The sequence below is a fragment of the Macaca nemestrina genome, chromosome 8 (assembly GCF_043159975.1).
Source record: "Macaca nemestrina isolate mMacNem1 chromosome 8, mMacNem.hap1, whole genome shotgun sequence".
In the NCBI taxonomy this organism is placed as follows: domain Eukaryota; kingdom Metazoa; phylum Chordata; class Mammalia; order Primates; family Cercopithecidae; genus Macaca; species Macaca nemestrina.
Genome location: NC_092132.1, coordinates 11,164,462 through 11,308,640, shown reverse-complemented (window position 1 = coordinate 11,308,640; position 144,179 = coordinate 11,164,462). Strand labels below are relative to the sequence as shown.

Here is a 144,179-nt window from a genome sequence, read left to right as displayed (position 1 = left end):
AAGCCAAGGTAAGGTGATTGGATATTCCTTGAGGGGCTAGGAAGCCAGGGAGCAGCTTGATCAATCTTGAGTCTTTGGAAAGATTATTCTGGAAAACAAGATAAGGATTCTTAGCATATGTCTTTGGTAAAGTTATCATCCCATGAATTAGTAAACAGGCCTCTGAATGCTAGGAAATGGGATTCAACATTTTTCTTAGAGGAGACTGCAGTTTTTGTTTGGTATTTTCTAGCACGATTAAGGCCCATTGTCTTAGTGCCTTCGTGTTGCAATATCAAAATACCCAAGACTAGGTAATTTGTAAAAAGTAGATATTTATTTCTCATGGTTCTGGAGACTGGGAAGTGAAAGATTAAGGTGCTGGCAGTTTCAGTGTCTGGTGAGGGTCTGTTCTCCACTTCCAGGGTGGTGTCCTATTGTGTTGCTGCATCCTCTGGTAGGATAAATGCTGTGACCTCACAAGGCAGAATGGATGAACAGGCAAAAGGGCCTAGCTAGCTCCTTGCAGCCCGTGTATAAGACACTGATCTCATTCTTAGTGTGGAGCTCTCATGGCCCAATCACCTTCTAAAAGCCCTATCTCAATACTGCTGCATTGAGGATTAAATTTCAACAAAAATTTTGGAGGAGACACAGACATACAAACTATAGCACCCATGATGCTGCCTTAGTCATGTTGAAAGTAAAATCTTTTCAGAGGAATTTGAGAGCAGTTACCAAGTTATACACCTCATATAACTTGACCCAAAATATAGAAGCACTGAGGCTGGCTTGGAAGTCACTCTAGGTCCAAAGTTGTCTAGATGGATGGGCCAAATCCGTACGATGAATTTGAACAAGGTAAAAAATGAAGCCCTGCAATAGCCTTTGTCAGCTCCACCTGTCTTTAAACTGCATGCAAACAGGACAGAGAGGCTTCTGTGGATGTCTAGGGGCTGAAGAGGTAGCCCTGTTGCTTGGTTATGTCTGTGTGTGTGTGCCCTAGTTCTCTCTCCTGACCCTCTGCCTTTAGAGGACTCAATGGCCCTCAGTTCTGAGCCCTAAGGAGACAGGATGGGTGGGGTCTGGGAGTCATTTGGCTGCCTCCACATCTAGGAACCAGGATCCCTAAGGTAAGTCCCTGGTGCCCTGGTGCCTGGGCCTCCTTCAACCCCTGCTATGAGTCTTTTTCACTAAGCTCTGCCAATGTTCCCACCATGGCAGGTCCCTGTCTGGCCTGAAACTCTACCCAGACAGCATTCTCTTTTGCCTCAACCCACTATGCACCTAACTCCACCCAAAACCCTGTATCAGCCTGGATAGAGACCCTTGTTCACATGTTCCAGAGAAATACAGTGACTTTTACATCCTGCCTCCTCTCTTTCTCTGCTTGAAATACTATACAAAGTGACACCAGCTGATGTCCAGGGGCTGAGGGCAGAGAGCTTGAAGTCAAGAAAGGTTAATATTAAAGGAGTAGCAGGAATATGGGTAGGAACACTAATGGTAACACCAATTACATCACTTCATGTCTCTGCACACACAGAGCCATTTCCTCATTGTCCCAAGAGGCAGGAAAGTCGTCTCAATGTTAACATTTTAAATCAACAGAGACTGACAGAGACTGAGGCTTCTCCAAGCCTCAGTCTTGTTCAAATGACTTGTTCAAGGCCACCAGTCAGCTATCAAGTAAAGACAAGATTCCATATTCCCTAACTCCAAAGCAGGTCTACTGTTGTTTTTCATTACAATGCTGACTCTATGGGCCCTAGATCTCTTTGAGGGGTTGGAAAATTCTTCTTTTTTTCCTGTTTATGTGTCTTAGAGTTGAAGTCCCAACTTTAAAACCCAGCTATGTGAATTATTACCTGAGTGAGTCACCTTACCTCATTGAGCCTGTTTCCTTCTCCATAAAATAAAAATGATTAACAACTATCTCATAGGGCTGTGCAGATAAGACAAAATCCTGTAGATGAAAAAACTTTGTTACTAGAACACATTAAATAGGTGGGTGAGGATATTTTGGGGGCAAGGATACCCAAACCTTACCTTTTGTCATTACCACCTGTGAAACAGTCATATAGATGGGGAGGGGTATGGGAGTGGTATCTTGGCCACATTGCACCATAAAGAGAATTGAGTGTCAACTCATAGACACAGCTTTGTGCTGCACCAGTAGAATTTCTTCCTGTGAAGCAAGTACTAAAGAGAAGGTAGCCAGGCAAGACACAGAGACAGAGAAAATTGACCAAAAGAGAGAAAGAGATGCAGAGAGAACAGAATCACCTAAGGTTACAACCAACCTCGAGGGGCAAGAAAATGTTTGATGATGGAATCATAGAATGTAGGAGCTATAAGAGTAAAGGGTGAAGATGGAATAGCTAGCCCTCCCTCCAGGCTGACAGAGTAAGTACAGACACAAGTGTCCCCCCTATAGTCAAATATGGATGAGCTGTTAGTTTTGTCCATTGATAAAATGGGTATAATAGTAATAGCATTGTTGTGAGGCTTGAACAAGTTAAAACATGTAGTGCACACAGTAAACACTCAAATAGCGTGAGCTGTTGTTATCACTATTTTAAACTTGGTTTATTTCATGAACTAACATAGACTGATTTCCAGTGGTCATCTAGACAAGGGTTCTGAAGCCTGTCTGGGCTCGGCACAAAAGTGTCCTGATGAGTTCCTGATGCACATCGTGGGCTTTGGGTAGAGGAGAGGATGGCACCTGTGCCTGATGCTGACCAATACTCCAAAGCCCCGATTCCTCTTATTGATGAGATAATGAAGTTAGAGGTAGATAGTGACTCCTAAAGTCAAACACAAAAGGACAAATATGGAAATAAAACTCATACCTCTCTTCCTGTCCAGATATCTAAGTCTGCTATTGCTCCCTCAAGCGCCCCAGGCAACAGGGCCACTGGAGGAACATGGGAACAGGAAGAACAAGTCCAGTGGATTCCAGAATTTCATTCCAGAAGAGGGGGGATTTCCCTGCTCAGGTTCGTATCATAATCCTGAAAGTCATAATCAAGAATGTCATAATCCTGAATGCTGAGATCCTGAAAGATCAAAATCCCTAGTCTAAATCCCTAAAGTCTAAAATCCCTACTGTCTAATAGACATACTGACATCTTTGGAATTAGGTGCTATGAAGGCTTCTAAAAGTAAACTTCAAGGAGTTACCAATAAAGTTCGTTGTTTTTTTCCATTCAGCCCAGTGCATTTGGTGGACAATTTAAATGAGTGGATTAGCTGCATGATACGACAACCATGAAAACTTTGGTTTAAAAATGCATCTTTTGTCTGCATTGGCATTCCTTTCAGCTGATGAAGTTCCAGGAGCTTTTAATGAATTAAAACGACATTTGTTTGAAGAAGTCAGTGAAGTTACCGACTGGTTTGAAAATAATTATGTGTATGGCAGGATAAGAAGACACTTACACAATGGTGTTGGTGTTCAATCACCAGCATTGTTTTCACTGAATCTGTTGTCTATATATGAGTCCATGCAAAATGAATTTCTAGGTATTCAAAACAACACAGAAGCATGACATAGAAGATGGAAAATTTTAATAGGGAATGCTTAAGTCAATGTATATCAAATCATAGAATAATTTCAAAAGGAGCAGCACCAGGTAGAAAACAAATGTGAACGTATTCTTCTAGAAGAGGCATACCCTAAAAGAGAAAAAGCAGCTACTCATCATGTTGCAAGACTTCCAAATATAGTTAATAATCAGGAAAATCGGAGAGCCCTTATGGAAGACCTCTTTGCAATTGCCCATAATTTACTCCCGTAATACATCTTCTGTGTGTCAATTTTTAAATTTTTTCTTATATTTAAGTTATTCCCCCACTATTTTAAATTGTCAGCATTATTATTTACAATTTGCTATGATATGTATTCCATCTTCACATCATTTTCAGTACTGGAGATACAAATTCTAATTTGTTTTATGCATTTTTTTTTTTTTTTTTTGCAAATTTGACTCCACAAAAGTGCACTGTCACAATGTAGACTTGGTGTGTAATTGTTGTGAATGTGCGCACAACATCGAAAATTCCTCGATAAGCGAGGGGATATCCTTCGTATACATCTGCATTTGTGGGAAAAAAAAAGTTTCTTGAGATAGCTCTTTGGGCGACTGCATACGCAGTGGTGACCCATCATGGTTTTTTTTCCTCATCCAAAGACTTAAGTTGTCTGTCATGGTATGTCAAATGACTGCACTTACATAAGCTATTCCTTTATGAATGCAGTTTATCTACTTATAATTGTTACACTTATGTGACTGTTGTTAGTATATTTGAGTGTTTATCCTCGCAAAAATATGTGTTACTATTGCCTATTTTCTCATGTAACATGGCCTATGAAATGTCCTGTCATGTTTTTGTATGTTTCTCAAATGAATCCCTTTTAAAAAATGTAAATAAATATCTTTTAAATAATTTTTTATTATTTTTTCCTAATTATATTTTCAGGATTTTGATCTTTTGGGATTTAAACTTTTGTGATTGTATCTTTTCCAATTGTGATCCTTTCTCTTCTGTTCCATGCAAGCGCCTGCTGGTGGTTGATTATAGCAGATTCTCCAAGAACCATCAGAGACTGTTGTGGTACCACAGAGGATACCTTGGAATTATTCATGCCTCCTTATCTTATGGACTTCCTGACAAATTGCTTATTTGCTCTGTGGTTTGAGAACATTTTATTTTGCTGCAGGGGTTCTCGTTTACCTCGGAAGCACTGAGAAGCTCTGATGAGCTGGAAATGAACATGCCAATTCCACTGTGTTCACTGAGCACCTACTGCTGCTGGAGAGGGCACCAGGCACTTCCAAAACTCTCATCTCATTTAAGCCTCATCTCATAAAACACCCTGGAGGTGGAGATCTTTCTTCCTTGAAGTACATTAAGGCTTGAAGAAGTTACAAAACTTGCCCAAGGTCACACAGTTAATCAACAGCAGCGTCAGGAATCAAATCCAGATTTGTCCATCTCCTAAGACTGAACTGGAACTCTTTTTATTGCAAAAAACTCAAATCCTTTTTGAAAAAAGAATAAGGTAGAGGCCCCAGAGGAATAGAGTTATTGAAAATTCACAATGTGCTGGATTTATATGCATTGTTATCGCATTTATATGCATTGTTTCATTTTGTGTTTAAAACAATCCAACTCCTGCCAGGCTTTTTCATTGCCAAGTTAGAGATAAAGTAGCAGAGTCTAGAAATGTCTAAAAGCAGTCAAGTATCTTGCATGAGGTTGCACCAGCCGAAAGCACTGGAGTCAGAAGACGTGGACTAAAGTTCTGATACGTGCCTGTTATCCCAACACAATTATCAGTAGCGCTTTTTTGTCACTGTCCAAAGGCTTCTGGTTGAGATGATTAGTCAGCCTAACTACCATTCTAGTTCCTGCCACCTGGATGCCTTCTGATGCCTGAATCTCCAGCATCTCCTTCAATTCCTTCAATTACTCCTACGTTTCCAGTAAGTTATTTTTTTGCTCAGGCTAATTAAGTCTGTGTTTTGCTAAGAATAATAACAAAAATTTGAACTGCGCCCATTGAAAATATTCACCAATAGGATTTTTTTTTTTTTTTTTTTTGGCAGAAGAGGTCTTTAATAATCAGGTGGCTAGGGTTTTCTACCGATAACATTCAGCCTCCTTTCCATATAATTCCCATGCTTGCTCGAAGGGTCTATGGACAAGTGTTCATAGTAGCATGGACTGAGGCTATTCTTGTAAGCAGGACTTCCCCTCACCTGGGTTGACACAGTTACTGCCATTGCCCAGTGAGCACTGTTACAGAAACAGCAACCAGCCCTGAGGCCTTTTATGGTGCCTAATTCAGTGAGAGAATCAGCCAGCCTACCTGGAGGCAGACTGATTAAAACGTCATTCATTCTGGTGATGTAGGAATTTGCTCTCACTGAAATTGACAGCTAACCTAGATTTATGTGACTGAATATGCTTTTCCAGTCTCTGACGCTTAGCCAATGTATGGATTTATCAAATGCCTTACACGCTGCTGTCTTTTTTTTTTTTTTCTTTTTTTGCCAAGGAACAGTTGCCACTGCAATGAAGTTAGGCAATGGAAGGATGCCCATAGTATTCACTACCCCAAAGAAAACACATGGCCTTATGGAGGGGTGTGGGGCCTATTGAGGGCTCAGCCTTGGAATTCGCATGGAATTAGCATAGAATTAGCATAGAGACAACATATCAGAATGGAACTGTATTTGGAGACAACGTCTTTAAAGAGGTAATTAAGTTATAATAAGGTCATTAGGGTGGATCCTAATCCAGTATTACCCATGTCTTTATGAAATGAGAAAATTAGGACAGACACACACAGATGAAAGACCCTGTGAAGACACAGGGAGAAGATGGCCGTTTACAAGCCAAGAAAATAAAGAGGCTTCAGAAGAAACCAGCCCTTTGACACCTTGATCTTGGGCTTCTCATCTCCAGAATTGTGAGAAAATAAACTTCTGTGGTTTCAGCCACCCAGCCTGTAGTACTCTGTCATGACAGCCCTAGCAAACCAATGCATCTTCATTTATTCCTTCTTTAATGCTCTCTTCCGTTACATAGATCCTGCTTTCTGGATAATATCACTTTTCTTCTCTCTAAAATGCTATTTTTGAACTTTTTTTTTCTTTTTTGCAAAGTAGCCCTATCGATAACAAGTTCCCTCAATTTTTGTTTTCTGGTCTGGGAATGTCTTTATTTCCCTTTTACTTTTGAAGGATAATTTTGCTTAATATAGAATTCGAGGTATGTTTTCTTCTGTCAACACTTTAAACATTTAACCCCACCCTCTTCTTTCTTGCATGTTTTCTGAAGACAAGACTGATATAATGCTTCTCCTTGCTCATCTAAAGGTAAGATGGAATTATTTACCCTTTGGCTTACTTTAAGATTTCTACTTTGTCTTTGATGTTCTATACTTTAAATATGATATGCCTAGATGTAAATCTTTTAGTATGTATCCTGTTTGGTGTTCTCTGATATTCCTGCATCTGTGGTTTAGTGTTTGTCCTTAATTTTTGAAAACATTCAGCCATTATTACTTCAAGCATTTCTTCTTTTCTGCTCTGTTTCCTCCTCCTGGTGTTCCCATTATGTATATGTTACACTTTCTAAACGGTCCCGAAGCTCTTAGATGTTCCCTTCTGTTTTGTTTTTACCCTCTTTTATCTTTCCTTTTCAGGTTTTGACGTTTCAGTTAACGTATTTTCAAGGTCACTGATTCTTTCCTTGGCTGTGCACAGTCTACTAATGAGCCCTATAAGATATTCTTCGTTTCTGTTAGTGTTTTTGTGTGTGTGCTTATGTTTGTGACTGGATCTTGCTCTGTTGCCCACGCTGAAGTACGGTGGCATGATCCAAGCTCACTGCGGCCTTGACCTCCCAAGCTCAAGCAATCCTCCTACCTCAGTCTCCTGAGTTGCTAGGACTCCAGGCATGTGCCATCACACCCTGATACTTTTTAAAATTTTGATAGAGATTGAGTTTCGCCATGTTGCCCAGGCTGGTCTCCAACCCCTAAGTTCAAGTGGTCTTCCCACCTCAGCCTCCCAAACTGCTAGGATTACAGGTGTGAGCCACCGTGCCCAGCCTCTGTCACAGTGTTTTTCATTTCTAGCATTTCTTTTTGATTCTTAGAGTTTCCATCTCTCTGCTGACATTACCCGTTTTTTCTGTCATGTTGTCCACTTCTTACATAAGAGTCCTTATCCTATTATCAGAGTTGTTTTACATTCCCCATTTGATAAATCAAAAATCTCTGCTGTATTTCAGTCTGGTTCTGATGCTTGCTTTGTGTCTTCAATTGAGTTTTTGACTTTCAGTAATGCTTATAATTTCTCTCTGTTGAATGCAGGACATGGGGTATGTGGTAGAAGGAGCTTAAGTAGATACGCCTTTAGTGTGAGGTTGTATGACTACACGGCTAAAAGTTAGGCTGTCTATTGTTTGTTGTACCTGTGGTGTCATAAGCTAAAATTTCCTCTGATGTATCTACTGTTTCTGTCTTAATCTGTTGTCATTGGGTGTCCTTACAAAATCCTTCTAAAATAATATCTGAGGCTTATAGTTTTCTTAGTTGTAACTTCTGTTATTATACAGGCAGCCCACTCATTCATGGGATGGTAAGGAATGAGGGGAGGAAAAATGTTCTCTATTCCTTTGACTATGTCTCAGTTGCTTTTACGTAGCCAGTGTCCCTAAGCTATGACCTTCACAAGTGCTTCCCGGCTTTCCCTTTCCTCCCTGCTTAGGTGAGACATAAAGGTTAATGGAGTCTGGACTTGGATGTTTCCCCTTCTCCCAGGTCAGTTAGATGCTGGTAAAATAGATTCTCCTGAGGGCAGGCTTTAATAAGGAAAACAGAGAGCTCTGGGCATAATTCAAAATGTCTACTTTTCTCCTCCCCTCCTGGAAGCATGAGGGGGATGTTTCCCCAAATTCATCCTGAGAACCTGTAGGGTCCTTTTTGTAGGTAAAGCCATGAAAGTTTGGGTCTTCCTGAAGACTGCCCGCTCCCCAAACTTCTTAACTCTCAAAGTAGTCCACATGGAGCCTCCAGAAATTTGTCAGTTATAATTGAGTGTTCCTACTGGTATTGGTTCCAGCTGTGGACTTCTGCCCTCCATAAGCTGTGATTCTCTGTACTCACCTCTCTGCTACTCCAGGTTTAGGGGCAGAAGTTTGCCCAGTGACCTCAGTTCTCTGAAAGATCTAAGAAGAGTTGTTGATATTTTCAGTTTATTTGGTTTTTATTTAGTTGTGAGGATGGAAGTGACAACTTCTAAGCTCTTCATATGTCAGACCAGAAACTGAAGTTGCATGGGTGTGTCCATTACAGTACTTCTAAGTAAATGAATCAAAATTTCTTTCTGAATTTGAGTTGTGAAAGTAGAGATTACCTACAAATGAAGTGTTTTCACAAGCTCAGAGTCAAAGCAGGCTACTTGGTTAATGAATCCAGCAGAGAATGAAAGGAGATGACTCTGGACTTAGAGTTGGGAAGAAAACGGGTTGAGATTCCAGCTCTGCCATGTCTTTTGAGGTGACCCAACTTCTTCGAGCCTCACTTTCTAAATTTGTGAAATAGAGAAAAAAGGGATAGTTTGCAGAAAAACTTACAATTAATCATACCCTTCCTCTGTGATGGATTTTTAAAAAACAGAGAAAAAAATATGAGTCTTAGGATAATAAAATACGATAGCTATGTCATTACCAGTTGACCAATCCCATTAACACAGGACTCCTGTAGGCTTTAGGGTGGGCAAAGGGAACACAAATGTTTTTCTAAACTGTTTATCTCTGGTAAATTCAGAAGGAAACCCCTTCCCTCAACCCAGTTGAGTAATCTCATTAACACAGGACTCCTGCAGACTTGAGAGTAGGCAAAGGGAACAGAAACATTCTTCTAAAACTGTTTATCTCTGGTAAATCCAGAAGGAACCTCCTTCCCTCAACCTCTATAGAAATATCAGGAACAAAATAAAGAGCACCCTCCCCTCAAAATCTGCATTTCACCAATATTGTGAATATCAAATAAGGCAAAACAAGGAATAGTAATTGATATGGTTTGGCTGTGTCCCCACCCAAATCTCATCTTGAATTGTAGCTCTCATAATTCCCACGTGTTGTGAGAGAGACCCAGTGGGAGGTAATAGAATCCTAGGGATGAGTCTTTCCTGTGCTGTTCTCATGATAGTGAATAAGTCTCATGAGATCCAAAGGTTTTTATAAATGCAAGTTCTCCTGCACATGATCTCTCTAGCCTGCCGCCATATACAATGTGACTTTGTACCTCATTAGCCTTCTGCCATGATTGTGAGGCCTCCCCAGCCATGTGGAACTGAATCAATTAAACCTCTTTCCTTTATAAATTACCGAGTCTCAGGTATGTGTTTATTAGCAGCATGAGTACACACTAATACAGTAATGATGATGACTGGCAACACTTTTTGATTAATTACTTGCTCTCGTCCATGCATTGTGCTAAGTGCTTTATGTGCCATTCTCTAAACAACCCTATTAGAATTACATTCTTACTACTCCCTTTGTATAGAAAACTGAAACCTATAAGGATTCAATAATTTACCCAGGTCACTCATACATCATATGACTTAGTTCACATTCAGTTTTTAGGTGTTATCTAGGCAAAAAGAATCTTTAGAGCCCAAGAAAAAGTTCAAAATCACCCAGGGGAGACAGGAGCTAGCACAGAGCCTGACACATGAAAGGCACTTCATACGTTTTGGTGGAAGTTAAGGCACGTGTTCAGAAATCACTGCCTGCTTCACTCACTGCATTTACAGTGTACAGCTGCACACTTCACAACTAGACAGTGTAGCCCCTTCAGGGATGGAATAATTATTTTAAAAAAATTTTAATTGACACATAATGATTATACATATTTATGAGGTACAGAGGGATTTTCCATACATGGATACAATGTGTAATTGTATATAAGTAGCATATCTATCACCTCAAATATTTATTATTTCTTTGTTTGGGGAACATTCTAAATCCTCTCTACTACCTACTTGAAATTGTCTGTATTACCTATTTGAAAATGTATATTATTGTTAAATGTGGTCACCCTCGGTGCACTAGAACTGATTCCTCCCATCTAGCTGCAATTTTGTGTTTGTTAACCAACATCTCCCTATCTTCCCACTCCTGCACATCTACTCTTCTCCTTCTCTAGCAACCACTGTTCTACTCTCTACTTTTACGAGATCAAAGAGAGTGAGACCAAGGTAACTAGAGGCGGGAAAGGTAGGAGGGAGGGAAGGATAGGAAGATGTTGGGACTGCTAATTTACTTCACTGAACTTACTTGCTACAGGACTGAGTTCTTTGCAGTACTTGATACATACAAGATTTACTGATAAATGCCTTCTAAGCTTTAGTAATTAAAATAAATGTTTTGGAGGGGAAGAAAGAATAAATTAGTCAAGTAAAATGTGTATGATAACCTGGATATGAAAACAACCCAAGTGCCTATTGATGCATGAATGGATAAAGAAAATGTGATACACACACACGCACACACACACACGTACACATTGAGATATTATTCAGCCTTATAAAAGAAGGAAATCTTGCCACTTGCAAACACATGGATGAAACTAGGGGACATTATGCTATGTGAAATAAACCTGAAACAGAAAGACAAATATTACATCATTTCACTTACAGATGGAATCTAAAGAAGCTGAACTCACAGAAACAAGTAGAAGGGTGGTTCCAGGGGTTAGCAGGTGAGGGAAATGGGGAGATTTGGGTGAAATGGTGCAAACTTTCAGTTACAAGATAAATGAGTTGTGAACATCCAATGTACAGCGTGGTGATGACAGTCAATCATAGCATATCATACACTTAAGATTTACTAAGAGAATAGATCTTAAATGTTATCATTACCAAAAATAGGATAATCATGTAAGGTGATAGATATGTTAATTAGCTTAATTGTGGTAATGATTTCACAATGTATATGCATATTAAAACATCATGTTTTATACCTTGAATATACACAATTTTTATTTGCAAATTATATCTCAGTAAAGCTGAGGGGGAAGTAAAGCATGTGTGTGCGCCCGCATGTGTGTATAAATGTATTTTCCTTAGGCAGTCGGGTGGAGTATTGGGAAGACAGAAATGGGGAAGGATTAGCATTCATTAAGAAAACTCTTGTGTTAAGTGCTGTGTGCATGTTTTTCTCTGGTGACCTTTTAGGGAGTAGGAAATGTGATATGACTAGATTCTGCCTGGCCCCCAGCAATCCACAAGTATTAGTAGAGCACCTTCTGTGTAATGGGAACTCTGCTGGGGAAACCAATCTAAGAAAGCCCCTATTCTTACAGGGCACCAGAAAGAGTAAATCGATTGGAACACAGTGATAGAAGCTGTAAGTATTACTATGTGGGGAGGACAATGTGCTTTGGTGGCACATGAGAGGACTATGAACTGGGGGTTAAAGAGGAGTCTTCCCAGAGAAGAGAAGGTGATGTCTTAGCCGAGACATCTAACAAGTGAGGAGGTAGAGGCAGCAGAATGTACAGAGGCCCAAATCATTTATGTCAGTTATTAATGGTATTGTTATTTCACTTGGTGTTATGGGCTTGAGAATCAGTAAAATCCTGGTTTTGCCACCTCTGAATGTGGGACCTTGGGTGAGCCACCTGATCTTTCTGAGCCTCTGTCTTGCTCTCTGCATCACAACGACACCCTACATAACTTGTAAGAGTGAAACGAAAAGAAAATGAGTTGGCAGATGCACAGAGCCAACTCTCTTCCCGGCATTTACAAGTGCTACAACATATTTCTCTTTCTATCCTCTTCAAAGAATTTAACTTTTTTTAAAAAAATTCTGGATTCTAGAGTCTTCTTGGACACCAGATCACTCCCAACAACTAACATTTGCAAAGAGTTATGAGAAGCTGGGCAAATATGCTATATATAATAATTACATGAGAGCAACGAACTGGCAGGCCACACAGCGAGGTCCTCCTGAGCTATTATGTAAAGGTGCACACTATTCATTCCAGGAAGGGTCCATAAAACAAATTCACAAGTTAGTGAAAGCCTGTTATAAATCAGTAAATAACCATGCACTGTAATTCCAGGCATTTAACACAAAGTGTGCACAATACCTATACCTTATCTGATTTTTAGACTTTTCTTTAAAGTGCATACTTTATTTTTATTTTTTTTATTTTTTTATTTTTTTTTTGTATGTGGTATACAGTTTTTTTTTTTATTATTATTATACTTTAAGTTGTAGGGTACATGTGCATAACGTGCAGGTTTGTTACATATGTATACTTGTGCCATGTTGGTGTGCTGCACCCATCAACTTGTCATTTACATCAGGTATAACTCCCAATGCAATCCCTCCCCCCTCCCCCCTCCCCATGACAGGCCCCTGTGTGAGATGTTCCCCTTCCTGAGTCCAAGTGATCTCATTGTTCAGTTCCCACCTATGAGTGAGAACATGCGGTGTTTGGTTTTCTGTTCTTGTGATAGATTGCTAAGAATGATGGTTTCCAGCTGCATCCATGTCCCTACAAAGGACACAAACTCATCCTTTTTGATGGCTGCATAGTATTCCATGGTGTATATGTGCCACATTTTCTTAATCCAATCTGTCACTGATGGACATTTGGGTTGATTCCAAGTCTTTGCTATTGTGAATAGTGCTGCAATAAACATACGAGTGCATGTGTCTTTATAGCAGCATAATTTATAATCCTTTGGGTATATACCCAGTAATGGGATGGCTGGGTCATATGGTACATCTAGTTCTAGATCCTTGAGGAATCGCCATACTGTTTTCCATAATGGTTGAACTAGTTGACAATCCCACCAACAGTGTAAAAGTGTTCCTATTTCTCCACATCCTCTCCAGCACCTGTTGTTTCCTGACTTTTTAATGATCGCCATTCTAACTGGTGTGAGATGGTATCTCATTGTGGTTTTGATTTGCATTTCTCTGATGGCCAGTGATGATGAGCATTTTTTCATGTGTCTGTTGGCTGTATGAATGTCTTCTTTTGAGAAATGTCTGTTCATATCCTTTGCCCACTTTTTGATGGGGTTGTTTGTTTTTTTCTTGTAAATTTGTTTGAGTTCTTTGTAGGTTCTGGATATTAGCCCTTTGTCAGATGAGTAGATTGCAAAAATTTTCTCCCATTCTGTAGGTTGCCTGTTCACTCTGATGGTAGTTTCTTTTGCTGTGCAGAAGCTCTTGAGTTTAATTAGATCCCATTTGTCAATTTTGGTTTTTGCTGCCGTTGCTTTTGGTGTTTTAGACATGAAGTCTTTGCCCATGCCTATGTCCTGAATGGTACTACCTAGGTTTTCCTCTAGGATTTTTATGGTATTAGGTCTAACATTTAAGTCTCTAATCCATCTTGAATTAATTTTCGTATAAGGAGTAAGGAATGGATCCAGTTTCAGCTTTCTACTTATGGCTAGCCAATTTTCCCAGCACCATTTATTAAATAGGGAATCCTTTCCCCATTTCTTGTTTCTCTCAGGTTTGTCAAAGATCAGATGGCTGTAGATGTGTGGTATTATTTCTGAGGACTCTGTTCTGTTCCATTGGTCTATATCTCTGTTTTGGTACCAGTACCATGCTGTTTTGGTTACTGTAGCCTTGTAGTATAGTTTGAAGTCAGGTAGCGTGATGCCTCCAGCTTTGTTCTTTTGACTTAGGATTGTCTTGGAGATGCGGGCTCTTTTTTGGTTCCATATGAACTTTAAAGCAGTTTTTTCCAATTCTGTGAAGAAACTCATTGGTAGCTTGATGGGGATGGCATTGAATCTATAAATTACCTTGGGCAGTATGGCCATTTTCACGATATTGATTCTTCCTATCCATGAGCATGGTATGTTCTTCCATTTGTTTGTGTCCTCTTTTATTTCACTGAGCAGTGGTTTGTAGTTGTCCTTGAAGAGGTCCTTTACATCCCTTGTAAGTTGGATTCCTAGGTATTTGATTCTCTTTGAAGCAATTGTGAATGGAAGTTCATTCCTGATTTGGCTCTCTGTTTGTCTGTTACTGGTGTATAAGAATGCTTGTGATTTTTGCACATTAATTTTGTATCCTGAGACTTTGCTGAAGTTGCTTATCAGCTTAAGGAGATTTTGGGCTGAGACAATGGGGTTTTCTAAATATACAATCATGTCATCTGCAAACAGGGACAATTTGACTTCTTCTTTTCCTAACTGAATACCCTTGATTTCTTTCTCTTGCCTAATTGCCCTAGCCAGAACTTCCAACACTATGTTGAATAGGAGTGGTGAGAGAGGGCATCCCTGTCTTGTGCCAGTTTTCAAAGGGAATGCTTCCAGTTTTTGCCCATTCAGTATGATATTGGCTGTGGGTTTGTCATAAATAGCTCTTATTATTTTGAGGTATGTTCCATCAATACCAAATTTATTGAGCGTTTTTAGCATGAAGGGCTGTTGAATTTTGTCAAAAGCCTTTTCTGCATCTATTGAGATAATCATGTCGTTTTTGTCTTTGGTTCTGTTTATATGCTGGATTATGTTTATTGATTTGCGAATGTTGAACCAGCCTTGCATCCCAGGGATGAAGCCCACTTGATCATGGTGGATAAGCTTTTTGATGTGTTGCTGAATCCGGTTTGCCAGTATTTTATTGAGGATTTTTGCATCGATGTTCATCAGGGATATTGGTCTAAAATTCTCTTTTTTTGTTGTGTCTCTGCCAGGCTTTGGTATCAGGATGATGTTGGCCTCATAAAATGAGTTAGGGAGGATTCCCTCTTTTTCTATTGATTGGAATAGTTTCAGAAGGAATGGTACCAACTCCTCCTTGTACCTCTGGTAGAATTCAGCTGTGAATCCATCTGGTCCTGGACTTTTTTTGGTTGGTAGGCTATTAATTATTGCCTCAATTTCAGAGCCTGCTATTGGTCTATTCAGGGATTCAACTTCTTCCTGGTTTAGTCTTGGAAGAGTGTAAGTGTCCAGGAAATTATCCATTTCTTCTAGATTTTCCAGTTTATTTGCGTAGAGGTGTTTATAGTATTCTCTGATGGTAGTTTGTATTTCTGTGGGGTCGGTGGTGATATCCCCTTTATCATTTTTAATTGCGTCGATTTGATTCTTCTCTCTTTTCTTCTTTATTAGTCTTGCTAGTGGTCTGTCAATTTTGTTGATCTTTTCAAAAAACCAACTCCTGGATTCATTGATTTTTTGGAGAGTTTTTTGTGTCTCTATCTCCTTCAGTTCTGCTCTGATCTTAGTTATTTCTAGCCTTCTGCTAGCTTTCGAATGTGTTTGCTCTTGCTTCTCTAGTTCTTTTAATTGCGATGTTAGAGTGTCAATTTTAGATCTTTCCTGCTTTCTCTTGTGGGCATTTAGTGCTATAAATTTCCCTCTACACACTGCTTTAAATGTGTCCCAGAGATTCTGGTATGTTGTATCTTTGTTCTCATTGGTTTCAAAGAACATCTTTATTTCTGCCTTCATTTCGTTATGCACCCAGTAGTCATTCAGGAGCAGGTTGTTCAGTTTCCATGTAGTTGAGCGGTTTTGATTCAGTTTCTTAGTCCTGAGTTCTAGTTTGATTGCACTGTGGTCTGAGAGACAGTTTGTTATAATTTCTGTTCTTGTACATTTGCTGAGGAGTGCTTTACTTCCAATTACGTGGTCAATTTTGGAGTAAGTACGATGTGGTGCTGAGAAGAATGTATATTCTGTTGATTTGGGGTGGAGAGTTCTATAGATGTCTATTAGGTCTGCTTGCTGCAGAGATGAGTTCAATTCCTGGATATCCTTGTTAACTTGCTGTCTCGTTGATCTGTCTAATGTTGCAGTGGAGTGTTGAAGTCTCCCATTATTATTGTATGGGAGTCTAAGTCTCTTTGTAAGTCTCTAAGGACTTGCTTGATGAATCTGGGTGCTCCTGTATTGGGTGCATATATATTTAGGATAGTTAGCTCTTCCTGTTGAATTGATCCCTTTACCATTATGTAATGGCCTTCTTTGTCTCTTTTGATCTTTGATGGTTTAAAGTCTGTTTTATCAGAGACTAGTATTGCAACCCCCGCTTTTTTTTGTTCTCCATTTGCTTGGTAAATCTTCCTCCATCCCTTTATTTTGAGCCTATGTATGTCTCTGCGTGTGAGATGGGTCTCCTGAATACAGCAGACTGATGGGTCTTGACTCTTGATCCAGTTTGCCAGTCTGTGTCTTTTAATTGGAGCATTTAGTCCATTTACATTTAAGGTTAAGATTGTTATGTGTGAACTTGATCCTGCCATTATGATATTAACTGGTTATTTTGCTCGTTAGTTGATGCAGTTTCTTCCTAGCCTCGATGGTCTTTACATTTTGGCATGTTTTTGCAATGGCTGGTACCGGTTGTTCCTTTCCATGTTTAGTGCTTCCTTCAGTGTCTCTTGTAAGGCAGGCCTAGTGGTGACAAAATCTCTAAGCATTTGCTTATCTGTAAAGGATTTTATTTCTCCTTCACTTATGAAACTTAGTTTGGCTGGATATGAAATTCTGGGTTGAAAATTCTTTTCTTTAAGAATGTTGAATATTGGCCCCCACTGTCTTCTGGCTTGGAGAGTTTCTGCCGAGAGATCTGCTGTTAGTCTGATGGGCTTCCCTTTGTGGGTAACCCGACCTTTCTCTCTGGCTGCCCTTAAGATTTTTTCCTTCATTTCAACTTTGGTGAATCTGGCAATTATGTGTCTTGGAGTTGCTCTTCTCGAGGAGTATCTTTGTGGCGTTCTCTGTATTTCCTGGATTTGAATGTTGGCCTGCCCTACTAGGTTGGGGAAGTTCTCCTGGATGATATCCTGAAGAGTGTTTTCCAACTTGGTTCCATTTTCCCCCTCACTTTCAGGCACCCCAATCAGACGTAGATTTGGTCTTTTTACATAATCCCATACTTCTTGCAGGCTTTGTTCATTTCTTTTTCTTCTTTTTTCTTTTGGTTTCTCTTCTCACTTCATTTCATTCATTTGATCCTCAATCGCTGATACTCTTTCTTCCAGTTGATCGAGTCGGTTACTGAAGCTTGTGCATTTGTCACGTATTTCTCGTGTCATGGTTTTCATCTCTTTCATTTCGTTTATGACCTTCTCTGCATTAATTACTCTAGCCATCAATTCTTCCACTTTTTTTTCAAGATTTTTAGTTTCTTTGCGCTGGGTACGTAATTCCTCCTTTAGCTCTGAGAAATTTGATGGACTGAAGCCTTCTTCTCTCAACTTGTCAAAGTCATTCTCTGTCCAGCTTTGATCCGTTGCTGGCGATGAGCTGCGCTCCTTTGCCGGGGGAGATGCGCTCTTATTTTTTGAATTTCCAGCTTTTCTGCCCTGCTTTTTCCCCATCTTTGTGGTTTTATCTGCCTCTGGTCTTGATGATGGTGATGTACTGATGGGGTTTTGGTGTAGGTGTCCTTCCTGTTTGATAGTTTTCCTTCTAACAGTCAGGACCCTCAGCTGTAGGTCTGTTGGAGATTGCTTGAGGTCCACTCCAGACCCTGTTTGCCTGGGTATCAGCAGCAGAGGCTGCAAAAGATAGAATATTTCTGAACAGCGAGTGTACCTGTCTGATTCTTGCTTTGGAAGCTTCCTCTCAGGGGTGTACTCCACCCTGTGAGGTGTGGGGTGTCAGACTGCCCCTAGTGGGGGATGTCTCCCAGTTAGGCTACTCAGGGGTCAGGGACCCACTTGAGCAGGGAGTCTGTCCCTTCTCAGATCTCAACCTCTGTGTTGGGAGATCCACTGCTCTCTTCAAAGCTGTCAGACAGAGTCGTTTGCGTCTGCAGAGGTTTCGGCTGTGTTTGTTATTGCCCTGTCCCCAGAGGTGGAGTCTACAGAGACAGGCAGGTTTCCTTGAGCTGCTGTGAACTCCACCCAGTTCGAGCTTCCCAGCAGCTTTGTTTACCTACTTAAGCCTCAGCAATGGCGGGCGCCCCTCCCCCAGCCTCGCTGCTGCCTTGCCGGTAGATCACAGACTGCTGTGCTAGCAATGAGGGAGGCTCCGTGGGTGTGGGACCCTCCCGGCCAGGTGTGGGATATGATCTCCTGGTGTGCCTGTTTGCTTAAAGCGCAGTATTGGGGTGGGAGTTACCTGATTTTCCAGGTGTTGTATGTCTCAGTTCCCCTGGCTAGGAAAAGGGATTCCCTTCCCCCTTGCGCTTCCCAGGTGAGGCAATGCCTTGCCCTGCTTCAGCTCTCGCTGGTCGGGCTGCAGCAGCTGACCAGCACCGATCGTCCGGCACTCCCCAGTGAGATGAACCCAGTACCTCAGTTGAAAATGCAGAAATCACCGGTCTTCTGTGTCACTCGCGCTGGGAGTTGGAGACTGGAGCTGTTCCTATTCGGCCATCTTGCTCCGCCCCTAAAGTACATACTTTATATCCACAAGAAAAAAATTAAAATATTCTTGGTTTAACACTTCAAAGATGGCTGGGGATAGATAAACGCTATCCAAGTTTGAATCTAGGCTTCTCCTCAAACTGCCTTTGGGTCGATGAGTACATTGTAGTATGTTTGACACAAAATCAGTATCTGTCATGCACTCTTAGGCAAATGATAATTTTCTACTGAAAACTATTTCCTTAGTGATGGTAAATCTCCAACTACTGTTGACAGATTCAATTTTTGCAAAGTGCCAAAAAGCCTAAAACATGTGCGGAAGTATAATTCAGCTTCACAGGTATTATTGAGCAGTTTGATTGTTTGCTCTCAGATTTGCCCCTCTCCCATTCTTTTTCTTGCAAACAGGTTCTCCATGTTTGACTTTATGAGTCAAGTTCAGACAAAGGAAAGTCTGTTAGGAGATAGGAGAGTAGGAAGTGTGTAACTGGCATTGTTGGTGCCTCACTCAGATTCCCAGGGTCTCTTTTCAGTTCAGGGTGCCTATCCCCCAGCTGCTGAAGGCTCCCACTTGTGATCTTCCCTGAGGAATTGGTCTTTAGTGGCTGGAGCCATGTCACCAGAGATGTTTTGAAGTTACACAGCCCCCTTGGAAATATATCTAATCACTGACTTCTGTGCAGTGGACAAAAGCCCATCTCCCTTGCCTCAAGGCAGGACAAACACTGGAATGCAATTTTTACCTCCAAAGCTTCCTTCAGGATCTGGCTATAATTACATGTCACCTAGACGCCTATCCTTGCTTACATTCTTTCCTTTTTTCATCCTTGCTTCCCTGGCCATTCCGATTTATCCTGGGAGCCTGTGTTAGTAAATAACTTACATGCAATTCCCTGTTTCAGGCTCTGCTTCCAGGACACCAGCCTAGGTCAAGGAGAAAAGCCAAGGTATGTCTTCCCTTTTCACTCTACCTCTGGTGGAGTCTGATGTGGTAGTTCAAGCTCCTTCATTATTCCTGCCCTTGCCGTGGTAGCTTGCACTGGTTCTGGCTCCGTCCTGGTCATTCTAGATCCTATGAGATGGCTCTGTTCTTTATGGTTTCAGCTCCGTTTTGGAGTTTGTCTCTGGCCCCATGTGCTCAACATTTTGGCTGGATCCTTGGGAGGCCTCTCCTGCAAGGTTCTGAATCTCCTGGACAATGCCAGCTCCTGGACCTTGATAGCACTGTCATGCTCCTTGGCCCATCAGCTCTAGGGGTGGCAGCAGCCTCCTATAGTTGTTAATCTCTCGGTTGCTTTACCTTCTCCTGGTTTCTGCTTTTCCAACACCTCTGTAGTTAGGCCCTCCCATTAAATTCCTTCTGTTGAGCTCCATGGCATGGATGTTCCTCTGTGTTCCTTGACTTGTCCCTGGAATCCTTGTGCTAGACCATTGCTTTCAGTCTTCCTTGCAATTAGGTCAGTCACCGATTAGTTTGGGCCAATGCAATGTGTATAGAACCCGTAAAACCTCTAAACAATCCTCTGTACCCTCTCCTCATTCATCTGCTGACAGATGCCTGAAGTCTGAAGGAAGATTTTGGGAACCTGGGGCATGGCTGATCCCTGGATACAAGGAGCCTGAGTAGATAAAGGCTGTGTAGAGCAGACTCTTTACTCACACCCCACCCCTTGTAATCTTCAATGGACTGTGGCATCTATGACAAATAATATGTCTTCAATATGTGATGCATATAGGAAGACAATAGAAAGCAAAAATCAGAAGTGTGGTATATTAGTGAGCTATTCGTGCACTAATGCTGCGTGATTAAGCAACCGGAAACTCAGTAGCTTACAAGCACATTTATTCCCGTGCTCATGGATCTGCTGCCAACTACAGTTCAGCTTCTGTGCGCTAATCTCTCTGCTGGCTGATCTGCTCCAGGCAGCAGGTTTGGCTCCAGGCTGAGGTTGGGTCTTCTCCACCTTTATTCATTTTGGGGCCCAGGTTGAAGGTGTCATTGCTTTCCAGGGATTAAACTTCTCAAGGCAAATTGCTAGAGTTCAGGAACTCAGTCAAACTGTGCCAGCACATTTAAATAGTCCCTGCATGATGTGCTCTTATTAAATCTGCTCACTTTCTGTTGTTTAAGCAAGAGTCAGTGGAGCAGGAAAATATAATCTACCCCACAGGGAGGGGGAGGAGAATAAAAACTTGCTGACAAATCACCTAATGTAAGATATGGAACTGCACAGAATTATCACTGTCACAACTCCTGGTCTTGGGTTTTCCCCAGGAATATCACTGGCCTCATCCTCTCTCCTGTCCCAAAGAAATGAGTTCCATGAATTCCTCTTCTTTCCAGACTTGGCTTTTCTTACTTATTTATTCATATATTTAAATTGTACTTTCTGGGAGTACATGTGCAAGTTCTGGGATACATGTGCAAGTTCTGGGATACATGTGCAGAATGTGCAGGTTTGTTACATAGGTATACACGTGTCATGGTGGTTTGCTGCACCCATCAACCCCTCATCTACATTAGGTATTTCTCCTAATGCTATCCCTCCCCTAGTCCCCCACACCAACAGGCCCTGGTGTGTGTTGCTTCCCTCCATGTGTCCAAGTGTTCTCCTTGTTCAACTCCCACTTATGAGTGAGAACATGCAGCGTTTGGTTTTCTGTTCCTGTGTTTGTTTGTTGAGAATGATGGTTTCCAGCTTCATCCATGTCCCTGCAAAGGGACTCATCCTTTTTTTATGGCTGCATAGTATTCCATGGTGTATATGTGCCACATTTTCTTTGTCCCATTGATGGGCATTTGGGTTGGTTCCAAGTCTTTGCTCTTGTGACTAGTGCTGCAATAAACATACATGTGCATGTGTCTTTATAGTAGAATGATTTATAATCCTTTGGGTATATATCCAGTAATGGGATTGCTGGGTCAAATGGTATTTCTGGTTCTAGATCCTGAGGAATCACCACATTGTCTTCCACAATTCTGCTAAAATGTAAGGTCCTCAAGGGAAAGAATTCTACCTCCTTTTGACATTCAATAAGTATTAATTGAACTCTTATCATGTGCCAATCCTTTCACTAAACATGGTTACTGAGCCAAAGCTGACACGATTCCTGTTCTCATGGAGCTAATGGGTTAGTGGGTGAAATAGTATTTAAATTAGCACAACAGTGTAGACTAATGGTCAAAGGTGCTGAGAAGACAAGGTCTTGGTGTTATAAGAACTCATGACAGGCGAGCTAATCTGGTTAGAGATTCAAGCACAGAAAAGGCTCCCCTTTGCCGAGATTGCGCCACTGCACTCCAGCCTAAGTAACAGAGCAAGACTCTGTCTCAAAAAAAAAAAAAAAAAAGAAAGGCTCCCCTTTGAATGTGATGTTTGAGCTGAATCTGAAGTTCTAATTCCCCTTTTGACCATGCCAAATACCTAGAAAAACGCTTGGCACAAAGTAAGTGCTCAAAAATATTGGCTGAAGGAAACAGTAATAGGCTATTGATAAATGTTGTAGATGAGAATATTTACATACATTGCAGTTTCAGCCCTTAGCACATTTTATCTCATTTAACCTCACAATAATAAAATATATTCTATAATTATTATGAGTCTCATTTTATAGATAAAGAAACTGAAACACAGAGTGATTAAGTAATTTTTCCAAGGTCATACAACCAGGAAGAGGTGGAGCTGGAATTTGAACCTAAGCCTTCTGGCTCCAGAGTTCATTTTTAGTGACTACATTAATGGATAAAATCATCTCTTTTCCATGCACCAGCTTTCTGCTAGCTATTATGTTTGCATTATTTCATAACACACATGGGAGAGGTAGGTACTATTTTATTTTCTTGTTTAATAGGTAGTATAATTGGAACTGAGGGATAGAAATGCCTCCAACCAAAATCATGAAGGTCACAAGTAGCACTGTCAAAAAAGAACCAACCTTGTTCCATAACCTGTACCTGGATCCTTTCCACATTGCCAAACTGCCAACTGGTGATTGAGATGGTGACACTGATGGTCAAGGGACTATGGAAGACGACAAGAAGAAAAAGGTGGGGTGCAGGGAAAGTGCAGGCTTCTGTTAGACCTTCCGCCTTCTTCTTGGGACTTGGGCTTTTAAAATAATGTAGACGCTAAAGACAATCAGCAACTCATGAATACCCTGAAGCAAATTTCCACTTCTTTATGATTCTACCTTCCCCATGTCACTTTGCATTTGTAAAAAGCATTGTAATCACTTGTAATGCTGTCTGATTAGAAGCTGAATCCATTTTCCGGTGCAAACGTGAAGTTTCCCATTGTATGAAAATGTTATAGAAAATTACCTGTACTAAAAGGAAATTTTTAAAGAAAAATTACAAGCTGCACCTACAGGTTTGAAATCTAGTTTTTTTTTTTTTTTTTTTTTCAAATGGATGGAAAGAATATTGAGCTATTGTTACATGTTCTAAAAGGTGTGTGAGTAGGAAAATGACTAAAGAGGGGAGGCGGTCGCTGAAATCTGTGCTGACTCAGCTACTGAGCTGAAAGATGAAAGTAACAAGACCTAAGCTGTCCCTGTAGATTCCAAACCAATCATGTTAATTGGAAACTGGAATGAGGAAATGGTCACAATCAACAGATTTATCACCCAAAGGGCTGAGCAGTTCATAAATTTAATCCAGCAAAGGAATTGGAAAATAGAATTGATGCTTATAAAAATCAGGAGTGGAGGAGGGGGCCCTCTCTAAACAACCCTTAGCAGCCAGATGGCCAGGAGTGCTTGAACATATTTTATTTGAAGCTATTAGGAATACGAAAAGGCAGCTTCCTACCAGCCCCTGGCTGAAGTATTGTAGCTTCTTTTTTATAATCCTTATAAAAGAAGAGCAATAAAGAGACACAAACAGGGTAGTTAAGTTTAATGTCGGTAAAAACCAGACACCTGAATATATGTAATTTATTTTCTTAAAAAAACTTGCTCAATTGAGGCTGCTATTAATTAGTATGAAAATGTATTGCAGAGCCAATTTTGCATGAAGTTTGTTATCGTGGCTACTTTATGAAAAGGAAAGACAAATCAACCAGAAAGATCTTTGTGACTTCATTGTAAAAAGGAGGTGGAGGGAAGTCATGAAAACAACCTAGGGATTGCATCTGGGAAAACAACTATGTGAGATCCTAGATCTCAAGAATTCAACCAGGAGGCTTCCTCCACCATGGGGATGAGAGGGTAGGGGGAGCACTGGGGGAGGAGAAACCCATACCAGTTGAGGACCTACAGTGTCCAGGAACAGGGTCATCTGCTTTCCATAGGTCAGACACTTGTGACTATCTGCATTTTTCAGATGAGAAAATAGGCTCAGATAAGAGCCTCAGCCCCAGTGATAGAACTTATTAAGGGACAAACCAAGATTCAAACATAGGTGAGTCTATTCCAAACTCCATATTTGACTAGTGATTGGCTGTTTCTCAATACAAAGTCTGGATTCCACTACCTACTGTGTTTTGTTTGCTTCCAAGCAAGCAAACTGTTTATCTGGCTTACTGTAACCTCAGGGAGGCAGAAGTCAGAAATGGTCAAATCACTGTAACTTGTCTAAAGCCTTTATTTACCTGTCTGCAGAATAAATAGAGCTCTCTCCACTTACTGCTTACTTTATTTGTACTATTCATCACCACGGGACCAGGTGGAGGTAAGTGAGTCAATAAAACCCAATTGAACAACAACAGTTTCTGTGGTCAGCTCTTGCTCAATAAATATTTAACGAACAATATGGTCACAGCTAAAAAATAATTCTTGAAGGTGATCAGATCCAACCACATTATATTTCCATCTTTTTGATAAAGATATCCTTTACTGAGTGGCTTGATTTTGTTTGTTTGTTTTTCAAAGAGGCGCAAAAGCATGGCTTTGGCTTTACCAGTGTGATGGAGTGAAAAGAGCCAGGCTGTTATTCTGTCGTTGGAAAGAGAGGTTCAGGCCTCGTCTTTATGCTCATGTGCTGTATACCACTGAGCAAGTTACTTTACCTTCTCACCCTCAGGTTCTTCGTATATAAAATAAGAGTCGTAACTCAACTTGGCATTGTGTGGGGTTCAAATAAGAGAACACATTGGAAGGGTTTGGAACTCGGCGAAATCACATTAAACACTCAGTACGTGTCAGTTCTTCCCTCAGGCGCCATCTCAACTTTTAGGATATAATAATAACTATTAAAGTTAGGATATAATAATAACTATTAAAGTTAGGATATAATAATAACTACTAAAGTTCCACATTATTTTATGTACATAATAAATTGGCTTCATGGATTTTTATTTCACCTGATCTTCACTCCAAATGTGTGAGGTTGGCAGGAAAGAAGCAGGCATCCCCACCTGCATACATGCCTGAGCATATTGAGGTGCAAGGAGACAAAATGCCCATCTGAGCCACACAGCAAGTAAGAGTTGCCCTGGGCTGTTCCTAGGATCCATGCCCTGGAGTGCCAGGTAGGCTCAATTCCATTGCCCCACATACCACATCGATTCCACCTTCCCCTGTTCCTGCTGAAACCTCACTTACCCATTCACTGCCCTGCTTCCTCATGTGCAAAATGGCAACCATAGTTCAACCTTGCAGAGTTGATTGGATAGCATAAGCAATGACCTCAGCCCTGTGTGAGTGCAGTGCTCAGTAATAGGCAGGATGACCAACTTATTATAACTCCACCTAGCAGCGATTGTCCTGCAGCCAATAAGCATCAATCTTTGCATTTAGGCACGACATCAATATCCTGTCTACAACGGCCCCTATTTCATACACGAATGTATACATACAGAATTGAAAGAAGACATTAAAAAACAGGCTCCCTTGGCATATCAATGGGAAAATGACTCTGAAAAACTTCTCTGCTTTCTCAAATTGGGAAAATGTTAATCGACAGCACTGAAAATCGGAGGAATAATGTAACGCCTGCTGAGGAAAGTAGATGATACAGAGTTGATGTGTGACCGTCACTGGCTATTAAACTCTGATTTGCTGAATGTTATATTCCTTGAGAAAGCAGACTTTCTCACCAAAATAGGCAACAGAAATGTTCCCATGATTAACAAGGTGGCAACGCGTTGACTAATAATTCATAGAGTCAGCAAACACAGCTAACAGCTGGCCTGAAAACATTGGGGAAACAATTTATGAGCCTCTGCTCAATTCAGAAAGGGAGGGGATGCAAGTCCTAGCATAATAACCATATTTCTTACTTGCTTTGTCCAGATAAAATCTTACTCTAGATTAAGAGGTGGTTTCCTTGTTGCTCCTACATCCTGATTAGAGAAACATAAACTCTTTTGTGATTATCTCTGCAATCTAGTAGCTGCTGGAGAAGAAACAAAACAATAAGGTCCTGATGCTATAAATGTTGATAACATTATACACCAACTCTTTATTGATGCACAGTAGTTCAAAGGGCCCTGGAATTTGGTTGTACATTTTAGATGAGTGATAATGCAACTTCTGATCAAGCTGATCATCAGATAATCACTAGAGCTGAATTACGAAGAGGGTATAAAAAGAAGGAAAGGGAGGAATTATGTGTGTGCTAGAAAGAAGAAAGTGCATAAGGAAGAGAAGAGGAAAAAGAGAGGGAATGAGAGAGGCTAAGAATGAAGGAATTAGAAAGAATAGAAGCTGTCAGTTATGTGACATTTATTATGATCCAGACAGGTTGTTGAGGACCTCACAAACATGTTCTCATTTAATATTAAGGATAGAATTATAATTTAGCTACTATTATTTTACAGAGGAGAAAGTGGACTGGAGAAGGTTATATAACTTAAGCAAGGTCACTCAGTAAGTAATTGGAAGAATAAAGATTAGAACTTAGGAGGGAGGAGAGAAGGAAGAAAAACGAGAGGAAAAGAGGAAAGTTAGTTTTAGAGAATGACTAGTACAGACTGCCAGCTGCTTTGTTAGAAAATTAGTGGCTTTTCGGCCGGGCGCGGTGGCTCAAGTCTGTAATCCCAGCACTTTGGGAGGCCGAGACGGGCGGATCACGAGGTCAGGAGTTCGAGACCATCCTGGCTAACACGGTGAAACCCCGTCTCTACTAAAAAATACAAAAAACTAGCCGGGCGAGGTGGCGGGCGCCTGTAGTCCCGGCTACTCGGGAGGCTGAGGCAGGAGAATGGCGTAAAAACCCGGGAGGCAGAGCTTGCAGTGAGCTGAGATCCGGCCACTGCACTCCAGCCTGGGTGACACAGCGAGACTCCGTCTCAAAAAAAAAAAAAAAAAAAAAAAAGAAAATTAGTGGCTTTTCTATCATAGGCAAATGGGCATAAACAAAGAGGTACTTTGATTGTGCCAAGCTTAACTTTCCGCCCCAGAAAGTAAAACTCCAATTAGAAGTGAGACTGTGCTGGAAGTTCGTGCTTGCTAACAGGGATGGAGAACACAAGCTTGATGGGCCAACTCGTTAGCGGGGGCCACTGTCTGCAAATTCAAAAGACTGGAGAAGGATTGTGCAAGCTGCCACAGCCCTGGGCTTTTTTGCATGCTGGAAAGAGAAACTCCAGGGAACAGGGAACATAGCATCTCCAAATAACATTCCAACATCTATTTAGTTCAAAGAGCTAGGAATACATGAAAGTTCTAAGTAATCACCCTTTTCCTGGGCTGGGAGAGAGGGGCACTCACTAAATATAATCACACTGGAATCACAGTGGATTATTTTCCCTAAAAATACATAGAAATATAAGGAACAAATGCAATGAGATTATGTAAAAACAGCTCAGGCTTTCTTTGCACCAAGGAGGAAAGCCTCTACTAGAAGCAAAAGTTGAAAAAGGATCAGACACAAATATACTCCCATTATGTATTTGTCAAATAGTCGGGGCAGGTCACTGTGGTAGGTACTGGAACACAGCCTCTGTCCTCAAGGAGCTAGTGTCCAGGTTAATGTTGAGCCAAAATTCGCACCTGGGTACTTGGACTCCCTAATTCCAACAATTCTGCTTCCTGACTGCCACCCATCCTGTCAACCTTAACCCTCAGCTTTGCTTCAAGCAAGTATTTGATACGTGTCATTTTGGCATCTTTGACTGAAGTTTCTTATAAAACAGAAGAGGGACATTTACAAATGTATTGGGGACCAGACATGTTGGCTTGCACCTGTAATCCTTGCATTTTGGGAAGCCAAGGCAGGAGGATCACTTGAGCCCTGGAGTTTGAGACCAGGCTAAGCAACAAAGCAAGACCCCATCTCTAATAAAACAAAACAAACAAACAAATAAATACAAATATATTGGGTGTCAATGTGCTGATTTATTCATTCAGTATAAGTTGATGGAACCCTGGACCCTGGGGCATCAGCAGTGGACCAGAGAGACAGGTCTTTGTGGTCATGCAGAGGGACACACAAAGGGATGCTGACAAAGCCTTGGGGAGAGGAAAAGGAAGGACATGGGCATGGTCCTGAGACAGAGTCTAAATTCTGCAGGTAGTTTACTTTAGCAGAGGGTCTCAGGTCATTTCTGTGAGCGGGGAAAATTTAATGAATGTCACCAGGATGACAGAAAGGTGACAGAAAGCCCCCACATCTCAGCAACAGCACGGACAAGTCCCTGAGGATGGAAAGGTGACTGCCTACAGCTGGAGCCGGAGGCTGGGGCTTGCTCTCTGCTCATTTCATCTCCTTTAATCCTCGCATCCATTTAAGTACAACGTCTACTTCAGGGAAGACACAGAGTAAGGGGCAGATTGGAGTCCAACCGCTTGCCATGATTGGTAGCCAGGGTTCTCTGGTAAGTGGGGAGAAATTACAGCCCCTGCTGCTCTGTCTGGACCCTCCATTGCCTCTGGACATGAATGCTGGGCTGTTTCACATCAAGCAGCTCTGCCTCAAAGTGCTCTGGCCACATTAACATTGCAGTTCGGAATTTAGAGGCTATGATTCCTCTCCTCGGTTCTATCAGCCTCGCCCTCTCCAGCCACTCAGCTCAGTCCCATCCCTTCACTCTCTACCTTCTATTGCGGTCACTCATCACCCCATGGGGTTCTGGGCGCCTCCTCTGTCTGTCCCTGAGTTCCAAACCCAGTACTGTTATACAGCTGATTTCTAGCACACCTTTGGGAAATCAGGAAATAAAGAAGTAGAATACACGAGTCTACTTGCCCAGTCCTTCTGCCGCCCATGGCCTGGCATACGTTCTTACGAGACTGCTTTCTGCACGAAGCAGAGAACGAGCGCTGGCAAGAAATAAGCATGGCAAGAACTCATGCTCCATCTGGGCCTTTCCCAGCCCCTACACACACTCCCTCACCCCCTCCTCAGAAGCACAGGCTGCCACGCTAATGAACATGTTCCCTCTGTCGGATCAGCTTCTAAGAGGAATCCTCCCTTCAGACATTTCACTTTTTCACCTTCAGAGCTATTCTGAGCCGGCAGTTCATTTACTTGCATATTTGGTGAGCGGGTAGATTTGATGACGTCCCTGGAGACTCATTCATTTGTGCGGTTAGAGGGAGTCGGGAAGGCGGTCTTAGCATACTCAGGTACAGGGGATGGGGTTCTGGAGTCCAGCCTGCATGGGTTTCACACACTGTTCGAGCTCCTTTGCCCAGGGGTTGGCAGGCTGGTTACTTTTGCGCCACTGGTTGAGGGTGGCTCAGGAGGGGATTTGGAGATATGGGACTTGTTGTAGGCAGAATAAAGGCCCCCCAGTGATGTCCACATCTTGATGCCTAAAACTGCAACTATTTCTTTACGTGACAAAAGAGATGTCACAGATGTGATTGAGATGGGCACATTATTATGCATTATTCAAGTGGGCCCAATGTAATCACAACAGTCTTTTTTTTTTTTAAGATAGAGTCTTGCTGCGTTGCCCAGGTTGGAGTGCAGTGGCATGATCTCAGTTCACTGCAACCTCTGCCTCCCAGGTTCAAGCAATTCTCCTGCCTCGGCCTCCTGAGGAGCCAGGATTACAGGTGCCCACCACTGTGCCCAACTAATGTTTGTATTTTTAGTAGAGATGGAGTTTTGCCATACTGGCCAGGCTGGTTACGAACTCCTGACCTCAGGTGACCTGCCTGCCTCAGCCTCTCAAAGTGCTAGGATTACAGGCATGAGCCACTGCACCCGGCCAAAAGTCCTTATAAGTAGACTAGGGAGGCAGAAGAGTGAAGCAGAGTGATTAGAAGATGTGCTGCTGGCTGTGAAGACAGAGAAAGGGGGCACAATCAAGGAAGGCAGGCATATTCCTTCAACATTGAAAGCTGGGAAACACAAACAGGTTCTCCCCTGAAGCCTCCAGAAGGAATCCAACCTTACTGACACCCTGATTTTACACAGTCAGACCCATTGTAGACCTTTTACCTCCAGAACTGGAAGATAACAAATTTTATGTTGTCTTAAACTGCTAAGACTGTGACAATGTGTTATAACAGCAGTATAAGCTAACAGAAGTCTTAGTGAAAATGTCAGAGCCCTCAAAGCAAGGTGTTCACTCATTCCGTGGCCTGTTGCTGTGTTCTCTCGTTTGGTGCATACACAAACAGTGAGAGCAGACCCTCTGCAAGGCCATCTGTCAGAGGCTGGGGAAATGATGTGTTGACAGCTTCTCATTGTTCAGCCTTTACGGGAAGTTGGCAGGGTGCTAGCAGCAAAGGGCCATGCACGCAAGCCCACTGGAGTGCATAAGGTCACAGGTAAGCCCAGCAGGGGTGCAGTAGAGGGGAACTTAATTTCATCACAAAGCATTCAGGAAGGTTCCTGGAAGAGGTGAAACTGGAGTGAGGCCTTAAAGGATGAATAAGTGCCAGTCATGTGTGAGAGGAACAAAGGTATCCAGGCAGCAGGAACAGTGTGTGCAGGGGCATAGAAGCATGAAAGACCTTGAACTTCTTTTCTTTTCTTTCTTTGCTTTTCTTTCTTTGCCTTCCTTCCTTCCTTCCTTCCTTCCTTCTTTCTGTCTGTCTTTCTTTCTTTCTTTCTTTCTCTTTCCTTCCTTCCTTCCTTCCTTCCTTCCTTCCTTCCTTCCTTCCTTCCTTCCTTCCTTCCTTCCTTCCTTCCTTCCTTCTTTCTTTCTTTCTTTCTTTCTTTCTTTCTTTCTTTCTTTCTTTCTTTCTTTCTTTCTTTCTTTCTTTCTTTCTTTCCTTCCTTCCTTCCTTCCTTCCTTCCTTCCTTCCTTCCTTCCTTCCTTCCTTCCTTCCTTCCTTCCTTCCCTCCCTCTCTCTCTCTCTCTCTCTCTCTCTCTCTCTCTCTCTCTCTCTCTCTTTCTTTCTTTCTTTCTTTCTTTCTTTCTTTCTTTCTTTCTTTCTTTCTTTCTTTCTTTCTCTTTCTGAGATGGAATATCACTCTGTCACCCAGGCTTTAGTGCAGTGGTGCGATCTCAGCTCACTGCAACCTCTGCCTCCTGGGTTCAAGCAATTCTGTCTCAACCTCCTGAGTAGCTGGGACTACAGGTGCACACCACCACATCTGGCTTATTTATTTATTTATTTTTGATGGAGTCTCACTCTGTCACCCAGGTTGGAGTGCAAGGACATGGTCTCGGCTCACTGCAATCTCCATCTCCCAGGTTCAAGTGATTCTCCTGCCTCAGCCTCCCAAGTAGCTGGGATTATAGGCACCCGCCACATGGCTGGCTAATTTTTGTATTTTCAGTAGAAACGGGGTTTCACCATATTGTTCAGGTCAGTCTCGAACCCCTGACCTCAAGTGATCCGCCCACCTTGGCCTCCCAAAGTGCTGGGATTACAGGCCTGAGGCACTGTGCCTGGCCAACATTGGACTTCTTAAGGAGCTTGGTATCCCAGGAGCATAGGGTACACAGTAGGTAGGAAAGTGAGAATATGAGGCTAGACAGGAAGGTAGGGCCACATCAAAGACAGTCTTGCTCAAGAGATGAAGGAACTGGAATCTTCTCCTCTCCCACTAAAGTTATTTCCAAAGCAGAGGCACATGGTCATGTTTGAGAAGTCTCAGAAAGAAGTAGCCCGAGTAGCTCAACGCTAGCTTGAAATGGATTTGAAATCTGTCATATTTATTCTTAAAAAAAGCAATGGGCGGGGCATCGTGGCTCACGCCTGTAATCCCAGCTTTTTGGGAGGCCGAGGAAGGCAGATTATGAGGTCAGGAGTTTGAGATCAGCCTCACCAACATGGTGAAACCGCGTCTCTACTAAAAATACAAAAATTAGCTGTGCGTGGTGGCACGCACCTGTAATCCCAGCTACTCAGGAGGCTGAGGCAGGAGAATCGCTTGAACCTGGGAGGTGGAGGTTGCAGTGAGCCAAGATTGTGTCATTGCACTCCAGCCTGGGTGACAGAGCAGGACTTCATCTAAAAAACAAACACACAAACAAGCAAAAACAATGTACATTGAGCCTTCATTTTTTTTTTTTCTCAAAATAGCTGTTTCTTTAATCTAAATTTGTTTTCTATCAAGCTTTCCTAGAAAAAACATACAATCCAGAAAGATTTACCTTCTTTTCCTTAAGTTTGTATACCACTCTCCAACCCTTGTTGTTTCAGTTTGAGAACTACTGCTGATGTGGGGGTTCTTGAAGGGTTATGAGAAGATGTCCCAGCAGGAGAAAGTATGGGAAATTCAAAGCTTAACACGTGTTCCATCAGACTCAGATGAGAACATATAGAGCAGGACAGAGTGAAAATAAAAGCAAAAGCCACAATGCATCAAACTTGAAACTGCTGCTCAGGCTCAGGAGGGGAGATGTGACCAAGAGAATGCAGAGGTGACCTACCTGCCTTAACTGAACTTCAAATCAGATGGGTCTGGTGTACACATGCTGGGTGTAATAGGATGAATAGTACCCCCCCCATCCCCAATTCATGCCACCTGAAACCTCAGAATGTGAACTTATTTGGAAACAGGCTCTGTGCAGATGTTATTAGTTAAGATGAGGTCATACTGGATTAGGATAAGTCCTAAATCCAACGACTAGCATCCTTACACAAGCACACAGGTAGGAGACCTCATGAAGATGGGGATAGAGATTGCAGTGAGATAGCTACACGTCAAGGAGCAGCAAGGGTTTCCAGGAGCTACCAGAAGCTACAAAGAGGCCTGGAAGGATTCTCCCCTAGAGCTTTTGGAGGGAGCACGGCCTTGTTGACACGTTGACTACAAACCTCTAATCTGCAAAATTGTGAGATAATAAATTCCTGATATTTTAAGCAGCTCAGTTTGTAGTAATTTGTTACAGCAGCCACAGGAAACTAATATACCAGGCAGAGGCTAGGTTCTAGCTTCTGGGAAAAGATGTTATGGTAAGATGTATATGGTAAGATATAATAAAGACTAACAGAAATGTTGCAATTAGTGGGAATTCTGTTATTCAATAAATACTTACTGAGCGCCTGTATGTGTTGGGCTCTGGGCTAGTAGTGGGGCATTGGGAGTATGCATGGAGAAAAGGTAAGTAAGCCATAACCTGCACTAGTTTAGTGCACAGCCTCGTATTAGTTCGTTCTCACATTGCTACAAAGAATGACTTGAAACTGGGTAATTTATAAAGGAAAGAGGTTTAATTGACTTTACAGTTCCACACAGCTGGGGAGGCCTCAGGAAACTTACAATCATGGCAGAAGGCAAAGGGGAAGCAAGGCATGTCTTCCCATAGTGGCAGGAGAGAGTGAGCAAGTGAGCAAGTAAGTGGGGCAAGTGTCACAGTTTAAAACCATCAGCTGTCATGAGAACTCACTCATGATCATGAGAACAGTATGCGGGAAACTGCCCCCATGATCCAATCACCTCCTACCAGGTCCCTCCCACAACATTAATTGTGGGGATTACAATTCGAGATGAAATTTGGGTGGAGACACAGAGCCAAACCACATCAACTGTGGAGAGTTCCTCAGTGTGTGTTCCCCAGACCACGCTCATCAGAATCCGTGAGTGCTGCTGGAAATGAGGTCCATGAGCCAGCAGCATCAGCCTAAGACAAAGCTGGTTGGGTCCTCTGCTTCTTGGCCCCCATTCTAGACCTACTGAATCTGAATCTCAGGGGTAGGATCCAAGAATCTCTGTTTTTCAGAAGGTCTCTAGCTGGTTCTGATGACTACTAAGGATTGAAAACTTCAAGTCTAGCAGTTTAATATGGTGAGGCAAATTGGCCTGAAGAAAGAACAAATCCTAAGCTGAAGGCACCTAGACCCTTGCAAGAACAGCCCCCTCCCAAACTAGTGCATGTGGTTGGACCAGGGGTTAGAACCTGCTGAGACCATAAATGAGGCCATTTGTGTACATCAGTAAGAGGAAAAAGGGATGAAGACAGAGATTCCTACCTGTCAGAAGCCTGTGCTGTTTGTACCCAACTCTGCTAGTCTTATCTTCCTCCTTCTTCCCCTCCAACTTGCTATTCAATTTCCACAGAGCCTTGCAGCTGAATGTACAAAGGGAGAGCTGCCTGAAAGCTGCAGTAGGTGGTAATGGCGATAGCTAGCACTAGCATCACCAGTGTTGCCATCCTCATGTGCACTGAGCATCTGTCATTTCTCAAGCACCATATGCAGTCATTTTATACACATGATATCGTTTTACTAATCCTCACACCCACAGGATAGAGATGTTATTGTGTTCATTTTACAGATAAGGAGATCAAGATTGATACAGGGATCAATTGCCCAAAGTTCCAAGCCCAATAAATGACATAGCTGTATTACGCACTCCATCTTCCTGCCCATAACTTTCCCTCTATGCTGAAGAATAGACAATGACAGAATGAAGGACATAGTTCCCTCCAATCATAAAACCAAGAAGATCAGAGATTCTTCAATTGTGTTATGCACAGGAATCATCAGAGTCAATGTTAAAGACAGAATCTGGTTTGGGAGGTCAAGGATGGGGCCTGAGATTTCACACTTCTAACAAGCTCTCAGGTGATGCCAATGGGGCTGATCCCTGGACCACACTATGAGTACCAAGGAATTAGACAATTTCATGGCGGACCTCATTTCTCAACTGGGCAGATAAGTAGACTTGTAACTTGGTCAATAACATGGCTGAGGTCATTGGATTCATTACTTGTACAACCAGGCTGATAAAACAGCTGCTATCAGAACTGAGAAAAGCAAAACACATTAAAATGAATCAGAAACTCAGATCTTCTCAGTGATTTAGATGTTTTCAGTTCCTCTCTTCATCATTCTCACCCAGCTATAGTTAGTCAACATCTTCCCCTGAAGACATCCCTCTAGCTAGTCCTTGAGCTGATACTGAACAAGGTGTGTACAAGAGATTCTCACCCCACCAGCAGATGGTTATCAAAATTATAGAATTTTCCTTAGACCAGGGCTGCTGGCTTGTACTTGACCCAAGGACTCTTGTGTTGTGTCCCGGCACCAGAGGCCAGTCACATGAATGTTTGCTTAGGTTTTGTGACTCCATCTCCAACTTGACCCCCTGTTTCCTTGCCACTTGTTTGCCTGCTCTCTGCACCTCCAACACAGACATAGGTTATCCATCAGGAGTCATAATGCTGTCTTGCTCACAGCACGAGTCCCCAGCTGCCCTGGATCTTCTGTTGCCAGGCTACATCTGTTATATTCAACTTCCTACACTGAAGAGATTTTTGCTTCCCCAAGACACTGCTATTGGGACCAACCATTCCCTGACCAACTCCGTAATTAGCTGAGTGCACTGAACTCTAGGTCTACCAATCTGGACTTTTCCCTTCTCACCAGCAACCTACCATTCAGATAATAGTCATCTTTGCAGCAGAGCACCACATGCCAATGTATAAGAAAAGAGGCCTCTTCATCCTACCACAGTGACTTGAATTTTTAAAAATTAGAAAAATCTAAACATTCATTATTTTAATTGACAGAAATAGCCGAAAATCACTTTTAAACACGAAAGTGGCAATGCATGGTAAAATCTCAAGGAAGTTAAATTTTATTCAGATTTAGTTGCCATGATAAGTTTCTGCGCAAACAGAGATTAAGCTTGTTGTTTTCTGATAAGATAAGGACATCTAGAGTCAACACTTCTGGACATGATTGACTACATTCCTTTGGATAAAATATGAATGTTGTTGGTACAAAAAGAGAAAGAGAAAAGGAAAGTCATTTTTAACTGTAGATAACATATCTTCTATTTGATTAATTTATGACTAACAGCAAATACAATAATAGAATGAACAAATATTGAATGGCAAAGTAGAAATCAGAATTTGCCAATCTCAGGCAGCTCTTACATGATGTGTTCACCTTTGAAGTCAGTGGGTTCAAGTGTTACGTGGACTTAGCCTGGTCTCTGTGGTTCAGCCTTGTGACAATGGAGCAGAGTGAATGGATGAAGGGTTAGGCCTGGTATCAGAGGACTTGCATTCAAGTCTTACCCCTATAAGCTGCATATTCTTAAGCAAACTATGTAGCTTTTCTTAGTCTTGTTACCTACTCCTAAAAATGACAACAATGACATCCTCAATCTCAGTGGTTATCGTGAGGGCAAAAAGATTTTTTGGAAGAGGGACTCCAGACCATACTGCCCTGAGACTTTACTGAGCCCCATCCAAACGATCTTGTGTTGAAATTAACCCTTCCTTTTTCCCATTGCTCAGGCATAATCTCAGAGAAACCAAAGCGGGGTCCTGGACACGCTGGCAGGTGGCAGTGATCTGAAAGGCTCATGTAGCAGAGGCTCAGACTGTGCAGGGTCTAAAACACAGTCAGTATAAAATCCACCATAATTACCATTTTAACACAGGGAAGTCATAGCTTTACTCTGGGGGCTTAAATGTCAGAAGCCTTTTGCAGCACCCTCAGAAGCAGAGATAAGAGCAAGCATGGAGAGTGAGAAGAAATATGAGAGACGAGGCAGTACCTTTTTGACCAGGAGAATTGTGCCTGGACTTCTATAAACATGTGCATGTTTATCTTTCCTCGCTTACTTTTTTTTGACTCTCCCTTTATCTTTTAACTCAATTCAAAATGACCTATTTATTCATAAACTTATTCAATCAATATGTGAGTATCCCCTATTATAAGAGGCAGTATAATAAAATGGTTAAGAATATGGACTTGGGCCCCAGAATGCCTCAGTTCAAATCCCACCTCTTTTACTTAATAACTGTGCAATCTTAGGCAAATTATTTAACTACCTTAACCTCAATATCGCCATTTATAATACAGTCAAAAAAATCAGTACTTAGCTCACAGGGTTGTTATGAGGATTCAGTGAGTGTAGGGCCACATGGTGGCTCATGCCTGTAATCCCAGTGCTTTGGGAGGCCAAGGTGGGATAATTGCTTGAGGTCAGGAGTTTCAGACCAACCTGGGCAACAATGTGAAACACCGTCTCTACAAAAAAAATAAAAATTATCTAGCCTTGGTGGTGCACCTGTTTTTCCAGCTACTCAGAAATAGAGGTGCACCATTTCTCTCCTGGTATTGCTGTTCTGAACCAGGTTCAAATAACTGAGTGACGGGTGCACCTGTATTCCCAGCTATTCTGGAGGCTGAGAAAAGAGGACTGACAGTTCAAATAACTGTCCTTGAGATTGAAGGAAACTCTTCTCTTTCCCCTCTGATTCCATCCCCTGCCCGACACAAGAGATGCCCCCAACCCTTGGGGTTGATAGATACAATTAACTAGGTGTGCAGCATTTCTGTTTCCTAAAACTAGCAACCCTACCCATCCTTCTATTCAGGGATGGGTGCTGGATGTGAGTGGGGAGGCTTCCCATAAGTCATATGCTTTTTCCTCTACCTTGTCCTTGTTTTTCCATGAGCCACTAAACTTCATACCTCAATAACAGATGGAATCCAGGAGAGAAGCCAACTTCCAGAAAAGGCAAGACACTGCTGGGGAAATTACAAAAGTTACAGGTAGCCCTGTGTTGCAATACTTAAAAGCCTATGGGTGGTCATCTAAAGCTAATTTTGGGGACTCAGGCATATTCAAAACTCCAATTTTGGGAAAGTTTTCTCTGCCTGAGTTTGTTTTCTCATCTATAAAATGGAGATAATAATATCATTTGTATGGTAAGGCTGCTGCAAAGACTTGCAAAGTAGACGATCACTCAATGTTTTTTGAAAGAATGACTCTTTCCTGTGATTCTGGAGTCAGCTGCATCAGAGTTAATAGGTGATATGGTTTGGCTCTGTGTCCCCACCCAAATCTCATCTCCTATGCTAATCTCCCTGTGTTGAGGGAGAGAGCTGGTGGTTTGGCTCTGTGTCCCCACCCAAATCTCATCTCTTACGCTAATCCCCATGTGTCAAGGGAGAGAGCTGGTGGGAGGTGATCGTGGGGTTCATGGGGACGGTTTTCCCCATGCTGTTCTGGTGATAACGAGGGCGTTCTCACAAGATCTGAGTGTCCCCTGTGCTATCTGTCTCTCCTGCCACAGATAAGACATACCTTGCTTCCCCTACCATGATTGTAAGATTCCTGAGGCCCCTCTGGCCATGCAAAACTGTGAGTCAATTAAACCTCTTTCCTTCATAAAAAACCCATCTGAGGCAGTATCTTCATAGTAGTGTGAAAACAGACTAATACAATAGAGATATTGCGAGTCTGCTGAGGTGGCTGTAGACTAAGGAAGACTTTCCTTCAGTCATTTTCTTATGTGAAACATTGGCATGAACCCCTGAAAGGAAAGGCAAGACACCCATTGACCACATATCATACACTAGACACTTGATGGCTCCTCATGCTATTTAATCCTTCCTTATAGCTATCCTGCAAGATGGATGATATGACCCCACTTTACAGATGCAAAAACTGAGACTTAGGGAAAGCCAGCTAGATGACTCCCAATCCTGCACATGCCACCCGGGCTCCAGAAGAGTAGCTAGAGGGCCTCCCCTCTGTGCTCAAGCCTAGAGAGGTAATGTGATGCAACCCAGGTGGACCTTCAGGCCCCAAATTTGTGGAAGAACTGATACAAATGGAGAAACAGGAAGATTCCACTGCTAAACCAAAGTCCCAGTCCTCCTCTGCCCACTGGTCACCTGGAGCAATCTCTTTTCCCTACACTGTAACATCATTAAGCTCATTCAAACACCATCTCTGTGTAGTTGCTTCACGGGGTGCCTTAGACCTAAGCACATGTATTATTTTATTCATCAATGTGAGAACATGTCTCCTCATCTCTGAACTGAAGGCAAAGATTCTCCTCTGTGTTGGCCTCATCCGGGGGCCCTGAGAATCCAAGGTAACCACAGTAATCCTGACAGCTGTCACTCAAATACCTCTCACTAGGTGACACACATGATTATGAGCACATAGGATAACCCATAACTCACAAAATCCTCATATCAGCAATGTGATCCTCGTATCAGCAATCCTCATATCAGCAATGCAGTAATAACAGCAATAACCTTGTTATTAGCACATTCATTTTGCAGATGAGGAAAGTCAGGCACAGAGAGATTAAGTAACTGGCTCAAGGTGACACAGTGGCAAAGGGGAAGAGTCAGTATTTGAACCCAGGGAGTCTCTGATCACAGGCTTTGTGCTCTGGAGGGGATGGGAGGGCTCCCTGGAAGCTTATGGGGTTATGGGCATTCTAGAGTCAGATCTGACCTCACTCAGCCCGACTCCTTCCCCATGAAGAAGTTTGACTGACAGAGTTTTATCTCGTCATTACCAGTGCAGTCTTGCTAGCTCAGGTCCTTGGAAATACTGCTATTCTATGCTATATCCCAACATTAATACTCAGTTAATGCTCTACTATTGAAAATCATGCTCAATTACTTTTAGCATAAAATTTCAGCTGCTTCCCACTGCATTGGAAGCTTTGAAATAGGCAATTGTCTCTTACCTCCTCTTTCACTTCTGCCCATTCTCCCTTTAGCAAGCTCATGTGCTTGGAACTCACCTTTGTTCTATGATTTGAGCTTTTCCCCTGTGTGGAAGAGCCTGTACTCACCACACTCTCTCCTTGAAATGCTCTTCCCTGGCTATTCAAAGGGCAGGCTCCATCTCAACCTCTGGGTCGGGAACCTTCCCTTCCACCTCCCCACTACCTAAAGCTCTCTGCTCCTTGCCCTCTCTTTCCCTCTATCTCATCAACCCACTTACTGTCTGGACCTAAAGCTAGAGCTGCTACCCCAATTCACAAATTATATCCTTAGGGTTTGTAGAAACCCATCTGGATAAAACTTGTATTTCTTTTTAATTGTGGCAAAATACACACAACATAAAAACATTAAATTTACCATCTTATTTTTAAGTGCCCAGTTCAGTAGAGTTAAGCACATTTACATTATTGTGCAACCAATCTCTAGAATGTTTTCCTCTTGCAACACTGAAATTCCATACCCATTGAACAACTTCCCCTTTCCCCTCCCTCCAGTCCCTGGCAGCCACTCTTCTACTTTTTATTTCTATGATTTTGACTACTCTAGGTACCTCATATAAGGGGGGTCATAGAGCATTTGTCCTTTTATGTCTGGCTTATTTCACTCAGCATAATGTCCTCACGGTTCATCCATGTCGTAGCATGTGCCAGTATTTCCTTTCTTTTTAAGGCTGAGTAACATCCCATTGTGCATATACACCACATTTTCTTTCTCTATTCATTCCATCAGTGGACACTTGGATTGCTTCTACTTTTTGGTGACTGTGAATAATGCTGCTAAGAGCACAGCTGTACATAAACCCCTGCATTTTAAGCTCCTGTATTTACTGTTTGGGCTGTAGATTTCTAGGGCTGAGCTCCACACACTGGACTGTTTCTAGCTCCCTGACATTGTCAGGCTCCTTCTCCTCCCCTTCCCGCCATAATCCACAGCTGTGCCTTCTCCATGCCTCTGGGAGCTATTAATTAGGACAATTTTCTCTTCTTAGTTTTTAGGATATTCATTTTGACTCAACTCATCAGGTATATAAGTAGGGTGGATGACTGGGTCTACAGTGTGGTTTCTGATAACTCGGTGTGGACATTTTTATAAACCTTATACAATCTCTTTAAAACATCCTCTTCCCTTACTAGATGGTACTTCAAATACTCATTGCAATGAACAGACTTCCTTACCACAAGGGACACTTGGTGGGGAACTGAGACCTGTTAACCAAAGGGACATTGTGACCTAATGACACCAAGGAGTCAGTGATGCTCAGTGAATGAGTGCTCAAAAAAAGGCTCTGGGAGGCAGTTAACAGGAGTGGAAGAGGAACAAGAGGCAGCAGAAGAAAGGCCCCAAGAGAAAGGTAGGAGACTGCAGACACCAGTTCTGGACATTGTTGGAGATGGGACTACATCTCCAGGAGGAGAAACATGGAGCTATCTAACTGACCTCACGAGAGGTGGGATCCTAGGAGCCAGCTCTAGGGGTGGGGGCTGTGTGGGAAGCAGATGCTAGACCCAGGTCAAGAGATTCCTCCCTTGACTGCTCAGCTGCTTATGGATGTATGAATGTGGACAAGTTAATATTCCTACATGGCTATTTTCTCTTGAGGAGAACAAATCAGAATAATAATATGTATCTTACAGTGTTTTGTTGATTAAAAACAAATTCACATGAGTGGGCTGAGGAGCATGCCTGTCTCTCTGCATATGTTCCATAAAAATTGTTCATCCTGGGTGGGGTACAGTGGTTCACACCTGTAATCCTAGCACTTTGGGAGGCCGAGGTGGGTGGATCATGAGGTCAGGAGATTGAGACCATCCTGGCTAACATGGTGAAACCCAGTCTCTACTAAAAATACAAAAAATTAGTCAGGCGTGGTGGCGGGCGCCTGTAGTCCCAGTTACTCGGGAGGCTGAGGCAGGAGAATGGCGTGAACTCGGGAGATGGAGCTTGCAGTGAGCTGAGATCACGCCACTGCACTCCAGCCTGGGCGACAGAGCAAGACCCCATCTCAAAAAAATATAAATAAATAAAAATAAAAATTGTTCAACCTGGCTGGGTGCGGTGACTCACAACTGTAATCTCAACACTTTGGGAGCCCAAAGCAGACAGATCATGAGGTCAGATTGAGACCACCCTGGCCAACATGGTAAAACCCTGTCTCTACTAAAAATACAAAAATTATCTGGGCACGGTGGTGCGCACCTGTAGTCCTAGCTACTTGGGAGGCTGAGGCAGGAGAATCGCTCAAACCCAGGAGGTGAGGTCGCAGTGAGCCAAGATCGTGCCACTGCACTCCAGCTTGGTGACAGAGTGACACTCTGTCTAAGAAAAGAAAAGAAAAGAAAAATTGTTCATCCTCTCTTGTTCTTTCTTGCAAACCTCACATCGAACATAATGCTATGCCCAGAATTATGCCTTGATAAACATTTGGGGTGGAAGAAAGGAAAGAGATGATGTTTTCTCCCCATCAGCTGCCTTCTCAGGGAATTTGGATCTCCAATTTGGGAGATTTACAGAACACCTCATCAGGACTGGAGATGCCCAGAATGAGCCTGCACTCCCCAGTTGAGTGTTTCCAGAATAAATGGAAGATGGGTGGTGGTGCACATGGGTGAGTCAATGTCTATCATTTGAATTAAAAAGGACAAGTAAACACACAGTTCATAGTATAAATAAAACCAGAGACATTCCCTCATCAGCAACCTTCATATTCTGAAAGCCCACAAAGCACCTGAAAGACATTCACAGACCAGTTGTCATGAGACCTCTCTGCACCAAGAACCTTTCTTTCCCCACTGTCTTGTTACTAGATTGAAATAAAGCATCATGCTTGAAACTCAGCTAGGAGCACCCCCACCAGGACACACAGGGGTCTGGAGTTAGATTGTAAACACAGGGCCTCTTACGCTGGCTGGGATTTTCCCAGGCACGTTGGTGGGGCTTTCTACTGAAATGTCACACAACCCAGCTGTGTACCCTGAAAGAGGTTTTGGAATGACAGTCTGGAGAATGGGTGGAGTCTGCCCTCGAGAAGGGTCAGAAATCCCTGAATTCTTAAGGAGTCAACTACTTAAAGGAACCCAACTGTTCTACAAAACCACAGAGAAATGTCAAGGTCACTGGACCAGATCTACTTCCCTTAAAAAACATAAGGCTTGGCTTGACAATATTGAAGAAATCAAATGGGAAATGTTTATTTTCTGCCCATGTCTACCATGACCTTATTTGCTTTGAAAGAAAAAACAAAAGATAATTTGGTCTAGATAATTAATTATTATCATCGTTATTGTCAACATTGTCATCTTCATCCTTACAAGGAATTAAAATATAGCGATATATCTAGGCTGAATCTTAATAATTGAGGAAGAAGCAACTAGATCGAGAAGGCAGACAAGGACTTAGGGGGTGTGGGAGCTGAAAACATCCCAGGCAGAGAGTGCAGAGTGAGCTAAGGCATGCTGCTCCACCATAATCTCTTTTTGGTTACTTAATTTTCCCCACTTTTCATCTGTTATTTTGTGTTTGTCCATGTCTTTCAACCTGTTCAATCCACTTTCTTTAATCTGTTTCTGTGTTGACACTTAACTCTGGACTCCAAACTATTTCTGGTTAGCAATTGCTATCCTTGCAATATGTCACAAATTCATTCTTTCATTCAATCATTCTTTCAATAAGACCATATGATACGGTTTGGCTTTGTGTCCCAACCCAAATCTCATCTCAAATTTTAATCCTCACTTGTAGAGGGAGGAACCTGTAATCCCCACATGTCAAGGGAGGGAGGTGATTGGATCGTGGTGGGGGTTTCCCTCATGCTGTTCTCGTGATAGTGAGTGACTTCTCACGAGATCTGGGGCTCTCCCCACTTTGCTTTACCCTTCTCTTTCCTGATGAAAATAAAACAGGGCTCTTCCCCACTTCACTTTACCCTTCTCTCTCCTGATGTGCTGAAGGTGACTGCTTCCCCTTCTGCCATGATTGTAAGTTCCCTGAGGTCTCCCCAGTTATACAGAACTGTGAGCCAATTAAACCTCTTTCCTTCATAAATTATGCAGTTTGGATAGTATCTTTATAGCAATGTGAAAACGGGCTAATACACCATAGTATCTGCTTACCTGTGAGGTAAGTTGTCTGTTACCTGTGAGGCACTATGATAGGTACTGAAGGCACACAGAAGCATGAGACCTGCTCCTTGTCATTATGGAAACTACAATCTAGTAGTAGAGGAAGCAGACATGGATCATCAATTGTGACTTATATTAGCAACTCATTCATTTATTTGTTCACTCATTAATTCATATATTCAACAAATATGCATGGAGTTCCTGCTATGTGACAGGAATTGTGCTATACCCTGGTGATGAAAGTTTATTTTCTGTTCATGCCTATCTTCTCCTCATTTGCCTTTGAAAGAAAAATAAAAGATAATATGGTCTAGATAATTATTGTTATCATTAATGTCAACATCATTGAATGAGAGTTTATGAATGAGCAAAAGGGACACCGTCCCTACCCTCATGGAGTTTGTAGTCTCCATTTGGAGAAGCTAATGAGACCCCTGGTGTCTTAGAAGGCTCCAAGAGGAGGGGTCCTGGGAAAACTGGGGGTTGTGAAAGAAGATTTTCCTTTTCTGTTTATTGCCTGCCTTCTGTAAGCACAAACTGTCAATTTCTTGAAGATACTTTGGTTACCCATGGCAACGTCTGAAGCAAGCAATAAAGAGCTGAGGAAAGCACACGTTCACACCCTCATATTGACTTTTCCACGTGGCCCTCTGAGTGTGGTGATTGGGAACATAAAACGAGCTGCTGGTTAATTAGGAATGTGGTAGGACCTCATCACTGGAGTGAGTGTGTTGACTTTGGAAGGGATCTTTAAAACTTTTAAAAATTTTTTCCTAAAATTTGCAAAATGTGTTATTTGAATAGACTAAGTTTTTTATAATTTTAGCAGGGAAAAATACTTGTATTTTTAAAGTTTAATAAAACATTTCAAGTACTTACATGATCTCGGCTCAGTCATCTCTCCAATCTTATCCTTTCCCACTACTCATTTTGCTTTCATTTTATCGAATAGTCTTCCCATCCCCTAATAGTCTGTTTTCTCTTTTCCCTGGGACATTGCATATGTTTTCTTTTTCTTCTGCCTGTGACTTCCCTTCTTCCTTTCTCTCTCTCTCCTTTCAAAATGTCTTCTTATCCTGACTTTTAACACCATTTCTACTTCAGATAACACTAATTTACTTATTTCCTTGACTATAAAACCTACAATGCGATGATGCCTTTACTATGCTTTTCATAGTCTATGACCTCCCCTTATCACTAACAAATACATGTTTTCATACTTTATTCAAACATCTTCTTTTCCACACTAGGGTGGGAACACCATGACAACAGGGTTGTGGCTACTATGTTCAGAAGTTTATTCCTGAGCCCAGTCCAGTAATTACAAAATAAATATTAGTTGAATAAATGAATAAATCAGAATCATTAGTAAATATAATTTATAGTGAGAAAAATCACATCAGTCAGTTATTGCAATGTAACAAACCAGCCCAGAGCCCAGTGGCATGAAATGGGAGGCAACTTTCATTCTCACACTCAAATCTCTGCAGGTGGTTGTGATGTCTTTGCTTCAACTTGCGAGTCATGGGTTAGTTGGAACAGCCCTGCTCTACATGTCTCTCATTCATCTGGGGTCAGCATAAAACTGCCTTTGCAGAATTATGACAGTAAGAGCAATCTGACATAGTTGACTCCAACTTCCTTCTGATCTCTTAGCTGTCCTTTGTCATTCCTGGGTGTAGGCTAAGCTAACTTTGAGAAGAATTTAGTTTTCAGTTTAACTTAAAACAAGGGTAATGGCCAGGCATGATGGCTCACGCCTGTAATCCCAGCACTTTGGGAGGCCGAGGCGGGCAGATCACGAGGTCAGGAGTTCGGGACCAGCCTGGCTAATATGGTGAAACCCCATCTCTGCTAAAAATACAAAATTTAGCCAGGCGTGGTGGTGCATGCCTGTAATCCCAGCTACTTGGGAGGCTGAGGCAGGAGAATCGCTTGAACCCAGGAGGCAGAGGTTGCAGTGAGCCAAGACTGCACCACTTCACTCCAGCCTGGCAACAGAGCGAGACTCCGTCTCAAAAAAAAAAAAAAAAAAAAAAAAAGAAAAGAAAAGAAAAAACAAACAAACAAGGATGATAATAGTCTCTCCCTAAAACTAACCCGCTCTTTGCTCAGGGATGAAAACTACTTTTGTAAGCCTGATAAATACGATAAAAAAAATAGGATTATGGGAGGAGCACGGACTCTACTATGTGATAGGCATAGTTTCTGTAATCCCTTACTGCTTAGGAGTCATGTGGCCAGAGGTCAAAAGATTTGTGACTTCTCCAATTGCTCCCATAGACAACATCATTATTATAGAAACTAAAATTGGTGTTTTGAAATATGTTTAAGACTGAGTCCACCGGGACTCATGATTCATAACTCAACTGAACCTGTGGCCCCACCTAGAGGCAGACTTAGCACCTGAGGACTGCTTTCCATACCCCTATGATTTCATCTCCAACCAATTAGCAGCACCTATTCCCTAATCTAATTGTCCATAAAAGCCATAGCCTCTGAGCCTTGGGGAGGTCGACCTGAGTGATAACTCCAGTTCTCCCACATGGGCCAGGCTCACATCAATTAAACTCTTTCTCTACTGCAATGCCACAGTTTCAGTGAATTAATTTTGTCTGTGCAGCAAGCAGGAATAACCCATTGGGCATAGCAAGCAGGTCACCTGGGGAAGATTTTTCTCATGGTAGTAACAGAAGTACAAGAGGTGGAGTTCAACCACACAAGGGGATCTCAAGCCTTTGCCTGTTTCATGTGTATTAACATTCCGTTATCAAAACAAGTCATACGGCTAACCCCACACTCATGAATGGGAAATATACTCTGCCTACAGGAAATGGTTGAGAGGACTGAATACTGTTTAACAATAATCCAAGACACCATAACCATTAAAGATACAAGGATCAATCTGTAATCTAGCCAATATTTATTTCATGAAGTTGTTTTTCACATAGGCAATTATTAAATAGATTTTACTCATACTGCACTATGCTAGATTGCTTGCAAAACCCACAATTAGAAAATGAGTCATGGAATCTGCCACCAGCAGCATGCAAGTAAGATAAAACATCTATACAGATTATTATTCTACAAGAAATTATGTTATATACTTACCAAAGACTACATATCATAGAGGAGATAGCAAAGATTTTAGAGTCAGGCAGACCAGGGTTTGCTAACCATCTAATTGTGGGTAGTTGTTTAAATCCTGAGTCTCTTCTACCTCCCCTGTAAAATCGGTGTGCTAACAATACCTACATCTTATAGGCTGACTTCAAGATAAAATGGCTCAAGATAAAATGTGCTATGCCTGGCACAGAATAAGCCCTCCATACACACTGGTTCTCTCTCTTTGCATCCTTTTGCCCTATTATGCCCTTGTCAAGATCAAATTACAGAGCATGTAATCCCATCATTTGCTAAAAACTGTGGATGTCATTAGCTGCTTGGTTTTATCTCTATTTGGGGGCCACCTTGATGTATGGTTCATTAACATGAAATCTTCAAGGAATGAGGTACGAGTCTGACCTCATTTTTTATTTTAAATTTTACTTTAAGTTCTGGGATACATGAGCAGAACATGCAGGTTTGTTACATAGGTATACATGTGCCATGATGGTTTGCTGCACCTATCAACCTGTCATCTAGGTTTTAAGCCCCACGTTCATTAGGTATTTGTCCTAATGCTCTCCCTCCTCTTGCCCCCGACTCCCTGACAGGCCCCGGTTGTGTGATGCTCCCCTCCCTGTGTCCATGTGTTCTCATTGTTCAACTCCCACTTAGGAGTGGGAACATGTGGTGTTTGGTTTTCTGTTCCCGTTTTAGTTTGTTGAGAATGATGGCTTCCAGTTTCATTCATGTCCCTGCAAAGAACATGAACTCATTCTTTTATATGGCTCCATAGTATTACATGGTATATATGTGCCATATTTTATTTATCCATTCTATCATTGATGGGGATTTGGGTTGGTTCCAAGTCTTTGCTATTGTAAATAGTGCTCCAATAAATATTTATATGCATGTGTCTTTATAGGAGAATGATTTATATTCCTTTGAGTATATAGCCAGCAATGGGATTACTGGGTCAAATGGTATTTCTGGTTCTAGATCCTTGAGGAATTGCCATACTGTCTTCCACAATAGTTGGAATAATTTACACTCCCATCAACAGTGTAAAAGCATTTCTATTTCTCCACAGCCTTGCCAGCATCAGTTGTTTCCTAATTTTTTAATAATTGCCCTTCTAACTGGTGTGAGATGGTATCTCATTGTGGTTTTGATTTGCATTTCTCTAATGATCAGTGATGATGAGCTTGTTTGTATATGTTTTTTGGCCACATAAATGTCTTCTTTTCAGAAGTGTCTGTTCATATCCTTTCCCCACTTTTTCATGGGGTTGTTTTTTTCTTGTGCATTTAAGTTCCTTGTAGATTCTGGATAGTAGACCTTGTCAGATGGGTAGGTTGCAAAAATTTTCTCCCATTCTGTAGGTTGTCTAGTTCACTCTGATGATAGTTTCTTTTGCTATGCAGAAGCTCTTTAGTTTAATTATATCCTATTTGTCAATTTTGGCTTTTGTCGCAATTGCTTTTGGTATTTTAGTCATAAAGTCTTTGCCCTGGCCTATGTCTTGAATGATATTGCCTAGGTTTTCTTCTAGGGTTTTTATGGTTTTAGATTTTACATTTCAGTCTTTAGTCCATCTTGAGTTGATTTTTGTATAAGATGTAAGGAAGGGGTCCAGTTTCTGTTTTCTGCATATGGCTAACTAGTTTTCCCAGCACCATTTATTAAATAGGTAATCTTTTCCCCATTGCTTGTTTTTGTCAGGTTTGTTGAAGATCAGATGGCTGTGGATGTGTGGTGTTATTTCTGAGGCCCCTGTTCTGTTCCACTGGTCTTTATATCTGTTTTGGTATCAGTACCATGCTGTTTTGGTTACTGTAACCTTGCAGTATAGTTTGAAGTCAGGAAGCATGATGCCTCCAGCTTTGTTCTTTTTTCTTAGGATTATCTTGGTTATATGGGCTCTTTTTGGTTCTGTACGAAATTTAAAGTATTTTTTCCTAATCTGTGAAGAAAGTCAATGGTAACTTGTGGGAAATAGCATTGAATCTATAAATCACTTTGGGCAATATGGCCATTTTTCACAATATTGATTCATCCTATCTATGAGGATGGAATTTTTTTTTTCATTTGTTTGTGTTCTCTCTTATTTCCTTGAGCAGTGGTTTGTAGTTCTCCTTGAAGAGGTCCTTCATGTCATTCGTAAATTGTATTCCTAGGTGTTTTATTCTCTTTGCAGCAATTGTAAATGGGAGACCTCATTTTTTAGAGCCTATCATCTTATGCATCTTGTTCAGATTGCTTTTCCCCTAAGCACATCATCTTGCCTTTAACAACTCCAAAGATCTTCTAAAACATCTCTGCTTATTTATGGCTTTGTGTACTCACCCTGCTTTCTATCCATGGGTGGCCCTACTCACCACACTCACCTCTGTGTATGTAATACTCTAATCTGTATCCAAATCAGAGGTCCGTATCTACATGTCAAATTGCGTATTGGATTTTTCTAAATGAGGATCAGGCTGGTATCTCAAATATGATGTATTAAACACTAAGTGTAGAGTCCATTCACTGCATCTGCACTTCTCCGGTGTTCTTTATCTCCGTGAACAGCTTCACCATCCATCTAACCACAAAACTTAAAATCTCACGGTTGCCTTTGATTTATCCTCTTCCCTCATGATCATAATCCATTCAATATGTAGTCTAGTCAAGAAGACTTTGTCTATGGAGCAACATAAAACCCCAACATCAACCAGCTCAAACAGAAAGAATATAGCAATTAGTTTAGGGGAGAGCAGCCACCAACTATTGGGTTTCAGAACCACTTTACCCCAATTTTCCTGGCTTCTCCAGCTCTACTTTCCCTGTGTGAGCTTCACTGCCACAGTGACCACAAACTGGCCATAGCAACTCCAGGCATCATTGTCTGTAAAATAACACCCAGAACTTCCATCAGCAGAATTGTCTCTCTTAGGAATGAGGAACCCCTACATAGACATTGCCTGATGTTTCACTGGCTCAAAGGTCCATTCCTAAACCAGCAAAGAGGATAGATGTACCACGTGTGGACCACAACACCAGTTACTCTTAATCCCATTTCTCGACAATAAAATCTAATGAGCATCACATATTTTACCTCCTCAACACCTTGAACCTCTTCCTGCCCGTGTTACGACTTCAGTTAAAACATTCAGCACTTCTCACCGGAACCATAAATTTCTGCCTTGCTGTTTTTCATATCTTCTACAACTCCCCACTGCAATCCTTTTTTGTACATTCAACAAATATAACTTTCTAATAGAGTTCACATTATGTCACTTCTTAGAACACTTTCATATTTTCTCATAGGATAGAGTTCATACTATACAGTTGGATATTTGAGTCCTTCAAAACTTGACACGATGCCTTTTTTATTACTATTTTCTGCTAATCTTAACAGTTTATGTTGTGTCTATATGATTTCATAGTAGCAAGGCATTATGTATTATGCTACTTTTTTCCTTTTTGAGACAGAATCTTACTCTGTCACCCAGGTTGGGGTTCAGTGATGCAATCTCAGCTCACTGCAACCTCTGCCCTCAACTCAAGCGATCCTCCCACCTCAGCCTTCTTGAGTAGCTGGGAACACAGGCATGTGCCACCACATCCAGCAAATTTTTTGGTAGAGACAGCATTTTGCTATGTTGCTGAGGCAGGTCTCAAACTTCCAAGATGTGGCGATCCACCTACCTTGGCATCTCAAAGTCCTGGGAATACAGGCATGAGCCACCATGCCTGGCCATAGGTTTTTTGTTTGTTTGTTTTGTTTTGAGACAAGGTCTAGCTCTGTTGCCCAGGCTGGAATTCAGTGGTGTGATCATAGCTCACTGCAGCCTCAACCTCCCAGGCTCAAGCGGTCCTCCTTCCTCAGCCTCCCAAGTAGCTAGGACTACTAGGTGTACACCACCATGTCTGGCTAAATTTTTTATTTTCATTTTTTTTGTAGAGATGGGATCTTGCCACTTTTCCCAGGTTGGTTTCGAACTTCTGGCATCAAGTAATCCTCTGCCTCAGCCTCCCAAAGTGCTGGGGTTACAGGCATGAGCCATCGCACCCAGTTTATATTAAATTTTTTCTATGCAATATCTCATTTACTCTGCACAGTTCTCTGTGAGGTAGATACTATTGACATTGACACTTTACAGAAAAGGAAGTTTAGATTAAGGCAGGTCAAGTAATTTTCCCAAAGTCACCTAGAGACTTGTACAGCTGAAGTTTAGAACCAGGGCTGTCTGACTCCAAAGCCTGTGTTCCTAACCATTAAAGCACATCACCTTCCTCTTGCCTCCACCTAAACCCTACATACAAGTCATCCCACACTTTTTAAGTGTTTTTTCAGGAAGCCTGGTAAGGTTTTGTCTTCCTGGGTTTAATAAAGTTGCTATCACTGCCCAGAATGTTCACCTCTATACCTCTGCCTTCAGTTCTACTTTTATACCTTCTCTGACACCACCAACTCCAGTCAAAATTATTTCTCTTTTCCCCTTGATTCTTTGATTTGATTGTCACACAAATCCATCTCTTGCGCCAGAGTCTCAACTCTTTCATGATAGAGACCAGTTCTTTCTTTGCTCAATTTTTCACAGCATTTTAGCCCTGTGGTTTACATTCAACCAAAATATCCAAATATTTTTTGAGAATATACTCTGGGCAAAACAGTGCTAGTTACTATGTGATAAGGATATCGAGGCACAGTTGCTATCCTCAAGAGGTATGCATTCTAGTGTGAGAGGTAGACATACAAACAAATGATTTCAAGGATAGAGAAATGTACAGGGTCCTAGTTACTATATAAGCATATCTTTGATTTAATTGCATGAATGCATTCTGCAGACTTATAACATTGCCCATGCATCAATCCCTCACTGATAAGCTAAGAGCTTTGCATGCGTGTTTTCATAGGCATTAGGGGTGTCATTCGTGTTGTTCCTCCACTCCTGATGTTTCTTCCACATGGAAGAAGCCTATTAGAAAAATGTTTGTTTTTTTCTCTATCCCCATAGCCAGTTCCCCCCAGGGACAAAGTGTGATTTGACATGATTGAAAGGAGAAGTCAGGCACATTTAGGCTGGCCTCATCCTCACCTCCTGTGAAGAAGCGTGCCTGCAGAGAATGTGCGTTCTCTTTTGCTCTCAGCTATATAGGGGAGCTCAGCCTCACGTCACACTGACAATATCACACATCAATTGTGTATCATGATTCTACCCACTCTCTGACCCAGTGCCTTTTGTGATGTTGCGGGAGCCTTCTTAGACTGAAAGCAAGGAAGCTCAGAAGTGTGGAAAATTACAACCAATCCAAGGTGGGATCCAGGGTTCAATGTTCCAGCCTCCCCTGCATCACTGAATAAGTCTAGTGGTGAGGGTATAACAATGTGTCCTTTTGATTATTTTGCTGAAACATGACAACACACACTTACATTGGTTTTCCCTTTTTTCTCTTTTGTACTCTCCCTGCTTCCTCACTCCTTCTTTCTGGAACACCTCTCAAGTGAACTACCTATAACCAAGTTCCTATCTCAGGCTCTGCTTTCAAGAGAGCTCAAATTAAGACAGATAACATAAGGACATGGTTTATAATCCATCTCTCAGCTCTGTAGTCTCAGTATTGGTTCCATTCCAAGAGGCCTTTCCCCAAGAGCACCTGAGAAATGGTGTGAGTCACTATGATTGGTCCTTGCCCATGTTGAACTGGATCTTGTGGCCAGAGAGTTGGAACACACCATTTAGCTGAGCTGAGTCCCACGGTCAGCCCAGAGCTGGAAGCTGTAATTGGCCTCACCAGTGTCACATGTGCAGACAGTTGGAGCATGTTTCCGTGGAAAATCAGTTAGATTACTAAAAGGAGAGAGAATAAATGTTAGGTAGGTCAAACAACATACGCTCGTTAAGAAAACCACCAAAGAGTCTTTCCATCTATAGATAGCACAGGTGACTCTGACAGCAGAGGTGAGAAAGGAACATCTTTACCAGGGGCGTGATATCATTGTCTGTTAGGATTGGAAGTGATTTGGGAAATGATTTCACCAAAACTTAAATTATTGTAGAAGTCCAGAGAGAGACTAAGCCCATTAGCTTGAGGTGGTCCAGACAACAGTTGGTAGTTCTGGATTAGAAACCCAAGACTCCAACCTTCCAGCGCAGAATCAAGGTCCTTCTGTTTGCCCATTCCTCCCTCACAGTGGCTGTTTCCTCAGAGAGCTCAGCAGCTCTGAATTGCAAAGACTATAGAATCATGCTTTAAAAAACATCACATTATTATAAAAATGATAGACTTGGCTAGAAGACAGGTCTCTTTCTGAATTTACTAATTCAACCTATTAAGTCTAATCTGTGTCTGCAAAGAAAAATGTTGACTCTTGATTTACTTCGCTTACAAGACTATATTTCTTGCTACACGCATAGTGCCTGGGACAGTCCCTGACTCAGCTCTCAGCTGCCCTGCTTTCATGATGATTTAGCAAACAGCAGAGAACAGAGTCTTGAAGGGAGGGAGAAAACCATTTGGCTGAAAGCCTTCCCAGCAGAGGAGGGTTTTTCTTTAGTTTGGAAGCACAGGCCAGACATAGATTGGCTGAGAAGGAGGTGCAACATGGGGTTGGGGAGACAGAGATAAGAGTGTTTGGGGAAGGAGCGTCTTGTTTTGAAGTGAGAACAAAGGAATTGAATTTGAATGAATAAATAAATCGCTGATGATTAGGGTAAAGACTATAATATAAATTTCAACATTCTTGACAGCATAAAGTGTTGCCTACAGAATGAAGCTGTGAAGGTGGAGGGGAGGGGAAATGGAGGAAAGAGAAGTTAAATTTAATAGACACTATCAAAGAGTAGAAAAAGAGTTTAAGCTTATTATTAGACTTACAAAGAGAACTGACAAAACTTAAAGCATAACAATAGTACTATCAAATGCTGGGCAGAAGATGGAGTGAGAAGGAAGAAAAACAATAAATCAGAAAATACAGTTTCAAGGGCAGTACATAGAGTCATGGAGGCCAACAATAGCATAAATAAAGGCAGAAATAAATGGAAAAAAGACTGTTTGTGAGCAGTGGCATTAAGAGTGAGGAGAGGGAAGTATTCACTTCCATCATGAGCTTTTCTGTTTGAACCATTACAATGTGCAGGCATTGCTTTGAAATCCGAAAAAGAAATCCCACAATTCAGCAGTTGCCCCATTAACATGAACTGTGTTTCTATTCTGTACTCAGCACTGCCCTTAGGTTGGGAATTAGAAGATGAATAAAAGAACAAAGCATTAGGTGTTAGAATGGAAGAGCCTTTCTGGTTGGGAGAAGTGCAAGAAGGACGTTGGAAAGAATTCCCAGAAAAGTAAAACAGAAGATGGATATTGAAAACTGAAGAAGAGTCCATCAAATGATTCAGCAAGGGTGCTAGAGGCAGATCCTGAAATACCTAAAATAACAGAGGCATGGAAGGCAGTGAAATCTTCTAGCAAATGCAGATTGTGCAATTTTGCTTGTGCATTTGGTGCTAAATTATAAGACTGCAGGGACAAATCAGCCCAAATAAGAAAGGGTTTATTTACCACATTAGGAGGTCTGAATTGTCTTCTGCACACCAAGGATCACAAACTCAAATACATAGCTCAGTCAGTCAGATTCTCAAAAATAAGAGAAGAGGAGGGGGAAAGATGATGGTAAATGAAAGAGCACATGCTGGAGCTGGGCAGAAGGTGCCCGTGGTGCAGCAGATTCTTACCATCCACATGTTTAAACCCAGGATCAGAGATTTTCTAGTTTTGAAAATAAAACTAGGAATCAAGATTTTTATGTAAAACTTCTTAATTATAAAATGTTGGCAACTTTATTAGTTAAGCTATGCTATGCTGTGTTGTGATAACAAAAAAACAAAACAAAACAAAAAACAATGCTCAATGGTATAAGATAAAAGGGATTTATTTTTCACTCACACAAAGCCCAAATGGGTAGAACGGCTCTCTTCCATGTGGTACCTATGTCAGCGGGTACCTATGTCAGAAGACCAGGGTCTTCAAGGTCATTGAAACAAGGGTGGAGAAGTGCATTGCCTCTTAACAGTATTGACCCAGGCAACTACTGGCTGAAATGAGTTACTTGCCCTCAATCTAACTTTAAAGGAGACTAGGAAGTATCATGACACACACGGGTATTTAAGAAGCACTCAACTATATCTGTCATGCCAACTAATACAAACATTTTGTTTTTAAATACCATATGATCCTATTAATAATGATTGGATTTGGCAGAAGGGTGGGCGGTGTAAGATCTCTGCCATAGTCAAAGATTGGGGATTCTTTAGAAATATCACATTTTCCTTTTACAAAAAAGTAATTCCAGAAGCCATATGGAAGATTGACCAGAGGGGCAATGCTAGAGGCTGGATGGTTATTGAAATTGCCTGGAGAAGCACTATTGAGGAGCTGAAATGGGAAAGGAACAGTCGGAATAGAAGAGAAGAAGTGCTCGTAAGTGATATTAACTCTCTTGGTTTACATCCTTGGTTTGTAAGAGGAGGATGTCCACAAAGTTTTGTGAATTGCCCAAGATTGCTAAGTTAATAAGCAGCTGTTCAGAACCTTAGTCCAGCACACTTTTTATCCCACTGGTAGAATAGTGGGAAAAGAAACTAATGGAAATAAAAAATCTTTGACTTTGAGAATTAGACTTTGGGGAGCTTATCTAATGCAAACACTCAATGCCATCAGATTTTGTTCATAACTGATTTTAAATGTGAACCTCCTCAAAGATATTACTTTCTTCTTAACTTATAAGACCTGCCAATAGGTAAACATCAAACAGATAATGTATTCATTTTTCAACCTTGATTTAGACTCTTTTTCTATTACCTTCTGGGAAATCCTCAGCTTAAGAAAGAAATATTTTTATCTTTCTCACCTCTAAACGTGTCCTAGTGCTGGAACAGTTAGCATTCTAATCAGCATGGCTCCCAACCATCTGTGATGAGATTTCTTTGGGAGGATTCAACTCAGTCTCTAATGCTCAGAAGTAGTTAATCCACTTGAGCTTAAAGCAGAAAGAAAATAGAGAAAGGAAAATTGCTGGGAGGGAGGGAATAGTAGTAAGGAATGTGGGGGGTAGGGGAGGATGAATTAAATGAAACAGTGTGGTTTTTTGCTCTAAACCTTCAGAAAATGAGAACATAATGCATCCGTATAAGAGCACATAAAAAATTAATGTTAAGCAAAAAGTTTTCATATTAATTACAAGGAAGCTTTATAGATGGCACCTGGCTGGTCATTTTACATTATATTTCAGTTAATCTGTCCTATTTCCCCATGTGATGGTTAATGTTATGCCTATTTTATAAATGAGAAAAGTAAGATGCAAAAATGTACCAGATCACAAGCTGTCAGAGAATCCCTGTTATTTAAACTCAAAGTCTGAATGTTTTCTTTTCAATGACCTTAGTAATAGTCTTATATTAGAATTCAACAAATATTTACCAAGTATTTACCAAATTATGATGTAACTCATCTTATTTCATTCTTAAAATAATCCTATGTGGTCAGTATTATTATTCCAAATTTTTAGAACAAAGGGAATTGGGGTGCAAAACAAAAAAGTGCCTGAGGCTTTATTCTAGGTGTCAGTAGAGATACAAGGAAGAAATTCAAGTTCCTCAAGAACTAGGTCTCTTCAAATTGGCCTTTTTTCTGCTCTCTTTGGAAAAACTTTCTCATCTGACATCTTTCCCGATATTTTAGTCTTTTATGATCTTTCTCCCTTTGTCTAGAGGACCTACTGAAAGAGACATTTCGGAAGAAAATCATTTAATTATTACAACCATTTGGGAACATATATGTTACCAGTATTTATTCTTCCAATAATAACATAGGGCATATGTTAACAGACTAGCCAGTACATGTTATCCTGAAGGGCCATTACTTTGGTGAAAAGATAAAAAGATCTAGGTGTGAAGCTGGTCTCTGAGGCATCTTTGTTATGAGAGTTTGAGCAAGTATCTGAAACTTTACGATTCTGATATAAAAAATGCCATTATTGGAACATAGTCCAAGTGAGTTATACATCTGGATCATATGTTCAAGAGGTCCAGCACACAATAAAAAATACACATTAGAAATGCAAGGAAGAAGGAAAATGTGACCTATGTCAAGACATAAAGTTGTCAATAGAAACAGTCACAGAGGTGATTCAGATGATGGAATGGGTAGACAAGAACTTTGTTGAAATTATGTTCTAGAAAAGGACGGACATATGAGCAAATAGATGGGGGATCTCAGCAGAGAAATGAAAACTATGGAAAAGAACCAAATGGAAGATCTAGAACTGAAAAGTACATTATCAAAAGTAAAAAATTCACTGGATGATTATACTGAAGTTTTCTATTTATTGTACCAAATACTGATAAGAGGGTAGTAAAACCTCAATTATAATTATGAATATACATTTTTAACTTAATTTTATTGTATTTTGCTTTATAAAGTTTGAAACTCTGTTATTAGATGTACAACTGTGATGGTTAATTTTATATGTCAACTAGACTGGGCCATAGGGTGCACAGATACTTGGTAAAACAATTTTCTGGCTACATCTGTGAGGGGATGTTTTAGATGAGGTCAACATTTGAATTGCTGGACTGAATACAGCTGATTGCCTTCTGTAATGTGGGTAGGCCTTATCCAATTAGTTGAAGGCCTCAATAGATTAAAGAGGCTGACCCTCCTGAGAGTAACAGGGAACCCTCCTGCTTTATTGTCATGAATTGAGACATAAGTTATTTTCCCGTCTTCAGACTACAACTGAAACATCAGCACTTCCTGTGTCTTCCAGCCCTCAGACTGGAACTATACCATTGGCTCTCCTGGGTCTCCAGCTTGCAAACTGCAGATCTTGGGACTCCTTGGCTTTTAAAACTACATGAGCTAATTCCTTTCATTCTTTTTTATGGCTTCATAATATTCCACGGTGTATATGTACCGCATTTTCTTTATCCAATCTGTCAGTGATGGGCATTTAGGCAGATTCCATGCCTTTGCTATTGTGAATAGTGCTGCAATGAACATAAGGGTGCATGTGTCTTTGTGGTAGAATGATTTATATTCCTTTGGGTGTATACCAAGTAATGGGATTGGTGGGTTGAATGGTAGTTCAGCTTTTAGCTCTTTGAGGAATCACCACACTGCTTTCCACAATGGTTGAACTAATTTACACTCCCACCAATAATGTATAAGCATTTCGTTTTCTCCACAATCTTCCCAGCATCTGTTATTTTTGACTTTTTAATAGTAGCTATTCTGAGTGGTGTGAGATGGTATCTCATTGTGGTTTTGATTTGCATTTCTCTAATAATCAGTGATATTGAGCCTATTTCAAATGCTTGTTGGTTGCATGTATGTCTTCTTTTGAGAAGTGTCTGTTCATGTCCTTTGCCCACTTCTTAATGGGTTTTTTTTTAATTGTAAATTTGTTTAAGTTCCTTATAGATGCTGGCTATTAGACCTTTGTCAGATGCATAGTTTGCAAGTATTTTCTCTCATTCTGTAGGTTGTTTATTCTGTTGATAGTTTTCCTTTGTAGAAGCTATTAAGTTTAATTAGATCCCAATTGTCAATCTTTATTTTTGTTGCAATTGTTTTTGGCGTGTTTGTGCAGGGTTTTTATTTGTAGCTGACTTCTTGTATTTGGTTTCACACAGAGGTATGTTAACAAAATATTTTTCATGTTGAAGCTTTGTGGTGTGATCCAGTAGGTGGCACTCAGGCATAGTGGTCAGTTGGTGGACTCTTGCTCAGTTTTGTGGCTCCCCTGTATTTCCTCATAGTTGCAACCATGTTTCCTCTCAATGGTCTGAAAGTGAGGGTTCCTCTTCCACAGAAGTCGTGGCTATAGATTACAAATTGGCACCCCCAGGCTGCCCACCACAGTTTTGGCATGATCTCAAGGTTTATGTTTCCTCTCCAATTTGGAGGCAGCAGAGTAAGGGATCTTAGTAGTGGTTGTGGCCGAGGGTCTTTTGCTTGTCTGAAGGAGTTCTTAAATAGGATATAAAAGTTACTCATTTTGTAAGAGAAGACTAAAAATTTAGATTGCATTAAAATTTAAGAACATTGGTTCACATCAATAAACATTGTTAAGAGAACAAAAAGGAAAGCCACTGGGAGAGACAAGATATGTCTAAGATATATATTTAACAAAAATCTAATCCAGAATATATAGATAGGGCCTACGAATTGATAAGTAAAAGACAAACAACCCAATAGGAAAGTTAATTTAAAAATTTGAAGGTACTTCAAGAAAGAAAAGGCAATAAAGATTAAAAAGGTGTTCAATAAAGGATCCATCAGAGGCATGCAAATTCAAACCAAGTAAAATGTCACTACCCACCACAGGAATGGGCAACATTTTAAAAATGTCGAACCAAAGCAAGGATTATTGAATATGTGAAACAATCGTAACCTTCATTTCATTCTGGAAAACTGTTTAGCAGTATCTACATAGACCTAAATTATGACCCAACATTTCTACTTCTAGATATATATCCAACAGAAATTCATACCAATCAGCAACAAAAAGTCAAGCACAGGAATATTTATAGCAACATCTGATTTATAATGAGAAATGGAAATTTCTATTAAAAATAGAATAGAAAAAGAAATCACAATATATTTATTATTCATCAAAAGGCATATTATATATCAATAAAAATAAATAAACTATATATATGTGTGTGTGTGTGTGTGTGTGTGTGTGTATATATATATATATATATATCTCCCCAACAGCATGGGTTTAAATCTCAGTATAATATTGAATTTTAAAAGCCAGATATAAGACAGTAAGTGTTCTATGATTCTACCAAAATATCTTGCAAAAATAGACAAATCTAACTTGTGTTGCTAGAAGTCAGAGTGGTGGTTACTTTTATAAAGGAGGCAAAAGAAGGATTAAGAAGAGGTGCATTCTGGGGCTGGTGATGGTATCATTCTATTTCCAATCTTTGTTGTGGTTACATGCATGTCTTCATTTTTTAAAAGTGCATTAAACTTACACTTATAAATTATGAACTTTTCTGGATATATTATATAGTTCAGAAAAAAAATTACAAATGCTAGAAAAAAGACAAAACCTAAAGAATATAGAGTCAGAAAATAATAAAGATATGAGTAAAAATTCTTGTTAGAAAAAACAAAAGGATAAAAAACTCAATAAACCAAAAGCTGTTTTTATGGGGAAAAAATAAGGCAAAAATAAAATAATAAAACAGCAATTCTATAGCAAATCTACTCAAGAAATAAATAATTTACACTATTATTTTAAATCATAATTATATATTTATATTTATGTAATAAATAATGTAAATAAATATTTTTTACGTTATCGACCTCAGGCCGTGGGTTAGTGCCAGATGGTTTCAATTTCAATCAATTGGTAATGGGGAATCCCTGAATGCTTTTGAGCAAGGAATTGATATGATCTGATTGTCTTCTGGAAAGATCTCTCTGGGACTAGTATGTAGAATGATTGAATGACCAGTATGTGGAATGGTTCTACTAATATGTACACTGATTGAAGAATAACTATTTTGTAAAAGAAATAAATTTTGCTCCAGAAATAAAGGAAAATTTTAACAAGAATACTTTTTCTTGGTCCTTCTCAGGTTATGCTATAGTTGTATTTGTTTGAGGCATCACTTTTCAAGTGCTTTTAAACGAGAGCTAAGGTTTATTTTCATTGTTCTTTTCATTAATCTGAGGGGCGATGATCCATAGTTTGTTACTCAACATTCTGGATTTGCATAATAGAAGACAGGCAATTTGTTTCAAACCCACAGAAAAATATTTCAACACATTTGTCTTTTTCAGGATCATTACCAGTTATGATATTGACATCGTGAAAAAATACTAATTCCAAAATAGTCACAAATATTTAATTTAACTTGCAATACATTTGCTTCTACTCAACAATAACTATGTGTTTAGCACCTGGTTTTTATTTAAAATGTATTAATTCCATCAGCATATACTGAGCTTCCAGTTTGTGCTGGCCACAGAGCTTGATCCTACTATGCGAGAGTGTGTAAAACAACTACCTCCCTGAAGGAGTTCTAATCCTATGGGAAATAGACATACATAAACAATTACATTACAGGGCTAGGCATAGTGGCTCATGCCTTTAATCCTAGCACTTTGGGAGGCCAAGATGGGAGGATCACCTGAGCCCAACAGTTCAAGATCAGCCTGGGAAACATGGCAAGACCCTGTCTCCACAAAAATACAAATTAAGAAAAAAAATTAGCTGGGTGTGGTAGGATATGCCTGTAGTCCCAGCTACTCAAAAGGCTGAGGCAGGAAGATAGCTTGAGCCTGGGAGGTTGACGCTGCAGTTAGCTATGATCATGACACTGTACTCTAGGCTGGGTGACAGAAAAGACTGTCTCAAAAAACAAAAACAAAAACAAACAAACAAAAAAAACAACTTACATTATAGAGTATTGCATGCTGCAATAGAAATATGTCTGGAGTCATATGGTAGACCACAGAAAAAATACTTAAGTTTGTTTAGGAGATAGAAAAGGGTCGAAGGAAGATTTCAGACAATCTGAGCATTGAAGTACATGTAGGTTTTGTCTGATGAGAAACAGGGATGAGCTGAAAGCACTATAGGAAGAATCATTAGCATGCAGTCCTGGACAGGCATATTGTGTGCAGAAAGGCCCAGAGATAATGATGGGAACATTCAAAAGACCCCAATTGTGAAGGAACTTCAGGTCCTGCTACGATGCTCAACTTCAGCATAAAGAGGCAAGCCCAGCAGACTCCTAGAGAGATGGATGAGAAGGTCCAGTGTGGTTTTGAAAGATAACATTCTGTTCACTCTGTTCTGAAGGCCCTGTGAGTGTCTTTTGCCATCACTTGACCATACTGTGAATGTTCTTTCAGATCTTACTGCTTTGGGGGGTGCAATGTGCTATACTTAGTCTGCTTTTAAAGCATTGCCTGCCAGCATAAAAGTCACATGTCCTTGGAACTATTTCTGAGCCTCCTGGCATAGTCAGTTTCTCCCTCCACAGTATTGGTGTGTTGCCTTGTACATATGCTCTTACAAGATTCACCCCAATTAATGATAAATATGCTTCCAATCCTTCACTGGATTTGGGGATATCTGATGACACTGGGCCCTGCCTTCTCATTTATAGCCTTAGTACGCTGAAGAACTCTAAGTAAGTAATGAATATTTAATCAATGTTTGTTAAACATACCTCTCAATCATACAGTTAATTGTGTTTAACAAAATAGCCTATCGAATAGCTGTAATGACACAGGATAATTTTTGTATTGTGAAATATCACACAATTTTTGTTTGATAATTTTGAATTTTTAAAATTAGCATCTCCTATAATAAAAGAAAGTAATAAATGCTTTGAAAAGAAAGTCAAGAAAAAGTTCTAACATTGACTTGACACTTACTAGAAGCTCATACTATGCTAAGAATATGTGTCATAGTTAATCATGTGTGTCAGCTTGGCTAGGTTGTTGTATCCAGTTGTTTCGTTAAACACCAGACTAGACGTTGCTGCTAAGTTATTTTTAGATGTAATTAACATTTAAACCAGTACATGAATAAAGTGGATTAACCTCCTGCTTTGATAATATGGGTGGGCCTCATCCAAACAGCCAAAGGCCTTATGAGAAAAGACTGAGGTTCCTCCATGAGGAAGAAATTCTGCCTCCAGATTGCTTTGCAACTCAAGACTGCAACATCAAAAATATCAACTCTTGTCAGAATTTCTAGGCTTTCAGCCTCTTCTGCAAATTTTGGACTTGCCAGCTTCCACAATCCTGTGAGCCAATTCTTTAGAATAAATCAATCCCCTCTCCTCATTAATCCTAGTTAGATAACACAACCTGACATCACTCACACATCACAAACAGCTTTTGAGGCCAGTATTATTCCCATTTTTTTGCACAAAGTTACTGAGACTGTGAAAGCTTAAGTATCTTGCATGGTGGATGTAGCAGACAGTAATACTCTTCACCAATTATTCATTTCTCCTAGGGTGAGCAACTGTTTTGGTTTGCCTAAGACTGTGTTTAGAGGATGTGGTTAGAGAAGACAGCATGTAGAAATCATGAACTTAAACCGGGAACTACTCTTTCTCTAAGAGTTTCAGGGACAGTTGTGAGACAGAGACCCTAAGGATGCAAGAGAAATTTTCATAGATCCCATTGTACTCAGAAGAACACTGGTCAAGGAATCCTTGGTTAAAACCTTGAATAGCTGTTTTCTCTCTCAAAGCTCCAAGTCACCTATCTGTGAAGTAAAGGTGTATACCACATACTTATTCCAGTTCCTTTCAGCCCTGACATTTTATGGTTGGGAAAATCCTCCTCAGTATCATCACAGATACATCTCCCAGATTTTCTTGATCACCAGAAAGCAAAGGAGAAAGTCTAACATAAACTCAAAATGCAGACACAATAAGGGATACACTAACGAGTCTGTTTGGGATTTTTATCAGCAGAACTCATTATGGTAAATGTGAATGGCTTTGTAGATTCCTAATTTCCTGCTTATCCCATTAACTATATTTGTATCACAAATGACTTGACTTTTAGTTTGTGGTCAAGAATAGATAAGGGTAGTTGAATAATTATAGACAGTTTGTGTTCTTAACTGCAACTGAGCCAGACATGAGGCAAGATAATATGAAGACAACCCACCTCCAGCCAAAGCTCTTTTCCTGTTGATTTCTCACCCAGCAGTCAGGGTGTAGATAGCTCATGCTGCTCACAGCTCTCCTGGCCTTGCCTGACAGCCACCACTTAAATGCAGGTGTCCCTTAGCATCCTCTTTCTGTCAGAACTGAGGCAGATTTGAATTTCTTCTGTTGTAAAGTGTATGCATTTTAACAGCTTTTTAATTGAACAGTTCTCTAAAAGTGCGGTTAGAGTTTTTGTATCGTATGCTTTTATGTTCAGACACAAAGATTTATTTATGTTGAATTTCTAAGTGATGCCAGAATTGCAAGAGTTCTTTATAGATGAGTCAACAGATTCTGAGAGCTGAACTAATTTATCTACAGTCAAATACACTATTTATTTGCTAACACTTGATGTGTGCAGAGTTCTATGCTGGGCCGAGCATGGAAGAGGGATGCAACATGTTCTCTAACCTATATGAGGCTAGTGCTGTTTCTTAGCTATGAACTGGTTATTTAGATCAGGGAAGAGAAATCAAATTCTGCCTGAAATATGTGCTAAACATATCAAAAAGGAAATCTGGAGGATGAAAAATAATTCTCTATTGCAAGCAGAGAGGGAGCACACAACAAGGCCTACGAGTGGAAAGAACATAGTATTCTTAGGAGGCAGAGAGTTTTTGTTGCTGTTGAGAACCTTGACAGCACATTATAATAACCGGTGAACTATAAAAAGTATGGATGCTGAATGCGATCCCCAGATCTTCTGCCTTTATTGAAGGTAGGTGGAAATTCAAATTGCCTTACGCTTTTCAACAGTTAGTATTGTATCAATTCCTAAGAAAATGGGGAAATAGTTAATATCAATTCCTTAGAAAATGGGGAAGAACAAGTACCCCAAAAAGTCCCATACATGAATAAAACCCTGGAGGCCTTCTTATCCACTCCTGTGATTTTTACAAAGAAAATGAGAACTAAAGAAAATTTATTTACTCATAAACATATTGAAAATTTCAATTAAGGCTGATATAGTCACAAAAACATTTTTATACTCTTCTTACAGGAATGACTGGACAAACTTGAGTCCCATTAATATGTGCTGATTGGCAATATTGATTTTAAAGCATGAGCATATGTAATCTGATAACCACCCATTCTTCGCTAGTGTCTATGTTAACTAAGGTTGGTTTGGTCAACTCAACAACGCTTCCCTTGGAAGAAGCTGCTCTGACTGTGTGTTAGTCAGCTCTGGCTGCCATAGCAAAATACTACAGACTGGGTAGCTTCAATAACAGAACTCTATTTTTTCATACTTGTGGTGGTTGCAGGTCCAAGATCAAGGTGCAGAGTTGTTTCAGTTTCTAGTGAGGACTCTTCTGAGCTGTCAGACTGTTGCCTCCTGGCTATGCTCTCACATGGCTTTTCCTTGGCACAGAGCTCTCTGGTGTCTCTTCTAATAAGGATGCTAATCCTATTGGATCAGGGCCCCACCCTTATGACCTTATTTCATGTTAATTACTTTTTTTTTTTTTTTTTTTTTTTTGAGATGAGGTCTCACGCTGTCACCCAGGCTGAGGGAAGTCACAGAATCTTGGCTTGCTGCAACTTCTGCCTCCTGGGCTCAAGCAATCTTTCCACCTCAGCCTCCTGAGTAGCTGGGACTACAGGTGCATGCCATCACACCTGGCTAATTTTTTGTATTTTTGGTAGAGATGAGGTTTTGCCACATTGCCCAGCCTGTAAGTACTTCTTTAGAAGGCCAGTCTCCAAATACAGCCTCCCTAGGGGTATGGGCTTCAACCTATGCATTTTGGGGTGATGCAAACATTCAATCTAGAACAAACTATATAAAGTATTAATTAAGCTTGTGTTTTCATTGCGTATACATGCAAATATTTAAGCACAGGATTTTCAAAGGAGGTGAGGGTTGACTTTATTTAGATTATTGAGTTTGATTTTCTATTTGTATATAAATGCCTTACACTTAATAGATTAGGATACATTTTGCCTGAAATCACCTTGAATGTTTTGCTCTTGCCTGACTGGCAGGTTGTAAGATGTTAACTCTATGCACAGATCCATCTGGCTTTTCTTGCCTGTATGATGTAAAGTTTTATCTTTTTTTTTTTTTTCTTTTTTTTCTTTTTGAGACAGAGTCTTGCTCTGTCACCCAGGCTGGAGTGCAGTGGCACAATCTTGGCTCACTGCAAACTCCGCCTCCCAGGTTCACGCCATTCTCCTGCCTCAGCCTCCCGATTAGCTGGGACTACAGGCGCCTGCCACCACACCTGGCTAATTTTTTGTATTTTTGGTAGAGACGGGGTTTCACTGTGTTAGCCAGGATGGTTTCGATCTCCTGACCTCGTGATCTGCCTGCCTCAGCCTCCCAAAGTGCTGGGATTACAGGTGTGAGCCACCCGCCCGGCCGATGTAAAGTTTTAAACTAAGACTTGAATTATAAAATATCCTAAGTATTCAATACCAGATTGTTTAAAAAATTAAAGAGTCATAACTGTCAACAAAAAATAGAGAGAGCATTTGGGCTTTGGACTAGACAAAGCAGATTTCAAATTCTGGCCCCCTTCCACACTCTGAAAGAATGTGGAGGTTGCATAAGTCCTGTCTGAGCATCAGTTTCCTCTTATATGCACATTGAATAATATTGACTTCATGAGTACTGTGAGGATAAACTATATTCATTCAACCCCTAATGAGTATCAATATTTACACTATTTAACAACTAATAAGATATGGGTATTGCCCAATCATAATAGATGCTGCCCACTGGAAAACAAAAACAAAAATAAAAAACAATAAACAAACAAAAACTATAGGTAAATTTCAGCTGAATGCTGAATTTTTGTTCAATCATTGGCCTGAATACATGTAGGTATCGGTGCAGGAAATGCAGAAAGTAATGGAAAAAGATCCATATCTTGAGAGATTCAAAGTACACTGAGGGAACATCAGACACGTAACAGAACAAATGTAATATAGTGTTATAGATAATATGATAATGCTGTGGTCTAGATATTTGTCTCCCATGACACCAAATACAGAAGTGGAATCCTAATCCTCAAGGTGAAGGAGATGAGGACTTTGGAAGGTGACTAGGTCATGACGGTGGAGCCCTCACTAATGGAGTTAGTGGCCTTATAAATGAAGCCCCAGAAAGCTGTCTTGCTCCTTCCACCATGTGAGGACACTGTGAAAAGGTGCCATCTATGAACTAGGAAGCAGCCCTCACCAGACACCACATCTGCTAGCACCTTGATCTTGGACTTCCAGCCTCCAGAACTATAAGAAAGAAATTTCTGTTGTTTATAAGCCACTCAACTGTTTTACTGCAGCAGCCTGAATGGACTAAGATAGATGGAAAGTGTGTGATGACTAAAAGTGACTAGTATGAGCCTGGCATATAATAGGCTGTCTTCTCTTCATGTTAGCCTGGATAGGGAAACCTATCTTTTGCATCATCATGAGATTAAGCATCATTTTATCTAACATAAGTGGGAGAGAGAAGAATCAGGAGATAGAAACTACTCATATTATGAATAAAAGGAAACCAATTTTAAAAATCCAGCTGATTCTAGTCTTTATCTTGTACTGTAGCGCATTGGTTTAGCATGCTACCCTCCAGGCACATATAGTTTGTCACTGTTGCCCAAACACATAAGTAATCTCAATAATCTAAAAATAATAATTACCTTTTATATCCAGCGAACCAAGCGTTGCACTACTCATTTTATAAATATCATCTCATTTAATCCTCTTTGAACCTGCTAAGAAGACAATATTATTATCTCTGCTTGTTCAGTGTGAAAACTGAAGGTCATAGAAGTGGAGCCAACGGTCAAGGTCACCTGACATAAGTTCATTCAATGCTTGGATTTGGTTCCAAGTTTCCATCGTGGATGGACCCAATGACTTCCTAGAGGCTGCAGGGCAGCCTAATCCCTTGCTTGTTTCTCATCTCATGTAGACTCATTGAAACAAAAGACAACTCTTACCTAAAATGGTGCAGTATCATAAGACAGTGGAATTCCCACCTTAAAGAGAAACAATGTCATATTATGACAATATTTAACGAAACAAAAATTAAATATTTCACAGTATTAGAAATATGATTACTGAACAAGTCCTTTCATTACATTGATATGTAAGGGCACAGAGAGAGGAGAGAGGGAGAGAAAGAGAGCAGATACCTGTTGAACAAAGGGAGATTTTGGTGTTATCCTCGTCTAACACCTGTATAGTGATGTGTAGTCTGCAATAGTCAAAAAAAAAAAAAAAAAAAAAAAAAGTAATGTGAAATGCTACCAACTTGGATTCCTTGCAAACAAATATATGTTTTTAAGTAAAACTGTTACTAATAGAAACAGTGAAGAAGGCGGTCTTTATGATTGCAGGCTTACCCACCAAAATAAGTCCAGAGGTTCTTTATTTTATAGTCTGACACAGAAATCATACATGTTGCCTCCCAAGCAGCAACACAAGAGCATTGTCCCTTAAAAGACTGGCCAAAGAAGGGGTGCTCATCAGTCAAGGCCCACCTTCAGTGGTTAACAAAGGGTCCATGGGGCTCAGTCTCTGAACTCATTTCTCTGTAGCTGATGGCAATTTTTGTTTTTCAACCCATGACCTGGGTTGACCTGAGCCTGCCTTTGTTTGGCTCAATCACAGACTTTCCAATCCTCTAGTTTCACTATGAAGTTTCCAGGGTGCCTCAGTTTTTGTGACTAGTAGCATCCTGTGATCTACTGTGCTCTTGCTGCTATGACTGCGGGCCCCCTGGCACATTTGGGGGTTATGTGACTGCATCATGCTAGATAATTTCTTTATTCCATCTGCCTGTTCCTTGCTCCTGCCTGGGCTGCACAGATCGGTGGTCACTATTTACTAACTTTTGCAATGGAATCATATTGCATTTCAGGGTCCATGCCAGAGGCCAACTATTAATTCTAATATTGGAAGTCAAACCGAAGTTCAGGGGCCACACCAAAGTCTATTGCTATGTGTCAGAACAGAGGACACAAAAAGCCAAGCCAAGCTAGAACTGGCATGGTAAATGGCAGCTAGAATAAATCAGAACTGGAAAAACCATAGGGGAGAATCCAGCCAATGTCCAACTTGGCTAAAGATGTAGTCTTGCCATCCGAGACTTACTGCAAAGGGCTAGAGTCATGTTTTCCAGCTCATGCTGGGGGCTTTGTCAAACCTGCTGCCTATCAGCTGATAGCAAGAAGGAAATCACCACAACCATGTGCTCCTATTCCCGGCTGACTCTTCCCTTCACTGAAATGATGAAATGATGGTAGCACCCTGGCTTTTGCTCAGATTATGTAATACTCATATTAAAATAGGGATTAACTAATAATGGAGATTTCACTCACCATCATGAGCACTTACATTCCTACACATTATTTCCTCCAGTGCTCACTCTTAAAAGCAATATGAAGCTACTTATAGTAAACACTGTAGCTCCAATACATCTATTAAAATGAGATGAAAGGGCACACTAGCAAGTAATGGAGTAGCAATAGACAGGCCAATGAAATGTGAGTTTCAAACCTGAGGTTTCTGGTGGCACCTGCAGAAAAAATGAAAGGCATAACTGTCAAATGAAACTTATCATTATGCCCTGCAAAAAGAAATCACTTGGATGGGAAAACCACTACATTCCAGAAACTGATTACTTTATGCAATCATCTCATCAGTGCCATATTTTAAAAGAGAGGAAGACAGACAATTTATCCCAAGTCAGAGCAGCAGTGGAGGAAAAGCTAGATTTGAGGCAATAGAATCCCCACTCTAATGTCTATCTGCTTTGCCCTAAACAGAGGCTGCTTCTCCATGGGGATATAATCAGGCCCCAACACAAAGATCAACTTACAAAGATTAATTCAGTTATCCTAATTGTTTTAATCTTGTTGATTTTCAAAAGTCCATTTGTTAATTTACTTGACATATTCATTCAGTTTCTGTGTATGCATGGGATACACAGATGATGAGACAGCTTTGCCCTCTGTCCTCAAGGAACTTACAAAACTAGTAGAGAGACACACATAATGAATATATTATTAGAGCAATGCCCAGTGTACGCTTTTTCTGATTATAAAGATGATGATGAAGAAGATGATGATGATGATGATGGGGATGGTGACAGTGATGGTGATGATGATGTCACAGGGAGGCAAAAAAGAAGGAAAGGAAGAAGGAAATAAGGAAAGGAAGAGAAGAAGAAGGGGAGATGGAAGGGGAAACAGAGGGGGTACAGGGAGAAGGACAAGGAAAAAATCTAGTGATTTTTAGACATTAGTCTAGCTCAGTGCTACATCTCAGCACACCTCCTGAGTCCTGGAGCCCACCATCCTCTTACGGTTTTTGTTTTTGTTTTGCTCCAGCAACCAAGATTCAGGCTCACTCAATCTCAAAAGCCCATCTCAGCATAGTTCACTGAGTTACTTCAAGTGAGACAACATTAGTAAGTGCATTGTCACTTTGCTTTGCTTAAAAGCCATCAGAAGTACTCTCCCCTGCATTGGTCTTGATAGGGACAATGTCATAGCTGAAGCATACCCTGGAACAGATGAAGATGAGTTTCAGATGAGGATGAACTGCTACCACCTTCCCTTCCCAGAGCTACTGCTGAGCACTGGAGCATCCGTCCCTTGAGGGAGGTGGTGGAGGATAGGAGCAAGTGAGCAAATATGACTTTTACAAAAAAGATTCAATTTCTTCCAGTGTCCACATGGCTGCATTAGTAATGGTGAAGGAAATAGATAACCAAGATTCATCTGCCACTTGAGAAAGTGCATGCAGAATGGTCAATACACTTGTTTGCTTTAATAATGGATTAGATGCTATGTGGAAAATATGAAACTCCTGAAGCTCCAAATAAGACAGCGAATACCCTACCTTCTATGAATTGCAAGCATTATATCTTAGCAATCTCTTTTAGAAAGAGCCCAGAGGCAAGTTGGAAAGCAGTAAGTTCTTAGAGTCCTGCCCTAGTCCATGAAGGTGGGGTGTCCCCTTCCCCAGAGCAGCCAGGATGTTCTGATGTGGTGTCATCCTCCTGACCCTACTATAGGCCATCACTTGCATTGGGAAAAAATGGTACTCAATTGCATCTCGAGTTGACAGAGCAACCTTCTGGTCTTTGGCCTGCTCTCCACTGGAAGTGTAAAGTTCTCTGTATAACTTCACCTTTCTGAACCTAAGATGAGTCCAAAATCAGTAGTAGCAGTGGTGCTAGAAGAAATAAAGAAGTGGAAAGAAAAGTAATAATAACATCCAATTAACTGCCTATCACTTGGCTTACTGCCTACAATTTAGCAGTAATAATTACCCCTGCACTTCAAAATATATATCCTTCTCTTTGTTTTCAGATGAAGAGAGACTGAGACTCAGACAGAGTCAAGCAGTTGCCCAAGGCCGCAGAGTTGGTGAGTGGCATGACCAGGACTTGAACCCTAGTAAAAATCTTTTTCCTCTGCCTCAGCCTTCATTATGTAATGCTGCCTCCGTGTGGGGTTCCCCTGGTGACTGGTTGGATGCAAGGGAGTGGGAAGCCCAGGATACCTCTCAGAGTTCTGATGTTAGCAGGCAATTCTCTGGAAAGAGGGAAGGGAGAGATGCAAATCCACATGGGCAGACATGGTGTGTCTGGGTGTCAGAGGACAACCACACCCTTGTCCTTCCATGTATTGCTGTAGCTCACTTCCCCATCCATCAGCCTTGTTTAAATGCAAGCTAGGTTTTTGGGCTTCACTTACCTTCCACTCTTTTCTCAACTGAACACAACCTGGTGTGTTCCCTCATTTCACAAGTGAAAGTATGTACTCTCAATCTCCCTAATTATTGAAATACCACTTCTATTTTGGTTGTATGAACCACACTTTCATGTTTTCTTTCTATCTCTGATTGCCCTGAGACTTAATTGCCTGCAGCGTATCATCTGGCTGCTTTGATCATATCTCTGTTTTTTGCCATAAGTCCTCTCGTCTCCTCTCTCTTCTGTTCTTTTCCCTACCCTTTTCTTTCCCCACATCCTCTTACTGAACAATCTTATGTACTTCTTTGGAGTCAATTATCACTATGAACTATTATTAATGTCTCCCCAATATCTGTCATGAAGTAAGTGGTCAACATCACTTAAACTTATTTTATAATAAATAAGTAAATTATCAAGAGGTAAATGAATTTAGATGTCTAACAATTGGAAAAGGGCTCTAATTTAGAAACATACATCTCAGATTTATCTGTATTGAGATGATACTTAAAGCCAAAGAAGTGGCTGAAATTATCCACGGAATGTGTGTCAGGAACACAAAGTCCTAAGGAATACTAATAGTTACAGGAAGAGGAGAGAATGGGGGTCTCTTAGAGAAGTCATGGTTACCAAGACAGTAAGAGTGAAGTGCATAGGACATGCAATGTTAGAAGCCAATGGAAGTAAGAGTTTGGTGGTAGAGGGGTGGTCGACAGGTTCTGAAGGCTCAGGAAGGGCACAGAAACATGTTCTTTAGGTTTGGCAGTGGGAAGGTCACTGCTGCCTCAGGGTGGGGACTTTTAGGGTCGCTCTTTTCCCATCAGGCCAGGTGCTTTTATGCCTCTAGGTCTTTGCACATTGCATTCCCCTACATCTAAATTGCTATTTATTTCTCCATTTCTGTTTCTGACAAGTTTATATTCATCTTTCAATGCTTGCTTATTTAGTCAACAAATATTTATTAAATGTTTACTATGTGAAAGGTATTGCAATGAAATCCCTTTGTGAGAAATTCCTTCACCAATCCTCTATGCAGATGCAAAGGTTTGCTTCTCTGTGCAACCACAGCACCCTGTACACTTCCAACCAAAACCCTCAATCCCCAGCCCACTGAACTGTGGACAGCTGTTTACTCCCTCTCTCTAGAACAAATTCTTGAGAGCAGGAAATTGGTTTTATTCCTCTCTGTATTTATAGCACCATATTTTATGTTAAATTCATTTATCTACTGACTCTTCACCTTTATTTAAAAATCATTTTGATTTTTGTCTCTTTTCTCTTGATACCTGACAGGTATCAATGATACACTGATGGAAGTTCATGTCCCCTGTTATAAAAGAGGTTACATTTATTCTCATTGGAAAAAAGAATCATATAGGTTGGAAGTATCATTGAATGGATTTGAATAAAGGAATACATGTGGCTATACATGTATAAGGCAAGCTACTTCCCTTCATCACTCTTTAGTTGTTATCCATCAGAAGAAGGAAGATTAGTTAACTTCTTCCATGACAAAAATGGTAGTCTCATTTTATACTTACCAATTAATGATCTGTTGATAAATAATTCCTGGCTTATTTCACAAATGTCTGCAGTAATTCTGCTTAATCTCTACCATGGTCACAACCTTACCTGTTCCAACATCTATCCAAGCAGCATGTCTTAAAATTTAGAGAAATTGTAAATAATGGGGTAGAGCCACTCACTGGAGGTATGAACAAGCTGCCAAATTGCTCTTCAATTTTTAAATTGCTTTGACACAAGCAGCAACTATGAAAAAGATAAGCTTAGTACTTGTCAAACCACAAGTGCACTATAAGAAGATTTCAGAGAGGATTTTATGTATGGCATGCCACAGTCTCACTGGGTGCTGAAAAGCAGTTGTGAGCATATCTGGCATTAAGGGAAATTATTAAAACTCTATGATTTGAAATGGATGGTTTACTTCCTTTTCCTTATCCCACTGCAGATTCTACTGAACAATAATTTGAGTCCATCCATTTATCCCCTGTGCCAGCATAAGGTTTCCTGGGGGAAATCTAAACTGTTTCTAGAATGGACTCTCATTCCTTGCTTCCTTCCTAACAGCTTTTCTTCATATGTATTAATTTTTAAAAATATCTTCTATAAGGTACTCTCTGTGATAAGTTATGTGAACATAAAGGCAAATGTGACCCAGTCTCTGACCTCAAGCATTTCTGGTCTAGATGAGAAGCAAGAGATTAAGTTTTTCCCTGCTCTCTTCTCTGTGCTCCTAAGGCAGCCCCTACATGATTGCATCACAACACAGTGAATCATAATTATTTCAACTATTATCTTTATTTGCCTAATGCTCTTCTTCTACCTATTCTGTTTACAGACCCCACCACTCTGATTGCAAGGATGAGTTTGTGACTGAGATCTGGCCCATCACAGTAAAGCATACTTTGGTAACATAAGTAATTTAGGAATGTCCACATAACACAAACCATACAAACTGGAAGCCCCCTCTAAGCATTTTAGGCTGGAACTAAGAACAAAGAGGTTTTCTTTTCCTCTTGCAGGTAGTAAATTGTAGGAATGTGACTCAATGTGATAGCACATATACTGTCACATGGATAAACACATGAGAATAAAGATGATTTTGAGAGAAAAGTGGTGATGAGAAGCAGACAGAAAGATATCTAGCAACATCAAGTCATTTATTCCTGTCTCAGATATACCTGGATTTCTCTAGTTAATATCTATAATGTAAGAGAGTTTTTATTTATTTGTTTGTTTGCTTACGTTAGATCAGGTTGAGATTTTGACACTGCAAACTGAAAGAACCCTGACTAGCAATTGGAATTGGTACCAGAAATGGGGACAATAATTTTGAAAATGGAAATGTGAAACTGGGTTTTGTCAAGATGAGATGGGGGAATCTTTATTAATCACTCTCCACTCCCCTCATCATCCTCAGCTAGGAAATATTTTGTTGCAAAGTAGGACAGCACTGGGTTACAGGTTTCTTGTGGTATCTTGAAACTTCAACCATGTGTCCAACAAAACCAGAATATCAGTGACTTAGTAGAAAAATGTGATGATATTGGACTGTAGGCTTTGTTCTGCATTCTTCAGTACATTTCTACAACAAAAAGACAAATTGATTTATCTGAAATCACAAAGAAATCTGTATGTACCTCTATATAAAAAAATTCTTTCTACACAGCCTCAGCAATGCTAAACTGGAAAGGTTAAGGCAGGAAAGTCCTCTGTAGTATTGGAAAACTAAGTGTTTTACCCCATGATAAAGTTAGTATAAGCAAAAACAGGACAGTGAGAAAAGTGGAAGAAGATTAGATTCTTCCCTGCCTACCCGAGGTAATCATTCCCTATGGCCTAAGCAACTTGGATGCAGTGGTGAGGAGGAAAGGGAATTAGCTTTACCTTATCATCCTATCCTTTCTTTCACTTTACTCTGAGGTAGGAGTCAAGACAGTAGCCATTAATCTGATGGTCAGAATGTCAGGTCTATTGATAAGCAATCAAAGGGTTACGGTACTTATTCAAAGATAATGACCAGACATATGTTCTTGCATCAGTCTTCCAGACTAGAATTTTAAAGAACACTTAAGGCTAGACAAATGCCAAATATCAAAAAATGAGGTTTGGATGGCACATTCCCTAAGACAGTCCTCAGGCTCATTCAAGCATATTTAGCAAAGATTCAACCACAGAATGGGATTTCTTCTCACTGCACAACACCTTTTATGAATGGTCCAGGATGATTCCAGATAAGTGAATTCACCCAGTAGGCAGATTCTGTGGCAATCATATCAGTTGAAAAAGGAACTTGGTCTGTTATTAACAAGCAAGACAGGCCGGGCACGGTGGCTCAAGCCTGTAATCCCAGCACTTTGGGAGGCCGAGACGGGCGGATCACGAGGTCAGGAGATCGAGACCATCCTGGCTAACACAGTGAAACCCCGTCTCTACTAAAAATACAAAAACTTAGCCGGGCGAGGTGGCAGGCGCCTGTAGTCCCAGCTACTCGGGAGGCTGAGGCAGGAGAATGGCGTGAACCCGGGAGGCGGAGCTTGCAGTGAGCTGAGATCCGGCCACTGCACTCCAGCCTGGGTGACAGAGCGAGACTCCGTCTCAAAAAAAAAAAAAAAAAAAAAAAAAAAACAAGCAAGACAATGAATGGGTGTACATTTCTATCCTTATCCATTGGAGTATTGTGTATCTGGCCAGTGGCTACTGCATATTACTTCCTCTTCCTCCCTCTTTCCATGAGACAATTATGTTGATTAATATTTTACCTCAGGACTGCTTATTAGAGAGAACAGATAGTGATAGTTATCATTAGCTGAAAGTTTACAGAATCTTTTTATGCCCCAACTAGAGCTCAGCGAGAGGAAGGCATAACATTTAAACATGGAGGAAGTAACATCTGGACATAATTTTGGAAGCAGCAATTACAATGGGTAGCTGTTATATTGGGAAGGAGCATTTTTTTCAATTTTTGTATGCTAAAAAGATTTTGTAAGTAGTCTAGAAAAGTAAAGACTTGATTGTAAACAGTACACAAGACTCCTTTCTTCTGGCAATTGGAAATAATCTCCTTTGGCTACCACCGATATGGGCAAATCCTCATTTAGGTCTCTAAAATTGTTCTGTCTCCTGAGGATGTTTCAGGGTCAGCCTGTATCTTTATTTGGAACTTTTCTGCTACAACCATTGAGCGATGGTCTCCTCTGTTCTCAAGAGTCTTAGAGCTTCAAAGATAAATCCCTAAACCATTTGGTGGCCAATGTACCGATTTGAGGAAGATAAAATCAAGTGGGGAAGAGACAAGGTGAACCCAACATAGAGTTCTCAGTTTTAGGTCTCTGATATCCTCAGAACTTTATTGGTTCTTGTGGCTCCCAATACAATTATATAAACCAAACTAGTATCTTTCCAGTTAATTCTGTCTGTCATTAAGCTGGTTAAAAATGGGTTTCTTTCACTTCTATATGAAGAAGTCCTGAAACATACTGTTATCTTTTCCATGGAGTCATTGAACATTCATGTAATGAAACTGAATTTCTTTAACAGTTATACAAATTTAACCCAAATTGGTAACTCATTGAACACTGTTAATTAAGAAGGAATCACTATAAAAGGCAGAATTTATATAAATCATAATTAACAGCCTTCCAATTTAAACATTTATTGTGCTCACAAACAGTATGACTCAATCAGGTGTTAAAGTGAACTAAATATGGCCTGAGAAGGACTCCATACTTCTATATTTGAATTCTTGCGGACGATCTGCAACTTTGCTTAATAGGTAGACAAGATCGAAAACCTAATTTAGGAGTATGCACCTGTAACAATAGCTGAGTGGCCATACCTCAGTCATTCATACACTGCTGAGTGTTCAGACTGTTCAAATAAGGCAAAAGCTGAGCTGTAACCAATCCAGCTGTTCTATACCTCACTTCAAATTTATGTACCTCATTTCCTATGTCTTTTTTTTTTTTTCTTTTTTTTTAGATGGAATTTTGCTCTTGTCGCCCAGGCTGGAGTGCAATGGTGCAGTCTCAGCTCACTGCATCCTCTGCCTCCCAGATTCAAGCAATTCTTCTGCCTTGGCCTCTCAAGTAGCTAGGATTACAGGCATGCGCCACCGTACCCGGTTAATTTTGTATTTTTAGTAGAGACAGGGTTTCACCATGTTGGTCAGGGTGGTCTCGAACTCCTGACCTCAGGTGATCCACCCATCTCAGCCTCCCAAAGTGTTCGGATTACAGGCATGAGCCACTGTGCCCAGCCATTCTTTTGTCTATCAATCTTCTACCACCATGCTGCTGCATTGAAGTCTCTGTGAATTGGCTGTGACTTTAGGGGGCTGCCCAATTCGTGAATCATCCATTGCCCAATTAAACTCCTTTAAATTTAATTCGGCTGAAGTTTTCTTTTTATCACAGGTATTATAAATGTCCATTCAATAAATATTATATAGCTAAAAGGCAGCAAGGCAGAGTGGCTGAGATCCTGGCTTCATAGCAGGCAAGTCCCAGGCTGGACACCCATTATCATCTACTAATGGTGTGGCTTTGAACAGCTTAAATATCCCCAGCCTAGTTTTCTTTACCTTTAAGATTAGTATGATACTAGGAATGTTGTCAGGGTTAACTGAGTAATATAAGCAATACTCTCAATATTACTATCGTGCATAGTTCATGATCAATAAATAGTGTTCTCATTGATACTCTCAGCCATTGACTCAGATGTTACTGATAGGATGAGAGATTCCCAAGTGTATCAGTAGTCAGAGCCGGGAACATTTATTCCCACAATGCTCTCTGGTCATTATTCCAAACTATCTTGGTACTAATCAGTAATCAAGCCTATGCAACCACTCTGTGCAGTGCCCGGTCCTGAGTGCTACAAGGTACCTTGAAAGATGCAAGAAAAGGCCTGAAATGAAGCACAGAGAAAGAAAGAATTTAGAAACTCAAGTGCTCACCTCCCTACACCACACCTCTCTTTCCATTTCATATGTAACCAGTGGAACACAATTATGAAAAACTCAATTAAGATAAGCTTGTCTTAAAAAAATAAACACACATTCAATTTATATCATTTCTTAGAATTAGTTTGGTAGGGGAAAAACTCTCATAATACTATTAAATTTCCCATTCAACTCTCAGTCAGAGAACAATGGCTGCTGGCAATAATTGCTTTTTAAATGACTTACTGCAACTCAGGGTAAACACTGCTGTAATTACAGTCTCGCAGAAGAAGTACCTTATGATGAGAATTTGGACAGACCCAAAATATCATTTTGTTCTTTCTGCCTCTTTCCATGAAACCTTTTCAGTCTTTCATTTCTGACAATAAGTCCATTTAGAGAAATTATCATTTTCCCTTGAAAAGCTAAGCAGGCAAGTGTTTAGGTAATAGAGCCACAGAATTGTCCTTCAAGTTGGCTTAGAGAGCTTATTCAACTGTAACTCTTGTCCCTGCCATGCTCTGGGTGTCTGCTTCATGGATTGCACTCTGCAAAACTGCTTTTTCTATTCCTCTGCACACACAGCAGGTAAATGACTTCTTCGTTCAGGCACAAAACAGACTCAAATCTCAGTTAGGCACCACACCCAACTACATGGTTTCTCAATGCAATGTCCCAATGCTAAATTCCAGGAAAAGAGAATCTAATTAGCCCAACATGGGCCAGGGACCATCCCTATTTACTAAGTTCTGGCCAGGGAGGAAAGCTCATGAAGCACAAACAATTCTCCCTCTTTGGAGGGCAGGGAACACAGTTTTATTAGAGGCTGTGAATTGAACAGATGCCCAAAAAGGTTCGACTGTTCACATAGTATCTCTACTGAACATATAGTCTCTCTAGTTTGCTGAAGAGGAACTTGAAACCCAGAAAATCAAAGCCCATCAAATTATCAAACTGGTGAGTATGCAGCTTTGAACTCAGATCTTTCTGACTATAAAGCTTGTAATTTCTATTAAATTAGTAGTTTCATAGTAGAGTGTGCAATACATTCCACTGGCTTTAAGAAGAAAATATCAAAAGTATATTGCCAAATTCAGATCAAATTCAGAATAATATCATAATGGTGGTGCATACATCACTTTTATCTGTGGTATAAAAGTTAAAAAACAAAACTATTAAAAATAAGTGTAACTACAATAATTTGTTAAAGAATATACAATGTAAAAAGATGTAAATTGTGATTTCGTTGTCACAATTGACATCATTCTACACTGTATATGGGAGGGGAAATTAAAAGTATAGAGGTTTTATATGCGATTAAAGTTAAGTTGTTACGAGCTTAAAATAGACTGTTATGTTTTATGTAAGTCTGTAACCACAAAGCAAAAATCTACAGTAGCTATATAGGAGGTGAAAAGAAAGAAATCAAAGCATATTGCTACAGAAAATCATCAAATCACAAAGGAAGATAACAAGAAAGGAACAAAAGAACAAAAGAGCTACAAAACAGCCAGAAAATAATTAACAAAATGGCAACAGTAAATCCTTACATTTTAATAATACCTTGAAGTATACCTTATCTATTATTTACCTTGAATATAAATAGATTGAAATCTCTAAACAGAAGATATAGAGTGTGGATGAATACAAATTTAAAAAATTAAATTAAAGAAACAAAAAAAAGAGTACCCAAGTATATGCTGCCTATGAGATACTCACTTCAGCTAAAAGAGCACTCATAGACTGATAGTGAAAAGATGTAAAAATATACTACACACAAATGGAAACCAAGAGAGAGCTGATTATCTATACTGAGACAAAATATACTTTAAGTCAAAAACTGTAAAAAGAGATTTACATAATGATACAAAGGTCATTTCACCAGGAGGATATAATAATTATAGAAACATATGCACCTCACACTGGAGCACCTAAATATATAAAGCAAGTATTAACAGGTCTGAAGAGATAAATAGGTGGCAACACAATAATAGTAGAGAACCTGAATACCCTACTTTCAACAATGAATAGATCATCCAGACAGAAAATCAATAAGAAAACATTGAAATACACTTTAGTCCAAATGTACCTAAAATATGTATACAGAATGGTCTTTCCAACAGCAGTAGAAAACACATTCTTCTCAAGCACACACAGAATATTTTCTAGGCGAGATCATATATCAGGCCACAAAACTAGTCTTAACAAATTTAAGATTAAAATGACATCAACTATTTTATCCAACCACAACTGAATCAACAACAAGAAGAAAACTGGAAATTTTACAAGTACAAGAAAATTAAACAACTTGCTCCTAAAACAGCAGTACGTCAAAGAAGAAATTGAAGACAAATGATAATGGAAACAACAATGTATCAAAACTTACAGAAGTAGTGAAAGCAGTTCTAAGGAAGAATTTTATAGTGATAAATGCCTACATTAAAGAAGAAAGATCTTGAATAAACAACCTAGTGTTACATCACAAGTAACGAGAATAAAAAGAACAAACTAAGCCCAGAGTTAGTAGTAGAAAAGAAATAACAAAGATTAGAGAAAAAATAAAGGAAATATATACTATAAAAATTATGGGAAAAAATAACAAAACTGTGGGATTTTTGAAAAGATAAACAAAATTGACAAATCTTCAGCTAGACTAAGAAAAAAACAGTAAAGAAAATTAAATAAAATATGAAATGAAAGAGGAGACCTTACAAGTGACACCACAAAAATACAAAGAATCCCAAGAGAGATTACTATTAACAATTATATGCCAGCAAATTGGCTAATGTAGAAAAAATAGGTAACTTCCAAGACACATGCAACATACCAAGATTGAATCATGAAGAAATAAAAAATCTGAACAAACCAATAATGACTAAGGAAATTGAATCAGTGATTAAATAAAAATCTTCCATTAAAGCAAAGTTCAGGACTTGATGACATAACTAGTGAATTCTAGCAAACATTTAAAGAAGAATCCACACAAATCCTCCTCAGGCTCTTCCCAAAAATGTAAGAGGAGAGAACATTTCCAACTTATGAGATCAGCATTACCCTGATACCAAAACCAGAGAAGAATACTATGAGACTAGAAAATTACAGATCAATTTCCTTGATGAATGTAGATGCAAAAAATACTACATTATATACTAGCAAACTGAATTCAGCAGCACATTAAATGAATCATAAAAAGTGGAGTTTATCACTTGGATGTAAGGATGGTTTAACATGTGCAAATAAATAAATGTGATACATCACATGAACAGAATGAAGTCATGATCATATCAATTGATGAAGAAAAGGCATTTGACAAATCTCAACATTCTCTTATGATTAAAACTCTCAACATAGTAAGTATAGAAGAAATGTATCTCACCCAAACAAATGCCATATTTGACACATCAACATTTGACACATCTTACTGGTGAAAATATGAAAACTTTTCCTCTAAGATTAGGGATTAGATAAGTATGCACATTCTCACTACTTCTATTCAAATAGTACTGGAGGTCATAGCTAGAGCAATTAGGCAAAAAGAAGAAATAAAAAGCATGTAAATCTGAAAGGAAAAAGTTAAATTGTCTCTGTTTGCAGATGACATTATCTTATATAGAGAAAACCCTGAAGACTCCATGAAAAATAATAACAAAAACAAATTCAGTAAAGTTTCAGGATACAAATTCAACATACGAAAATCAGTAGCATTTCTATACATTAAAAACAAACTATCTGAAAAAGAAGTTAGGAAAACAATCCAATTTGCAGTAAAACAAATAAAAAAGTATTTAGGAACAAATTTAACCAAGATGGTAAAAGATCTGTGTACTTAAAACTATAAAACATTGATTGAACAAATTTAAGATAATTCAAATAAATGAAAATATTCAAAATACCACGTTCATGATAGGAAAAATCAAAATGGTCAAAATGTTTATACTACCCAAAGTGGTCTATAGATTCAATGCAATGCTTTTAAAAATTCCAATGGCATTTTTTCTTACAGAAAAAGAAAAAACAACCCTAAGATTTATATAGAAAACAAAAAACCCTGGAATAGGCAAAGTTGTTGTGAGAAAGAAGAACAAAGCTAGAGGCATCATACTCCCTGATTTCAAATTATATTACAAAGCTATGTTAAGCAAAACAGTATGGTGTTGGCATAAAGACAGACAGACCAAAGAAACAGTATAGAAAGCTCAGAAATAAATCTATGCATATATAGACCACTAACCTTTGACAAAGGCACCAAGGGTACACAATGGGGAAAGGATAGTTTTTTCAATAAATTATGTTAAAGAAATGGGATATCCACATACAAAAAAAAAATTGTATCCCTGTTTTACTCCATTCACAATAATCAATTTAAAAGGGATTAAAGACTTAAACATAAAATTTAAAAGGGATTGAAGACTTAAACACAAGACTTAAGACTGTAAAATGCCTAAAGGAAACCTAGGTGAAAAGCCCCATAACATTTGTCTTGACAATAGTTTTTTGGATATAACATGAAAACACAGGCAAGAAAAGTAAAAATAAATAAGTGGGATGACCTCAAACTAAAAAAGTTTCTGCACAACAGTGAAAACAATGAACAAAATGAAAAGGCAACCCATTGAATGGGGAGAAAATATCTGCAAACTGTATCTCTAATAAGGGGTTAAAATACAAAACATGGAAAAAATTCATAAAACTCAAGATCAGTAGACCATATAACATGTTTTAAAAATGCGCAAATGACCTGACAAGACATTTCTTTAAAGAAACATACAAAAGGCCATCAGGTATTAAATATATTATTAAAAATGGCCAATATCATTAATCATCAGGGAAATGTAAATCAAAAGCACAATGAGCTATCACCTCATAACTTTTAGGGTGACTAGGTCAAAAAATAAAAAGATAGCAAGCGTTGGCAAGAATGTGGATGTGCATGAAAATGAAAAGTAAATTAAATTCTACACATGTTTAATATGCAGATTGACTTTGAGGTCTTGACTTGGTTTGTATGTCAAATGGTAACATCTATTGTAGAGACAAGTGATAGTTTTTTAATATGGAGAGCTTAAAAATTGCATTTGCTTATTTGCTTACCCACTATTCCCTTATACATTGTTGGTAGGAATGTAAATTTGTACAGACATTGTGGAAAAACAGTATGGAAGTTCCTTAAACAGTTAAAAATAGAACTCCCAGATGATCCAGTAATCCCATTTCAGGATACATGTCCACAAGGAATTGAATCAGTATGTGGAAGAGATTTCTACATTTCCATATTATTGAAGCATTATTCACAATAGCCAAGATATGGAAATAACATAAATGTCTACTGATAAAACAACGGTTAACAAAAATATGATGTGTATATATATATATATATGTACATACACACATAAACATGCACACATACACACACACACATGCAATAGAATATTATTTGGTCTTTACAAAAATGAGGAGACCTTGCCAATTGTGACAACTTCAAACATGGATGAACCTAGAGGACACTACACTAAGTGAAATAAGCCAGATGCAGAAAGACAAATGCTGCATTACCTCACTTATATGTAGAATTTATAGAAGTTGAAATTATAGATGCAGAGAGTAGAATGGTGGCTGTGGATTGGAGGCTGGGGTACACGGGGACAGGTTGGCCAAAGGGAACAAACTTGCAATTATCATATGCATACATTTTGGAGACCTAATGTATAACATAGGTGACTATAGTTAATAACAATGTCTTGTGTATACACTTGAAATTTACTAGGAGAGTAGAACTCAAGTATTCTCACCACACACACAGAGGATAACTATGTGAAGTGATGGATATTCCAATTAGCTTGATTGTGGTGATTATTTCACAGTGTATACATACATCAAAACATTGTGGTGTACAACTTGAATATACACAATTTTTATTCATCAATTATACTTCAATGAAAAGCTTAAAAATACTATTTTGGCTATTTGAGGTTAAATAAAATATATATCAACATTTTAAAAAATACAAATGGTAGAAATATTTTTCTCTTTATTTTAGCATGAAGACAAAAAGTAAATTAAATTCTACACATGTTTAATATGCAATATGCAGATTGACTTTGAGGTCTTGACTTGGTTTGTATGTTATGGTAACATATATTGTAGAGACAGGTGACAGCTTTTTAATATGGAGAACTTAAAAATTGCATTTGCTCATTTGCTTACCCATTATTCCAAGGTATTGCGTTGCATGTGCCCTTAATAAAAAGGATGCACAGATTACCTGTAGTTTTATTTATTTTACCACAATATGGAAAAATAGTCTCAAAAAATCCTGCAAAAAAAATCCCACAGCTTGAACATAGTAATAACAATGCCAAAAGGGACTGATGAGAAATAGCACAGTTACTTGAAATATGGTTTTAAGAGCCACTGTTCTTAAAGATAAATTTTGCTTCAAGTGTATAGTGAGCCTTGAGATATTAGCTAACTAGAGTATAAAACCATTACAATTAGAAAGACATTTAACATCTAAGTATGCAGAACATTATTAATAACATGCTTCAGTGAAGAAAAAGGTTCTCTGTGCTAGGAAAAACAAAGTGAAATGACATAATTTTAAATACATCATCTATTTAATTTTTATATCATCCCCTTTCACTTGTATTTCTGGACATCATTATAGCATATTAGATTGAACTGTATGAAATGGCCATTTTCAAAGGCCAAAGGTTGAGCATTAGCAATTTAATATTTTTCAACCCATAAATAATAGTTGCACATGATTCAAAGTAAATAAATATGCATCTCCTGGGAGACTTTCTTGAAGTTTTTTGATAGATGAGGTGTATAATCAACAGAATTTGTAGACTCCTGTTTTGTCTCATGTTAAACTAGAAGAAAGATTCACTGACATGACAGCATTGGATGGGGTCTCAAGGGATGAATATGCTCTCAAGAGTTGGAGAAGGTTTTAAAGAGAGAGTGAGGGGATGCATCCTGAGGCAGTGGGTAGAAACCAGTGAGAGATATCTGCGTTGACCAAGATAAGAGGATATGAAAGTACATGCTGACTTGGGGCAAAAGGACTAATTCTCTTTGGCAGAAAAGTAGAGAGTAAAGAGACATTTATTAAATAAAGCCTCTCCCCTTGCACCATGACCACTTCTCAAGTGGTCAGCAGGACAGGGGGCAGATGCTAATGGCATAATCTGACAGTCCACTTTGGGCCATCACACTGCTCATCCTCTATACGGTGTATCAGCAAGACCCGCCCCCTCCGCAAAGGCTTACATACGCAAGTGGTTCACTTCTATGGTGAGCCTCTGCTTTCTCCGTAAACCCAAGAAGTTTTGCACATTTATGTGGATAAGATAAAAAATGCATTCCTCACTACTCTTCTGATATCTCTTTCCTCTGACCATCAATTTTCTGCCTTCCATCAAAATACAGTATGATGGGGATTTAGAAAGTCAGGTGTGAATCTGCCATTATTTCTGAGACCAGCTAGAAAAAAAACTAAATTTTGTTCAATACTTTTTGAAGGAAAGCAAAGTGATATGAAAAAATTTGCCACAGTGGCAAGAACCATCACACACACACATACACACACAGAGTGTGACAGAGAGAGATAAACCACTTTTTTGGTTGTTTTTTTTTTTTGATGTATTTCATTTTTATTGAAGCATACTAGATGTACCTATTTTCAGGATACATGTGGTAATTTAATGCATTCATAGAATTTGTAGAGATCAAATCAGTGTAAATGTGATATCCTTCACCTTAAATATTTGTCTTTTCTTTATGCTAAAAGCAAACTATTCTCTTCTAGCCATTTTGAAATCTATAATAGATTATTGTAAACTATAGCAACCTTACAGATATATCAAACCGAGGGATAGCATTTTTTGTTGTTGTTGATGTAGAACTCATGTGTATAAGGTATTAGCTGAATGCATTCCAAAAGAATTGCTACCCTCTTTTTGGAATACAGAATGAGAGACTGAAAAAAAGCAGAAATTGTTGGATGTTCTATACATTGATGTTGCCCCCCGACACACACAACAATATACACACATGCATGTACAAAACCTCGTGGTAATGTGGCCTTTCACATCTTTCCCTTAAAAATGGATAAAATGTATGTCAATCATGCCCATTAATTTTACCCACTTATATAATAAGAGACAAAATGCTTCCTTAAAAACTTGACAATAACATAACTTACATTTAGTGAAAAGGAGAACCTTTTATCCTTCGTTTATTTTTTTTTTTCCTTAATACTTTTCTATGTCTGGAGTACTTTATTGTTTCTAATTAGAAAGTGTAGTTAAATAATGGCTGTGCTTTTCTAAATTCTTCATGAAAAGCACTGATCAATTATTGAGTGATCTAGCCAGCTTCCTCTTGTTATCCATCCCTGAAGCAAGTCCAAATGCTTTGCCTATGTTATCCTAATCAGGTGCCACTACTAATCCCCTAGTGTCAACTAACAGCATACTCACAGGAATTAACCAGCCTCTCATAAGTTCCTCATAAAACCTAGCCCTTTGCCTTGATGGAGCAATGACCCTTGAGTGTCATAAGCATCCTGATTTCCTAAGAAGGCTTACATAGCGGACATGGGCATTCCATCCACCATTTACAAAGCTCAGATTAGGCAGCGCAACTCAGAAAAGACACTACAATCACTGACATATTTACTATTTTCAAATTACTTTAATGGCATGGTCTCTCATTTAACCCACACAGTCTCTTCGTGATAGAAGTATTGTTATTATTATTATAATTATTATTATTCCCATTTCAATTTTGTAAGTGGGGAAACTGAGAGACCAGAGAAGCCAGTTATCTGTGTGTGTGCCAAGAATCTTCAATAACACCACACAGCAAGGAACTGGCAGGGCTGAAACTTTCAACTAACCTTAGAGTCCTTCTCCCTCTCAACATGCCTGAAACTACAGGAAGAATCTTTCTAAAAGCAGCCCCCCAAAATCACCATCTCTCAGAATGGTTATAAAAATATTTTGAAGTGGAGAAAAAGGACATCATCTAAACAACTGCCACAGTGACACAGCAGAACAAATTTTCTACATCATGTATCAGTCAACTTTCAGTAGGTTATGCTGCAAAATAAATTATCACACAAATTCTAGTAGTTTAAATCAACAGAGCTGTTGCTCCCATTCCCATCCATATGAGCAGATTGCAGCTCTTTTCATCTCCTTTTCATTCCAGGATCCAGGCTGAAGGATCACCTTCCATCTGTGACATGTCAGGATATAGCCAAAAATCAAACAGCAAGCATAGAACCATGGGGTGGCTCTCGAGATTCTGCTTGGACATTGCCTACATAACTCCCACTCCAATTCCATCAGCCAAAAGTAAGTCTTATGGAAATATCTGATGTCAGTACGGGGTGACGTCATCTCCCTTCAAAGGAAAGGCCTCCCAGACAGACCCTGTGGATGTGGACCTCTTAGAGAGCGACAGCACGTAGTTTAGACAACTCAAACAATGTTTTACATATACATACTAAGTAATAGTATGCAGGCTTTTGAAAATGAAACATTAAGTCTCTAGTTAATGACCTGAAAAAATATTCATGATGAATATTGTTCTACAATAATCATCCATCTCCACCCACTAATATGTAAATTCCATGAGGGCAGAACTTTGATCTGTTTTGCTCACAAATGTATCTTAACTACAGGCTGAAAAAAGCATAGATCATCATAAAAAGTTATTAAAGTATTGAATAAAGGAGGTTTCCTCTGAGTACAATTTTATAGTCATATTGATTTTGTGCAATATTTGAGTAATCTTTTGGTCTTGAGCGTTTTCTTATTTTTATTTTTGACCCATGAGATATTTAGAAATTATATTAAATGTTTAAATGTATAACTATTTTTATTTATGACTTAATTATATTGAAATACTTAAAATGATGTGTTTGCTAAAGAGTTTTTAAATTTGGGGAGTATTTTCTTTATAGTCTAATGTACCATGAATATTCATAAATACTCCTGGTATATTAAAGATAATGTGTATTCTTTAATTTTTGGATTCAAGATATCTTTGTATGTTAGTCATTTTATAAACTGCACTGTTTAATAAAATTTTCTATAGTCTTACTTTTCTTCTCAATAAATTATTTATTAAGAAAGTGATATTAAAATATTACACTATTAATCAGGACTTATACATGTATTTTTGTAACTATCGATTTTGTTTTATATATTTTCAGGTTATATTATCAAGTTTATACAAGTTTAAAATTGTTATAATTGCCTGCTAAGTTGAACCTTTTATTGCTGTAAGAGAATATTTATAGTAATACTTCATTTGAAATCTATTTGTCAGATACCTCTATAGCAACAATAGCCTTACATTGTCTCTTGTGTGCCCTTAAGAGCTTTTGTCCACATCTTTCCTTTTGACTTCATGTGTCAACATCTTTTAGATCAGTTTCTGTTAAATAATGTATTGTTAGATTAGCTTGTCTATCCCATCTGGAAATATTTAACAACTGGTAAGTTGTGTCCATTATTGTAGTAGGCCAATCACATAGTAGATCCTCAAAAAAAAGTTTGTTGAAGGAATAAATGAGTAAATAATTGTGTTTTTTTTTTTTGTTGACTGATATATTTGAGTTGTAAATTTTATATTAACTGTAATTATATATGTGTATGACTAACACAGGTATATAGGTATTTGGATTTATTTATACTACTTTGTTTTGATTTCCACTTGTTTTTCTGATTTTCCCTATTTCTTGCTTTTTTATTAAAATAACATTTTATTACTTTTTACTCTACTACTCTAAAATGTATATACTGTATTTGTCTTTTTTTAGTCATTAATCTTTTTTTACCTAGTGAGTTAATAAAATATATACAATCTTATCTTTACAAATCTATCCTACAATACAAAAATCAGTTCATCCCTTCATACATAATTTTTAAATTTTGGTCGGGTGTTTTCATTTCACCTTGCTTTCTTCAAGCCAATATTAATTATTATTAGTGCTGGTTTGCAGAACCCATGTTGACATAGATTTGCTCACATCCTTATGGTTCCCCTCATCACCATTCACTGTGACTTCACAGGCCTTTTCCACGAGACCAGTTTTCTTCTTCAGGAGTACAAACTTTCACAGTTCTTTCAGTGATAGTTTGTGGGTGATAACCTCTCTACGTTTTCATTCATGTAAAATATTTTCATTTCACCTTCACTCTGAAATATAATATTGCTGGGTACGAAATATTACAGTAGTAGTTTTCCCTTCCGCACTCTGAGGAAATTTGTTCTGACTCCTGACTTCCACAGAGAAAGCTGAGTTGAACAGCCATCCTTTTAAATAATCTGACATTTCTCTCAGGTTGACTTTAAGACTTTTATCTTTATTTTTGAAGTACAGCAGTTTAACTACAGAGCATCTAAATTTGGGTTTCTTTTCTATCAAGCTAGCTACCTAAATCTGATGATTTGTGAATTTTATCATGAATTCCTTTTGAAAAATATTTCCCACTATGTCCTCTAGTACCCCATTTTTTCTGAAACAAATTAGGCTAAAGTTTTCCATTCTACCCTTCTTTTTTTCTACTTCTTCTACTTTACATCTCTTCTCTCTGTTCTGAACTCTTGGTAATGTCTTTCTGTCAAATCCTTGCACCGATTCCTTAAGGAATTTTACTGTCCTTTACATTGCCTCAAATACTTTTGAATTTCAATGATCACATTTTCTTTCTAGAGGTTCTATGTGTTCTCTTAAAAACATGCCTGAAATGCTATTGGTAGTATTTTATTCATTTCTCATGGTTCTCATTTTTTACATTCTTTAACACTTTAAACACACAATTTATATTATGGGCTGGACACACCTGTAATTCTAGCAATTTGGGAGGCTGAGGTGGAAGGATCACTTGAGGCCAGGAGTTTGAGAGCAGCTTGGAGAAAATAACAAGACCCTGTCTCTACAAGTAAATAAAAAATTAAAAACTTAGCCAGGTATGGTGGTGTGTACCTGTAGTCCCAGCTACTCTAGAGGCTGAGGTGGGAGGATCACTTGAGCCTGGGAGATCAAGGCTGCAGTGAGCTGTGATTGTGCCACTGCACTCCAGCTTGGGCCACAGAGCAAGACCTTGTCTCAAAAATAAAATAAAATAATGTGTATTATGTATACAACAATGACAAATCTGTAGTTCTAGGGAGCGTAGCTCTGTTGTTGCTCCTGACTTAGTCATGATGATAGATATCTTCCTGTTTTGCAGTTTGGGATTGTGAACTCAGCTTCTGAGATCCTTTGCCACCAAGACTCCTCAGTGGTCTGGACGGCAGACCTCCACAGGGGTTGACATTTGTCTCTGCCAGGAACCCAAAGGTATTATGAACCCCAGATGACTTGACTTTATTTCTCAGCTTCTCTCCTCCAGACTACAAAAGTAGGGTGAGGATAGGATCAATTTAAATTCAAAACACAAGTGAATCGGGCCTTTGGGAGCCTTTCTCCACTCCCACAAAGAAACAATCTTTCTCATTTTTCTCTTTGCTGGCAGCCAGAATCTTTTTCTCTGGAAGGTCTTGGAGGGTTGTGGCCTTGTTCAAGAGGCCTCAGTTCCAATTCCCAAAGCCTCACTTCTTTTCTCAGTCTCTTGCTCTGTCCTTAGGCAGGTATTGGGGCTTCGCTTATACTTTCAGGCTTCTCATAGTAAACTAACCACTTAGGGCCTCCCTCGGCTGGTCCTAGCCAAGAGTATGTTACCAATTTTTCTTATTTATTTGTCTGCCTCTAGGAATAAAGGGCATATCGCCTTTTCCAGGGGTGATTAGCTTCAGTTTTGTTTACCCTCATTTGAGAGCCAGCCTATGTTCTGTTCTTCACGCAGCTTAAAAAGGAATCGTGCACTTTGGATGTTAAAATAATAAATAAGTAGTCATACCTATTGGGCTCAGCGTTCTTCTCTTTTTCTCTATTTTTGAAATCTATACTTTATAGTCTATAAAACAGGAAGAGAAGACAGGTGACTGACACCTATCACCTCTGCCTGTTTCATCTGCTAACAGCTCTGAGGAATATGCAGCACTTTTTAAATCTCATTTTTCTTTTCTTTCTTCCTTTCCATCATTATCTGAAAGTGATCAAGAACTTTGTAGAGACCCATGCACTGATTAGATAAATCAGATTGTCCCTAGAAGGCAGAAGCAGCCTTCTGTCACTCAAGTGCTTGTGTATGCCATGAAGCACCTGTGTCCTTTCTTGCCCAGGTAATAAAATTATAGACATACAAAAGATCCTGATGGTTCCAGAGGGAGCAGCATGTCTAATGAAGAGATAGACAATTTAGTTTTCCTTTTCTTGTATTTACTGGTTAGCTCTTATGTGACAGGAAATGTGCTATATGCTATGGCTACAATCATAAATGAGACATTTCTTTCCCTCAAAGAGGTCATTGTCTGGTAGAGGAGGAATGCACATAAACACAAGTCATACAAAGTAAGCTTTGTGAGAAGGAAGGTTTTTCTGAGATCTGCAGAAGAGTTTCTGGAGGAGACAAAACCTGAAATAAATCTTCAGAAATAACTGAGAGTCAGTCCATTCCTTTACTTTATATGTATTTATTAATTATTGATTATGTGCTGAATATTAGGATAGGTCCTTGACATACATCTGTTAATGACAGTCATAGTTCCCATCATTATGGGCTGGCATGCTTTGACCATAATGATGTGCTGTGCTTAGCAGAAGTAGCACAGTTAAGTGTGTCTGAAGAGCTTTCACTTCCAAGTAATGTGTCTTTTGATTGGTCATTCTTTCTTGGGCCTCTGTTTCCTTTCAAAATGTCATATCCTCCTTTTTCTAAACTTAGTCGACTTTGGATTGGTGTGGAGAAGCCACCTCTGTTGCAAGGCAGGCACCCATCAGTCACTGTACTAAGAGCTCAGCATTGCTCTCTCCACATCTTTGCCTCATTTAGACAGTAATTGCAAACATTCCCATTGACTTTACTGGAATCTTCTACTTATTATCTCTTATAGAAGTATAGATACTATAGGTGGAGACAGGAAACTGAGGCTCAGAAATGACATATCTGATGTAACCATAGGTGCTCATAGATGGGGTTTGTTATAATTGTTTGGGGGGTTCACATAACAGAGAGAGCTACTGTGTTCTCTGCCAAATGAACTGTAAGTAACCCTGGTGAGAGTAGACTTATGCTATAGATATGAATGAGTGAATACAAAGCTAAAAGGTTACATTTCTCTTTTTGTTAGATTCTATGGTTTGGTTAGATTTAGTTCGCTCTCTAAAATTGCTCAGATTATAAACTTAAATGTAGAGTCGGGCACAGTGGCTCACACCTGTAATCCGAGCACTTTGGGAGGCCAAGGTGGGCAGGTTGCTTAAGGTCAGGAGTTCAAGACCAGCCTGGCCAACATGGTGAAACCCCATCTCTACTAAAAATACAAAATAATTAGCTGAGCATGATGGTATGCACCTATAGTCCCAGATACCTGGGAGGCTGAGGTAGGAGAGTTCCTTGAACCCGGGAGTTGGAGGTTGCAGTGAGCTGAGATCATGCCATTACACTCCTTGGGCAACAGAGTGAGATTCCGTCTAAAAATTACACACACACACACACACACACACACACACACACACACACAAACTAAACATAAAACTAAAAAACTTTTGAAGAATCGTAGAAGAAAATCTTCAGTGTCTATGATTTGGCAACAAGTTTTTAGACTTGATACTAAAAGCATAATTCATGAAAGTACTTACTGACAAGTCAAATACCATCATAATTAAATACTTTTTGTCTGTAAAAGAACTCTGTTAAGAGAATGAAAAGGCAAGCTACAGACTGGGAGAAAATATTTGCAAATTTGTAAACCATTTATCCAACAAAGAACTAGAATATAGAATATATAAAGAACTCTTACAACTCAACAGTAAAAAATAATTCAATTAAATTTAATTAGAAAATGGACAAATGATATGAACAGACACGTTACAGAAGAGGTATAGAGATGGCAAGCTCATGAAACTAGCAGAATGGCTGAATTAAGATAATTGTGATAACACCAAATGTGGAGCAACTAAGGCACTCAAATATCTCTGTAGGAATGGTAAATAGTACAGCCACTATAAAAAACACTATAGAAAAACAGTTTGGCAGCTTCTTTGAACACTATACATAGGCTTACCTACAACCTAGCAATTGCATTCCTGAATATATTTATCCTGAAGAAATGAAGACTTGTGCTGACAAAAAACAAAACAAAACAAAACAAAAAACAAACAAGAAAAAACTATTGTTTTATCAATTTGTTCATAGAAGCCCAAAACTGGAAATAACTCAGATGCCCTTCTATGAGGGAAGGGTAGAACAAACTCTGATTTATTCATACCATGTAATGGCACTCAGCAGTTCAAAGGAATGAACTATTGATATATATAACAACCTTGATGAATGTTCAGATAATTACACCGAGTAAAAGGTTCCATACTGTATGATTACATGACGGTGGACACACGACTTTACACTGGTGATAAAAAATTACTTAGAACTGGCTGGGTGCAGTGGCTCATGCCTGTCATCCTAGCACTTTGGGAAGCTAAGGTGGGAGGATTGCTTAAGACCAGAAGTTCGAGACCAGCCTGGGCAACATGGTGAGATCCCATCTCTACAAAAAACAAAAACAAATAAAAACTTTTTTTAAAACATTAGCCAGGCATGGTCGCATGCAACTGTGATTCCAGCTACTTGGGAGGCTGAAGCAGGAGGATCACTTGAACTCAGGAAGTTGAGGCTGCAGTGAACCATGATTGCACCACTACACTCCAGGCTGGGAGACAGAGCAAGACCCTGTCTCAAAAAAATAAAATAAAATTACATAGCACTAAACTCACATATACAAGTAAAAATAAAACTGGGGAAATAAGAATAAGATCAGTGATCTGTATCAGTGTCAATATTCTAGTTGTGATATTACGTTACAGTTTTGCAAGATGTTATCATCATTAAGGACAAGGGGGAAAAGGATACATAGGAATCTCTTTGCATGTGAATCTACAATTATGTACAAAACATTTGACTTAAGTTTAGTTTTTAAAATATTTGAGGAAAAGTAGCAGGACTGTTCTAGCTTAAGTTGGTGCATATCTTGAGTTGACATTTTGAGCCCATCTATGAGGCTGTCATCCTCCGCCTGTCAGCCCATCTGCCTCTCACTGCTCCTGGGAAACACTGGGCCCATGTAAATGTTTAGCCTGAGGCATAGATGCAAGCCCTGAAGCTGAATCTACTGCAGGCTTCTTTCCCTACAGCCAGCATCCTGGTCAACTGCCTCTCTCTCATGGATGAATCCAGTCTTGGTGCCATGGGGCTTTGGGGTTGCAGGGCACGCTCATACACTACACATGTGGACGCTTCTTTCAGACTAGTGGACAAGATGCTAGAAGCAGGTTTCCTGTTCAAAAACGGTAACCACGTGCCCTGTTCACCCAGGGTTGTCAATTGTGAAGCCCAAGGTAGACGCCCGCATTTCTCCCCTGGGATTTGTCTCTCCTGCTCTCTCTATGGTTAGTGTTATTTTTAATGAGCAGCCTGGGTTTAGAGCTAGCTGTTTGAGGATCCAGTTCCCAAGAAATGCAGCAGTATTAGTGTATCTAGGCTTTGAGTAGAAAGACCTGCAGGAGGAGCTTGAACAAGTTAGTTAACCATGCAGAGCCTCCATCTCCCATCTATGAGGCATGATGACACTAGTTTCAACAGGTTGTGGTGGGGGTTAAATTAGATAATGACTTGTCCATTTATTAGTCAGCTCAGGCTGTCATCACAAAACGTGACAGTCTAGGTGGCTTAAACAACCGAAATTTATTTCTACAGTTCTGGAGGCTGGAAATTCCAAGATCAAGGCTGTGCTGCTTTGGTTTCTGATGAGGGCCCCCTTCCTGGCCTACACACTGAGCGAATTTCCTCTTCTAATGAAGCCATTAATCTTACTAGATTAGGAACCTACCCTTATGACCTCATTTCACCTTAATTACCTCCTAAAAGCCATATCTCCAAATACAGTTACCTTGGACATTATGGCATCAACATACGAATGTGGAGAGAGGGAGACAATTCAGTCCATAGCAGTCCACTTAGAGTAATTATCTGACACATAGTAAATGTCTATAATACAGAATTATTAAAATTACATATTTTTGTTAATACTCTAATTGTAAATGATAGACATAAGGTGAATTATTCTAGCTTAAACAAAAAGAAAACTTTTATATCAAGAAATGCAATGTTGTCTTTCAAGTCAAGATTGAGAATGAGACTTGGTTTCAGAAAGTTTCTGGAAATTTAAAACTGAAAATGTATCAAGAGCCTAGAGTGAAGTCTCCCTCCACCTCTCACTGTCTCCTCACGGTTTCTGTGGACTGGTTTTTTCTACCCTTCCGGGCTTGTACAGAGGTAACAGTTGCCACTCCACACCTCCCATGATACCATCTCCTCTGTGCAGAAGACCATTTCACACTTACTCACTTGCAGACCCAATTCAGAATCGCCAAGAAAGGAAGTGGGTTACTGCACCTGGGTCAGAAGTCCATGCCAGGTCTAACCGCCGATGGTTAAAGAGGATAGCCTCCAGGGGCCCGGGCACCCACTTTTACAGGAAGGAAGCAATTTGAGAGAAAGTGGGTAATTGTTATGCTAGATAATAACCCCATACAGTGTCTGGTATGTTTTTCATACAGATGCCAACCCTGTTTCACAGGGTACCTTTTTGAGTTGTAAATGTGAAATCCCGATTCTAGTGAAAAGTTGTATTATCTTGATCTGACCCCACCCATTTGGGGATCACCATTTTCCTTTCAAAGCTGATCACAGGGGTCCTTGGGTACATATCCTCCTTCCCTACCTCCTCTGCCATCCTCCTGTTCCTTTTTTTTTTGAGATGGAGTCTTACTCTCATCGCCATGGCTGGAGTGCAGTGGCGCGATCTCGGCTCACTGCAATTTCCACCTCCTGGGTTCAAGCTATTCTCCTGCCTCCCCCTCCTGAGTAGCTGGGATTACAGGCACCCTCCACCATGCCCAGCTAATTTTTGCACTTTTAGTAGAGACAGGGTTTCACCATATTGGCCAAGGCTGGTCTCGAACTCCTGACCTCAGGTGATCCACCTGCCTCGGCCTCCCAAAGTGCTGGGATTACAGGCACAAAGTGCTGGGATTACAGGTGCTGCTGCACCCTGCCCCTCCTGTTCCTCTTGCTGTGTGGCTATCTGGATGGGATTTGTTCCCCAGGCTTTTAAAACCCCACAAGTTCCTGCAGGTGAAATTGTTCCAGAATGTGCTGGGAAGGCATGTCCAGCCAGTTCTACACCAGTGTGGGACGAGGTCCTAGTGGATCCAAAACTGTCACTTGGGCTAGATTTCCAGCGGATCTCATTGTCACCTAACAGAATTCCCAACTGAAGGGGTCTGGCCTCTTAGGCAACAAAGGCAGTAATCCCCTTTCCCCACCCCTGTGGTTTATTTTATGACTCAGATTCCTCCATATCAGTGCTATCTTTAGCTTATATTGATCCAGAGGTTCAGAGTGGCAAGAATGATATCCTATTCTCTCTTCATTGCCTCCTGTATTGAGGTGCAAAGGATCACACTTAGCCAAAGACAATCTGTATCAACACAAAGTAAAATCCTAATGGAGCATGCTGGCTGCATCTCTCCTTTTTGCCATCATTGAAAACCGCTGACTGGCCATATGCAGGTGCATAGATCTTCATTAGGCCCTGCAGGATGAGAGGAAGGAGACATTCTGCCTGGGGAAGAATCAGCAGTGTCATAAATCTCCACAGAACAATTAGGAGCCCAAGAACCAGCGGGCTTGGGGAGGATTCACATTATATCATTTTTCTATTTTATTTTCTGCTCAACCATCTTCCTTACAGCATCTTTGAGATGTTCAGTAATTGTTGACTACCTGGAACAGTTACACCCCTCAATTCTGTTTAATTGAATAGTGAAAACATTTATAATAAAAGTTCTTCTAAACTTACTCTATTTAGCTGACTTCTCTGATTAACCAATACAGCCCAATGACCCTGTAAAACATTCTAGGATAAAGCTCTCAGTGGGTGAGTTCGCCTCAGCCAGTGGGATGCTTTACAACTCTCCACAGATCTGCCTCATGCTAAGATTCCCTGTAGCTCTCTGAAAAATGTTTCATAAGCCAAAGATACATTAGGGAAGAAGGAGATAATATTGTTTCTATGAAAACTACAATAAAAAAACTTCGCACCTTTCAAAGACTTTGAAAAAAAAAGATAGATTGCCTTAAAAATCACCAGACAATTATGTGTGGACTTCATACCTGGAAAAAAAAGCTGGAGGCAAGGTCATAAAAATCTAGAAGATACCTGCATTGAGAATGCAGGTCAAATGTCTTTTTTTTTTTTTTTTTTTTCTTCTGAGACAGAGTCTTGCTCTGTCGCCTAGGCTGGAGTGCAATGGCGCCATCTCTGCTCACCGCAACCTCGCTTCCTAGGCTCAAGCAATTCTCCTGCCTCACCTTCCCATGTGGCTGGGATTACAGGCGCCTACCACCATGCCCAGCTAATTTTTGTATTTTTAGTAGAGATGGGGCTTCACCATGTTGGCCAGGCTGGTTTTGAACTCCTGACCTCAGATGATGTGCCTGCCTCAGCCTCCCAAAGTGCTGGGATTACAGGCATGAGCCACTGTGCCTGGCCAGTCAAATGTCTTAAACTCTCTCCATTCTAAAGAAAGAAAAATTTGGAAAGGGTAGAGACATTTTACAGACGTAGTTTACACTAGATAAGGCAGAACTCTTGAAAATAAACCATTCTCAAAGAAGCACCCTTGGTCTACCTCAGAGTTCATAAATACATGTATGATTACATTTGTATTTATGTAATTTAAAATAAAATTCTCAAGCTATATATGTAATTTAAAGAAATATTCCGTATTTTCTATTTTTCCTTTACCTAATGAACCTCTGGTTTCAATCACTTGTATCAGAGAGTTCTGGGCCATTTCCTTTATTTGTAGCATAAATCTGAGAAACTTCATGAAACAGCAGTTAAGAGGAGGAGATTTAGGATGTGAACAGGGCATGTTATTTGAATCCTCTAACTCTCAGTTGCTTCATCTCTAAAGTGGGTATAATATGTGCCTCATAAAAGTGGTTGAGGGTTAGAAAAAATAATTTCTGTAAAGTGCTTAGCACATTACCTAGCACACATTAAGCATTTAGTAAGTACCAGTAACAATAAAAATGATATTGATGAATTAATAAACAGTTACTAACTTCCTGGTACTGTTCCAGATGCTGAAGTCACAAAGTCACGAGATGAGTGAGCACGTCCCCACCCCACCAAACTCGCAGTCCAGCAGGAAGAGAGGTGACAGATCGTCTCAGTAGATGTATTCATTCAATACTATTTGTTGAGCTTCTAATCTGCATCAATAAATTACTGAAAATTTGCTATAATGATAAAAACATGTCCCTGCTATCATAAAGGCTAAAATCTATTGGAGAAAAATAGTTACTAAATAAAATTCATACAGTGTACAATTGAGGAAATTTACTGTCCACTGGGGGAGTGCGTGTACCAGGACGGGGTTCCCTTAGGAGTACATCTGGAGCTGAGAATTGGAGTTTGCCAGAGTGTTCACTGAATGAGGGGTGGGAGGAGAGCCAGCATTCATACTGAATGAGAGACCCACTGGCAGGAGGACACAGGGTGAGCGTTTTGACAGAGATCCTGTGGGTGACATGGGGAAGGGAAGGAATAAATTTCTCTGTGTTTGGGAAAGTGGCATGACTCAGGAAGGTTTCACAGAGGATTATCACCTCTGTGAAGGTCCCTTGGATGGGACCATACAAGGCTGACTACAAGGGAAACGTGAATATATTTCTCTGTGAGTAGAGAAGTAAACCAAATTATTTGGCTGGATTATGAAGAACAATATGTTTTCTCAACAGGCAAGGTAAGAAGAGCTGTCCAAGAAAGGTAAGCTGTGTCTACAAATGTTGGAGTCCAGGTTGTTGAGACAAATGGGGAGGGATAGCTAGGACCTGGCCAGCAAAGCCCAGGGCACCCAATAGAGAAGAGGAAATTAACCGGAAAGGTAATGCCATAATCTGGGGAACAGGAAATGAGGTCCTGGCCTGGGACGTGTCCAGAGAAGAAAAGGCAGGGCCATTATGCTTCCTCTGGGTTACAAAGGGATGCAGCAATGGACGAGGTCATTGGCCTGCAACAGCCTGGCCCTTGGATAGGACCATACAAGGCTGACTACAAGGGAAACGCGAACACATTTCCCGTGAGTAGAGAAGTAAACCAAATTATTTCTATGAACAGGAATTGCTAGAAGCTTCATGGAACGAGTGGGATGTAAGATGCATCTTCAAGAGTGAGTGACATTTTGGCATGGCATTTGAGAGATGACAATCCAGAGGCTAAGGGAAACAGCCCCAGATGGGAAAGCACCAAGGAGTGAAGCAGCTTATGAGTAAAAAGTATTTCTTAGCTTTGCAGTTTCTAAATTTATCTATGTTCTGCCGCTTTAATCTCTAACAATATGATTTTGAACTAATATAAAATTAATACTTACATTAGCTAAAGTAGATAATGACTTAATAACTTCCACATCCCAGGCAATAAACTTTTGAAAATGCTTCTAGCCCACCGAATAAAAATCTGACAAAATTAGTGAAAGAGAAATTCAAGGACTGTTTTTCTTTTAATCTATATCTCAAAGTGACGGTGTACCTGGGAAAATGTACAGATTCTAGTTCTGCATTACTTCAGATCAGAGATTTGTAGTAGAGAGATGTGTCTCCCCAGGGGGCATTTGGCAATATCTGGAGACATTTCGGGTTGTCACAACTGGTAGGGGGTGCTACAGGCATTAAGTGGGCATAGGCTGGGGATATAGCTGCATAGAACAGCTTCCACAACAGAATTTTTCAGCCAAAGAATTATCAATAGTGCCAAGGTTAATGCACCTTGTTTTACACCATGAAATAATCTTTAAGACTGACCTTCTCAAATCCTTAATTTTGCAGATGTTATATGTAACGTCAAAGATATGAAATAATTTGTGCACAGCTGGTAAATTAACAGTATACGGCCTAGGACTCAGGCTTTATTGACCAGTGTTTTTCTTTCCTGATGCACTAGACATCCTGTATGTTTTATATCAAATGGCCAGCATATTTTAATGCTGTCAGCTCTTAATTCTAACACAGAGAGGAGTTACTATATAGATGCCAATTGCACAGGGAAGAATATAGTTTTGAGCTCAGGCTTCTGACGATCCAGGAAGGGAAGGGGAGCAGGTGCTGCCCCATCTGTAGGGTCCACAGCACCATCACTGGAGCCCCAGATGGGGCTGACCAGGAGCATCAGTGTATGAAGACCAGTCCATGATGCTGACACTCTTTAATTATGAAAGGATGAATAATCTACTTCTGCTTTCTTTTAGGAGACAAGGGACTTGCCCAAAGCACGAACACTTCATAAACAATTTAACAAATGTAAACTGTGAAAGAGAAAGACAAATTGTGTGAATATGAAAACTAGGGTCTCTGATGAGCCCATAGCCTCCAAACTCCTCCCTTCACTGCAGAATGTAAGAATCCTTCTGTGCCTGCAGGAGAGTGGGCTGTGGTGGGAGGGGGCTGGACCTGGGGGTCAGAGTCTGTGAAGGGCCCTAGCTTCTGGCCTGAGTAATGCCACTTACTGACCATGTCAATTTGGGGAAGACATTTTCGTTCTCAGGGCCTTTATCTCCCCACCTAAGAAATGATGAAACCTGAGTCAGAGCTTCAGTGTTTGAGTTTATCTTTGAGATCAGGTTTAATATGCCTCATTTTCTAGGTGAGGAAATTGAAGTTTGGAAAAGTCAAGTTATCTCTTCCAGTTCACAAAATCAGCAAGAGAACAAAGGGGGGCAATTGATTAGATTTTATGCAATATCAATGTTTGGGAGAAAAGGCTTGAGGCTTTGGGAGCATTAGGGGCTGCAATGGCTTTGGTCCCATTATCAGTAGCATTCATTTGCCCATCCTCTCTGAAATTCACTAAAGGGACCCTATGTATCCCTCTTCTGGCTTCCTCATGCCTGGACCCCCAGATGGGCATCTTTTTTAAACCTATGAGGCCTCAGGATGGTGGCTCCTTCTCAGCTTCTCCTTGAAGACTAGATGGGAGCTCATTCCAGACACAATCATAGAAACAATCACTCCAGCTAGGAAAAGCCAGATGGACACCAAGAAAAGGCTAATGTTTCACCATGGCTGAACCGCCTCACCTCACAGTGTGTCTTGTTTAGGGAAACAAGATTTTCAAACAAAGAATCAGGAGCAGGTAAAAGCCAGAAAGAATCAGATGAGAGATATGCTCATTAGCAAACTTCCACACTGTCCAATTAACCAATCCTTCTGAGGGTTATCTGATGCTAAGTGCTCTTAGATAATAGATTGGTAAAAAGAAAAGTCACTTGTGCCCTGGAATTGGTTTTTGTGCTCCCAAGATGAGACAAGACTAATAAAAATGGTCTGCACCTCCGGAATCAGCAAATATTAGAAAGATCAAATAAAATCTCTAAAGTCATTGAAATGCCCTGCTTCTGTGGCAAATTAGGGCTGAATCCTTTGAAATCCTTAAGCCTGAGGCTGGCAGGCTGTTCAATCACATTATGTGCTGCTTTGGAAATATCCCTACAGTTTGGTAGGCAAGAGGCCATCCACAGTGAGGTCTTTTGGGAGAAAACACAGCAAAAATGTGTTGTCAGGATGGTTTTAATTGGTGATCTGAGATACAAAGTCTCACTGGGTAAGGTGAATTTGAGCTTTAAGCTTTATCTCCTGTTCACATTTTGCTCTTTCCAATTTGATGTACAATATGAACAACTGGAATCATTTCCTGGGAGTAACTGGTAAACACTTGGCCTCAGAGAAGCAGCATGACCCTTCGTTGCCTGTGCAGTGAGAGGGGTGGTCTGCATGACCTTGGAACTCCCACTTAGCTTCCAGTGTTTTATAATTAATCAGAGGAATATATAAATTCTGATTTAGTCAATACTGATTTAGGAACTATAAAACTGCATCACTTTAAAAGACTGTACAGGCATGTCTTCTTCAAAAGTCTGAACCACATTTAGTTTTTCTTGATAAAAAAGTATCTTGCTTAATTTCGGTGATGTTCTTTCAAAGAAAGCATGAAAAAATATAATTGTCTCATTCATTTTTTTTCAGTTACTATATTCAACAAAGATCTACAGAGCATCTGAAAAGCAGCACAGTTCTGCCACAATGGGGCTCAAGTTTAAGTGACTGCAAAGTCCAGGATTCTTAAAGCTTAAATATTAACACACAGTTCCAGACTTGTAATGCCCCAGAGGCACAAGATAAACATACTCTCAAATCTTCTCTGGCAGGGGACACTCTCAATCCACTTTATTCAGGATTCACAAAGGTGAAATCAGAGTGAATGAGCTCAAAATTAAAAATTAAAGTGCAAAGAAAAATATAAGCCATTGACAGTGAGAGGAGCAGAAATACAAAGCAAACAAGCAAGCAAGATATTTAAACGTCTTAGACCATAAGATAATATCACCATTAGAGATTTAAAAATAAATATATTTTTAACATTTTAAAGTATGAATGAAACTAAAAAGTGAGATACAATCAAGAGCTTATCATGAAAGGAACCAAATAGGACTCCCAGAAGTGAAAAATGTAGTTATTGCAATTAAAGTCACAATGGACAAACTAGACAGCCTAAACGTATACAAATGAAGAAATAATTGGGAAACTGGAAGGTAGAACTGCATACATTTACCCAGAATGCAACATAGAAAATTAACTTGGGGAAAATGGAGACTGAAATGAGCAATCCATTATTTTAAAAACTCAAAAAAAAAAAAAAAAAAAAACCCAAAAAACAAACAAACAAAAAAAACAGCTGCTGGCAAGATTATGGAGAAAAGAAAACACTTATACACCGCTGGTGGGAATGTAAACTAGTTTAGCCACTGTGGAAAGCAGTGTAAAGATTTCTTTAAAAAGTTAGAACTCTCATTTGACCCAGCAATCCCACTACTGGAAATATATCCAAAGGAAAATAAATTGTCCTACCAAAAAGACACATGTAGTTGTATGTTCACTGCAGCACTATTTACAATAGCAAATATGTCAGAATCATAAAGATGTTCATCAATGCTGGATAAAGAAAATGTCTTTTGCAGCAACATGGATGCAGCTGGAGGCCATTAGCCTAAGTGAACTAATGCAGAACAGAAAACCAAATACTGCATGTTCTCACTTATATATGGGAGCTAAATATTAAATGCACATGGACACAAAGATGGGAAAAACAGACATTGAGGACTGCTTGAGGGGAGGGTGGAGGAGGTGTGCATTGGAAGGTTACCTATCCAGTTCTATGCTCATTATCTGGGTGATGAGAACATTTATATGCCAAGCCTCAGCAGCACAAAATTTACTCATGTAACAAACCTGCACATGTATCCCCAGCACCTAAAAGTAGAAGAAAAAAAAAAAAAAATGACCCAGGTATATGCTGCCTACAAGAGACTCACTTCACATTAAATAAATAAATAAATAAATAAATAAATAAAATGAGCAATCTAATTTACATCTAGCAGGAGTCCCAGAAAGTGCAGGGTAGGAGAGATTTGAGAGACAGTGTTCAAATGACTATGAATTTCCCAAGGTGATGAAAGACATGGATGCCTTGTTGAGGAGGATATCAAATCTTAAGCAAGGATTGTTCACTTGATGTAAGATAGAATGGATGTGTTTTATAGGACATAGAGCCTTAGACCAAGCAGAGAACATACATTCTTCACCAGCACACTTGGCACAAAAAATGCCTGTTGGCCCGCTATTGAATAGGCCAAAGAATCAGTAGCACACAGAACATTTTTTTTGACCTCAGTACAATAAAGTTAGAAAGCAATAACTGTAATTGAATGATTAAAATTGTGAAGATGCTAGTATCATTAATGTTTTTGCATTAAAGTTCTCACTGATAGTATACAGGCATCTAGTACATAGGATGCATTGCTGTCACTCAGGCTCATCAAGCCTGGCTTTGATATTTGGTTATTGAGGGAATGGGGCTTGAAATGGTTTGCTTCTTCCTTCCCAAGTAATTTCCTCTCATTGCTGTATTGGTTAAGAAACTGTTTATATAGGAGTCTAATTAAATATACTTGAATGTATATAAAAGTCCCCTTCCTTCTTGCTGTGTTGCCTTAGTTGAGTTAATTAAACTCTCTGTACTAAGTTTTCTCATTTGTTTAATGGAGGTAATATTATCTACCTCTTAGCATCATTAAAAATGTAAATTTACTAATAGGTGTAAAATACTAAGAACAGTGTTTATCACCTAATTTAAAAACTTTGACTATCACTTTTTAGTTATAAAGTTACACTGATTGATTTATCCTACCCTGCAGTCAGAGATTTGGGTGAGAATGGCCTATAGTATCTGGAGAAGGGGAGAAGCGTGGTGGGGGTGTTGAGGGGGTGACCAAGGTTCAGAGGGTGCATATTCTCTGAGCTAAGCCATTGGAAAATCTGGGACTTTACAAAGGCATGCAGAGGCCCTTCCCAGCAAAACTCCATGTTAGGATGCAGGATAGACACTGGGATAAGATGAAATCCCCTCTAATTTTCTCCTTTACTGAGTCCTTTTGTAGAAATAGGCTCTGCAAACACTTTGTAAGGTTCCCCTAGAAATGACTTTAGCAACTTATAAGTCACAGAATGTAGAAATGTGACCATGTGGCCAGGTGAATAGATTAAACAGTTCAGTCCCCAAAACAGCAAAGGTTGAAAGGAAATGTAGTAAAAGGTAAAGGGAAGAGGTACATTCATAAAGTTGTTGTGGAAGAAAGTCAGTGACGGGGAACAAGAAGAAGGAAAATTGTGTTCCCCATGATTTGCTCAATTTGAACCTTATGGTAAGCTGAAATAATCATGACACATATTTATCAGTCAATTTCAAAAATAAAATAAAATAAAACAATACCTGCATACAAAGTGAAACATTAAAGAAAGACACAGTGGCCACCAAAACAAAAAATTCTCCAAATTGTTAGTTTTATTATCTGTAAAATAGAATATAAAATTTACTCAGCTGGGTTTTGAAGAATATGTATGATAACATGTGAAATGTGTTTGGAACAGATAAATCCTCAGTCAGTCTATGTGTTGCCTTTTTAATAAAAATATTATGATCATACCATTTGTATAAATTTAGGTGATGTTTTTTTCTTTTACAACTCATGTCCTACTTCTGTTTTAAAAAATACCTACCTAAAAATACCTACTTCTGTTTTAAAAAATACTTAATAAACTATTTTAAACTCTGTCCAATTTTTACTTGTCCTCTGTACTTTTCTCAACTTCCTTTCCTTTTTGCTTTAATAGGACAATACTTCCTTGGAAGGAAATGATTCTCATTTCTGTCATAATGTGCTGCTTGTTCTGAGGCCTGGAGGAGCTCTGAGAAGTTAACAGCCAGTCAGGCAGCCAGGGGTCTGCCCCAAAGACCCTTCTTCATCTTCATGAAAGACTGACTTCATGCATGTCCTATTCACCACCATGTCTCTCCCTGCTATTGGTGCGTCCCTTTCTTTGAAGAGAGGGCACAGACATAAATGACCCATAAGTCACTGGCATCATGTCCTCATGAAGAGAATAACAGACAATTGAGTGTGTTCTCATGCAATGACTTATGTGTTCATCATCACATTCAATTTCCAAAAGGTTCTGTAAGAGAGACAGAAAATAGCATTATCCACAGTTTACAAAAAAATAATTAAAAAAAGATTTTTGAAAGCCAGATCGGAAACTCAGAGAAGGAACACAACGTGTTTCCACCTTAGCTCTGGTGACGTGACCCTAGTCTAGCTCTCTTTTTACCCAAATCAGAGAGCTATTCCGCTGAAGGAAACCAGGAAAAATGCAAGTAGGCCAAAGGTTTGAATTTTCACATGAGGATGTTAGGCCTAATGTACTTTCTCAAAGTTGTAATTAGCATTCATACAGAGCTCTGTGTTTAATTCTACCTTTACATTTAAAACTCATCAACCCCTCTAAGAGTGAGTGCTGATGAATCCAGTGTGAAGATGGCAAGAGTAGGAGGGGCCTCAGAGCAAATCCAGCACCAATCCTCAGGCAGCAAACTGCACTAGGGTCCAGGTGCTGCCTCCTGCGAACTGTGCGCCCCCGGAAAACTCCTGGAAAAGGCTCTCAGAAAGATTTATTTTCCCAAATCTCAGTTTCTCTCATTTGCAGAATGGGACTTATAAATACAACTAAGCCACAAACTGTTTTGGAGACCAAAGAATATGTGATAGAAACAAATCACCTAGGCCGGGCACAGTGGCTTACCTCTGTAATCCCAGCACTTTGGGAGGCCAAGGAGGGTAGATCACTTGAGGTAAGGAGTTTGAGACCAGACTGGCCAACATGGCGAAATCCTGTCTCTACTAAAAATACAAAAATTAGCTGGGCGTGTTGGCACACACCTGTAATCCCAGTTACTCAGGATTATACCTGTAATACCCAGTTAATGGGAGGCTGAGGCACAAGAATCACTTGAACCTTGGAGGCAGAGATCGTACCACTGCGCTCCAGCCTGGGGGACAGAGTGAGACTCCATCTCAAAAAAGAAAAGAAAAGAAAAAAATCAGTAAAAACAAGCAAAAAATGTTCTCCAAAAGAGGCTAAATGGAGTATTTAATATGTTTGAAAAATGCTTACATACAGTCCTGTATAAATAATGCCAAATAATTCCAGTTAATCTGTGTTTAGCCCAGAAATGTTGCCCTTTATTTCACCACAGAACACTCTTCCCAAAGACACTGTTATTCACATGCACTAAAAACATGATTTGGTGGATCACGTTTTGTGAAACGTTCTTATTAGTTTTTTCCTTTTTCGGTGGGAGGCCAGGGGCCACGCTTAATGCTGAGACCCCAACTGTCCCAGCCTCCCCACCACCCTTCCATCCTGCAGGCGGCCTTGGGGTGAAGAGGCAGCCAGCCTGCTGCCTTGCCTTAGGGACTTACCATATCTTCTCTGGGTTCTGACAGGTATAATTGTCAATCATAAGTGATGTTAGGCAAATGGCATAATAACTTGATGAATTTTCAGCAGTTCCCATCACCTCTGCTGACAGAGAACAGAGGCAGCATTGAAAGCAGGGAGGTTGAAGCTGGAGAATTTACCCGAAGTGTAGTCACTAATGAACTATGCCACCTACATGCCCACCTGCTTAAAGGCATGGGTGTTCTGAGCTCTAGGACCTCCAGAGAAGCCTTGAACATGTTGCCTTCCTGGGGGACCCAAGAAGATAGCCAGAGTTCCCTGATGCCCATCACTGATTTCAATTGCTCAACTCATTTAAGAAGAAGGTGCTATGCAGGGGAAGAGGCAGTGAGATGTCACGAAGGGAGCCTGAATTTAGGAGTCAGGGCGACACGTTGAATGCTGAGTCCAGAGCCCACCATTGACTGCCTTATGTGGCTTTGGGCTGTGCCTCAGTTTCCTCCTTGATAGGCAATCAGGAGATCAGTTCCAGCTGAGACTCTGCGAGAACACTAAGGCCATGTCCTATTCAAAGTCCAGTCCAGATGCCTTCACTCCGTGGCTCTCAGTAGATGTGTATTCATAGCAGGGCTCACCATGGAGCAACAATAAAATGAGGGCCATCCCCTAGGGGTCAGGCACTGCACTGGATACTTCCCATAGGGTAGAAGTAAAAATATAACATGCATGGGTCATAGTGGTGAATGCCTTGGGGAGCTGCCCCCACCTGCTGTTCAGGACTCAAGTACTCATTTCCTTAGCTGCTGGGTGTGTCACTGCTGAAGATTCACAGCTGAATCCCTCCCTCCTCCAGCACTGCCCTCTGCTAAAGTTCACCCCCAAACCTACCAAGAGCCACCAGGGACTAATCAGTGAGAGGCTTTGAAGGCCCAGCTCTCCTTTCCCAATTCATGAGGGTCATCTAGCCCTCAACATTCCTGTAGAGCCAGCCGAGGAGGCCTCTGTTGAGGCTATGTCCCAATTTGACTTCTCAATCTGCCCATCCTGCTTCCCTGGCTCCCTAAAGCACACCCCCATAAAGCTCCTGCTCCTATATCATAGTCCCATCTCAGTCTGTGTCTCAGAGAACCCAGCCTACAATGAATAGTCTACCATATGCCAGGGTCTGTACAAGCACTTTACCTGTGTGACTTTATTTAATCCCTTCAGGAACCCTGTGGTGAATCCCATGCCATAGGTGAGGCTCAGCAGTTATGTGACATGTCCCAGTTTAAAATGGCTCCAACAGGGCACAGCATACTTCCTAAATACTTCCTATGGGCCACACTGAGTTATGTGATGGGATATGAACAGGAGGGGAGGAGGGCAGCAGGAAGAGGAACTGTCCCTTGGAGAGATTTTTCCTCATTCTTCCCCATGTAAATGCTCCAGACACAGTACTCCCTATTCTAACTCATCCTCTGCTTCTTCTCAACACTAACTACAACTTCCTATTGTTTTAGGTTTTTACCTATTGACTTCTTTTGTCTTGTTGACCATTGGAGGGACCACGTCTGTTTTGCTCACAACTGTGTCCCATCACTCTATTGGAAATTATACATTGTATTAATATATGTATATTACAGAGTCATTTGACTGTCTACTGCCTCCCCTGTCCCCATCACATGTAAGCTCCATGAGAGCAAGGACTTCCTCTGTTTGGTTCACCACTTATACTCCCAATTTAGTACAGAGATTGACACATAGTAAGACTTAACCCATTTTTTAAAGAATGGATAAATTATGAGTGAATGAAGTATTAAGTATAATGCCGATAAATAAATTCACACGTGCAGGACAAGATGGTTCAAACCATCAATGGCCAACATTGATTGGGCATCCTATTTCTAGAATGGCATTAGGATTTCGGTTTGTGATTCTAACCACCACCCCCCACTCCCTCACACACACACACACACACACACACACTCTCTCTCTCTCTCTCTCTCTCTCTTACAGTTTTGTTGGAGGAAGAAAAAGGAGAAATAGGGCAGTTGTCTTCTAGTCCAAGGGAAATAATGCACAGTTCATTCAATAAGCATTTATCTAATAGCATTATAAATACAGAAGTAAGTAAGCCATATGGGTTTTTGGTCTAGCAAAGGATATTAATGTTTCTCCACTAATTACAAGACTCAAGAAGAAAATTATTTGGATTATGGTACTAGTGGGTGAAGGTCATGCCATGCTACAGCTCAGTGAGTATCTCAGGATGCCTAACTTAAATGTTACCAGCAACTCCAGCAGCCATCCAGAGTGAGACTGTTACTTGGCATCCTGGTTGCGACCTAGGTGCCTGCTATTCCTTCAGGAAGGAAACCTAAGTGACTCCATGTGATAGATTGTGAGGGACCAGAGAAGAGTCAGGGAGACATGAAGAGATAATTATGTAGAGGCCAGAAACACCTAACCAAGGAATGACAGAGCAAAGCAAATTCCACAAAGGAGAGGGGAGAAGGAGGATGCCTCCAGAGCCAGTTGCCATGTGTGGCATGGTTGATTAATGAATCAAGCTTTAAATTTTCTGGCAAGAAAGAGACAAGAAATGTGATGTTTACAGTTTCGTTGTGAGCTTTCTTTTTTTAGTTAAAAAATCTTATGAGTTTGGAATTTTAAAGTGTGGGAAGTAATTTGTTTGAGATTCAACTCCACATGTAGAGGGTCTGATTAAATCTGTAGCTTTGACCATGACCACAAAATCCAGCTTTTTATTGAGCCTTCTGCTAATTAGAGCTGGAGATTTTGCATTTTATTGCTTTAATCCTGTGGTTGTTCTAGAAACCTGGATTATCACATTGCAAGGGAGGTGATTTAAGGCAAACATGTTGGGTCCTTGCTCTGCTTCATTTAAAGGATAAATGATAATATTTTTGTATTTTAAAAAAAGGAGAGAGAGGCAAAGGCTTTTTCTATCTCCTCTGGCATCTGTTTCTCAGTAGGGCAGAGGAAACTTTCAGCACAGACCACGCTTTCGAAAACATAGTGGTGAGGGTTAATCCATCCCACAGCTTCTGCTGGGGCTGACAATCTTTGCCAAGACTTAGCTGGGACCCAGCAAGTCACCTAAATGGACAGGCTCTGAAGTGATACTGCCCTCACAGCTCGGAGTGACAAGAAATGGGATTTGCAGTTTCCTTTAGGGAGGGATTATGCTCTGGGTGACAGTCCTTCCATTCTTGTCTTTTTCCAAATAATGGGTCTTTCTGAAAGATGTTGGTAGACTCCCCAGCACCCAAGAATTACTCAGTCAACTGGGGACAGACTGAACAGATTGATCTGCAGAGAGTGTGGGCTATCTGCAGACTGTGGCATATCCCAGAGAGGGTGAGCAGTTCCCAAGGCAGGGTGGGGAAGAGATGACTGATGGAGGGGCTCAGTGATCAAACAGATGTTTAATGGAATTGAATAACTGCAATATTATTCAGCCTTAAAAATGGAGATCTTGCCATTTGCAACAAGGATCAACCTAAAGGATAGTATGCTAAATAAAATAAGCCAATCTCAGATAGAAAAATATTGCTTGATGGTATTTATATGTAGAATCTAGGAAATAAATTAATACATAGAAACAGAGTAGAGAGGTGGTTACCAGGGTGTGGAGGTTGGAGAAAAAAGGAGAAATATCCATTAAAGAACAAAAAGTTGCAGTTACACAAGATAAGTAAGTTTAGAGATCAAATTAAAGCATGAGGACTATAGTTAATAATGTATTACATACTGAAAATGTGCTAAGATAGATTTTTGGTACTCTAACCACAAAAAAGTAACTGTATGAGATGATGAATATGGTAATTTACTTGATTACAGTAATCACTTCTGAATTATATGTATATCAAAACATAAAGTTGTACACCTTAAATATATAAAATAAAAATGATTTAGAAAACCCAACTCATGCTCTCTTTCTCTGTATATATTCATATTTTTTCATTATATGTGGCACTTTCTATATTCTCAATCAAGTTTATTTTCTGACCACTGGCTGAGCCACCCATCACAGTGTGATCTTTCTTCTCTTTCATTCACTAGCATCCATATCACCAAGTCGACCTCTCCCGTCTTCTCAGCCTGTATTTTCTCTCCATCTCCACCGTGTCTAATAAAGAGTTGTGTTATCACATTTCTGTGTGACTGTAGGATCCACCTGGGAGCTGGATCTCTACTCAGGCCCATTCTCTGCTATTCTCCTTATTGAAAAAAGAACGATGTTTCTGCAACTCAAATCTGTCAATAGCCTTTAGCGAAAGTGCAATTACTTAGAGTTGCATATGAGGTTCTCTAAATCCCTGGTGATTTTTTTCATTATTTTCTTTGTCACATCCTCTAGTCACATCCAGCAGCTGCCAGCTGACCAGCAGCCAGCTCAGGGTAAAATCCTGCCAGGTCTGTAGAGTTGGTTCTACAGTTTAAAGTGCTAATTACACATTACATATCACTGCTGTGCTAGTAGCTAACCAAATAAATTTGCATTGCTGGCCAGTTTACATCAGAAAAATCTAGAAAAAGAAGATCAAATTAAATAGAAGTAGAAATAAGGAAAAATAAAATATATAAAAGTGAGTCAATGAAATAAATCATTGTCAAACAGAGAAAACCAATGAAATCAAAAGTTAGTTCTTTGGAAAGATTAATAAATTCGATAAGCTTCTAGCAAAACTGATTTAAAAAAATTGAGATGACACATATGACCAATACCAATAATGAAAGAGGGGATATTACCTTAGCTTCCAGAACATTGAGATTGCAGGAAGAAAATATTATAAATGCAACAATAAATATAACAACTTGGTCAAAATGAATTTCTTGAAAGACAAAAATGACCAAAAAATATAAAAATCTGAAAACTGCAGGTCACAATCTCATGACCTCTTATAAAGATCAATAAAAAACACTCAAAAATAACCTAACAAATTGATGTCCACAATATATAAAATAATGTATTATGAACAAGTAGGGTTTATCCTGAAAATAAAAGACTAGTTCAACATCTAAAAAATCAATTAATAAAACTCACCTTATCAACAGACTAAATAAGAAAAAGGCGCAATCAAACCAAAAAGAATCCTTTGGAAAAGGAATCATCATTCTTGATTTTTTAAAAAAAATCTCTCAAAGTAAAAGTACAAATAAACTTTCTTAATAAAGATATAGCAAAAAAAAAAAAAATGAGAATCAACGTCATACTTAAAGACAAAAGACTGAATTCCTCTAACCTACAAACAAGGTAATTCATGACTCTTATTCAAAATTATTTTAGAGGTTATAGCCAGTACAATGAAGCAGAAAAGAAAAAGGGATAAAAGGGGCCTAGAGATTGGAAAGAAATAAAACTGTCTCTTCTCATACATAACATGATTGCCCATAGAGAATATCTCAAAGAATCTGAAAAATAACCCCCCAAAACTAATAAATGTATTTGGCAAGGTTGCAAAACGCCAGATCAATATACAATAAATTTTTGTATCCTAGGAATCAAGCAACTGGAAATTGAAATAAAGCAATGTCATTTATAATAGAACCAAAATACATTAAATACTTACAGTTTTCTGAAAATACCACAAGATCTGTGTGCTGAAAACTACAAAATCATGGTTAAGAAAAATCAAAGATGACCTGAATAAATGGGGAGATATACTACGTTCATGAATTAGAAGAACCAATTTTGTTAAGATGTCAATTCTCTTAAATCAACATGCTCAACGTTAATTTTTGGTAGAAATCAACAAGCTGGTTCTGTAACTAGACCCAGCGTTTGCTGCTCATTGCTTGAAAGCCAGTCATGACAGACAAAGTTTGGTGGAAGGAAAAGCAGGTTTAAGTGGAGAGCCAGCAAACCAAGAAGATGGTGAACTAATTTTCTAAAATACCGTCTTACGATTTTGAATTTACCATAGAGTTTTTAAAGGGAAACTTGCTATGGGAGGCATGTGGGAATAGTGCAGGGCACAGGGTCTGTGTGTCTGTTTTAATAGCTATTTTGGGTAATTATTCATACAGAGGTCTAATTAACATTATGTTGACTTCAGCCCAATGGTGCTAGATTAATTGTTCATGACTTTTCCTAAGTGGGAAGATTTTGTAAGGGCTCTGTGCCTGGTTTGTTTCAAGATTAGCCTCTGGAATTTCTTAAGCAAAAACAATTAGATAAGCATGTGTTTATCTAATTATGCAGGGGAGTTTCTAGAGAAGGAAGGAATAATGGGTTAGAAAACAGGGAAGTAAGAAAAAGAAAGTGGGTGATTAAAATATGTTTTTAAAATTAAGGTCCCCGGTTACAGTTCTAAAGTACATATGGAAAGAAAAGAAAATAGAATAGCCAAAACAGGACGAGTGCGGTGGCTCATACCTATATTCCCAGCACTTTGGGAGGCCGAGGCGGATGGATCACCTGCGGTCAAGAATTCAAGAGCAGCCTGGTCAACAATTCAAGAGCAGCCTGGTCAACATGGCGAAACCCCGTCTCTACTAAAAATACAAAAATTAGCCCGGCATGGTGGCAGGCACCTGTAAACTCAACTACTCTGGAGACTGAGGCAGGCGAATTGCTTGAACCGAGGAGGCAGAGGTTGCAATGAGCCTAGGTTGTGCCACTGCACTACAGCTTGGGTGACAGAGTAAAACTCTGTCTCAAAAAAAAAAAAAAAAAAAAAAAAAAAAAAAAAAAAAGAATAGCCAAAACAATTTTGACGTACAATAATGTTAAAGAACTCAGCTTAAATGTTTTTCAGATTTACTATAAATCTGCAGTAATCAAGACAGTGTAGTATTAGAGAAAGGATAGACATATAAATAAAAATTTGAAATATAAAATATAGGAACTGACAAGTATACAGTCAACTGATTTTCAATAAAGATGCAAAAGCAATTTAATAAAATAGCCTTTTCAACAAGTAGTGTTGGGATAATTGGATATCTATATGAAAAATAATGAATCATAATCTATTAGGAGAACCCGTTCCCGATGTTTAACGTGGGTTCTTTTCTATTTCTTAAGGGTCTCGGCTGGGTTGAGAAATAAAGGGAAAGAGCACAAGACAGAGAAATTTAAAGCTGGGTGTCCCGGGGAGACATCACATGTCGGCAGGATCCGTGATGTTCCCCGAACCATAAAACCAGCAAGATTTTATTAGCGATTTTCAAAAGGCGAGGGAGTGCACGAATAGGGTGTGGGTCACAGAGATCACACACTTCACAAGGTAATAAAATATCCCAAAACAAATGGAGGCAGGGCAAGATCACAGGACCACGGGATGAGGTGAAAGTAAAATTGCTAATGAAGTTTCCGACACGCATTGTCGTTGATAACATCGTATCAGAAAACAGGGTTTGAGAGCAGACAACCTGTCTGACCAAATTTATTAGGCGGGAATTTTCTTCCTCCTAATAAGCCTGGGAGCGCTACAGGAGACCAGGGCTTATTTCATCCCTTCGGCTTAGACCATAAAAGACGGCAGGCTTCTAAAGGGGCCATTTATAGGCCTACCCTCAGGGCGCATTCTCTTTCTCAGGGATGTTCCTTGCTGAGAAAAAGAATTCAGCGGTATTTCTCCTATCTGCTTATGAAAGAGGAGAAATATAGCTCTGTTCCATCCGGCTCACCGGAGGCCAGTTCAAAGTTACCTCCCTTGTTCCCTGAACATGGCTGTTATCCTGTTCTTTTTTTAGATGCCCAGATTTCATATTGTTCAAACACACGCGCTCTACAAACAATTTGTGCAGTTGACACAATCATCACAGGGTCCTGAGGCAACATTCATCCTCCTCAGTTTACGAAGAAGATGACGGGATTAAGAGATTAAAGACAGGCATAGGAAATCACAAGGATATTGATTGGGGAAGTGATAAGTGTCCATGAAATCTTCACAATTTATGTTCAGAGATTACAGTAAAGACAGGCATAAGAAATTATAAAAGTATTAATTTGGGGGACTAATAAATGTCCATGAAATCTTCACAATTTATGTTCTTCTGCTGAGGCTTCAGCCGGTCCCTCCATTCGGGGTCCCTGACTTCCCACAACAATAATCTATACCTCGCAACCTCTAAAACAAAAGTAACTCAAAATTATAATAAACTTAATTGTAAAACCTAAAACAATAAAAAATCCTGGAAGAAAACCTAAGAGAAAAATCTGTGCGACATTAGATTACACAAAGAGTCCTTAGACATAACACAAATAACATGGTCCATTAATAATAACAACAGAAACAATGAAATCAGTAAAATTTGGTTTCATTAAAATGTATAACATCTATTTTTTGAAAGATATTTAAGAAAATAAAAAGATAACCCATATATAGGGAGAAAATATTTATACATTATATTTATGATAAAGGACTTGTGTCCAAAATACATAAAGATGTCTCAAGATTCAAGAAAAGATAGGATTAAAAATAGTTAAAACAGTTTGAACACAAACTTTGCCAAAGGAAATATACAGATGCAAATAAGCACACAAAAAGATATTTAGTATAATTTGTATTGTGGAAATGCAAATTAAAATCACAACAAGATATACCTATTAAAATGTCTAAAGTATATGAAAGTGGGTAATATCAAGTGCTGCTGAGGATATGGAGATACTGGAATTCTGATAAACTACTGGTGGAAATGCAAAACGGCACAGCCACTTAGGTAAACTATCTAGTAGTTTCTTATATAGAGAAATATAGACAACTCAGCAATCTCAGTCCTAGATTTTTACCCAAGTGAAATAAAAGCATTCTCACAAAACATGCACATAACACTTTGTAATAATAGAATGCATAATTGCCTCAAACTGGAGACAAACCAAATGTCTCTCAACTGAAGAATAGGTAGACAAAGTGTAGTATATCCATACAATGGAATAATGCCAAGCAATAAAAGAAAAAAAAAAAAGCAGTACATGCAACAACAGGGATGCCTCTCAAATGCTTTATGTTAAGTGATAGAAGCAAGATTCAAGACTGCATACAGCATAATTCCATTTACATGACTTTTGGAGAAGGCAAGATTACGGGACTGGTGACTGGGTCCATAGTAGCCAGGAGTTAAGGGTTGGAAAGGGGTGACTACTCAGTGGTACAGGGCAATTTAGGGGGTAAAGGAACTGTTCAATATCTCAACTGTGGTGTTGGTTACATGTCTGTATATTTTTGCCAAAACTTGAAGAACTATACACTAGAAAAATGAATTTTACTAAATGTAAATTATTTGCTATTATTCAATATCATTTTTAAAATGCAACAAAAATAAAGATTCTAAAGAAAATAAATGAAATCCTGATAAACTTTTATCTAGTAAAGAGAACAAATTTGCAATTAAATACTTTCCCACCAAGAAAATTACAAGCCCAGTATCTTAGTCCTGTAGTCCTATAAGAGAATAAATGAAATAGTATACTTTTTCAAGAAAAGAGGGTTACTTACTCACAGTTCTGCAGACCAGGAAGTTTCAGGTAATGTACTTGGCTTCTGGCAAGGGCTTTTGTCCTGCCTTATAACATGGCAAAGAAGGTCAAAGGGAAAGCAGACTTGTGTGAGAAGGGTCAAACAAGAGGAATAAACTTGCTGTATAATAACTTGCTGTCTTGGGAACTCATCTATTCCCAGAGGACTAAATCAGTCTTGGGAGAGCAATAACTCACTGCTCCAAGGATAGCACCAACTCATTTATGAGGGATCCACTATCAGGACCCAGACACCTCCCATTTGGTCCCACTTCTAAACACCCATACACTGAGGATCAAATTTAATTTTAGTGGACACAAACAAAGCATATCCAAACCACAGCACCCAGCTAGCTTTACTGGTGAGTTCTAATGATTTAAGGAAGAAATTATAACTTTCTTACACAAGCTTTTTAAGAAAACAGATACAGTATTTTTATTAGTGCAGGATTAACCTGTTATCAAAACCAGACAAAAATATTACAGCAAAAAGACATTACAGTAATATTCATTACCCAAACCTAAACACAAAAATTCTCAAAATAGATATTTAGCAATATATAGAAAAGAATATTCCATAATTAAGACGTGTACATGCCAAGATTATGAAGTTAGTTTAATATCCAAAAATCAGTATAATTCACCATGTTAACAGAAGAAAAAAATATTTTAATATATAAAGCATTTTATGAAATTCAACACCTATTTATGACAAAATTCAACACTCATGAGAAGACTTCTCAACAAACTAGAAATAAAAGAATTCCTCAAATTGATAAGTACATCTTCAAAATTCTAGAGGTGTTATTTTTAATGGTGAAAGATTGACTGCCTTCCTCATAAGACTTAGAAGGGGGAAAAGATACTACTGTCATGACTTTTATATAAAATGTCTTGAAAATTCTTCATGCTAGTGCAATAAGATAAGAAAAAAAATGCATACAAATTGGAAAGGAAGGAGTAAAAGTATCTTTACTCATAGACAATCTTTGGTACATTAATGAGTCCTAAAGAATCTATAAAACAAAACTCCTAAAACTAATGAGTTTAACAAGGCTGAAAAATACAAAGTCAACATAAAAAAATTGTATCTCTGAACAACAGTTACAAAAAAGGTAAAATAAACAATATTATTAACATGGTGTCAAAAACATTAAATACAGAAAATTTAACATATTATAACTTTACACTGAATGTTAGAAAACATTGCTTAGTGAAGATAAAGAACATTTAATTAAAATGAAATATATTGTGTTCATGGGTCAGAAGACTGAATATTGTTAAGATGTCAATTCTTTCCTAATTTGTGTGTAGATTCAAAACAATTCAAATCAAAATACTTGATTTTTAAAAAATTTTTATCAGTAGAAATTGACCTAGAATAGTCAAAACAATTTTGGGGAAAAAAGGAAATACATGAGAGGACTTACACTCACTTACTCTAAGATTACAGTCCATAGACATAAGGATAGTCATATAGCTTAGGAGAAGAGAATAACTGACATTTTGACATGACATTAAGGTAATTGAATATAAAAAGGACAATAGTCACTGGAATAGTTGGATATTCAAATGGAAAAAAAATGAAATTTGACTCTGACCTCACATTTCAAACAAAAGTTAATTCAAAATGGATCATAAGACTCTTAAATAGCAAAGCTAAAACTATAAATTTGTAGAAGAAAACTTTTTTTTTTTTTTTTTTTTTTACATTTCAATGACTTCATAACCTCTGAAAATAACATCCTTTCATTGAAAAGTTTCTCAAATCCTGGAAAATCATTTCCAGGATTTTGGACCAGCAAATTGGACCTCAGCTTCTAATTAAACACTGGCACACTCCTCCTCCTGGCCAGGTAAATTAATTGATGCATAAGACTTCTGATCCTCCACCAATGAGGTTCCAGGTTAGTCTCAGCCTGCTGTCTAATCATTAGGTTGGTTTAATTTCATGTGATACAGAGGCTTTGAGGTTGCTTGGGTACTAGCTTACATAACTTGGAAGAGAGATCTTCTGCTTTCACTCTCTATATTTACTCATTTTAATATTGGTGGGCTTTCCACCAATATATACCATTGACAATCCTTTTTAAAGTAAAAATACACACAGTTTAAAATGTCAAACTCACAGAAGCAGGGAGTAAGATGGTGGATAGTAGAGGCTAGGGTTGCAGGGAGACGGAGAAAGGAGAGATGTTGGTCAAAGGGTACAGAGTTTCAGTAGACAGGAGAAATAAGTTTTAGTGATCTATTGCAAGGCATGGTGATCGTACACAATACACTATCAACTATTTCAAAATTGCTAGAAGAGTAGGTTTTCAACGTTTTTAACATACACAAAAGGTAAGTAGGTGAGGTACTAGATATGTGAATTAGCTTGATTTAATCTTTCTGCAATGTATACATATACCAAGGCATCACATTGTACTTAATATATACAATTATTATTTGTCCATTAAAAATAAAAACACATTTTTAAAAAATTAAAAATATCCACAAACCTCCCTTTGTTTTCTGCATTTATCGTCTTTTTGCTAACTATTTGCATAAGATCCCCAAATAAGCCTCTGTTCTCTTTGAACACTATAAAACAAGGTTAATTCAGCTTACCCCATGTGCATTTCTTTCGTTTTAAGGAAAAGAAATCTGTATCTTATACAACTCCAGGGGCCCTCAGTACTGTTTTCCTTTCCAATTAATAGCATACCACAAGATGTTTGACTACTTTGCAGCTAATTTTGCATTCATTTACCTCTAGCCAATTGTTTTAATAATGATGCATTCTGAGTAGTGCCTTCTTCATTTAAGCCTAGAGATCTCTCTGAGGACATTCCCTAAGTTCACAGCCCCATGTAGCCATTCTGAAACAAAAATACCTTCTCATTCTCCAGCACTTCCCACTCCTGGCTGACGCTGTATGGCTTTTCACAGAAGCACTAAACAGTGTTTGTAGAAGGACCGCCATTTTTTCCTACATGGGTGAATGCTCTATTCATCAACATTCTATTGACCATCACAGTATCAAGAAGACCCTAGGGTATCATTTCAATTTATAGTCTCTATCCTCAAATGTCTATCCCTATCCCTAAACTGACTCAATTCTGTTTAAATGGCTATATTTCTATCATAATTTGCAAAACAAACTCCTATGTCTAAGTAACCCACGTGATAGGACCCTGAAGTGCTGTGGCTGAACAATGCCCCCCCCCCCCCGAAAAGATATCCATATCCTAATCTCTGGAACTCATAAATTTTATGTTATATGGTGAAATGTACTTTGAAGATGGGATTAAATTAAGGATCTTGAGGAGGGCAGATTATCCCGGATTAGCCAGATGAGCCCAAGACCTTACAAGGGTCCTTAAGAGAGGGAGGAAGGAAGAGTCAATCAGAGGAGGAGGAGATGTAACAATGGACACAGAGATTGGAGAGATACACTTAGAAATGGAGGAAGGGGCCGCTAGCCGAGGAACACAGGCATCCACTAGAAGCACAGAAAGGCAAAGAAACAGATCCTCCCCTCAGGGCCTCCAGGAAGAATCAGCCATCTTGACAACCTGACCTTAGATCTGTGAATCTGATTTCTGACATCAGATCTTGATATAGTACACATTTATTCTACAGTTTAAAGTCAATAAATGGGTGGCAATTTGCTACAGCAGCAAAAGGAAACTAATTTATGAAAATTTGCTGTTTCATTGTCTAAACTAACAGAAACAGGTTCCAAAGGAATAGAATATCCATATATTCCCTTGTAGTCCCATCTCATGGTTAGAATTGTTTTATAATTTTCTTTGTTTTTACATCATATGGACAATTCCATGGCACCTTTTAATTGTTCTTTGTGTGTGTGTGTGTGTGTGTGTGTGTCTATAACACACACTATATATGCATAATATCTATATAAAAGATATATAATTATTATATGATTAATTATATCCAGACTGCTACCTTCAGGTACTCCATCCCCATCCAGCCTGGGACTTGGGACAATGCTATTGTCACTAGCATTGACTATTTTGTAGTGATTCTGCAAGTGGCCACTGTCATCAACCACTGGTTGTCCATTTCTCATCCAAGTTTTTGGGATCACTCTGTTTTTAATCTTGCCTTGTGATGTTGTTTTGCTGTGTCCCCACACAAATCTCATATTGAATTGTAACCCCCACAATCCCCACATGTCATGGGAAGAACCCAGTGGGAAGTGACTGAATTATGGTGGTGAGTCTTTTCCTGTGGTTTAAAAAACACAGGAGGTTCACTGCATAAGCTCTCTCTCTTTGCCTGCCATGTAAGATGTGACTTGCTCCTCCTTGCTGTCTGCCATCATTGTGAGGCCTCCCCAGCCATGTGGAACTGTAAGTTCATTAAACCTCTTTCCTTTGTAAATTGCCCAGTCTTGGGTATGTCTTTATCAGCAACATGAAAATGGACAAATACAACTTGCTTTCCAAAGAAAACATTGTTTCAACCAAATCCCACTCCTGCCATCAATTCTTGTGAGGATTGTGTGCCCTCCTCCCTTAGTTCAGAGTCCTCCAAAAGAAGACACTGAGACCAGGATTCAAGGGTAAGCAGATTATCTTGGAGGTGATGTCAGAAATCGCTGATAGAGAAGTGACAAATGAGACTGAGAGGGAAGGAATTGATCAAAGGGGTTCTCAGGTGAAAAAATCCTCAGGACTACCTCACCCAAATAGCATGGAAGAGTGAGTATCATACAGCAACTCCCTGAAAGAGGTGTGAATTCCCTGGCATTTCTGTCCTGCTGGACAGGAAGCAAAGTGGGCCCTGGTAGCTAAGGAAATCCCTCAGGCAAGGAGATATCGGTGCTGCCAACTGGAAGTTGGGCCAGAGAACACGGAAGTGGTGAAGGACCGTCCACAGCTCAGATCCAGTCATTCTTTCAAAGGGACTTCCAGCACTAGATCTTATCTAGTGCAGTTTATTAACAAAGTATATGAAAAGGCCTTCAAATTATTAATAAGAATGCTTATAGAAAAGTTCATCTGTGTCAGGCACCATATTTCTGGCTGGGCTGTCCCTCTTGGGAGAACACAGATGCCCTTTACTATCAAATCCCATAGGGCCCATGAGAAGAGACTGTAGGACCAGCCAGATGGCTCATGCCCAATGCCATTTTTACTTTGCTTCTATTTTACAAGCTGACAATTTTGCTCTGTGTGTACTGTAAAATAACAGACCTTTTCCAAATTTTGCTCAAGCTTACACTGTTCCTTTTTGCCTTTTAATTTATCTTTCTTGTACCTATAGTTAAAAAAAAAAAAAGCATTTCACTAGAGGTAGGGTTAAGGCTAGAGGCTCATGTGGTCAGAAAATTTGAGCTCTTCTTGTAAATGTTCACGTGAACCTTGTCCCTCCCCACCTCTGCTTCCTCAGGAATGAGTTTTCAAATATTTCATTCCATTTCACAAAAATCTAGCAAGGCTGGGTCAAGGGCCAAATATCTTTGTTATAATTCCCACTCTGCAAAAGAGTATGCAAGTCTCCCCCACCTGCTCACGGGGTCATCATATAGTACAGTGGCAATGGCTGGCCGTAGACATTATCTCAGACATCACACAGGAAATATTTATAAATCAAAATGGGTCAGATGCCTCAGATAAAGCTATCGCAAAAGACATAATCACTGTAGCTATTAGACTGACAGAATAAAAACTTTATCAGAACAACTCCAAGGATGCAACTGTGGAGGATAAGTTGTTCTTCTGAGAATGTGGGTGTCCCTTGGAGGAACACTAATGGAGAATCTCAAAGTCCTGAAGCCCTTAGGAGATTCAAACGTTTGAGCTGGCTTCAGCAGCAGCAGCAATAGGGTAAGCAGATGTGGGAAGATGGAGGTTCTTCCTGGGAGCAAGTTAACGGGGGTGAACAATTTCAGAACTACAGTCTGAGATCTCACTGAAAAAGCTGTTCATCCAGAAGACGGGAAATCAAGAACATGTCTAGGATACAGCAAAACTGGGGTCAGTTAGTAAAGATGGTGGCCATAGCCCTTAATCCTCTGATCCTATTTTTCACTTATTTTTCAATGTTGAGCTTTGTTTCATTTGTAACCTTTTTTTTTTTTTTTTTTTTTTTTTTAAGATAGGGAAGGCGCTCACTGTCACCCAGGTTGGAATGCAGTAGTGTGGTCTCAGCTCACTGCAGCCTTGACCTTCTAGACTCAAGCAATCCTCCCACTTTAGCATCCTGAGTAACTGGGAGTACATGCATGTACCACTGCACCTGGTTAATTTATATATATATATATTTTGTAGAGACAGGATTTCGTCATGTTGCTTGGGCTGGTCTCAAACTCCTGGCCTCAAGTGATCCACTTTCCTCAGCCTCCCAAAGTGCTGGGATTACAGGCATGAGCCACTGCACCAGGCCCATAACTAACCTTTCTTGAGCACTGCCTAGGTGTAGGGACCAGTCTCAATGCTTTGCTTGCGTTAATACATGTAATCCTCACTATGCTGTGATTCTGGTATTATCATCCCCATTTTACAAATGAGAAAAATTGGATGCAATTAAGATCGTAAATCTTTCCTAATGAGTGAGTGGGCAAACAAGGAGGGGAATGCAGGCCATCAGTACTGAATTTTACCATATGCTTCCTCCATGCAGGCAGTGAAAAGGGATGAATGGAAAGGGAAGGAGGAGGGTGTGTGGTGTCATGGGCACCTTTGCATGGGAACAGAGCATCTTGAGTGGATGGTTTCAACTCAGAAAAGAAAGGAAGGCAGGCTACATGGGAGGATAAGAGGAGTTGATAAAAGAGACAACTCAGCACTTTGCTGTAGGTGAAGAAAAGGAAGAGTGGTTGAACTCAAAGTAGTGGCAGAGCAATGAGGAGAGAAGATTTGGAGAGAAGGGATCCTGTGTCTTTAGGGAGAAATAATTTAAGGAATCTGATGACTAGGAGGTGATTCCACCCACCCCTGACCAGACATCCACTGCCACTCTCTGGTGGTAGCCGGTTGTGTTAATTCTTCCCAGTGGGAAAACTTAGGTTGCTGCTTTTTCTGTGGGTGTGCTGGCTCTGATCACTGCCTCCTCCCTTCCTGCAGCTCATGGGGACCCTAGCTATGATGGCAGTGCTGATCCACAACCCAACAGTGTGGGCTTTGTCCACCCATACTCTTTCTGGGTAATTGCTAGAGAAGATTCTCATCACTTCAGGATTCTTTAACAGACCCACTTAAACATGAGTTAAGTAACTACCTATGGAAGCAATCATTTGTTGTGTACTTCCTGGATACGAGGCACCATGACTAGCGCTGTGCAGGCCCTCTCTTGCTTCTTAATCCTCACAGCAAACCTTAAAAAAGTATATTACAATCCCTGTATTGATAATGAAGAAACCAAGATGCAGAGAGGTTAAACAGTTCTTCATCTGTCATTCAGCTTGGAAGTGCCAGAGAGGCAATGATTGACTTATGTCTACAGCCTACTACTTGGAAGGCCAGACCAAACCTCCTGTGTCAGCAGCAACTCATGCCTTGCACACCATGCACCAAGAAGTGCATTCTTCATCCATCTGTTCACATTAATTCCATATTTTCTGACTTCTTCTCTGGGAAGGACCTGTACTAGGCCCTGGAGACTCAAAGATAAAAGAGATACAGCTCCACTTATGAATGGCATGGGGATCTCTGATGTTCGAAGAGTGGATGAGAAAAAGAAACCTAAGGGGCTTGAAAGAGAGTGAGTGATCAGAGAGGTTGGAGGTTGACTAGAATCATGGCTTCAGCTCATTCTAGAATATTATTTTTCTAATGATAAAACAGAGAAACAAAACTGATTTGGGAAAATGTAAATTTAGCTTACAATTCCAAGAGGCCATAATAAAGCATTCGGGGTTTATAAATGATATTACAGGAGATCAAGATTAGGTTTACGTTCTGCCATACCACCACCCACCCAGTTCCTTTACAACCCCCAGCTCTCTCTTAGAAAAACACAACTTATAAGCCAGTTGGCTCTCAGCTCTCATTTGGTGCCTGGAATCAGAATTTCAACATGAATATGAAAGCTCAAAGGAATTCCATTTGACATCATACCCATCAATTTGAGATTTATTTGCCAAAGGCCTATGACAGATATAGCTATCTCAACTGGGTTCTGTGCTTTTATGAGGGAGTTTTGGCGAGAAATGCTATTTTAAGCACCATTTTCGCTTTGCTCAGACTGTTTTTATGGGGAACGTTATGATTCTTGGTAATTGCTAGAGTTTACTTTTAGCACCTCCTCCTCAGACATCAATGTGAGCTTCTTTGCCTTTCTGCACAATCCTATCATGGTTGCTGTTGCATGGCATCGCCTCTAGGTCTTTAGGCTGATGTTATTTATAAGCTAATGACAGAACAATAAATATTGTAGTAAAGAGTTGTGGGGTGACATTTGCTGAGCCAAAGTTATAGGCAGCTGGAGAGTCTTTCCCTGTGAAATTCTTTCTCCATTCTTCCTATTACAATGACCTACAGCATAGATCAAAATATATCTACCACTCCCTCCCCAAATGCATTTCCATTTCCTTATAAGATCAATAGACCTTTCAGTGGAAACTACTTTATATGCATTCTGTCTTACAAGAATCCCTTGGCAACTTCTATGTTAAATCCAGGGGAAACTGTGCATATTCTAAATGGGTACATTTCTAATTTTTTGCGTAGGTTCAATGAGCTATGTTTATTAATGTCTATATATATTAATATATATATATGAGACATTCTTTTGGCTGATACTTAAAAAATGATGTGTCATTTTAAGCAATACCTTTCTTAATGCAATACCTTTCTTTAAAAAGCTCACATTTTAGAGAGAAGGAAAAGCACATACAAGCAATTAAACACATGTAAAAAGTAACAGGGCTTTTAAAAAGTGTAGAGAAAGTGGCATAAGAAATTATTTTTTAACTCTCTAGGACAGGGAAATCTTACTGAAGGGGACCGCATGTATCTTATGTCTTGACTGATGTGTAGGATTTAGCCTCTCCATCTGATGACTATAGATTTTCAACTTCTGACTAGTATCTACACTGCTACTTTCATTGTGATCCTCGTTTCTTTTGTTTCTCCAGCATTTAAATTTAAGAGTCAGTTTAGGCATCATCCTCTCCAGGAATCCTCCCCTGGTAGCTCCAGGCTTGGTCACTTACCTCTATTGTGTTTCTACAACAGGGATAATCTATGTATTTTCTATTTTTATTATTTAAATATTAAATATATATTTATTTATATACATATATTTTTATATATATCTCTCTCTCTCACACACACACACACACACACACACACACTTATATATATATATATATATATATATATATTTTTTTTTTTTAGGGACAACATCTTACTCTTTTGCCCTGGCTGGAGTGCAGTGGCATGATCATGGCTCACTGTTGCCTTGAACTTCTAGGCTCAAGAAATCTTCCTGTCTTAGCAGCCTGAGTGGCTGGGACCATAGGCACATGCCATCATACCTGGTTAATCTTTTATTTTTATTTTTGTAAAGATAGAGTCATGCTATGTTGCCCATAATGGTCTCAAGCTCCTGGCTTCAACAATCTTCCTGCCTTGGACTCCCAAAGCACTGGGATTACAAGCATAAGCCACTGCATACAGCCCTATATCTGTATATTTTCACATTGCTTTGTAATATGTGTGTCTTATCCCCCAGTTGTAAATATTTTAAAATACAGACAGTATCTCATTGTTGCTCCTGTAGCAGTACCTATCTCATCACATGGTGATTAATGTCTGGATAGTTAAGTGACTGAATGGAAATGAAGGACATTTCAAGTGGATGGATCTATAGGAGCAAAGGCCTTCAAGCAGAAAGTTTAAGGTATGTGAAAAAAAAAAATACTAGGAGGCAAGGTCCTAAAGGGAAATTCATGCTATATCCTGGGGATGTCAGGTTGAGAATTAGAAAATATATCTTGGAAACAAAAGGCAATCATCAATCATTAGAATATTCCTGTGGTTATACTGCATTCATCCCCCACCCTCCTTTTTCTTTTTAAGAGAAGACCTACCTCTGTATTTGCTTGCTATAGGATTCAAAAGAGAACTTGCAACCTTTGCACATGATCTTATCTCCTTGCTACAGCAATTGGTCAAAGGGTGGACACTGAACTAACCAGAGAATGCTGCCTTCTTGTTTATCCAAGATTGTTGTTAGGCTCAGAAAAGAATACCCCAAATGGTGCTTTGGCATGCTGAGCACTTTGAATTTTGAACTAAGGGAAATTGGAAGGCCTTAGAAGCTGCCTCAAAAATCAAAATCTTTCTGACCTTTCCTTGTTTCTGTCCCCAAGTATGGGGAGGCGCTCTCTCTGAGTTCCTTTATCTGACTCAGAACTACTTCCAAAAGAAACATAATTGCCTTCAATCTCCTGTCTGAAATCTCATTAACTAGGAAAGATTAATCACTGAAGAAGAAACTAAGGGTCATGCTACACTCCCTTGAACAGACTTTTCATCTATTCTTCTGAAAGACTTTATCTGCATAAGAAAACCTTTCTTGGCTGTGCAGTTCTGCCCCTCACCTTCCCATAACTTCTTGCCACCTCCTCCAGAGTTCAGAGGAAATTTGTCCCAAGCTATTGCCTGTTCTTGAGGCTCATTCATCTCCCCTAAATATTATTTACTCTTCCTCTAAAAGTGCTTACACCTCCCACTTTTCTCTCCCCTATGAAGAGGTATTTAAGCTTCAAGCATCTGGCCTTCTTTGAATTTCATGCTGAATGTGACTCCCATGTGCTTTCACATTAATAAATTTGAACATTTTTCTCCTGTTAACCTGTCTGTTGCTAGTTTTAGCAGATGTAAAGATGAAAGCCTTCAGAAAGCGAAGTTAGAATTTCATTTGCCTCTACAATGTGCACATAACCAAACTCAGGTCAATCAAGGGACTTCTCTGGGATAATTTTCTAACCTGCACCAGGAAAAGAAGTGTCCTTTCCTATAAGGGTATATGCTGTCATTGGCCAGGTCCCCCATCATAGACAAAAAAATGGGTCTAAAGTTAAAGAAACTCAATGCAACATGCAAAGAAGAACAAAGATAAGAAGGAGCGAGAGAAGTACTTGGTGCCTGTTGTCAGGCTACAGCCCTTTTTCCTGGGTAGGCCAGTTGAATCTGGGCCTCTATAACCTACAATCAGGTAATTGTGATTACATAGCTTCTCTCTCATTGCAATAGCACCAACAGAAAGCAGACTTTAAGGAGAGTCCAGGGACGACTCTCCGGCTAAACAACGCATGCCTCATCACTACATGCTGCCCAGAGATTTATTTCAAAAGGGAGACTATAATACCAAGGGCAGTTTCCCCTAAGAATCATCAACATGAAGCCCATCAAGTCTATGTCCCCATTTATTCTCTTTTTAAATGCTAAACTTCTTTAAATAGTTATAAGTAGAGGCAAGATTTCAAATAGGAGAGATGATACACAGATACAGAGATAAACTAAACCAAATTAGGTGTTTAAAAGATGTAACAAAATACCATCCTTTTCGCCAGATTTTTGAAGACAGTGTCAAAGGGTGTTGGGAACTGTGCATTAGAAGTATAACACTATAGAAGGACTTCGTATCTATTTCAGAATTTTTGCTATATAATGCAATAACAGTAAGAAAAGAAGCAAGAGGTAGCTGAGAGAACTAATTAAAAAAAAAAGACATTTCAGACTTCTCTTGGCACACATTTGCGTCTCATTAACATCGAGCTGATAAGAGGTCTTATTTTCACATTTATTGAAGAAAGAATTATCTCTCTTCAATGGTACTCGAGTCCAATATTATACACATAGCACATGAAATGCAGATGAAGTTTCAAGCCTATCACATCCTAGGTTTGACAAGAATAAGTGAGATGATAACAATTAAACATAATTTCTGAAGCCACAGACCAAGGGTCATTTAATTTATGTAGTCTTTCCAAGTAACCCTGGAAGAATTAATCACTTCCTCTTTCTGGTCCAATAACATTTTTGAACACACTTTTATACCATAAGGTAGACTGTGTTAGAAGCTGCATAGAGTCACAAGTTGAAATACCATTGTTGTTTCCCTCACTACAAAATGGATATATTATAGAGTATGCAATCTACAATTTGAGAGAGAAAAAAATAAGAAAAAAATGCAATATAAGGGAGTTATCAAAATTTCTGGCATTAAGTAAATTCTTCTAAATTAGTCAGTATAACACTTCCCTGTTTTTGATTCAGATACAAAAGTTGGCAGTCCTCTCCTGCCTACCAACATATCACTCCAAAATAACCGCAGTTATAATGACCAGGTGTCTATTTTTAATTTTATCAAAGAAAATAGGTGATGAGAAATGAACCCTATCCTATTTGAGGAGGCTCTCGACAGGTGACCAGATTTTAACCTAATTGCATGATTATCTAAATACAGAGATAACATAAATAAATAGCAAGAAGCAGCATACCCATCAACAACTATCATTTTGCTTTCTTCTTCTATATGGTTATGGAACATGTGTTGTTCTCCACATTATGGTGCAAGGTACTTACTGTGATGCCACTTTCAATGCCAAACTATAGTAGTGTGTTCAGAATTGAATGCAAATGAAAATATAAAAGTAGTATTATAAACAGTTTATGTGGATGAATGCGGCTATTTTTTCCTAAACTGAATGCAGCTTTTTCCTAAACTGATTATTGTGAGTTTTCTGACTTTCTCCTACAGCCTATCTTCTTAAATATTATACCAGCTATCAGTTACTTCTCAAAGTCTATCTGCTTTAATCAATTCTGAACATGTTATTACTATGTTAAAGCAAGAATAAGTAAGATCTAAATGAAGCCTGGAAAATGCATTTATAAAAAACATGTGAGAGTAGGGCAAGCAGTTTTTGATGTATATTTTGGCTTTTGCTTACCATTTCTGCTTTGAATAATTGACATGAGTTAAACACTTCTGATAAGATGTCCTGCATGCTTATAATCTATTTGCCATGTATGCTTTTTAGGATGATATAAAGCACATGAAGCAAAAAGATGCCATCATCTAATCGTGTTACTGTGAGCAGAGAAGAATCCAAATTCAGGCATCCAGGGTAACCAATTTTATGGGACATATTTGACTCAGCCTTAGCCTCCCTCTCTACAATTACATTTCCCCACCTGGGATTTCACAGATCAGCAGTAAACAAACTCCAGGTTTCATTTCCATGAAGTGACAGAAGATGGGTCCCCTGAGTGAAGACGGCCTTCTACCCTTCATCTGAGAAATTTAAACCAGCAGATTTGATAACAAATGTTAAGGGTGTGCAATTAACATACAAAGTGGCACCTGGAAAGGGCACTGCAGACAGGTCTGGCTAGAGTCAGTTCTGTGCCCAGGAGAGACAAAGTAGCTAATAAATGTTGTTCTCTATTTATGTGCTGACTTCTGAGACACTCCACTTTGACTGTTTTCTTGGTAAAGAGTTCATCGGATCTCAAGAACCTAGCCCCCAAGGAGGGAAAGGCCATTGTCTTTGCCTTAGATTGGCAGGCAGAGTAAATGAAAAATTAAGAAATTATGTTAATTCCCCCAAAGAGAAGAGAAGGGCTAGGGTGGCTATTTTATGTTACATGGAGATGAGGGTGTGCTTATTCTTTCAGCTGACATAATCTATTAACGTGTAAAATACTTATAAAGAGTCTCTAGCACATTTTACGTGCTGAATAACACAGCAGCCACCACCACCAGCATCACATACTGCTGACAGGCATTGTACTAGCTTCCTGGGATTCAAACATTAAACATATGTATTAAACATACATACAAATAAAACACCTCTACGTGTTCAAAAATATATGTATACAAATGAATATGTCCAATACATTTCTATGAAAAGTGACTCTACAAAGAGTCTCATAAAATCATGGTTATGGCTGGTAGACCAGCAGTTTAAGTGAAGGAGGTCTTCAATGAAGAAGTAGCACAATCTAGGAACTGTTCACCAAGCAGGTAAGAGAAAAAGACCTTCACAAACAAGGAAGAAACAAACACACCCTGGTTAATGGGGAATTCTAAGAAGCCCAGTTTGATCGTTGACTCTGATGTGAAGGGGTAAGGGGAAGACATGAGGCTAGGGGGAGGTAAACTTGTGGGCTCACCTTGTGGAAGTCTTTGCTGCCCTACTAAGGAATTGGAGCTGTATGTCATGGAGAACCATTTGACAGTTTCAAGAGGGCCGTGTTACAGGGTCTCTAAAGATAGCATGCCCTTCAATTTGCAAAAACACATACAATTTAAACTCCCTGTGCTGACTTCCTCACTAATAGAGTGAAGGTTATTATGGATGGAAGGAGTAACATGATAGAAGCAAAAGCAATGCTAAAACCTTGCAGGGATGTATGATATATTAGTTTGTTTTCACACTGCTATAAAGAACTACCTGAGACTGGGTACATTATAAAGAAAAGAGGTTTAATTGACTCACATTTCCACATGGCTAGGGAGGCCTCAGAAAACTTACAATCATGGAGATAGGCCAAGGGAAGCAAGGCATGTCTTACATGGCAGCCCGGGAGAGAGAGAGCAAGGGTGAAATCATCAGATCTAGTGAGAACTCACAATTCCAAGAACAGCATGAGGGAAATCCGACCCCAGTGATCCAATCATCTCCCACAAGGTCCCTCCCCTGACACATGTGGATTAAAATTCCACATGAAATTTGGATGGGGACACAGAGCCAAATCGTATCAAGGGAAATCACAGAATTTTGTGTTGCCATTGAAAATTTGAAAAAAGCGAGGTGGAGGTGAGTCTTATCACATCTCCACTTAACTTGCCTGTCTGATTCTTATAGAAGTTAGATGGGTTTCAGACACAGCGAATGGATTATTGTAAACATAACAGAGTTGACTCCAAAATTGCTATTGCTATTCCAGCTGTAGTCATTTTACTAGATCAAATAAACATAGCTTTTGGAACCTAGCATGGAATTATTCAAAAAAAAAATTATTTACTTCTATCCCAGGGATCCACAGCCATACCCATGGGTAAAATCTGATCCTCAGTTTTTATAAATAAAGTTTTATTGGAACACAATCATGCCCATTCCCTAACATATTGCCTATGGCTATTTTCATGCCACAGTGACAGAGTTGAAGAGCTGCAAGAAAGATTGTGGCTCACAAAGCTTAAACTATTTAGTATCTAGCTCTTTTTAGAAAAAGTTTGTTGACACCTGCCCTATCATAATGAAGATGATAAACACGCTGCTTTCACCTAGCATAAACATCAGTATACCTCTTCTGAAACTATCCCAGGCCACGATAACTCTTACGTGCTCTTCACAACTCAGTCTACAGAACTTTGATCATTTTAATATGCCACAGAACATATTACTGATCCACATACACATTTGGTTTCTTACTGATAGGATCTGGTGATCAGAAAATAGAAAGTGCCTCTGAAAGAGAAAACCTGCTTATAAGTGTTAAACTCATATAAGCAAGTTGAATGGTGGTTACCAGAAGCTGGGCTGGGGTGGAGGGGAAGAGTGGGGAGATGTTAGTCCAAGAATACAAAATTTCAGATTGACAAGAAGAAAAGATTCAGGATAACTATATTATACATTACAGGGCCTATGGTTAATAATAATAATAGTGTAATATATACTTGAAAATTGTGGAAGGAGTAGACTTTAAGTGTTCTCATCACAAAAAAATAAGTTTTTAAGGTAATGGGTATGTTAATGAACTTGATTTAGTAATTACACAATGTATACATATATCAAAACATTTTGTTGTATGCCATAAACGTATACAATTTGTCAATTAAAAAATAACAGAGTAAAAAATGTCCTAAATATATTGTAAAGTAAGACATAAATGCTAGATGGAAATACACCCCTTAAAAATAACCATGCTAATGATGATCTGACCTATTTACTGAGTAACTATAAGGCTGTCAGGTTCATGACGCGACTGCTATGAAGACTCTCCAGCTAGGATGCTCTGCAGTTCAAGCAGCTGCATTTTGATCCACTAGATCCAATGGTGCTCAAAGTGTCAGTGACAGGTTAATAAATATATGAAGTCTATTGCAAACTACAATAGGATAATTAATAGTACGTGCCCAGACTTTTGTTAAAAGTCAAGCCCTTCAGGCAACCAACAATTCTCTTGTTGATAAAGATGTCTGAACTTATCACCAGACCCTGGTAGAATCACAAAACCATAAACTTGCATGTGCCATTATTCTTTGCTTCTTTCTCTATTCTGCTGCCTGGAAATCAGATACAAACTTGAATGTCACATGCCAGGGATGATGAAGGGGTGAGTTAAAAGGCACTTGGATCTATGTGGGCTTCATGGAGTAGAGAAGCCTTACAAGACCCTGCACTACAAAACCCCAAATGAAGATTCTGTTGCTCTCTGGGGTAACACACTGTAGTACAGAGAAATATGAAATTATTGCCTTAAATCTAGAAAGGACTAGAAAAGAGTAATGTGTGCCCTTCATAGAACAGAGGAAAATCTGAGGACTTTTCATTTACAGAATATATGTTAAAAGAAGGACACAGGCTTTGCAGTTTTACAGATGCAGACTCCAATCTCCTATGTGCTATTTGACAACTCTATGGGCTTGAGAAATTCACTTAACTTCTGTATGCATGAATTTCCTTATTTACCAGATAAAGAAAATAGCTACCTTATAAGGCTCTTGTGAGAACTAAATAATAACCTATGCAAAGTATAGTAGGGGTTCTTTCATTTAATAACAAATAAGAGTTGCAATCTCTCCATCTCTGTCCCTATGTACCTCCCAACAAAAACTAACAACCACCAACCAAACCAGCCAACCAAGCATTTCTCTGAATGGGTAATTATAATACTTTAGGAATTGTAAGATGGATACCAGAATCACAGCTACCAGAGATGTAAAATTTAAACCATGGGTGAGAAATGGAGGGAGAGTAGCATAGAGATATAGGCTTGTATAACATGATCTAGATCTAAAATCATCTGCAGGGTGACTTCTAAAAATGTACATAAACATCACACTTGAAGTTCCATTAATTCCATAAAGAGGACATTATCAGGTCATTTGCTATTTCATTTTATTGTAAAACACAACTTATATATATATCTTTAACTTATAACAGTGTAGTAGCTCAGACATGACAGTTATCTCAGATAAATGGAACATATAAAATGCTACAGCAGTTTATGAGATTGGCATTAAAAGAACATATTTGAAAAACAGGGGAAGACAAGTCACATATTGGAGAACTTATGATCTGTCCTATATTTGTTTTATACGACTGAAGAAAGAGGCCATGTCAAAATCGGCTGAACATCTAGACCATAGATGTGGTAACCGTTCATGGTAAATAGTAGCCTATCCTTGAGTTATCACTTGGACAATAAAAATAAGTGGAGAAAGAGCTAAAGAGGTAGTGTAGTTTTCCAGCTAAGAGCATAAAAGGTCATGTCAAATAACGTGAGTTGTTGGAATGTCTACTCTTCCACTTCCTTGCCACAAGACATCTGATGAGTTAGTTAACCTCTCTGCATTTCATTGTCCTCATCTGTAATTCAGGGGCAATACTACCAAAGTCACATCAACGCATAGAGAGGAACTGAAAAAATGAACGTGAAATATTCAGCACAGGGGGTGGTATAGGCTACTTACCCAATAAGTGGCAGTTACTTATTTTGTTAAAGGTCAATATACATGGTGATTAAGAATAAAACTTCGGAGCTAGAATAACCTATATTTTAGTGCTAGTTCTGCCATTTATTTTCTCTGTTTCTTTGAACAGGAATTCTTGCTAAGTTGCTGTTCTCTCATATGCAAAATGGTGAAAATGATAGTACCTATTTCATGAGATTATTTTGAACCTATCGTTAAAGCAGTCAGTAAGTGCATATTATTGCTGTTATTATTAAGTGGCTAATAACTGTTAGCACTTATTAAGTACTTACCATATAACAGAGTTGGGTGAAAATACTCTTCATGTACTGTGTTATTTATCTTTCACAGAAACCATTTAATGCATTTTCTTCATTTTAGCAAAAGAAATTGAGGCAGAGTTAGTTACTTGCCTAAGTCCTACCTATAGCATTGTCAGAGTTAGAATTCAAATCCACTTTAAAAGGTTAGAAAAAGAACAAATTAAAGAAATTAATCTAAATAAAGATAAGACATGAAATCAACAAAACAGAAAATGGACAAGCAACAGAGAAATCAGAGTAAAGGTTGGTTATTTAAAAAGACTAATAACGTTGCAAAATCACTCGAAAGAATAACAAAGGAGAGAACACAAACTATCATTATTAGAAATAACAAAGGTGGGCCGGGCGCCGTGGCTCAAGCCTGTAATCCCAGCACTTTGGGAGGCCGAGACGGGTGGATCACGAGGTGAGGAGATCGAGACCATCCTGGCTAACATGGTGAAACCCCGTCTCTACTAAAAAATACAAAAAACTAGCTGGGCGAGGTGGCGGGCGCCTGCAGTCCCAGCTACTCGGGAGGCTGAGGCAGGAGAATGGCGGGAACCTGGGAGGCGGAGCTTGCAGTGAGCTGAGATCCGGCCACTGCACTCCAGCCTGGGCGACAGAACGAGACTCCGTCTCAAAAAAAAAAAAAAAAAGAAAAGAAATAACAAAGGTGACATTACTATAAATAAATTCTACAGACATTAAAGGGGTAATTAGAAAATATCAACAACTTTATGCCAGTAAGTTTGATATCTCACATAAAAAACAAATTACTTAGAAAAACTATAACTCACCAAATACAAGAAATAGAAAATAATAAACCTATATCTATTTAAAGGAATTTTAATTTTTAATTAAAAATATTCCCCCAAAGAATATACAAGATCTATAGCACTTGTTAATTCTATACAACATTGAAAAAAAGGAATACTAAGCTTATCTTAACTCTTTCATCTGTCCATTTCGAATATAACACCAGCAAAACCCTGTTACTAAAATCAGAACAAGATATTTAAAAGAAAACTACAGATTAATATCGCTCAAGAACATTGGCACAAAATTTCTGAACAGAATATTAGCTAACCAGATTTAGCTTATATAAAAAATAATATATCCTAAGTAGGGATTATTATAGGAGTGCAAAGATGGTATAACCTATAAAAACTATCTACATAGTCCACAAAATGATTACAATAAAGGTGAAATTTTATGATCACTTTAATAAGCGCAGAAAAGATCATATAACTCCCTCATATTGTAAACTATCCAAAAACTAGAAATAAAAGCAAGTTTTCTTAATCTGATAAGGACATCTGAGAATTCCCTCTAGCCTGTTTCATGCTTAATTATGAAATATCAACATTTTCCCTCTAAGATTAGCAAAAATGCAAGGATGTCTGCTCTCAGCATTTGTACTTAACATTCTGCTTACAGGAGGCCTTAGCAATTATAATAAGGGCAAAAAAGTGGACTTGGTCTGAGCCTACAGTAGATATCATGTGGTATTGTTGAAAGAATAGACAAATACATCAATGGAATTGGAAGAGAGTCCAGAAATAAATCCACATCTATACAGTCAAATAATTTTTAATAGTGCTCCAAAGCAATTCAATGGGAGAAAGAAAAGACTTTTCAATAAGTGGCAAAGAAATGAATATCAACTCTTATACTATAGGCAAAACTAAATTAAAATGAGTCACAAATCTAAACATAGACACTAAAAGTTTTATAGAGAAAACCTAAGATAAAAATTTTATAACACTGGAGTAGGAAAATAGGTTTCGAGAGGTAAGGGAAAACACTCAACATTGAGAAACTGAACTTTGTGAAACTTTTTTAAAAAGTTGCTTACCAAAAGACCTTGTGAATGAGAGAAAATATTTGCAACATATATGTCTGATAAAATATTTTTGTCCAGAATATACAAAGGAATCTTACAACTTAATAAAATGGAAGACAACCCAACTTAAAAACAAATGGGCAAGAGACTTGAAGAGACACTTGTGAAAGATGATATACCAATGACCCTTGAGCACATTGTAAAGTGTTCACCATTATTCATCATAGGGACATAAAAACTGAGACCACAATGTGTTTCCATGGCATAGACACACTAAAATGGCAAAAAACTGTTGACATGGGTAAAATGCAAGTGGAACTCAACATTGGTCAGAGGGTAATTACCTAGGAAAACTACCTGGCAAATCATTCATTAAACCATCTACACCTGGAAGTAACACACATTCCTTTCTTCATTGCCCAGAACTAGCCATGAAGCCAACCCAAATGCAAGGGAAGCTAACGAGAATAGAGGAGCACATGGATGCTATTCAACAAGAACTGTCTCTGCTTCATGGAGGTTTTACAGTACTAAAGGTGAGAGATGAAGATGGCTTGAATTAGGGTGGTTATAATGGAATAGAGAGAAAGGCATAAATGCATGAAATGTTGCCAAAGTATCATTGAAAAGACTGAAAAGAGTGTAATTTGGGGCAGGGAAGAGAGGATTCTGGAGAAGAGAATGAAGACAAATAAAATGAATACAGTTAAACAACCAGTATTTATTGAATGCTTATGGCAAAACTCCTCTCCAATAGTTCATCCTTAGAAAGGAGTGAAAGAAGTTAGTTAATAATTAGGTTATTAAAATTCTGTTATTGTCTACCCTGCTTTTACCTAATATGAGGCAGAGGTTTATCACATCCGGGCTAGTGACCTATAGCACACAGACTTGTAGTTTCTTCAATCACAATCTGCCCTCTGTATTAGTCTGTTTTCTCACTACTATAAAGAACTTCCCAACACTGGGTAATTAATAAAGAAAAGAGGTTTAATTGACTCACAGTTCTGTATGGCTGGGGAGGCCTCAGGAAACTTACAGTCGAGGTGAAAGGGAAAGCAGCATCTCTTCCATGGCAATAGGTGAGAGAGAGCCTGTGTCAGCACCTGAAAATCTACCATCAGATCTTGTGAGAATTCACTCACTAACGCAAGAACAGCATGGGGAAAACCACCCCCATAATCGAATCACTTCCCACCAGGTCTCACACCTGAAGATTGCAATCCAAGATGCAGTGTAGGTGGGGACACAAAGCTTAACCATATCACCCTCCACCAACTCGGTGAATTTGGACCACCTGTGCACTCAGTGCTACCTTATTCAGCCAATCATTACCTTAGTTACAGGTGGGCATAACTTACAGCCTCAGTCTGACTCAGGGCAAGAGTGGATTCAACTCACTTAAGGATGAGGTCTGAATGCCAGAATTACAGTAACCTCAAAAGAACTAAGAAACTGTTAGCCCACCAAGTTGCTGCCTTCATGCTAAACCACTTCTGCATGCTCAGGCTAACCTTCAATTTTACTTATTTTTTTTCCTTTCAACCTCATATTTTATCTCTCAGTCTTAGAGCTTTAGCACTTAGCCTTTTCCCCAGGAGTAACCCTTGTTCCTTGAATCCTGTGTCTCAGTAGGGCCCTCCTGTGATCATACCATCCTGCCTGGAAGCAGGATACTAAGAATTGAGTGTGTTCATGCTCTGCCTGCAAGAACAGCACTCTCAGGCCAGTATCATGGCCTACTGGGCAGAGCCAAGCACGTAGTCTACAAGAAACCTGTGCTTAATGTAAGAAATATTTGATTTAGTGATTTCATTTTGTCTTTTTCCTACTAGCCTGTTAACAAGGTCCTAGCATACCTCAACAGGGACTAACTGGAATTATTCAAGATGGGGCTAAATTTTATTACTTATAAAATAAAGACTACTTTTTAAATAAAAATGATAAATGCTCATTACTTTTAAAAGCAGTGGAAAAACAGAACAAAATCTACATACTTGTGTTTTCTCCTACTTCTATCCAACCTCTATTTCTTGTTTTCTGCAATCCTTAGCATATTGTTTTGAAGGACATCTTGGTCAGTTGAATTTTGTTACTCAGAAATTCTTTTAAGAAGTGTTCATGAGGCCAGGCGCGGTGGCTCAATCCTGTAATCCCAGCACTTTGGGAGGCCGAGACGGGCGGATCACGAGGTCAGGAGATCGAGACCATCCTGGCTAACCTGGTGAAACCCCGTCTCTACTAAAAAATACAAAAAATTAGCCGGGCGAGGTGGCGGGCGCCTGTAGTCCCAGCTACTCAGGAGGCTGAGGCAGGAGAATGGCCTAAACCTGGGAGGCGGAGCTTGCAGTGAGCTGAGATCCGGCCACTGCACTCCAGCCTGGGGACAGAGCGAGACTCCGTCTCAAAAAAAAAAAAAAAAAAAAAAAAAAAAAAAAAAAAAAAAAAAGAAGTGTTCATGAGTACTGTATACTGGAGGATGTTCATCTCCAGCCTCTATGCTGGAGGAACAACTTGGTGTAAAATGCTTGGGTAAAAATTTCTCTTGGAACCTGATTGCTCTGCTCACTTGTGGTGCTTCATATTTCTGAAATACATGAACCCATCTTGAAAGGTTTTCCTAATTTTTCAGAAGTTTCCTTCTATTGGATCTTTGAATATATTCTTGGACTTTTCCTATTCTATTATCATCTGCTGAAGCACTAAACCAAGTTCAGAATGTGATTCCTTTGCCTCCCTTAGCTGCTCATTAGCTTCCCTATAATCATTTTTACCACTACTCTCCACTTTGTGTTAGGCACTCTCTTTAAGACAGGGCAACACAAGCCCAACTGTTTTCATTTGCAGATATTTAGTTGCTTCTAAGGTGGCTTTAATTATTTTTATAATTTAATCTATTTTATGCCTTTTCTCTCAGCCTTGTAGCTAACTTATTTGATTTTATCGTTATTCGTTTGCCTTATATTATCCTCCTTCTAATTTTGCATCTCTCTCTGACCATTTTTGGAGAAACACTTTTATCTAAAGCTACTTTGAGTTTATAATGAAGTAGTTGTACAAGACCCTTCTAGAATTTCTTTGGACAATTAATTCTTAGGATACATGTCTGTTTCATCTTACTTTCGCTTATATTTTCAGTTTTTGTGCCAAAGGCCCTCACTGACTTCCTTCTGGCTATCACTTATCTGTAGAAGGGGCTAAGTTACTGAGGATGGGCACAAAAAGGGAGCAACAAAATCCTCTGCTCCAAATCAGCTTTGTTGTCTGCAATGTGATTTAGCCAAAGCTTTTGTTTCTGTTTTTTAGGGTAGTGTATTTCTTAGGTTTCATACACTCATTTATTATTATGTAATCAAACATTGTGTTATGAATATTGGTGAAGGCTTTATATGCCAACTCAGTCCAGATTTGGGGGATAGAGTGGTGAATAGGATGAGCCACATCTGACCTTTAGGCCCTTTTTTCTTTTTAAACCAGTGAGCGTGGTTTTGTTGTTGTTGTTTTTGTTTTGTTTTACAGGACGACAAGGCCCTTATTTTTAATGGGGATGAGAGACATTAAACAAGTAACAAATAAATTAAAACACATAATTACAGTTTCTTATTGCTATCAAAGTTGGTTTAGAAATTTACTTGTATGACTTAGCACAAGTTAAAACTTTTATGAGTCAGGGGCAAGTCACTGAGCTCTGAGTTTTCTCATTTAAAAATGGATACAAATAAACCTGCCTGCTGATGGTTTTGAAGGGCCTTAAGTGTGATAATATATGTATAACGCCTTTGGAAATCAATTATATAAACCTTGAACATTGCTAAAACAAACACTTTTTTCTAACGCTACTTGCAGCTCTCTTTCTCCTTGGCTGATGATAGGTGAATGTACGTAAAGGAAAATCACAGGTGTTTCTTCGATTGCACCTCCCCATCTTCAACTCCTTCTCCCACACCTGAGAGTGGGGAGGATCGTGCTGTGGTTGAGAACCACTTTATTCCCAATTACTGCTGACACAGGGACCGTGCTCATCTTCCACAGGGACCCTCGCACCAAGATGTGCTGACTCTGGACTATTTTCAGTCAGAATTAGTAACAGAACATTATAATTTATCAATCGGCTTGAGTTGAGGTTATTTAATTAAAATCAATTTCCCAGCATCTAATTATGCATGGCGAAGCAACACCAATGCCGATTCTGAATCTGCAACTTTGGGAACTACTGGTATATGGTTCAGAGGCTCTCTGATTCTCTCAACTCCAGACTTCTAACATAGTGTCTCTGTTGGAGTTAGAGTCTAAGGTAAAACCTTCAGAAAAGCCTTTTGAAGGGTGAGTGTGGAAGCCAGGATAGGTTCTTCAGCATGTTCTGTTAGCATAAAGAGTGCAAGAGATAAGGAGAGACTCATGGGTACACTGCCCAAATTCCTGCAGGAAAAAAAAAAATGTTAAATGCAATTAGCAGCAGTTGAATTATTGGAGCGAGAAACTATCATTGGCACAAAGGCTGTGTGATTTGAAGGGGAAGAAATTATTCAGACCTGAGCACCTGCTGTATTCCAATCCCTTTGTGTGAATAGGGTTTCATTCCTCCCCTGCAGTCCAGCAAGGGAACAGAAAAATTCAACATATAGCAGGCATTGTGCTGGAGAAATGGACAAAGTGCTCTTGGAATCCAGATCTGTGCCTGATGGGGCAGGGAAGAGATTTCTCAGGGGTTCACTTTTGATGTGGCCTTAAAAATGAGTGGTGGATTGTCAGAAAATGAGGAGAGAACTTTCAAGGCAGCAGGCATGAGCACCCCAAAAGGTGAGTGTGTTCATGAAACAGAGTCTTCTAGTGCAAAGAAGAGAGGACGATGTCAGGGACAGGCCAGGAAGAGCCTCAAATGCCAGGTTTCGTACAGTCCAGATCCTATTGAGGAGCTCAGTTTTAAAAGTTAGCCAGAGAGGTGATATGACTCATAATGTACTAGAAAGATGATAGTGACAACAGTGTGGTGAGCAGTCTAAAAAGAACAAGGCCAGAACCCACAGACTGGGAAAACGGTCCTGGTGAGAGGCATCAGCTAGCAAATACTGAGCAGCGGCCACAAAGCAGCATGCCAAGCACTTTACACATAGAACTTCCTACAAGCCTATCAGGATCCACAATCTCTCTCCCTTGTGCATATGAGGATGCTGAGAACCAGAAGGATGAATTGTCCAAGGTAAGATGTGTAGTAAGTAAGCGATGAAACTAGAGCTCAAGCCCAGGTTGAATGACTCTCAGTTGCATGTTCTTAACCACAAGGAAAAAAGTTAGCGCAGGATGAATAAGAACTTTCTAACAGACCTATGTCATTAGGTTACTGCGAAGAATAAACGAGATAATGTACTTAAAGGAGGCTCTGTGAGGCAGTGAGCCCACATACAAAGAGGTGAACAAGCAGAGGCTGTTTACTGAGACACGAAGTTGAGAGCATAAGTCCCCTACCCAAACTCACATGGCCAGTAGTAGACCAGTCTATAATCCAAATCCAGGCTCCTCTGACCCCAAAGCCTGTGCTCTGAGACCCTGTTTCACACTGACATCTAATGTTCCTTCAGCACTGATGCTACGTTTTCACAATTTATCCTTTCATTCCCCGTAAGTGGATCACCTACAATAGACTGGACTTCAAAACCTCCTCCTTCTCTCTCCTTAATTGGGGCTTTTCTGTGCTGAGAAACTGTGCTTAAAAACCCCACAGAGCTACGGATGAAGTGCCAGCCCCTGGGTTGCCTCCTGGTCCCCTTTCATCTGGTTTCAAAGAGAAGACATGATGGATAAGAGCCAGATTTATTTCTGGTTATCTTGCTAATTCTAAGCACCATGTGTCTGCCACAGGAGCAGAATGTTAAGGTAAAAATGTTCAGACTGGCAAAACAGAAACCCTCTTTGTAGATGAGCAGGACTATGCTAGCTGAGTGGACCTGAGCTTGTAAATGTGCAGATTTAAATGTGTGTATGTGCATTCATGTATTTGTGTGTGTGGTTGCTCTCTAAAAACAGACCAAAAAGAAAAGAATGCAGAGAAATAAAAAAATGTTTAGGAAATTTAGAAATATGGTGTAGTCTAGAAGAAAGGGCAAGAGTTTGGAATGTAAATGACCTGAGTTTAAGTTCCACATTGGCCCCCTAGATGCTGTGTGACTTTGGAAAAGTTAATAACCTCTCTGACTCTCACTGATGAGATATGGAAAGGGGAGCATGGAAGAGGTATGAAAGGATGTCCATTCAGAAGCACCCCCTTTTCTCTAAGTTGGACCCTTTGCATTTCTGGACATCTGGGTTCTTACTCTCACTCATTTCAGTGGACACTGCCTTGCATAAGGGCTGACCTCCTTAAGATATTCCAGAAGGGATTCACATCTCTGATAGGAAAGTAAACTAGCTCTACAAGAGCTCCTCTGATGTTTCTTCCATATGCATACATTTTGGGCCCCCATGTCAATTGCCACTGCAGTCAGCCTTGGCAGGGCCCCCTCTTTCCAAGTGTGGGATACGGCATCTGTCTGGCCCTTTTCTGTGCTGGGGGAAGCAGAGCAGTGAAAACAGCCTCACTCCTTTTTACGTTTGGCCGTTTTCTTCTGGTCTGTGTTTCTCTCCCTCTAAGAGTTCTCAAAATCTTAACTGATTCTGGCATTGGTTGATGTCTTGCAATAAAGTTTACAGTTTTCATCTTATAGATCATCCATGCTGTGGATATGTGGCTGGGCATGGGGCCAGTGAAGACACTGAAGGTGTGACTGCCTATAAATAACCTATAAATGACTCTGGAGTCTATTTCTAATCTTATTTCCTGCCTTTCACCATTAAGAAGGGTCCTATAATCTATAGACAGTTTAATTATATTTTTTCAATGTATGACCTTAAATTTTTATAAGCACATATTCATTAGCAAAATCTAAATTTAATTAATATCCCTACCCTTCTCTTGAATTGTGCATGGATCTTAAAACTCTTTAATTCCAGTTATACCTCTCCTGCTTTACTAAGGATGCTATTTAACATTTTAATTTCCCATTGTATGTAAACTCTGAAATTACTCATTATCATTATGGCAAGGGTCGTTTTATTTGATCAATTCTTACTCGGGTTTTCTTACATGTTGATCAATTTCTTTGCTTGTCCTTGCTTCTTTCAGAGTTCAGTTTCCAATAGGAAAGTGAACTACCCATCCAGGGGCTCATGGTCTGACGCTTCTTCCATATGGATACATTTTGTGCCCCCATATCAATTACCCGTGCAGTTGGCCTTGGCAGGGCCCCCACTTTCCACATGTAGGGTAGGGCAGCTGTATTCCAGGCTTTGGTGTATTCTTCACTGAGATAAGTGAGGGGCAATCCTCTTGGAATTTTCTCTCTTTTGGGGAGAGGAGAAGTTGTAGAAATGCCTATTTCTTCTTATTCTTGAGTGATAATTTAGCTCAGTATAAAATTCTAGATTGATATGGTCCCCTGACACATTGAAGATGTGATTACATCATAGCTAGCTGTAGTTTTTCTTGAGGAATCGCTGAAATTGCATCAGTGGAATTGATGCCTCTTTGCAATAAACCTGTATCTTCTCTTTGGTTGTTTTAAAAGTCCTCCTCCCCTTCCCTTTGGTCTTCTGTTTCAATATGATATGTCTAGGAGTGAATTCATTTTTCTATTTTGACTCTGTATTTATCATTGTTCTTGAATCTGAGGATTCATATTTTTCACACGTTCCATAAAATGGTCAAACATTTCCCCTTTGAATATGTCTTTCCCTCTATTTTCTCCATCATTTCTTCCTGGAACTTCTAGAGATAAGTTGGATCATTTTATCTACTACTATCTGCGTCTTCTAATCTCTCTTTCAAATTTCCTGTCTTGTTACTGTGTGCTACAGGCTTGGTAATTACCCCAGCACTGAGCTTCCAGTGCACTAGTTCTTCCTTCAGGTGTAACTAATTTGATGTTTAATCTACCTATTCCCTTTGAGTTTCTTT

The 144,179-nt window shown here is 39.5% G+C and overlaps 1 long non-coding RNA gene across 7 annotated transcripts; it reads left to right on the top strand.

The window, feature by feature from the left end:
- The first annotated feature begins 40,905 nt into the window (after nucleotides 1-40,905).
- On the top strand, nucleotides 40,906-103,321 carry LOC105467304 (uncharacterized). 7 transcript variants are annotated; one of them, XR_011606717.1, is made up of 9 exons: nucleotides 40,927-41,012; nucleotides 70,958-71,014; nucleotides 73,700-73,769; nucleotides 87,020-87,165; nucleotides 98,134-98,209; nucleotides 98,794-98,821; nucleotides 99,173-99,330; nucleotides 100,299-100,445; nucleotides 102,073-103,321. It is a non-coding gene; the product is annotated as an uncharacterized lncRNA (long non-coding RNA). The 7 variants fall into 7 exon arrangements; XR_978754.2 differs by lacking the exons at nucleotides 98,794-98,821; nucleotides 99,173-99,330; nucleotides 100,299-100,445; nucleotides 102,073-103,321 and adding exons at nucleotides 42,127-42,266; nucleotides 55,214-55,350 and having other exon boundaries at nucleotides 40,906-41,012; nucleotides 98,134-98,728; XR_011606718.1 differs by lacking the exons at nucleotides 98,794-98,821; nucleotides 99,173-99,330; nucleotides 100,299-100,445; nucleotides 102,073-103,321 and adding an exon at nucleotides 42,127-42,266 and having other exon boundaries at nucleotides 40,906-41,012; nucleotides 98,134-98,728.
- The last annotated feature ends 40,858 nt before the right edge of the window (nucleotides 103,322-144,179 follow it).